This window comes from Silurus meridionalis, chromosome 24, assembly GCF_014805685.1.
Source record: "Silurus meridionalis isolate SWU-2019-XX chromosome 24, ASM1480568v1, whole genome shotgun sequence".
NCBI classification, from domain to species: Eukaryota; Metazoa; Chordata; class Actinopteri; order Siluriformes; family Siluridae; genus Silurus; species Silurus meridionalis.
Window position 1 is genome coordinate 6,373,535 of NC_060907.1, and position 124,181 is coordinate 6,497,715.

The following is a 124,181-nucleotide window of genomic DNA, read 5'->3' on the forward strand; positions in this document are numbered from 1 at the left end:
ATTCATTTCGACAAATTGTATGTGTTTTGATTACGGGCTTTCGATCGACATGTGACCTATTTCAATTTAAATCTGGGGTTGGACAACATATGCATCATCAGTAGACAAGTGCTTCTGCAAGGTTTTATTACATAAGAGTAAGTAAATAAACCTGTAATTTCTTCTGACCAATGAAAATGAAAAATTCAACACCTCTGGGATAAAATAAGACACATTTCTTCATTATCTTAAATATTAATTATTGAATATGTTTACCAAAATTTATAGATGTAAAACAACTTTTTTGGTTTTTCAAACTCGAAACCCCACAAAATCGACATAGTATAAAACGTAAACTTATATCTAGTCTTCATAACAATGAATGTACTCATAAGTAAAAATATCAGTTTTTGATTTGTTACTGTTTGTAAACACATACTACTGTGGCAAAACTGGTTTAATGTAAAATATCAGATATTTATTTCCAACAACATTTCAACATTTACACATATTTTGTTGATCAAATAGTAATTGTTGTATTGATTAAATAGTCATTGTCTTTTAAACCGATTAATCCATTCAAAACGCCATTTCATTACACTCCCTTTTAGGAACATAACCTTCTACCAGACTAGATTGGTTCATTTCGGTTAATTCTTACACAAACACAACCTAGACTATCAGTAATTGCATTCAAAGGTCACGGAAAGGCCAGCAAAACATTACCATTCATGCATTTGGCATCTTGTCTGGCAACTTGCATGCTTTTCATATTCAGGACCAGACTCAGTTCACAGGTCAGCCCTTCAGGCCACTGCTTTTTTTTCCATCAAATGACTTCTAACAAGAAACAAACAACTCATAAAGGGTCAAAAGTAAAGAGCAAACACTGAAGGTTGATTCTGCATCAATAATACCTTAGCTATTCACTTCTTACCCTCCTCACACAGGCCTAAGCGCAGGTGTGGAAATTATGGCTTAGGGAATCCTGCCACCTAGTGGACAAAAGATACATAGCTCCAAAGTTTGGTTTCATAATAATGACGTGATGAGTGTTATCTGTGGTAAACCCTGTCCAAAAGCAGCATATGAGCTACAATATTTCCTGACCACCAAAAATAACCCTCCCTGTTTTTAAAATAGTGCTCTACTCCGTGTTCCTTATAAATGTCAATGTGTACTACTGATATTCTTGTCCATCTATGGTTCATCATTCATAGGCATGTTTTTATAGCAAGAACATGGAAAAGTGTCCAAATAGTGCAGTGTGTGCTATCTATCTATCTATCTATCTATCTATCTATCTATCTATCTATCTATCTATCTATCTATCTATCTATCTATCTATCTATCTATCTATCTATCTATCTATCTATCTAGAATGAATGCAATATTTCATATACTTAAAAAAATTCAGTAAAAATCTCTTATTTAATCATTTACATTTATATAATATTCACTGATCAGGCATAACATTATTGGTCCCCCTTTTGCTGCCAAAACAGTTCTGACCTGTCAATTACCAGCATTAACTTTTTCAACAATTTGAGCTACAGGAGCTCGTCTGTTAGATCAGACCAGCCTTCGCTCCCCTTGTGCATCAATGTGCCTTTGCCTGCCCATGACCCAGTGTTCCTTCCTTGGACCACTTTTAATAGATACAGACCACTGCAGACTGGGAACAAACCACAAAACCACAACAGCTGCAGTTGTGGAGATGCTCTAACCCAGTCGTCTGGACATCACAATTTGGTCCTTGTCAAATCCTTACGCTCACTCATTTTTTCTGCGTCTAACACATCACCTTTGAGGACAAAATGTTCACTTGCTGTCTTATACATCCCACCCACTAACAGGTGCCTTGAGTAAGAGATAATCAGTGTTATTCACTTAACTGCTCTTAATGTTATAAGGTCATAATGTAATGTCTGGTCTGTATAGCTGACACCTGACACCTGACATTTGATTTGTATGTGTCTTTTGAACATCCCATTTTATATGTTGTGTTGTCCTTACTTTCTTTTGTTCATCAGGTACTGATGTAGGTGAGGTGAAGAGCCCTGGGGTGCAGTCAGCGTTCCATATCAGAGCTCTATAGCAGGCCACACAAGATCCTCCACTCCAACCCATGTAAAGCATATCTTAATGGAGCTCATGCTGGAACAGATTTGGGTCTTCTTGTTCAAGTGAATGAAAAATGTACCGTTATTTAAAGACATCCTATATAACTGTGAACCACCATCTTCATGCTAACAGTTTGGGGACAAACCACATTTGGTGGGAAAATTAATGTGTCCCAATACTTTTGTCTATATAATGTAGTTTAAAAAAAAGACTGCAATTGAAATTAAAGTGTTAAGTGACTTTTTTTTTATTCATGCCTTCATTCAATCCATTAAACATCCATATATATATTTATGTATAAATTCACAGTCAATCCATATAAAAAAGAGAAATGTATACAGTAACATCATTTACAAATACATAATAGAGAAAACAGGATTAAAGGTTAATCCTGGGGCTTCTCTATACAACGCTTATATATAGAAATGGTGACGTCACATACTTTCAATAAAGGGTGCAATAAAAATACTGAACAAATACATGACAGGACATAAAAATGCACATACAGAGCATGATCTTTTTTTTCAATTTACAGACATTTGCTACACAATTTTGTGCACAATTTATGCAGTTTAAATGAAAATGAATCTCTCTCTCTCTCTCTCTCTCTCTCTCTCTCTCTCTCTCTCTCGATAACACAGTACATGGTTTCAATAATAATAATAATAATAATAATAATAATAATAATAATAATAATAATAATAATAGCATTAAAAGGATTATAACCTCATGTCAATCAAAAATATCAATGTTGTGCAAATTTTTATCAATAGAAAATAAATCACTGACTGTATATTTTTTCTTTTACTTTTTTGTAGGAAAATTATATTAAATGGATGGAATAGCATTCGCTAATTCACATTTACCTTAATACCCTGTTAGTTATCCATATACAGAGCCTGTCAAAAGTTCAGTCAAAAAAACACCAAGTCTTTATGGTTTCTGAGACACATGTGTTCCTTTTGTTTTTAATGCAACAAACTCGGTAAAAGGCAAAAACACACAAAAATTGGAAAGTGAATGAGCGAAAGAAAGTTCTGTGGACAGATGAGTAGAATGGGACGTGGTTGTCTCTAACAGAAGAACTTGTTCACTGTAAGATGAAGAACAGGAGAGAAGATGTTAGACTATCTCACCCACACAGTCAAACATGGAGGTGGACACTTAATGATTTGGGGTTGTTTTGGACCAGGGAATGTTGGAGACTTATTCCAGAAAGTGAAAGGAACCAACATGGCAACCATTCCACACTTTAACAGCATGCAATTCGACTGGACTGCGGCTTATTGGAACCGAATTCACAACAAGAGCTGATGAGTATGTCTAAGTCCTGTAAGTGTTATTTAGAGAGCAAGCAGTTGTCTGGAGTGTTATCTATCATCATCACACCTAAATCCTATTGAACTGCTCTGGGATGAACTGGATCACAAGGTCAGAAAGAAATCTCCAATTAATGAAGAACACCTTTGGCAAGATGTATTTCAGTTGAACGTTTGGAGAAATGAACTGTCCAGATGCTGAGAGTGTGTATAGATGTTATGCTAAGGGAGGAATTTTTGATAAAAAAGAAAGAGGAACATCTGACTATTTATATGTTTGGTCAAAGTACATTTTCATAATTCTAAATGACCGAGTTTGTTGCATAGAAACAAAAGGAACATGCATGTGTCTCTCCAAAACCAGAAAAAGACTTTGCAAACGTTTGACAGGCTCTGTATGTTTTTATTTCGAATGAAATCTCTGACCATTGACCTCCTTATCATACATGCTTGAGAAACAAATGAATAGTTTGGAGAAGTGATCTCAAATTAGATTTTGTATCTCTGCCCTTTCACAGTAAAAAAAACAACAACAAAACATAACAAATACAGCGATATACATTAAGGTTTTTCTTACTGGCTAAAACAAACTGGTGTAATACTCATGAAGTTGCGTTTAAAATTTACAATGAAATGACATATAAATGCTGATTATGATTGATGTGCCCTGCAATATGTGCTGGTATTATCTGATAATCTCTCTCTCTCTCTCTCTCTCTCTCTCTCTCTCTCTCTCTCTCTTTCTGTCTTCTCCTCCATTCTTTGTATGTCTTCTAGTATATGAGTGCATGATCAATACGATCAGCTCCTTACAGGTATAGATAGATAGATATAAATATATATATTGGTGTATAAATGTAGTTTTCAGGATATAAACAGTAAAAACTGATCATCACTCCTGCTCTTCATTCAGGACTCGACTGTATTTCTACAGTATTGTACAGATTTTTATGTATCTCCTAATACCTTGAGCACATTCAGGAAAAGGTCCAGCCTTTCCCGAGCCTCATCACGACTCTGTCCCAATAAAACTGCTTTATGTGTGTGTATGTGTGTGTCTTTGTGCATGCACGTGTATGTGTGCATCCTCACACCAGTGCATGGCGGCGGCGGTGGAGTGCCAGGTGGTCTGAGCGGGAGAAGCTGCGCTCGCAGTCACCACACTTGAATGGCTTGACACCGGTGTGCTTGCGGTAGTGACGTGTGAGCTCGTCCGAGCGTGCAAACTTCCATGCACAGCCTTCCCATGTGCACTTATATGGCTTCTCACCTGAGAGACAGTAAGAGAGAGTGTGAGGTGTAGCTCTGGTCATCTTTAGATTTGCTTTTGAAATCCGACAATATGCTGTACATTTATACAGGTTAATGTGATGTGATCCAAAACTCTTTAAAGATGCTGTTTGTCACAGGAAAGAGGTTTCAAAGCATTTGGGCCTCACATTCAGACTGTGCAACAATTTTTTTCCTCAAGCTATCAGGCTCCACACAGAAGTGAATTGTATCAAACACACACACACACACACACACACACACACACACACACACACACACTCACTGAACTGTTACAACCTGAACTCAAACACACACACACACTCAATACTCATCCATGTCGTCAACACCACCATTATTATATTTTAATCATATTATACTGTTTACTTATTATATTTACAAATAAATCAAGGGAATGGCAGATGAAATTCGATATTACAACTGATATAAAGAATAATGAATGAAGAAAAACTGACATGCAACAAGGAGTTTGTTTACTGGGCAACAGTGTTCTCTTCCAGTACATGACTTGTTAGTACATCCCACTACTGGCATACTCTCTTGGTAAACAATCACATGTATATTATTCAAAGAAAGAGTACATCATGTTAGTGCTTGGTATAAGTTGGCAGATTGGGACACAGCAACTGTTACTGAAGTAATTAATCACTTTTTTTCCCACAATACCCAATTGGAAAACCATTCCACTTCCCCTCGCTTCTAAAATTACAATTACATTGATTAAATTCTCTTGTGTCTCATTTAACTTGGTCTTTGCCAAGCTTTGTGCCAAATGTGTACAGTATGTGTTTTTCCAAGGTTTTCTGTTTTTTTTGTTTTTGTTTTGCTCCTTCTGTTAATAATTTGAATCCATTTACCTGGTGATTAAGAATTATTTCTGAAAAATGTCATAAAGGCAGGTTATGTGGCGTAGCTATAGGGCAATGGTGGTTCTGTGGTTAAGGCTATGGGTTACCTGCTCATAAGCTCTAGGGTTCAAGCCTTATCCCTGACAAACCGCTACTGTTGGGCCCTTGCACAAGGTACCCTTGTACACCAGACCCTGACATTTGCTCCAGGGGTGCTGACCCTGAAATCTTCCTAACAAGCTTGTATATGCGTCAACCTGCTGCAATTCATTGGCTCTATACATTTATTGTTTTACTTGGTTTATCTCAGACTTACCGGTGTGTGTCCTCCTGTGGGCTTTGAGGTGAGAGCTCTTAGTGTAAACCTTACTGCAGCCCTCAAACTCACAGCGGTGGATGCGCCTCTTCTTTGTGTCAGGAGACTCTGGCCGTCTCGATCTCCGCATGCTCTCGATGGTGAACGGCAACATAGGACTGCAACAACAATGTGGGGGGAAAAAACTGTACTTTATATTATTCATATCCTTCCTAAACCACAGAAAATGTTTTTGGGGCTGTATTTAAGTGTACTTTATTAGCTGAATACAGGATGATGCCCAGGCCAAACATCATCCCAAGACTTCAAGTACTTCAAGTGAAAATAAGCAATTAAGAAGCTCTGAACACAGATATTTATTCAAACATTTTAACCTTACAGAAAAACCACATGCCTCTTTGCCAGCTAATACAGACCTAGTTGTTATTTCTATAACTAAATGACAGATTGTTATAACTAGTTAGAACAAGCATACATAGAATACTAACAGTTAATTGGCTATTTAAAAAAATACTACAAATGTGAGGGATTTACATTTGGACAAATCCATTCTAAACTGTAAAATACATTATTAAGGCCACCTCTATACAAATCAATATTATAGGGAAACGCTGTATAACAGAGCACTGCATCACAAACAGGAATCTCATACAGTGAGAATAAATGTCATTACTAAAGATAAAGTCTCAGTAAACACAATTCAAAAAGTCTCCTTTCACTGCAGCCACAGCTGCACCACCACATACATCATCATTAGCAGTAGCATCAATATAAACCTCAAATTACCCAATTTTCCCTGCATTTAGTGCTTTTTCTCTGTGCATTACGCTTTTCCTGGTGATTTGAAATGAAGACAAATTGTGTGTTTCTGTGCAAATCCTATGGAAAAAGTATAAAAGAAGTATAAATGGTTCAAGAAAAAGCTTGTTTTGAACTGTTATGGCTGACCTTGCCTTAGATTGTCCATCTTTTCTGGGAAAGTTTGTCCTTGTAAGTGTATCTGCAAACTAATAAAAATTTCTTTTCCTCTGTCAGCAATTGTGGAATGAAAAAAAAGCTATTAAATTCACATGTATATATTTGAGCTTGTGCAGTTTACTACAGATGCGGTTTGCAAGCTTTGACTCGTGTGCTCTCTGAACATCCAATCAAAGGACATGAAAATGCCAAAGTGACTGGATGCTCTGATCGGTTAAAACAACATCTTCAAGCAACGTGGAGTTTTCGTATACGTAAAATTATTTTGACCCCGGCAACACGTAATGTGACGACTGAATCTGATTGGATAGACACTCCAACGTAAACAGAGAAACACTACGAAATGCAGAAAATAGACTATTGAGAATAATTTACATACATATGCAAAAATCAAAATAGCAGTGATTCTGCTAGAGTTTAGGCCAGCAGAGAAGGCCTTTATATAAATATAATGGAGTAGTATACTGACAGAGAGAAAAAACTCCAAAGCTGCTCTGTTATCAAATTGCACAAACGTTAAATATATGAAGTATTACTTTATCAACTTTATCAGTAATACTTCATATATTTAACGTTTGTGCAATTTGATAACAGAGCAGCTTTGGCAGTAATTATAAATCCGGACACTAGAGGGTGCTGCTGTAATGCGGTTACTGTTGCTGTGATGCCCTGAGCCTTCTTTACTCACACATGAAGCAGGAATGTATTTATCCATAAACATATTCAAGAGGCGTAAACAATTTTCACATAAACTCGGAAAATACGATGAAACTAAACAATGTCCATGAACACGAGCACACAAACACACAGACAAAAAGTTACACTGTATATTTCAATACAAAAGAGAAAAAAATGAACAAACCCAGCTTGTTCATAAACATATGAACAAACATAAAACACACACACACACACACACACACACACACACACACACACACACACACACACACACACAATGGATTCTGATCAGTGGTTTGAGTACAACAAGCTTTATCTGTAGAAATTTGGGAGTTGCTCCTCACCCCCTGCAGACATACTTCCTGTTTCTCTTGGGCCACAGAGGTACATCGTGTGTGTGTGTGTGTGTGTGTGTGTGTGTGTGAGTGGGGGGAGAGAGAGAGAGAGAGAGAGAGAGAGAGAGAGAGAGAGAGAAGAGAGAGAGATGTGGAAAGGGGATAACGGCCACCTGTGGCTGTTGGCAGCTTGAACTCTTCTGGGAGCCCAGAGGAGATGGAGGGGAAAAAGAAGCACTCGACTCCCACATCTCCCCTTCTCTCATTCTCTCCCAAAACGGAGAGGAGAAAATGATTCACGATTTAGCACGGGACATGATGGAGGGAGCCGAGAGAGCAGAGGCTGGCTTTACGAAGGTCTGACATGTCTTTGTCTCAGGAGATCTTCAAATCTTTGGGATGCTGGATTTGCAGGTTTCACACATTAGGGAGTGAAGAGAGTCAGGGTCGTAACAAACAGATTTGTTTAGGAACCACAATATGTCATTCTGAGCTAGTGCACTGGGTCAGGAACTGAGAGAGAGAGAGAGAGAGAGAGAGAGAGAGAGAGAGAGAGAGAGAGAGAGAGAGAGAGAGAGAGAGAGAGAGAGAGAGAGAGAGAGAGAACATAAAATGTGGAAAATTTGAAACAATACAGTTGTGTGTTGCTAGGTGATGGAGGTGTGAGGGTCATGGAGTTGTGAGGTGTAAATTTTGAGGTGATGGGCGTGAGGGTGGTGGAGGTGTGAGATGCTGGAGGTGTGAAGGTGTAAGTTGTGAGGTAATGGAGTTGTGAGGTGATGGAGGTGTGAGGTAATGGAGTTGTGAGGTGATGGAGGTGTAAGGTGATGGAGGTGTGAGGGTGATAGAGTTGTGAGGTGATGGAAGTGTGAGATGATGGAGGTGTGAGGTGTGAGTTGTGAGGTGATGGAAGTGTGAGGTGATGGATTTGTGAAGTGAATTAATTATGAGGTGATGGAGGGGTGAAGTGATGAAGTTGTGAGTTGACTGAAGTGCGAGGTGTTGGTGGTGTGAGTTGATGGAGCTGTGAGGTGATGGAGTTGTGAGTTGACTAAGTTGTTAGGTGATGGAGTTGTTGGTTTTGGAGGTGTGAGTTATTTGAGGTATAAGGTAATAGAAGTTTGAGTTGATGGAGTTGTAAGGTGGTGGAGGTATGAGGGTCAGGGAGTTGTGAGGTGTAAATTGTAAGGTGATGGAAGTGTGAGGTGTGAGTTGTGAGGTGATGGGGTTGTGAGGTGATGGAGGTGTGAGGTGATGAAGGTGTGAGGATGATGGAGTTGTGAGATGATGAAGATGTGAGGTGTGAGTTGTGAGGTGATGGAGCTGTGAGGTGATGGAGGTGTGAGGTAATAAAGGTGTGAGGTAATAGAAGTGTGAGGTAATGGAGGTGTGAGGTGTGAGTTGTGAGGTGATGGAGTTGTGAGATGATGGAGATGTAAAGTGATTGAGTTGTGAGGCAATGGAGGTGTGAGTTTGAACGGAAGTGTAAGGTGATGGAGGTGTGAGTTGTTGAAGATGTGAGGTTATGGTGTTGTGAGATGATGGATTTGTGAAGTGATTTAATTATGAGGTGATGGATGTGTAAAGTAATGAAATTGTGAGTTGATGGAGCTGTGAGGTGATGGAGTTGTGAGGTGATGGAGATTTGAGGTTATAGAGGGTGTAGTGATGTAGTTGTGAGTTAACTGAAGTGTGAGGTGTTGGTGGTGTGAGGGTGATAGTAGTGTGAGGTGATGAAGTTGTGAGTTGACTAGGTTGTGAGGTGATGGAATTGTGGGTTATTGGAGGTGTGAGTTATTGGAGGTGTGAGGTGAAAGAAATCTGAGTTGCTGGAGTTGTAAGGTTATGAAGTTGTGAGTTGACTGAGGTGTAAGTTATTGAAGGTGTAGGGTGATAGAGGTGTAAATTTAGTAATGAGTTAATAAAGTAGTGAATTGAAAGGGTTGTTATGGAATAGTGAGTTGATGAAGTTGTAAGTTGATGGAGTATTGAGTTGATGAATGTATAGGTGATGGATATGTGAAGGGATGGAGTTGTAATGTGATTGAGGTGTGAGGTGATGGAGGTGTGAGGTGATGGAGTTGCGAGGTGCTGAAAACATGAGGTGATGAAGTTTTGAGGTGTAGAGGATGTGAGGTGATGGAGTTGTGAGGAGTGGAGGATGCGAGGTGATGAACTTGTGAGGTGGTGGACGGTTTGAGGTGATGTAGTTGTGGGGTGTGAAAGGTGTTAAGTGTGGAAGATGTCAGGTAATGGACTTGTGAGGTGTGGAGGATGTGAGGTGATGGAGTTGTGAGGTGTGGAAGATGTGAGGTGATGGAGTTGTGAGGTGATGGAGTTGTGAGGTGGTGGAAGGTGTGAGGTGATGGAGTTTAAAGGTGTGAGGTGATGGAGTTGTTAGGTGGTGGAAGGTGTGAGGTGATGGAGTTGTTAGGTGTGGAAGGTGTGAGGTGATGGAGTTGTTAGGTGGTGGAAGGTGTGAGGTGATGGAGTTGTGAGGTGATTAAGTTTTGAGGTGTGGAGGATGTGAGGTGATGGAGTTGTTAGGTAGTAGAAGGTGTGAGGTGATGGAGTTGTGAGGTGATGGAGTTTTGAGGTGTGGAGGATGTGAGGTGATGGAGTTGTAAGGTGTTGGAAGGTATAAGGTGATGGAGTTGTGGAAGGTGTGAGGTGTGGAACGTGTAAGGTGATGGAGTTGTGAGGTGGAAGGTGTGAGGTGATGGAGTTGTTAGGTGGTGGAAGGTGTGAGGTGATGGAGTTGTGAGGTGATGGAGTTTTGAGGTGTGGAGGATGTGAGGTGATGGAGTTGTAAGGTGTTGGAAGGTGTAAGGTGATGGAGTTGTGGAAGGTGTGAGTTGTGGAAGGTGTGAGGTGATGGAGTTGTGAGGTGTGGAAGGTGTGAGGTGATTGAGTAGCGAGTTGATGGAGGGGATGGAGATGTGATGTGATGAAGTTGTGGCCTGTGAGCTGTTTTGTGTCCTTCTGTTTTCAGGCCGTGTTTGTAGTGAAGGTTGAATGTGGGAGAGGGAAGCTGCAGCTGAACAGCCTCTAAAAACGGTGGTGCTTGTTCTTTTGTTCCGTCTTTTGTTTGAAACATTTTTTCCTCTTGGAGGCGCGGGAAGGGGCTTTCCTGCAGTGCGGATGTGCATGGCAGTGCCACTGAGCTCCGATCAGTTTACATGCTAATTCCAGCACACAGGACAATAACGTCCAGAGAGTTCAACTGTTCCGGGATCAGGAGAAGTGAACCGGGTCTATGACATGAACCTGGTCGCCTCATGCACCTGCGTCCCTGAAACATACTCCCTTAGAGACCTGAGCAAACAATGATTTTAAGGAACGGCAGAGTGCATTAGCCAGCTCATCCGGCCAGTCTCTCTCTCTCTCTCTCTCTCTCTCTCTCTCTCTCTCTCTCTCTCTCACACATACCCACACACTATGCCACATACAAAAACACCGTTGCCTTGAGGCTTGGCACAGCACTCAGCACCGCTGGCAGCCATGTTCCTCTTCCTCCTCCCGGTGTGCCCATCAGCTGGCACGGCTGCACCGCCAACACTCTAGCCTTGCGGGCGTTCTGAATATGTAGGAGCCTCTGTCACCCTCCAGGGAGAATTCCTTTATTAATGAGCTTCCCTTTGGGGATGAGCTAGATGCACACACACTCATGCACACTCACACACCTGCACATCTGCCATTCCTTCACAAGTGCCCATTTATAATGATGATGAATTCATGCTGACAGTGAAAGTGTCTCCACAAAATTCTATCAAGCTGAGAGACAAAAGTAGCCAGATCACAAGCACACACACACACACACACACACACACACACACACACACACACACACACATATAAACACAACGGGTTGGAGTTTATTTCCATGGTTTAAGCTGTCCAGTGTTGCACGTAACACACAGTAACAGATGATTGTGGATCTACAACCTACTCCAACACTATTAAAGATTCATCAAATTGTCTCTTTTAGGGAACTTCTATGTAATAGAATATAATCGTACAACAATGTTTCATATCACCTATTTAAAGAAACAAGGTTTTCTGTAATACAATTTGTAATAAAAAATATTTATATAAATCTGTTCATATGAAGAAAAGGTTCCATCTAACACTCTACAGTTTTCTTCAGTTTGTTGTCTAGGACCTGAACAATTCCATGTAGATTTTCAGAAAAAGCTCCATATAGAATGCATTTTAAAACCTAGTGCCCTTGATACAAATTAATGAACTAGGTAGTACAATGACTAGTTAGTAAGCTGGAAACTTTTCATGGTAAAGGGACAGGGACAGTCCCTTTCAGGGAGGGTTCAGCATAAAGGTTGAAGCATTGCTAAACACATTTTTGTTGTGTGTGTGTGTGTGTGTGTGTGTGTGTGTGTGTGTGTGTGTGTGTGTGTGTTTGTATAATAAAAACTCACTCTTGTACAGCACGTGCGATGGTCAATGCAGTAGAGCCAGTCTCATTCACACTGTCCAACGTCACATTGGGCAAGTCGTCGTCCTCGCTGTCACTCAAAGTTCGCCTTGGAGATGGTCCATCTGGTACTCTGTGTGTGACTGGAAAAGGGGATGGAGAGTGTGGGGTTAGAGACGTGGTGTGGATATGAATCAGCATGAAGTGAAAAAATACACATGATTTATTTCTATATCTCTGTTCAAATTTATAATAAAAATCTGATTGTGTTGTGATTGTGAAGGGGAGCGAAAAAGTGTTGACCAAGAATATGTTTTATATTTTCCAAAATTGCCCCATTTATCTTAGATGACATCTTTGCAAACTCATGACATTCTCTCATCAGATTCATGAGGTAGTCACGTGAAGTGGTTTTCAGTTCACAGGTGTGTTAAGAATTCATTTGCGACATTTCTTGCCTTTTAAATTATTAGTGTACTTTAGACCATCAGTTGTCTTGTGAAGGGGAAGTACAGAGTCAATAACATTATAAGTGCTCCTACAACTACTGTATAAATTCATATAATGGCAAGAAACAATCTTAAAATGACAATCTATTATTATTTTAAGAAACTACGGTCAGTCAATACAAACTGTCAAACACTAAGACAAAAGAAGCTCTTATGAGGACAGTCCCAGGATCGAGACTACCTCTTCTAAGAGCTACCTCTGCTGCAGTTTATTAGCATTACCAGCCTCAGAAACTGCCAATTTACATAAATGCATCAACTTTTCAGAGGAGACTGCAAGAGTCAGGCCTTCATGGTCAAATTGTGTCAAAGAAACCACTACTTGCTTAAGCCAGGAAACACAATGAATGGATTTCAGATTTCTGGCTCTTATCACTGTATATATACTGTACACACACACACACACACACACACACACACACACACACACACACATATATATATATATATATATATATATATATATATATATATATTTATATATATATATATATATATATATATATATATATATATATATATATATATATATATATATATATATATATATATATATACGCCACTGAGAAAAATAGACTTTTAGCCTTATCCAATAACGGTGAGGAAAAACAACTTTAAAAACAGAATTTACTTACTAATCTTAATCTAGCTACTTAGCTAACCAAGCTAAACTATAAATCTTAGGAGTAAGGCTTACATTATGTTTCGCAAGTTTGGCTAAAGAAAAAACTAACAATATGACAATTTATATACTTCCTCATGGCTACATGTGACTAAATGTTTGCTAGTTAATGAGCAGTTAGCTAGACTAGCTGTTTTTTGTGGAGAAAATGTGGGAGATTCTTAACTTGTGTTTCTAATTTTTTTTTTATTTAATTCCTTTTGTTTGTTTGTTTTTTTGTGTAGAAATGACCTCATAAAACGTCAGCATATGCTAACATCTTGCTAAAATTTTCTGGTTTGAATTTACCCAGTCGTGTCTACAAACGCATGTGGAGTTACTTGGGGGAAGAAAAATAAAAACAAAACAAAAAACTAAAACAGCACTGGGTTTTTGCCTACAGATGTGACATATGAAAAGATTTCTGAGATCCCAATCAAAGATCGATTGATCTTCTATACTGTAATCTGAAACAAATGAAGTTGTTATCTGGAAGAGAGAGCGAAAAAGTATTTTCAAGTTCAAGTTTAAATTCACCAGGGTTTGTGATGAGATGCTGGGATTTTTTTTTTAAGCTTTTCTAATAAATCTCTCTGACACAGTTAATTAACGCTATACCTAAAGTCTAGTGTTCTGAAAAATACAGGATTTCCTGGTAAACACAAAAGCGTATCAATCACATCCTGTGAAACTGTAGCCGGATGTACCTGTCTGTGTTTGTGTGTTTAATCGTTTTAATGATTAATATTTACAAATGTTTATTTTGTATTATGTATTTATTTATTTGTTTATTTATTTATTTGATCATGGCTAAGCTTGTTGCCCTGTTAATGTGGTACTATGGAAACCTCTCTAGGCACAGCAAAGAGGATAGACCCTCATTAATAAAACATTTTTATACATAAACAGATGTAGGATTGTCATACTTGGAGTGCATATGAGCTGCATGTGTGGGAAAGTGTTTTTTGTGTGTGTGTGTGTGTGTGTGTGTGTGTGTGTGTGTGTGTGTGTGTGTGTGAGTCTGTGTGTGTGTGTGTGTGTGTGTTAGAGGAGACTGGTCTTAGGTAACCCCGCTGTCTGCTCTGTTTCAAAAGAATGAGGGTAAGGACAGAAAGGGAACAAGAAAATCCTCAACTGCCACTAAGCCTGTTATAAACAGCACTCGTGCGGAAACGCAGACAGACTGCCCTGAAAAATATCTGTGTGTGTGTGTGTGTGTGTGTGTGTGTGAAAGAGATGGCGGAATACCCATAAGACTCCTTTCCCTAATCTCTTAAAGCAAGCATAATACAAAAGAATATATATTAGGACATAAATGTCAAAATGCATTACAAAAATCCCACTTGTATTCTTTCCTGTATGTCTACACATGCTTTGGATGGCAGTTATAACTCATACGTTCTAGGTACCCTGAATTTGAAGAAGCCATCTGTAATTTTAGCATTATTTTCCCTCTCTGAAGTCTAATTAAAAGCGCAAAATGTTTACCCCCCACCATGTCCATTAAAAACAAATACACCTAGTAAGATGCTGGTTAAGATAAAGGGGTGGAGCTATTTTCGGGGTCAGAAATAGATCAACCAGAATCCAAGCCAAGTAAATAGCATAGATCAAATACACAGTGCGATAATGCAAAATACATGGGTTTTTCTGATAATTAAAATGATCGGATTGTTACAGGGATCAAAATATAATTACATTTAACAAACTGCAGCTTAACATTTTTTGTATTAAAGAAAGACTGTAAGAGAGGGCAGTCTAAAAAATGGTGAATGCATTGTTGGGGCTCTGGGTTGTGTTACTAACACTGATGAGATTGCAGGACTCAAAGAGGATTTTGCAGACGACAAAGAAAGTGAGACAGATAGAAAAAGGGGAAGTGTGTATAGAGAGAGAGAAAGAGAGAGAGAGAGAGAGAGAGAGAGAGAGAGAGAGAGAGGAGAGGGAGAAGGAGAAGGGTGAAACAGAACAAACGTCAAAGCCAGTGCCAGAGTTGGAAAGGTACAGATGTTGAGGAAGGGGAAGAGCTGAGAATCTGTAAACTATACCGAGATCCATCAGTTATTCTGCCATGTTTGTCTATTAAAAGCATACATTCTCACTCTCTCTGTCTCGCTCTGTTTCTCTCTCGCCACTGAACTCTGTCTCACCTTTTCCATGTATCCTGCTTTCCTCCAACATGGGTGCCATGAGACCTCCAGGTCCCAGTGAGCCAACCCCGGGGTAGACCAGAGGCACAGGTTGCACCACAACAGGGACTCTACAGTGGTGCAGGTGAATGGGGCTTGGGCATGGAGGCATTACATGGGGCATGTGCAGGAATGGCTGCCCCCTGCGAATGATAGAGGGGGGAGATGCCACCCTTGATGGAGACATCTTTAATCGTGGCACTGGAGTTATGACAGATGGAGGGGAGGTTGAGGGCAGCGATAACGACGATAATGACGACGATGATGATGATGAAGACGACGATGATGATGAAGGAGACTTGGTGGAGGAGACTGAAGGGGAGCGTGGTGAGAAACGCAGCAGTGATGAGGATGGTGATAATGATGATGACGACAATGATGATGATGAAGATGAAGATGGGGAAGAGCGAGATCTGTTGGTTGAAAGGTCGACAGGCTCGGTCTGGAACAGGTCTGATGGGAATCGTTTTTCGGGAGAATGAGTACGGAATCGTCTTTCCATCACCAACACGCCCATGTCTGCGTAGCTACGGATCTCAGGAGACTGTTAAAGAAAAGAAATAAAGGTATTTTAAATATGAATAACATCATGGATTTTTTTTTACTGTTTGTAGGGTAAAAACACACTATAGAGAAACATTGTTTGTGGACACCTGACCATTAGGTTGGCATGTGCTTTTTAAACATCCAATTCAAGATTTAGTTCCCATTTGCTGTTATATATCATTCTGTCAGAAAAGTGTCAGTAAATTCAGGTACTGATGTAGGTAATGTGAGGCAGCCTGGGGTGCAGTCAGCATTCCAATGAATTCCTAAAGAGTTCAATAGGGTTAAGGCCAGTGATCTATAGCAGGCCACTCTTGTGAACCAAGACATTGTCATGCTGGAAAAGGTTTGGGTCTCATGAGTCATTAAAGAAAAAATTTACTGCTTCAGCATCCATTGACATCCTATACAATTATGTGCCTCCAAATTTGTGGTAAGAGTTTGGGGACGAAGCACATATGGCTGAAAAAGTCAGGTGTCCCAACACTATTCTTCATATAGTGTATTTATTTGACAATTATTTATAAGTTATATAAATTTAAAGAAGCCATTTGTAAAGTATGGTGCTGTCTGTGAGAAAACAAAACATGAATGACAACATTCCCATAAATGACTTCATATTCTTGTTAAAACTGAATTTGCCTGTTAGGATGCCTGATAAGAAAAAAAAAGATGTAAGGGCAGGGTAAATTTCTGGGCCAGAAAAACAACAGCAACAGCAATAACAACTAAAGATTGAAATGAAGAAACTAGCCAGATCTATTGCAGAACAGTATTGCAAATAACAATTACATGCGATATCCTTTAAAATTACACAATTCTCACAAGTTTAGAAGCACTTTTAAATATTACAAACAGCACCTTATTTCTCCATATGTTTGCAACAAGTGCTAGTAATTTTTATAGCGCTCTTACATTTGCAAACAAAAAGTGTCAAAGAAAAAGTGCCCTAATTTTCCGCTGTGTTTCCTGCGGTCGGCTGGTTTGGAGGTTTCTCAACTGAAATGAAACTTGTTTTTTAAACCTCATCTTTCTCTCTCCCTCTCTCTCTAACACCCTCCCGCGCAGGCAACTGTGGTCGAATTTTTTGATCTTCATCGTTCCTCTTCTCCTCCTACACAGCCCGTTTCCAACCCCTTATTCGGAAGGGAAAACGAAGGAGGGGGTTCCTCCTGCTTATTAGCGCTCATTTTCCGTACTCAAAGAGCTTCTGGACAGAACTGGGGGAGCAAAGTTTCCAAGAAAATAATAATAATAGAAAAAAGATACTTTAGCACAGAGCCGAATCAAACAGCACATGCATGCTTCAACCGTCCATTCCCCTATTTCACACTTCAAATGTGGGACTTTGTAGCATACACCAAAAAACCACATGCAAACAACAGTGGCCGCAATGAAACGAATAGACAGAGAAAAAGAAAGAGATTAGAAAGGACGAGAGAGTGAGAGAGAGAGACAGAGACAGAGAGAGAGCGAGACAGAAGGGAAAGATAGGATCAGTCTCTGCATACTGTCCTCAATTTGCTGTGCGGTCTGTGATCTACAAACAAAAAACAACAAAATATGCACAGACAATAAAGGTAGCGTTAGATAATGAAAGATAACTAGTAACAACACTAGTTAAAAATATTCAACTTTTTTTGTATAGAATGTCACTAATTTTTTGTCACCGAGATGTTTCTCACATATATATATCACTTTCAGAGTTCAGACAAGTACACTGGCCGGCTAATGTTACTGTTTAACAACATTTACCTGCAATGAAATATATTGCAAAAATATTGGTCTGATATAACCAAATGAAGATTTAGATATCATTTCATCGTATCTCAAAACTCAAATTTTAGCTAGTTTAATAGCAGTTAGCTATACATCTACAGTGCCTGTCAAAAGTTTGAAAACATATAGCCTTTTATTGTTTTTGAGACACAGACAAACTGGGTAAAAAGGCAAAAACACATAAGAATTGGACAGTGAATGACTGGAAGCAAGATAAGTACAAATTAGACATTTTTGTCTCTAACAGAAGAACTTCTGTAAGACAAAGACAGGAGAGATTATTTTAGCTGACTGCCTCACCCCACAGTCAATCATGGAGGTGGAAGCTAAATGGTTTGGGGTTGTTTTTAGAGCAGGAAAGGTTGGAGACTTATTCCAGGTGAAAGGACCCAACATGGCTACCATTCCATACTTCAACAGCATGCAATTCCATCTTGACTGCGGCTCATTGGAACCCAACTTTACCATACAACAAGATGATGACCCAAACCCAAAGATGATGACCCAAAGCAAGGTCTGTAAGTGCTATTTAAAAAGCAAACATTTGGCTGGAATGTTATCTTTTATTGGCCTTCCCAGTCACTGAACCCAAATCCAATTGAACTGCTCTGGGATGAAGGTCAGAAAGAAATCTCCAACTTGTAAAGTACACATTTTGGCAAGTTTTACAAATTTTAACTTCTGAAGGTTTGGAGAAAATAATTGTCCGGATGTTATTAATGTTATTCATGCTAAGGAATGAAAATAAAGTTGAACTGTTGTGAAGTTTTTGTACCAACATCTGTACATTTATATATTTGTCAACCAACTGTAATTTCATCAACATGGAGGTGTACACATAATCAGTGACCAGCTACATCGGCACGTGCATTGATGACGTGACCATCTCCAAGATTATCACCACACGCTTCAACCAGAAGCTAAGGTGCGTGCGCTGTTGAAATCTAGAGACTCCACCTTCAGAGCTGGGGAAAAGATGGCCTTAAGAACAGCATGGGCCAAACTGTTCCGTGCCATCAGAGAAGCGAAGTGCACACACACCAAGAGAATCCACAGTTAATCCAGGACAGCAGAGACACGTGGCAGGGCATCCAGAATTACAAGACAACTTCACCTGCTTGTGACCGAAATGCCTCCCTCCCTTGAGTTGCAGAACAGCATTGCGGCGAGGAAGACCACCCCTCCTCCCAGCGACCAGGTGCTCTGTATATCCACAAGTAAGAAAACTCTATGCAGAGTTAACCCACGGAAGTTTGCTGGACCAAAAGACATTCCTGGCAGAGTGCTCAGGGAATGTGCAGAACAGCTAGCAGATGTCTTTACCTACATTTTTAACATCTCCCTGAACAGCGCTGTTGTTTTTACGAGCCTCAAGACAACGACCATTGTCCCTGTGCTGAAGAAGGATACAGTCTCCTGCCTCAATTACTATATATATATATATATATATATATATATATATATATATATATATATATATATATATATATATATATAATTTAGCATTCAAAACAATCATTCCTTAGCACCTGATTGAGAAGCTGAGCCCACTGGGCCTGAACATCTCATTCTGCAACTGGATCTTGGACTTCCTCCCTGGGAGACCTCAGTCAGTCTGGATTGAGAACAGCACCACCACACTGAGCACTGGGGCCCCTCAGGGCTGTGTGCTCAGCTCCATGCTGTTCACTTTGCTGACTCAGGAATGTGTAACAATGCACACCTCGAATCACATCGTCTCTACTGATCATCGATGAATCCTCCGTGGAGTTCATCAAGAGCACCAAATTCCTTGATGTTCATCTGGCGGAGAACTTCACTTGGCCACTCAACACCAGCTCAATCACCAAGAAAGCCCAGCAGCGTCTCTACTTCCTGAGAAGGCTAAGGAAAGCCTATCTCCCTCCCCTAATCCTGACCATGTTCTACAGAGGGACCATTGAGAGCATCTTGAGCAGCTGCATCACTGCCTAGTTTGGGAACTGCGCCGTCTCAGATCGCAAGACCCTACAGAGGTTAGTGAGAACAACTGAGAAGATCATCAGAGTCTCTCTCCCCTCTATCACGGACATTTAAACCTCATGCTGCATTCACAAAGCCAACAGCGTTGTGGACGACCTTACACACCCCTCACACACACTCTTTACTCTCTTACTATGAGGGAAGTGGTTCCGAAGCATTCAGGCCTCAAATCCAAACTGTGCAACAGTAAGCTCCTCAACACACAGAACTGAACTGGAACTCACACGCACAGACTCACTCAACTGTGTGTTACTGAACTGCTACAAATCTCAAACACACACTCTTACACATCTTACTAAATTGTAACTTACACAACTGTTTACATACTGTTTTTTGCACATCCATTTGACTGATGCTATTGCTGTTCTGCATAAACCTTTATGTTTACATTTTGAGTTTATTTGCAAGGTACACTTCTGTGTCCAGTTCTCTCTTGCACACTGCACTGTATAATACACAGTAGGTTTACTAGCAGTGCTATTTTGTGTTTTGTGTTTTTGTCCTACACTGTCTTGTGTTGTCTTTTGCACTGTCTTGTCTTGCACTGTTTGCACCAGGTTGCACATGCACTTAATGTGCCGAGGACAACATACTTTAGTCCTTAGCTCTATTTTTAAGTTTTTAGCTATATATTGTTGAAAGGACAATAAAAGCTTCTCAACTTGACTTGACTTGTCAGTCAAAGTAAAAGTTGTTGTACATAAATAAAGAAACATGCATGCTTGTCTTAATAACTCTTAAAGACAAGGTGTTTCCAAAATTTTGGCATGCACTTTAGTTAGATAGATAAGCTGGCTACCAAATGTATCTAATGTTCTAATAAGCAGAAATCGTGCTTATTCTTTTAATCTAATATTTTCACACACAATCTGATAAAAACAATACTAAAATCACACAGTGATTAAAGTAGCAAGTTTACTGGCAGGTAGCTAGCCAGCTAGCTATAAAGGTAATTAGCTAGGTATGCAAACTAGCTTGCAAACATAGCTTAATGTAACTGTGTAACAGAATGATGCTTGCTATTATTTTATGTTATAAATGCACAGAAAAATAGGTTGCCATAAAAATTAATCAGTGAAAGAATGTTAGAACTACTGAGGCTAGAAAATGTACCTGAAGTTAGAGAGTAACAAAATTGGGCTATGGTCATTTTATTATTTAATTTACAGAGGTTTAACTGCTGTTCAATCATTTGCTGGGGAAAAAATACATTAGTTGAGTCAAATGTGGAAATCTGGTCCTGCTATACACAGGCTAGATTACTTGCAGTTTGCTAGCTGCCTCAAGCAGAGGTGATTCAAACCTGAAAATGGTGTCTTCATAGTAAATGTATCTATTGTAATTTTATTATGTAATTTTGTTTGCTAAGAGGTGGTTAGCTAGATATGCAAGTTTAAGAGCTGACTAGCAAACAACCTTAATGTAACTGAGTAACAAAATCTTAAATCTGATGTCGTTACCTGATGTTTGTGATTTACAGTAACTGTATACTGCCAAAGGTTTGACTGCTATGCGTTTTTTTAGGCAGTTACATAACCACCTGGGTAAAGAGGTGGAGAACTAGATAATTGTTAATACATTTTGTGCTTGTTTTATAACTGAGTAACAGGATCTGGCATGGCTAGCTTGGTTTGATATTGTTATATTAAGTAAGTTACTTGCTTGCTATTTGCTATAAGTCCTGCATTTTTATATGAAAGTAAAGGGTGAAAGGTGATGGTTATAACACTTGAAGTGCTCAAGTTTAATGTTGCAATGGTGCATTTAATAATAATTCAGGTTCATTAGAACAACTAGCTAATTGGTGTACACTTTAAGCAATTTCTTTTATTTTTCTCATTTTTGATCTCTATCATCCCTAGGGCAATGCTGATACAATGATTGATTTAGGATAGTTTTGCATACCGTACTTAGAAACATACAAAGCTCTCCATTTAATTTTAAGTAATAACTGATAGTTGGCTGATGTTTACATGATGACGTCATTAGTAAGTGGGTAGAAGCTTACCATCCGCTGCATCTGCACAGGTTCTGCTCTGACTCGCAGGACAGGCATCCCGTCCAGCATCAACATCCTGATCATCACACACACACACACACACACACACACACACACACACACACACACACACACGCACACATACACGTCGGAAAGAAAAGACGTTAATTTTTTTGAAAAATGATATGTCTACCATAGCAACATATTGCCCAAGCACATAAACAAACCCAATAAAACAAGAATGAGTAGATAAAAGAGGGATACATAGAAAGCAAGCAAAATTAATAAGTGTTTAGTCTAACAGCATGTGACAAGCCAGACCCCGCAGGGTTGGGAAGGTGTAATGGACTGTTCGAGTCGTGTTATGAATCCTTTTGACACTCATGCAGTTTATAATATCAGTAGTGCTTAAGGAAGGAAGGAAGTTAGGTATGTGGGTAAGTGGGTGGGTGGTTGCTTTATTCATCCCAATGGGAAATTTACACCAATGGGAAATTTGCAAATTTAAGTGAGATGTTTGGATATTTATACTATCAATCTTCACCAAATTTGCTTGTAATGTGTAATAACAACTTGCCTAGTATGCTATGTGTCTCATTTCAATTTTATTTACTATCTATCTATCTATCTATCTATCTATCTATCTATCTATCTATCTATCTATCTATCTATCTATCTATCTATCTATCTAGTGAATACAATTAAAATGAGACACACACACACACACACACACACACACACACATATACATATACTGTATATATATTCAGTGGTATATATATATATATATATATATATATATATATATATATATATATACCACTGAAATGTCATTAGGTTCACTATAACTCCCAATGCATACTAAGTCAGGAGTTTTTTTTCCAGGCATGAACTCTTCCAGTGTTAATAAAAAGCCTCAGAGCCCCTTAAACATTATATTAATTTATTAGTGCCAATAAAGGTTTTTATTCCAGAACATTCGACCCACATAAAACAAACCAATGTGTGATCAGTTGTATTTGCTTTTGCAAAATTAAAGCAAATTATTAAAACAGGCTTATAGCTAGCATAACTAAAGTACAAGTATAAGAACTCTGACAGTCCTGCAATAAAACCTTTGTCACTATTAAAACAAGAAAACAGAAATGTTAATTTTTGCATAACTATTTCTATTTGCACTTATTTTATTTCACTTTATTGCTACACCTTTACACCTGTTAATTCATACATCATTATCACCCAAACATGCAACAGTAACAGTAACTTCACACATATACAAGTCAAGAGTTTCACTTAATGCTCATATTAACCATTAGTACAAAGAAAAAATGGGATCTCAGTGACTTTGAATGCAGCATGGATTGATTGTGACAGACGGTTTGGTTTAGAGTATTTCAGAAACTGTTGAGCTCCTGGGATTTTCACGCATAGCAGTCTCTCGAGTTTACACTAAATGGTGCAAAGAAAAAAAATTTAAATCTAGTGAGAAGCAGTTTTGCAGGCAGAAAGGCCTTGTCGTAGAGAGAGGTCAGTGGAGAATGGCCAAACCTTTTTAGTTTGAGCTGACAGGAAGTCAACGGTATCACAGAATGCATAGAATGTGGATGCTTCTGTATGATTGTATAGACAACAAGATAAAAAAAAAACAAATTGGTTTCACTACTCTGCATCCAAGTATGAGAATCTGAGACTATAGTGGGCACAGGCTTACAGTTTTTCCAACCCCCCAAACCCCCCCCACAGGAAATCCTACTTGGCTAATAAAGTTTTGAATCTGATTCAAATCGACAAACCGAAACATATCCCTCAGTATCCCTTCAGCTTGCAATTCTGATAGATCTGTTTTCTAATCCGGTATTTTGCTATTGCAACCACAATACCACTCTTATCAGCAACAATGGTACAACTATTCATTGTGTAACTTTGATTAAAATTAAATGAATGGACTGTGTGCTGGTCATCCTGGCCTCGTTATAGATGTTTCTGGGGCCTCATTATAGATGTTTCTGGGGCAGAAATCTAATAGTAGTTGCCTCTCATATAAACACTGACCACACAAGGTGGGACAGTGTGGAGTTCGGCAGGTCAGCCGTGCTTTTAGAGCTCAGCATATCCAGTAGCATGGTGATAAATGGCCGTGGTTGACTGCGTCCAACTCTCTACTGTGCTCGCTGATTCAGGAGAGACCCAGGGTAGAAACATGCTAACTGCTTTGGCCCCTGCTGACCTGAATTCTGTGTTTGTGTGTGTATGTGTATGTGTCTGTGTGTGAGCAATAAAGTAGACAGGATGTTAAAGGAAATGGGTGGGGTCTTGGATGGCAGCACAACAATTATTAGTCTTTGACCCAAGCTCCTAAAAGTGTGTGTGTGTGTGTGTGTGTGTGTGTGTGTGTGTGTGTGTGTGTGTGTGTGTGTGTGTTTTAAACATCCAATGCCTCTTAAATAGCACCATGATGCTTCACAAAACATAGATGTTCACCAGAAGAATCCCATTTTAAGGCAGCTCTTCATGCCTCAGGTCAGCCATCAGTATCATTCCTTCCATCTTTCAGTAGAAGACCATGAGAGGCATATGTTACACAGCTGTGCCTCTGTAACACCCTCATACAACCTCAATGAGGCTTGAACGCACCCCTGAGCATCAATAAATCCCTACACCAAGAGTTTGTTGCCTTGTTCAAGGCACTGAGAGGGTTTAGGAATCAGGCTCTTGGAATTAGTCATAGGATCAACATGCAGTTCGTGACATTGTAATTGTTACAAATGGCTGACCAGGTTTGCAGTAAAAGGGGGAAGGATTAGATCAATGAAAGGTTGAGGTTGGGATCCAGATTGGAAGAGAAACTGCCTATGTGGGAAGTAGAGATTTTCTTTGGCACCCGCTTTGATGAGGGAGAACGCTTTGGTGAGGCAACAGCTGGCCAAAATCAACCTCATTCAGAATGAGGCATGACATGTCAGTGATGGAAGTCAAAGATGGACAATATCTACTTCAGCGTTCACTCAGGAAAAGGATCCAGGGCCACTTTACAGAACCAGAAAAGAATTGCTGTGGTTAAGAAATGCTTTAAACTAATTAGTGAATTAAGAGTGTTGACAAGTTATCATACATACTAAGATGTGTTATAATTCAGCTAAGCAAAGTTTGAAATTAATTGTTCTGGTCAAAAACAAATAATCTGAGTCAGCGCTAATTCCAGGAGTGTGCCTTATTCTAGTCCGATAAACTCGCCCAGAGATATTTTACTGTCCATGTCATCTTTTGGCCCAAAGTGCAGAGAATAGCACATTGACAAAAAAATTTAATGAGTCACTGTTTTTTTGAAAAGGAGATGGTCAGTTTCATCAGAGTGCATGACCTCAGTCGGGTCAGCACAACTTCCTTCCACCCTGTTGCTCCACCAGTAACCAGTGTGAGCTTTGTGCCTCTTGGATAAACACCAACTACTCCACCTCTACTCAATAATCTCCCTTTTGTCAGTGAGAGATAACAATATAGATGGAAATTTGACTGTGTGTTTGATCTGGAAACAGCCGTCTGGAACGTCCTTCAGAAAGAACTGTGAAAAGAAAGTGTCGATTTGAAAAGTTCCATCTAAGACCCTAAAGGGTTGTTTGGTTTCTCTCTATGTAGGAATCCTTAAATAAGCCTCTAAGTATAATCCTACAACAGATGTTTTCCTTTTCAGAAAATCTTCCAGGGAATGCTTGAAGAAGCATTTTTTGCAAAAAGTTTACTTTTGATTAATGTCAATGAACTTGATCTCATTTGCATAATGGTATATTCCTTTATCACTTAGATCACCAATGATGCACTGTTTGTATATCAAAACCTCAGGAGTAATCTTCTAAGGAAAGCTTTAAACGTTCTAAAAGTCATATATCCACTGCTACAACTGTGGTTTCCTATCAAAAAGAGATTCGAGTAGAATCTCTGTGCAAATGCAAAGAACTATGAAAACAAACCCTGAGTAACCTTGAGTAAGAGTGGATTGTTTTAAAATATCTCCAGCACAGAGTGCTTTGGACCTTAGTCAGAATTTAAGATCAAGATCATCCCAAACCTCCTATGACTCCATCCTGAAGGTCTACCTAACGATATACTTTGGAAACTACACCATGTAAATCTGATATCAGTGATAGATAACAGAGTTGTCTCGGCCTTCCCGGATTGGACCTGCGTTTAGGAACACGCAGACCTCTTCTGCTGGATTCTCCTGCTTTGCGTAATCAGACCTCGCCAAAAAAAACCCAGAGTGACTTCAGACTTTCCATTTCAGCGGCGCTAGTTTTCCTTGGCGGACAACTCGAGTCGGATGGGGGCTGCTGCCGGGCAGAGCCAGGACACTGCTCAGCGTCAGAGTATGTGTGTGTGTGTATATGTGTTAGGAGAGGTGCACTATTTTACTGTCTGTTTTCTGCAGGAGACAATATACTATGTCGAAGGAGTAACTGGAAAAGCTTCGAACACAACCAACAGCAATAACAACCAAGAACAAATCAAAATGTTACTGGTTTTGTACATTTTAGTCAATGAATAGTGCCAACCAATAGATACACAATATTTGTATGTTTAATGTTACCTCTTTAAATTTAAATATTAAACTATTTAGAGTTTAAATATAACTTCATAGATAAAAAAATAATTCTGTTTCCAGAACTGAAAATAATATATATATATATATATATATATATTCATTATGAATACAATAATAAACATAATCATATCCTGAAGCATAAAGGAGATAGGTCTTTGTATTGCTCTATAAATAATTCCTTCTTGCCTTACAGTAAAAACGCTGTCCAAATAGTCCATGACTTGTCATCCAAGACACTACATAAATATTTGAGACTATCTCCTGCAGATTTACTAAGTTGCTTCTGAAATTAAGCTTCTGCACTTTCAATGTCTCCCTCTCCCTAAGAGAAGCCTAGCCAAAACACACTCTCTTCTCACATCTGCTATTGATTTGGGGCATGGCCCAAACACCTCGGTTTCTATCTGTCTGTGTAGTCACACAGACACCCTACGACCAGACTGAGAGCAGGTCAAGCTTCTTGGAGTCTGGAAATATGCAGGAGGCTTTTGCCGTATGCCACCTTTTGTGCCTAGTACGATGGTACAGTAAGAACGATAGCATTTTCTCATTTACAGTAGACTGACAGGATGTGCTCCAGACTGGCACATGCAAGCAAAAAAAAAAGTCACAAGACTGTCTTTCCTGTCATGCTGAAATCCAAAAAGCATGAGCAAGAAGATTTCCATGGCTTTTTATGCAGGTAATTTTTTCAGCACGACCCTGCCTGTCACCAGAGTCAACAATCTGAGTTTCTTTTACAATAATGAAGTTAGGATTGTGGTAGACAGAAACAGATCTGAGATCAGTACAAAAATAGCCCATTCTCCCTCTTGGCCTCTCGGGCCCAGGCTGGATCTGGTGTTGCCGTACACTCTTGCATGAAGACCGTGTGCCAGAAAGATCTGAGGCTGCCTCTTTAGTGTTCCCTTGGATGGGCTAAGACAGATGTGTGCAATTTGACTTGAACTGTTGAACCGCACACTGTCAAACTGTTTATTATCAGAGGGCCTGCATTGCGCAATGACCGAAGGACATCAGTGTTTGGTGAGATTGTGCAATGGTGCAAAGAGGGCCGTGTAAAAAAACATGAAGGTGTTTAAAAAAATGACTTTTTTTCTGAGAACATACCAACCATTTCAGGATAACAATTGGTGACATTGCATACGCTCCTAAGATAAGTGAGTGACTGTATGCCAAACTAATAAACAACTAAAGTATCCCTGAACAATTTTATATTGAGCTCTACAACCTAGTTGATCTATATAGTGTAGACCCATTGACTTTTTTTAACCCTTCCAATTAATGGGATGGCTTGCAACTATGAGGGAACCTTAGTGAAAAGGCGAACCACGTTTGATGAGGATATTTGCTTTGTGCGTGACCATAAATGACCAAAAGGTGCTGGCGTACGTTCTGGTCTGCTAGCACAGCTGGAAAAGATCTGTGCACATTCTCATCAGGCTCTGCAAGCTCTGGGGGGCAGCGGCTGGCCCTTCACAGCTGTCCTCTGCATTGTGGGAAAGCCTGGGCTTCTTTGAAAGCCATGCCAGAATTGCGGCATTGCGAGTGCCAGTGACCGGGCATGCTAAAGTGCCCGGGAGAGGAGAAGAGAATTGACAGTATTACAGAAGAGGAAGAATCAACTCAAGAAAGGATGACAGGAAACTTTGTCGGTTCAGGCAGAAGACTAGAGGAGAAGTGAGACAAAACAAAAGTCAAGACACATACTGCAAGAAAGTCTGCAACACATTCTGCAGCACCCCAAACTCTCGCCTTTAGCGACACTTTGAGTTTCGCTAAAAGTTGTTACGAAAACTTTTTTCCTTTTGTCTCGCCACCATTTTTTCAGCAAGCAAGCGTTATCAGGCTGCTAGTCGTAATGAGTCAGACAGCTGTGTTTTCCTTCAGCACCACACACATACTCGCACACACATAAACTCTTAAGTCCTGGGCAAGGGCTGTTTTTCTCACTCCTGCCCTCTGCACTGCTGGAAGAGCTGCAGCTGCAAAGAGGGAGGGAAAGAAGAATGGAGGGGACAGAGAGATACAAAAAAGCAATGGTGGAGTAAGGGAGAAAATTTAGTTTTCATTTGCATTGCATTTGCATGTATGTGTGCGTGCGCGAAAACAGAGTGGTACCCTGGAGAAACCCTAAACACACACTAACACGCTCACACCGCCATCACAATGCCAACTCGGCAGAACACAGCTGTTGATCAGTAACAGACTGTTAACCAGTAACCCTTTCCACATGGAGTCTTACTCTCTCTGTCTCTTCACTATATGCGCCTTTCTCTCTCTCTCTCTCTCTCTCTCTCTCTCTCTCTCTCTCTCTCTTTTCTCTAGCTTTTTCCTTCTCTTTCAGTGCTCCCCTGTCCTTGTATAATGTGTGCAATCTGACTTGAACACCAGGAGGGCCCTGGGAGTCAAGGGGTCAAAGTTCGGCCACAGGAAGTGCATCCGCTGCGCTATTTTGGCGCCCCCCCCGGCTCTTTCCAGAGCTCAGTTTTAATGGGCCTGCCAGTCGCAACGAAGAGCCCTTATTTCCCGTACTCTACACAAATCACTCTGCCACTCTGTTTTCAGTAGGCCTGTGAGTCATAGACAGTTGTGCCTATGCGTATGTGTGTGTATATGTATATATGTGTGTGTGTGTGTGTGTGCGTGGTGGTGGGGGGGATTTTTTACAACTTAATTGGGTCGATGTCTCTACGAGAAAAGGGATATCTGACTAATATTTTGGTGAGATCCCTATAAGGAATGCTGCTGTATAAAAGATGCTGAGGTGATGTAGGCATAACATTCATTCTGTATATAAGCTATGCATAATCTGTCTATAGGCCAAATGTATAGTGTTATTTATGTCTGAACATTTGAGAGTCACCAACAGCTGGAACCAAATTCCTTGTGTGTGTCAACACACTTGGGCAATAAACCTGATACTGATTCTAATGTCCATAATTATGAAAGTCACTTACAAAGCTAGTGTGTGTGTGTGTGTGTGTGTGTGTGTGTGTGTGTGTGTGTGTGTGTGTGTGTGAATCATTTGGGTGTGAGAAAACATGCGGAATCCGATGCGGTACCAGTCTCAAGCCGAAAAAGCTTGAGAAATCAAGCATTGTATGTTCTCTTTTTGAATCAAAGCCAAGGCTAGTTTGTAGTCTTTGTGTGGAGCGTCGTATCAAGAATCTGAGTTCAAGGACAGTTACACAACAGCAGTGCCACAGCTGCAACAAACTCAAAGAAAATTGTGTTTCCTATAAACCATTGCATTCCTTCCTGTTATGATAAAGATTTTCGATCCCTGCTCCTGGGAACCCTTGCTGAAGCAGACATTTTTGTCCTCAAGATGAAGCTTGAGACGGGATTGATAATTAGCCAATGAGTTAAAACAGTGAATGCTTTTGCAAAGCACAAGGTCCACATCGGTCTCTGTGCCCTAGTCATGTTGACATACTTGACCAACCCCCTCGTCATGCCTGTGTTTGCACTCATCCCGTGTTCCCTGACCTTTGCCCTCTTCCTTCATTGTACACGTGCAACCCAACAACGATAACAATCCCACCAGAGGTGGACCTTCAAGGAACACTAGGCCAGTACATGGTCAGCAGAAGTCCAAAACACACAGAATGTTTGCTTGTGTTCCAGCTGTTTCAGATGTGTAACGCTGTCAAAGAAGAGCAGGCCAACGCTGTCAAAGAAGAGCAGGCCAAGCAAGTTTGAGCCTCTTGAGCCCTGTGCCCGGAGGCTATAACTCACAGCCCTAGACAGGACAGTACAGATACACTAATAGGCATAAAGGGGGAATGTTATGGTCCTGGGGGTGGCATGAAGCTTAGAGCATCTCTCCAGAGTTAATTGGGGTTTTAAAACCACACAAACCAGAAAATATGAATGTGGGAAAAAAGAGGACAAACATATAATAATATTTAGTTAAGTTAGCTAATATTAACTTTTCCCTTCATTTTCACTTTACCCTTTCTTTGCCATATCACTAATCTAGTAAGTTTCCTTCATACAAAAAGTGTCAGCTGTTTTCCAGCTAAAGGCAGGGCGAATTTCTGGACCAGAAAAAGTAAAACTCTTACTGTGGCTCCTGGCAAGTTCTTTTTGTACATGGTAGATCTGATTTCTTTCTCAGAGCTGCCAAAATGTTTGCAGCTATGTACTGATGGTGAGCTCATTTCTGGGCCAGAATAATGTAAACTTAAGCTTGCAGTGAAGCAACTTGTCACATCAGTTTTCCAATATTGGACATTTTAGTTTTTCTAAATTTAAGGCATTTTTGGAGCTGTATAATTATACCTTGAAGGATTCTGAAATTTTACCAATGGACCCTTTAAGCTTGAGAATTCAACAAAAGTCGGGCAGTTATCCCAGTAACGCCACCACTCTTTCACATAACTACCACTGAGTGGAGCGGCCAGTCTTCATCACACTGCAGATATTGTTGTTCTAAAGAGACATTCTTGGTATTTGGAGTGAATCCAACATAACTATCACCCAACGAGTGAAAGGAAGAGGAACACTGTGGGGGGTTCACACAGAGTGTATAGAACGTGTATATAGCTGTCCATGTGCTGCATATATGCATGGGTGGTGGATTCCTACTAGAGTGTTAAAATGTTCAAAGGAAATCTGTAACTACTGTAAATATCACACATATGTCTATCAGGCATTAATGCATGTCAGACAATTATATTAATTGCTGAGTGATCATTTTGTAAGGAACATTTAGAACTCTGAAATAGGTGATTTTGTTTTTTGTAACATCAGGATGTACATTCCTAAAATTACAGTAAACTGTTTTTTTTTTATTTTGACATGATCATATGATCTTAAGATTCATAGATTCATTATTAATTATTATTAATAATTATAAATAAGAAATAATCAGAAATACAGAAAAGAATGGACAGACCAAAAATTACAAATTACATGTATTATATGTACAGTAAATTTAAAGCTATTTGTCATTATATGGTCTGATTTAAATTTTTTTGCTCAACTTGGAGGATCATCCAGACAAGACAGCTACGAAGAATCTTGACAGGCAACTCAGTGAAATGACAGCTGACAGCTAAGAGAGAGAGAGAGAGAGAGAGAGAGAGAGAGAGAGAGAGAGAGAGAGAAAGGCAATGCCATATAGATTTTAGGTACTAACCTTTTCTGAAGTCTTGGAACGTGAGATAAAGAAATGATATCCTTATTGCGTCCTATTTGCTCTTTCTCTGTCTGTCTTGTTTTCCTGTGCGGTCAGACTCGTCTCTCTCTTTTTCTCACTCTCAGTCACTCGCTCTCTCTTGCTCTGTTGTTTCCCTCCTCCTTCGTGGACTACTCAGGAGGAAATGAATGGGGAGCTCTCAGTAAGCTGTTGTACTCTGAAAGTGCACATCACATGACCATTGTGAATGAAGAGAGGGGGTGGACCCTTAGGCTGCCAGGGGCGAGGACAATATAGACCCAGCCTGGTGGTGGTTGTGTAGGTGGTGTTGGGTTGGTGGTGCTGCTGGTGGTGGTGGGGTGTGTGTGTCTGTGTGTGTGTGTGTGTATTGCCTCAGCACTTCAACTGTTGGATTATTGTGAAACAGGCTAATATCTCTTGAAGCGGCCGCTTTGGAACCGATTAAGTGTTTATTCCAATCTAATAAAACAAAAACAAAAACACAGTGTCGAATAAATCATAATCAAATATCAAAGTGTTCTTTCTTGCCCTTTTACCCAGTCCCACTTTTTTTTACCCCTTTTTTTATTAATGATCCGATTTCCGCTAGTCGCAATTTGAAGTAAAAGGAAACTGAGTGCACGGAAAAACACAGACTAACAAACAGAAGTGAAAGAGATGCAAGTGCACGAATGGCTAAACCTCCCATTTTTCTCCGCTGCATCCAGGACCGTGTTCCAGCTGGAAGCAGAAGGGTGGAAAATTCATTTGGGGCTTAAAGCCTGGAGCATTTCCTTATGGCGTACATCGTCCAGTACTGCTACTGCGGTAAAGATTACCCTCCCACACTGGGCTGCTTCTGGGTCAGCGCTGGGCCAACTTTCACAGCCACTGACCCTATCTACATGCCTGCAATGGTGCACATTTGCCTGCTTCGCATAATCATAATGATCATTCATTATTTTTTCGCTTTTGGTCAGCATTGTGATGGATCCAGAGATTTTCCTGGGAACATTGGGTGTGACGTGGAATTGGTAAGTGGTAAGTTCAGTGTGTAAGATGCTGGTCTTTTAATTGAAATGTCTAAAGTTTAAATCCCAGCCCTGCTGCTACTGTTTGGCCCTTGAGCAAGACACTAACTCCATTAGTCAGTTTTATAAATAAGCCACTCTGGATAAGAGCATCTGGAAATACACCCTATAGAAGTGTCCAATCTTGCAGGGTGCAAGTTTTCATTCCAACTGGCCCTTTGTGGAAAACATTGGACACCCCTTTCATAGATGAAATGCCACTCTATCCCAGGGACTCACAAATAAACACACTTTTACCATTTAGAATCACCTATTAATCTACCATCGTGTTTCTGGGAAATGGGAGGAAATCGAAGATCCTCAAAGGGACCCGAAAGTAGTCAAGATTGAACCAGGGATCTGTGAGGCAACAATGCTGCCCACTACCCTGCCCCAATGTCCATGTCTGTATTCAGTTTTGCTTCATGGTAGGTTTATGTTAATTAAGAACAGAAAAAACTACAATAATAAGCTAAGCAAAATCGAAAATATATGATCACATTACAGCATAGTGGCTGCCTTTTTATTTTACTCTCGTTTAATTAGTTAGTATTTATTATAAAAAAAAGACCAGAAATTGAAAAATCCAATAAACAGTGTAAGATATAGAAAAATTATTTTATTTCCTTGTGTAATTTTTACAGTTGAGCAGTTGGTTGGTTTGTTGGTGAGTTGCCTTGGGCTGATGACCAGCTCACCTAATGCGAGCCCCTTCACTTCACTGCCCACTCACTGGTGTGTGTGTGTGTGTGTGTGTGTGTGTGTGAGAGCTAGTGTATAAGTGAGGGACTGCCACAGGCAGAGCTAATTGAGGAGGTCTGAGGGAGAGAGTGTGTATATGTGTGTGTGTGTGTGTGTGTTTGTGTGTGTGTGTGTGTGTGTGTGTGTGTGTGTGTGTGTGTGTGTGTGTGTGTGTGTGAGTGACTTTCCTTGGAGGCCACTCGTCAGTTGCCATAGCGACCTGCCTTCCACCTTGTGTCCGTCTTTTTGTGGAGGTGTGTATGGAGGTGGAGGGCTCTTTCATTCTGTCTCTTTTTCTCTTTCCCTCTTGATTTTTCTCTCCCACTCTCTCATTCTCGCCTTTTTACTCTTCCCCCCTCTTTTCATTCTTTATTTCATTCTATCTTTCTGTCTCAGGAAGCAGGCTTTGAAAGCAGGCTTTCTTTCAGCAGGTCATGGATTTCAAATTTACATATGTATGTAGAAAAATCATGCAGTTATAAATCAAGGGCTTCAGTCAATGCTAACATCAAACATCAGAACAGGGGCACAAATGTGATCCCTCTTGACCATGGTATGATTGCTGGTACCAGGAGGGATGGTTTGAGTGTTTTAGAAATGGATGATATCCGAGGATTTCTAACACACAGCCATCTCTAGAGTTTATTCAGAACATTGTGTGGGGACAGAACATTCTGTGAGCGACAGAAACTACTGACAGGAACTCAAAATAAGCACTCCATACAACCAACATGAGCAAAAATGCATCTCATCTTGTCATATGTTGGAGCTATAACAGCTGAAGACCAAATCAGGTAGAATTTATGTCAGCCAAGAACATAGATATGAGACTAGGGTGAGCCCAGGCTCATGGAAATATGAGATTTTTTTTTCTCCAGCTTATAGTTTCTACAATCTTTCCAATTATAAATTCATATTAGTATCCACCTCCATAAAAAATTAGGTGGCAAATGAAATAGAAGGAGCATAAAGTAAAAATGTCCATAAAATCATTAGTTTGAAACTCAGTATCCACTGTGGATATTTATTACTGTGGGTATTTAAATTGTGGCAAGGTTTATTTTTGATCAATCAGACATAACAAAGTGAACTGATTGGACTGTTGATATTGGCCCCAGCTTGTCAAAGTCCTCTGATTAAATTTCCTACCGCTTGCATATTCCCGTGCTCTGTGATAACATTGGGAATGTGTGGAAAGGGCTGAAATGTATATTTATTGTCTTGGATTCCAGAGTTTGCCCAGTAGCTCAGATGGCCGACCTTAGGAACTACCTCAAAGGTCGGCCATCTACCTAATTTTAATAATATAATTTGAGAGCAAGTTGATACAGGTGTCAGTCAAATGAGGGAAATATGAAATGTGAGACAAAATTTGTTTGAGGTCATCTGAATACATAAAGACATTTAGCTCTTTTTTTTTCTCAGGGTTATTGCGTTCATCTCTCAGGTGTACAGTCACCACGAGAATGTAAAAAGGTTACACAAATTGACTTTTTAAATCATGTTCATTCAAATGGGAGCTCAAACAATCAGCTTGTCGATATTTTTTAATTCAGAATGCACAATATAATTATCCTGAAAAAAGTATCAGTACTGGTATTACCTGCAGAGGCTAAGCTGTGTAGCTAGCAATAAAATAAAGATTGTAAATAAGTGTGTCAATGCATAGAAGTAATCATGTATGATTAAGTAAGATTGAAATAAGATGCTGTCAAAGCTTCTAAAATATGGTTGCTAACATATGATATACAACTGCATTAATATTTCATATTTTGTCTACAAATTGTGAAAACAGTGGTTGACAAATCAGTTGTTCGTGCTCCTATCACAAGCAGATAACAACTAAGAATTAAACAGAGGTAAAATTATCTTTCTATTTCACTATTTTAAATATCTAGCTGGCTGCCTAGCTTGCTTGCTAATATGTTATATGCATAATTAGATATCTAATATATCTGCTAACTAAAATTATATGTCTGACAACCAAACTAACATGATATCTTCTATTAGCTAATCTACCTTGTCTGTTAGGTAGATTGAAGACTAACATCACTAGCTATCTCATGTTATCCACCTGAATTGCTAGCTAATTTATAATCTTCCTAACTAGCTAAAACCTTTTTCAAGGTAAATTATTTGTCTTTCTTGCCTGCTAGCTTTAAAACATCTGAAAAAAAAGACATGGACATGAATGCTATTAAATCAATTCTGTTTTACAGAGCCTGTCAAAAGTTTGGAAACACCTTGTTTTTTATGGTTTTTGAGAGACACATGCATGTTCCTTTTGTTTCCATGCAAAAGACTAGGCAATTAAATGGTATGAAGATTTACTTTGACCAAACAGATATTTAAATGTGCAGATGTTAAACAAAGAATCCTCCTTTAGCATGAATAACATCTTTACACACTCTTGGTATTCGAACAGTTACTGTAGCTGCTCCAAAAATTCAGCTGAAAAACTTTGCCGTGTCTCTTATAAAAAGTACCAAAGGTGTTCTTTACTAGTTGGAGATTTCTTTCTGACCTTGTGATCTAGTTGAACCAGAGCAGTTCAATGGGATTTAGGTGTGATGACTGGGCAGCCCATTACATGATAGATAACACGCCAGACGACTGTTTGATGATTGCTTGTTAAATAACGCTTACAGAGCTTGGACATGTGCTTTGAGGCAAAACAACTCCAAAGCATTAAGCTTCCACCTCCATGTTATACTATGGAGGTGAGGCAGTCTGATAACATCTCTCATGTTGTCGTACTTTTGTTAGAGCCAACTATGTCCAATTTGAACTCATCTGTCCACAGAAATGTGTTTGTCCTATTCTTGTGTGTTTCTGCTTGTTAGCAAGTTTTTAGCATAGAGAGAAATCAACATGCAAGTTTAAAAAAAAATGTGTTTACAATTTTTGACAGGCACTGTATTTACTGATACTGATATTTACAAATATTAATGCGAAAAGCACTGAGATGGGCATCCTGACAAGAAAAATTGATAATGATGACTCAAAGTAAGACCAGCAAACTAGAGCTTTTCTCAATCGCACTAAACGGATTACAGTACTTTCTTAGCATTCACATGTGATAGTATAAGATTTAGAGCGACACTAAAGCTCTATGTATCTATGAGCCATATTTTAAGTTAAGCTTAAGCTAAATATCCATTTATATCCAGATATACTGATGTTGGTTGAGAAAAGACACTGGAAAGGAAAAACTTCAAAGTGAAAAAAAAAATTCTATGAATGACTGCAACTGTCGCTATGTTGCTAGTAGAGCTAGTGGAGTGTGATGCTAATGTAAAGCCTGGGGCTAGCGCATGCGTGACTGCTCTAACACCTGCCCTCAACTCCCAGATGTAGCAGTAATGATGGGGAAAACATTATGTGTTTGTGTGTGTGTGTGTGTGTGTGTGTGTGTGTGTGTGTGTGAAACCTGAGGCTATTCTGGAGGTATATCAGTGTCAAGTGGTAGTGATGATCATAGCCACCTGCTGATTTGATCCCGAAGAGCAAATCTCCTCAGCTTTTACCAGTTTTTCTGTCATCTTTTCTGTGTGTGTGTGTGTGTGTGTGTGTGTGTGTGTGTGTGTGTGTGTGTGTGTGTGATTGTGGGTGTGTGATGCATAAAACTTTAAAGGTATGTCCCAACACCACACACATACTCCACCACTAAAGACTATGAGAATGACATTTTCCACATTATACCTGTTTAATCGTTTTCCCAACTTCCTGGCTAAATGTTTTTTTGTATCCCATGATAAACAAAATATGTCTCAATAGTTTGTGTATTGAATAATTTTAATAATTGCTTACATCTTTTATTTAGTCTGTGAAGATTATACGTTATCCAGGAGCGGTTATCTGGGAATTGAGTCATGTCCAAAGAACTTCTGTCTGGTTAGATCGAAACATTTCCCTACTCATCCGAGCAGCTTCTTCAGTCTTCTGAGACTTTTTAAAATCTTTTGAGATGTTTCCAGAAGTCCAGTTGACATAACTCAAATTCCAGATAGTCATTTATTTATTTAAGCGCTTCATATTACGCCGTTATTATATGCCTTACAGTGCATGGTGCGTGTATGTAGTGAATAGATGCTCATTTAGTATTTGTCCTTTGTGTAAAAGGGTCTAAAAATATTGAAAGATATAAATCCAAATTCACCTTCATACAGATATCTTGGCAGAAGGGATTCGCCTTTGTGCTCTGATCCTCACGAGGATCTGGGGTTGTAGTAAATTATTCGTAACCACAGTATATATAAGGAATCTGTTGAACCACAACACCTGTTGGAAGTGGGTTGAAGTCTCTTCCTCTCCCTTTCACTTTCTCCCTCTCTCTCAATCCCTTTCTTTTGTACGCATGCTCTTACTATCTATCTCTATGTAGTGTGGAGGATAGACCTGCTGCCACGGCAACCTCATAATCACACTCCTGAACACCTTCCAACCTCCCCCATGCCACATTTCTCTCCTTCTCTTATTCCCTTTATCCCTCACCCACTAACGACAGAGACAAGTGAGAGAAGTATAATGCTCCATGCTTGATCTGCAATAGAAGGAATCCACATTATTCAGTAACTATTATGGATCTTAAAAGTAAAATAAGGACTTCTGTTATATTATGATGTACAGTTCACACAATGTGGTTGAAGATGCCCTAAATGTAGCAGACAAATTGTAAAATATCGTATGTTTTAAGATTGGTTGAATGACAATGTTGCTAGAGCTAAAAAATTTCCACAGCTAGCTTTTTTGTCTCCTGGAGCAATGTATGCATAAGTGGTGGATGTGGTTGTTGGTTGATTTTGTAGATTTTTTCTTTGCGGCACTAGGTCCTGCTTGCATAATGGGGCTTCATGTTGGATGGATTTCTTCTAGGGGTTTCTTTTGGATGTAACTTCTTCTGTCTATTTTTGATGTTGTAGCTGACATTTTTTTTCTGTTTTTGTCTTTTTTCCTTCCTTTGACTGTACAACTGAATCTGCATAAAGATGCTTGTATATGTATAGGTAACAAATATAGCCAATATGATGAGATACACCATTTGATATCTAATTGTGAGAGCCTGACCACCACACCCTTATCTTCATGTTGATTTTCTCATTCCAGATTTTGTCTCCATTTGTATTTTTTATAAGCTTAACTCTTCTGGGTAGGCTTTCCACTAGATTGTTGAGTAAAGAAATTTGTTTGTTTTTTTCAGTCGTAAGAGTATTAATTAGTGGGGTCAAGCAATAATATTGGGTTCATCCCAGTGGGGTTGAGGTTAGGACTTTATAAAAGACACTTAAGTTCTTTCACTAAAACTTTAACGCACCAATTCATCCTAGTCGTGCTGAAACAGTGTATGGGCCTTTGAGGTTCTGTGAAGGGAAATTGTAAAGCTACATAAAAAGACATTGTCAGGAGAATACCAAAACTGTCACTGACTATAGTACCTATCAAACCCTGGTTTATCACATGAAATCAAATGTCACTAATCAGCCTCACCTGTGTATATTTATATATGGTTCAGCACCTTATTTAAGTTCTGGTTGGTGTTATGCATGTGTTCCACAGCTTTGCCATTCGTTTGCCAGATTTTAAGTCAATGGTTTTTCAAATTTTTGGTATATTTTTGTTATTTGTTTCATGTTACATGACATTCTCTGCAATTGTCAAGGGAAAGACCATATATAAGTAATAGGGACGATAAGATTCACCGATTCGCATCAGCGCATGAAAGTTAACAATGTGATGCATCGAAACAAGTTGGCATTTGTATCGTGATGCATCATTTGTAACAAATTTGCATTGGTAAAAAAACGACTTATTTATATGAAAGGAGTAAAATTTAAGGATATAAATGATGTACTACAACTTAAAATAAGATCTGCAGACAATACCGTGAGAACAGTGCAATTTGAAATCACGGGAAAGAACAGTCTGTGCGGGAGTTGTGAGAGTGTAGAGAGAGAGATGAGATGCAGTGTTTAATTCGCTGTGGACTCATATGATGTATCACAACACTACGAAGACTGAGACGTGTCCTGAGAGCCACATAAAATATACATTAACATGGCAGAGGTAGAGCTGCATCTTCCCAGAGACAGAACAGGAAAAGAACGTCTGTTTTTATTCAATCTTTTTTCTTTTTTCTTTTGCAGTACAAAGACCTGGTAGTTAAAGGGCCATGTGTTAGAAGTCAAAAGGCACTTCAGGAAATTTATGATTTGCTGTCTGTCTGAACCAAAGAAATAAAAGTGAACTCTCTGTACCATATTGAATTGCATAGCATCATATTTCTTCCATTGCATCATATTGCATTGAATCACATTGTGTAGAATCGAATTTGAACTCGGATCACACTGTATCGTAATAGAGGTGAATCGTTTCGCGTCGCATCAGTAGCTGCTTCATATGTATATTTAATGTATCGTAGCAATGGCTATGCATCAAGTTGCGAATCGCATCGGCCTCAGTTATGGAGATGCACATCCCTCATAGGTGTCCACATACTTTTGGCCATGTTGTGCATTATAACTCCACTTTCACCACTAAAGAAAGGACATCAACAGCAATCTATGTTGCAGTCAATAGTGCAGAAAGTCCACCCATTTTTACTGAAGGTAGATTTTTGCACATGGGATGAATTTTGTCCTGAGATCTGCATCTCATCACTGCGGTCCTGAGCATGTCTGTAAATAAGCATGTAAACCTTGTGAGATTCAGCATACTCATATGGACACATAGGGGAGATGGATTTATTTTTTTGTTAACTATATTCCAAGAGTGTTGGGATTGTTGAAATCTCACCGGACAAGCACCGCAGGGTTGATCTAATCGAGACGTTTGTGTTTCGGAATGAAGTCCCCCCCCCACACACACATATACTGCCTTCATAATTGGATACAGATCAGGATAAGTGATTTCCCAAGGACGTTTCCTATAATGGAACGATTTTCCGAATCTTTTAAGTGATTACGATTTGATCACAGCACTATTTTACACATTTCCCAGCATCCACCGTTATCATGTAAGTAAATCGTTATAACTCGGTGCGAATCGATAGGCACCTAGCCTCAACCAGAATAAATCAATATTTGTCAAAATATGCAGGCTATCAAGGCACGAGAACTGAGTGATTCAGACAAATTGTTTAAAACTCCAGACGTTATTTGGACTTTTTTGTTTTTTTCTGAATTCTCAGATAACGCATTTTTTCTCAGTTGCGCTACTCCCCTGGCATTGAGTAAGGCGTATTCCTGCCAAACTGCTCTTTGAGATCACCACCCCCTCCTTCATCCCCCCACCCGAACACACACACACACACACACACACACACACACACACACACACACACACACACACACACACACAGAGAGAGAGAGAGAGAGAGAGTCTGCAGGGGGTCACGGAGTGTATATATAAATGAACGTGTGTATATGAAATACAGCATTTCCTCATTTGTAGTGTCGTCCATTTCATTTTTTTCTCTTTGCTGTTGTGCTTCACAATCAACAATGCTCAGATTTTTGCTGACACACTCTGTGAGCATGCATATATGTGTGTGTACTTGATTATGGGTTTTGAAATTGAACGTTTGGTAGTTGAGAAATTCCTGCCCTAACCGAGTCAGCCATTGATGAAGGATTTCCAGCATCCTCTGCTAATTCGCTCCAGAAAGTGGCCAGACCTCATTTATTGGAAATGCTTCCCACCCTGAATCCCCATCAGATTTTTATTTGACTTTTGCCGTGGGGCGTGTGTGTATGTATGTGTGTGTGTGTGTATGTGTGTGTGTGTGTGTGGACAGCAAACACACAAGAACTGCCACGTCGTTTGGGGTCTGTTTCAGCCCCCTTGCAGCCCCCAGCACACAGCAGGAAAATGGGAGACAGCCCTGATCTGTGGCGGGGTTGAATACTCGGACGATGAGAACATGTGGTGGAGCAAAGGGGTGGGTTGGGGGGGTGTTGACTGGCCTGTGGAAAAAAAGCCGGAGAGAGAAACATGTCATGATTCAGAGGAAAAATTGTGCATTTTACAACCTTGTTCTTTCAGATTGGAAGCACGTGAAAAAAGCAGAGGTAAAACTGTGTGATCATGTAGGTCCAATGACGATATCAAAATGATCATTTATACAAAATGTTTGAATGATAAGTAATACTGTACCACACACACATACACACACTCATTCAGAAGAGCCAGATGGTTGTAGGCTGAAATGCCCATCAGCAGGGATGACAGGGAGTAAGCATACCGGAAGCATCTTGTGAAAAAACATAACACATGCACTGATAATATATGTAGCGCTGAGACATTATTGAGCGTTCGATTATAAAGAGAGAGCGAGGAAAGAGGAACGGAGAAGAAAAGAAGAGGCCAGACTAGACAAGCCGTCTGTGCGACAGAGCCGATAGAGGAGCCGGAGTGTTAAAAGGAGGAGGAAGAGTGATAAATAAAAGGTTGGCTGGAAGTATGAGTGTGATCTGGGGGAGAGGAGGGAGGGCTTGGCAAGGCCTGATGTTCCTGGCGAGGCCCTCGGCACTGTCTCAGAGTGGTTCTGTTCAGAAGTGAAGCTTGCTGAAGGTTTTTTTTTTGCTGTTGTTTGTTTTTTTAATGGCTAGAAATCACAAGTTCGTTCACACCACAAACTCCACATTCCGACACATTCCGCCACACACTCACCACCATGCTTCATTTCTGCAATATTACATTAATTTTCTAATTACTGTAAAACTAATGCATAACAGGAACATACCAGAGATGGCAAAAATACACACATCCTTCACTCAAGTACAGATACTTATGTTTTAAAATACTCTGGTAAAAGTTTAAGTGCTGACTGCACTTTTTCATTCAGATTAAAGTAAGGAAGTTTGGGATCTGATCTATATTTAAGTAAAACGTATTTATTACTACTACCTGTTTTAGTGTCATGCTGGTATCTGGGACTCACATCATATTACTATCTTAATACAAATTATTATTTTTTCACCTATTGAATGTATCCAGGCTAAACAACCACCATATAGAACACAAGCAGAGAAAAGATGACGATCAGGTGTTCAGGAATGTGTCTGTTCCCAGTCATGTTTACATCGCTGAGTCTCTCTGTCTCATCCACGTTAACCCCATACTTTTTGTTGCCTTCTGCCTTTTGTTGTTGTTTGCTTCATAAACTAGCCTACGTCTTTGGTGCGTGATAGAAAGGAAATGATACACCAGTGGTAGATGAAAAAGCTGCGCAATAACAAGAAATACTTTAATGGGCTGAAAATGGAGCACAATGAAAAGTAAAAATTCTGATCATGCCATTAAAAAGATTAAAACTAAAGTTACAAGCCTGGTTTGAAAATGTAAGAAGGAGAAAGTACAGATATTTGTGTAAAAAAATACAGAGAGAAAGTAAAAAATAAATAGTGAAAAAAGTACTGATACCAGAAAAATCTACTTGAGTAAAGAAATTAAGTATTTGTACATCATAACTTCCCATCTTTGGAACATACTAATATATAAAGTGCACATATTTTATGCTACATTAATTCTATACTTCTATTTTTCATATACACTATATGGACCAAATGTTCATACCATAAGATTGGTATGTACTCTTTGAACATCCCATTCCTCATTTAGTCACCATTTACTCTTCTGGAAAGATGTTCCATTAGATCTTGGAGTGTATTTGTTGAGATTTGTGTTAATTCAACAAAAAATGTGTTAGTAAAGTCAGGTACTGATGTAGGTGAGATCAGTGTATGTGTGGTGCATTGGGGAGCTGTGCTGCATCACATCTCCCTGGCTGAGCTTAATCTCCGGGGACTGTCTGTGTGGAGTTTTGCCTGTTCTCCCAATGACCATGTGGGTCCTATATATATCCTATATAATTGGCATCTCATCTAGGGTGTATTCTGCTTCTGTATCCCAATCCATTCAGCCTGTCTGTCTGTCTGTCTGTCTGTCTGTCTGTCTGTCTGTATGTCTGTCTGTATGTCTGTCTGTCTGTCTGCTAAGGTCCTCTCAAGTAAAACACAAGAACGAAAAAATTAGAAATTATTGTTCACAAAAGTTGACACAGATGTCGTTAGCTCTTCAGCTAATTTAGAAAAGAGCATTTGGAACAGCTTCTAAATAACTGCTTATAACAATTGTTTATGATTTACAATACACAAGAAATAAAAAACAATGCTTTTAAAATTGACCAACTTTGAATCGTGCAGTTTTATGTGCTTGTCATCACATATTTCTCGAATTAGGTTATGCCACATTTTAGGTTGGGTCTGGTTACAGGGTGCGCTAATGGTGTTTAGTGTGTGTGTGTGTGTGTGTGTGTGTGTGTGCGTGTGTTAAAGAGACCAGAATATGCCCTATGCTACACTAACATGGCTGGTTAGGACCCCTAATGTTCCGAAACCCCCTCTCACCCCCTGTCATTCCATGGTACAAGGTTAGGACAAAGCTACAGTGTTATACACACTCAACAGCTGGCCAGGCCCAGGTGAAACAGACCACCAGAATATAGCCAGGGACACCACACACACACACACACACACACACACACACACACACACACACACACACACACACACACTGCCTAAGGCCTTTGCTGTGGCAGTTACATATGCAGAACTTCAAGTGGCCTACAACTGAAGTCACGATCAAATTCATGCGAAAAGATGCATGCATGAAGGAGAAATGATAAACAGTGATGGAAACGATGTGAAGAACTACAGCTCCTGCAAAACCACAGTGCCCTGTGGTCATGCCACAGAAACGAGATGTTTATTATGAACGCAGTCGGCACAGGATTCATTGTTTACTCATCGAATGCTTGTGACGCAAGTTCACAGAACTCATGGGCGTGTTGATCTGTTAGGAGAGATCGATATTCATTTTGTCACTTTACCCTTTTGTAAAACAAAAAATGCGAGGACTGCTTTTGTCTTCTGAAGCACTATAACAGCATGAATCGATACATCAAATCTTTAATTGCTCACTCATTTAATCCATCCATTTGTTATTTTCAGTCCCTGCCACCACATGACCTTCGTTTAAATCACTTATACCTTATAGGTTACAATTTAACATTAAAAGAACCAGAACTGAATAACAGTTCTATATAGAACAGAGAATCTACCTCACCAAAAGAAAGAAGAACATTTTTCTTCACATATCCCAGCCTGTTAGGAAGTAGGGGTCAAAGCACAGGATCAGCCATGATACAGTGCCCCCAGAGCAGAGCGGGATAGGTTTCTTACTCAGGAGCCCAACAGTGTCAGCTTGGCAGTGGTGAAGCTTGAACCCCTGACCTATAACCCAGCGCCTTAACCATGGAGCTTCTAGTTCTCTCAGTAAAATCCCATTACGGAGCTAGAACCCCTCTAAGCATCCTGGGGGGATAATATTTTATTATTAGTGTTTGTGTTTCTGTTATTTAGAAAACAAACAAACTAGAAAACTTAGTAAAAGTACCATTAAGCTATTTAGCCGTTTATATTGAACATCTTGAGTTTTAGATTCAGAATATGATGTTGTGAATGATATCTTCTGGCTTTAAAACCTTATGCTGTTATTAGCTTGCTAGCTAACATACTCGAATTTCAGTCTCTCCATAGCAGCCAGTTAGCTGCATTTATTCTCTTTTTTTATTTTTATTAATTTTCTTATAACCTAATAACGTTGGCTAATGTAACCCAATGGCAACAACTAGTGCAATAGCTATACTTTATATAATTTTATAGCACTATAGGCTAGCTAGCTATTTAAGTTTAACTAGCATACTTAAGTTTTTCCTTCTCAGTGTCATACTAGGCACGTATCTATTTTAATACTTTTTATGAACGGCTAGCATACACCTTACTAGCAATACTAGCCACTTAATAATAATTAATTCCTTAATTTTCTAACACCAGGTGCTTAGCTTATGTTTAGCTAACATCCTCCAGCCATACTACTTTGAACTAGCTAGTTATTATGTTTAGCTAACATAATCGAAAGTTACCCAGTGCAGTAATACTAAATAGTTAGCTGTATTTAGGAGCACAATTTATGGCCCCATCTGTTTATGTTTAGCTTGCAACATCATTATAAACTTATTTTATAAAGCATATTTGAGTGCAAGTTACACATTGTTTATACATAGATTTTACATCTGTGACTATATAATTTCAGCTAAACAAAAGCCTGTAGTTACTAAGGAACCTATTTATGCCAATATTGAAAATGAAAGTGTTTTTATGGTATTTTATGGCTTAATTAAAATGTAACATTACAGACCTTGGAATATTTAATGTCTGGAGTTTTAATGGAGGCAGACAGAAAAAAAAATGATTAGCTCTCATGAAGTGCTTGGCTATCTGGTGTTACGTTACCTAGGGGAAAAAATGTCCAAATATTTCAGTGTAGTTATTAAGGACAGACTTTATGTGAAGAAAGGCCCTACATGAGGAAGACTACTTATGTATGATCTAAACCTCTGACACCAGCACTGGCGGTCCCTGAACATACCTGAATACAAATGAAGCGTGGACATTTTCCCACTTCAACCCTTATTTTTTGCTACCAAGGGCGAGTAAGGTGCATGTTACACCGATTAAAGAAAAAAGGCCAGGTCTTTCTCTTCTGTCTAACGAGATGACAGCAAACCTGAGAGGGGAGCGAGACTGAGAGTGAGAGATTGAGTGAGAGAGTGAGTGAGAGAGAGATAGACAGATGGATGTTTATTTTTTTGCGGTAAGACGTATCTGAAAAGCTCAAAGCTCAGAGCAAGGCTGTGGTGCAGAACAAAATAAACGAAAAAAAAAAGACTGCATTTAATTCAACCTGACCTCATTTGAAATACCTTTATATAGCCATTATATATATATGATGCTTTTAAATTAGAATTTTAAAAGCCTGAGATTTAAAAGCATCATCCTCCTTTTGGCACGATGTTATTTGTTTCACATTTTTTGGTTCATCAAGTAGGTTTTAGATTAAAAGTATATTTATGTATAAATATATATTGATCCAGGCTTTTTACTTTAACCATGAATGCTGTTGCTCACAAATCAGTCACATGCAACTGAGGTGAAGACCTGGCTTACACATAGTAATCTGAATATAGATCAATGTTATACTTTATTGTGTGTTTTTCTGTGTATGTCTGTGTTTGGGTGTGTATATGTGTGTGTGTGCGTGTGTACGTGTATGTGTAAGACTTGAACGATTATCAGACAGCAGGCTAGTCACACAGGAAACCAGTGGGCAGACAGTCTTGCATGTTGCTCCAGCTCTGGTTACAGAACTTCCTGTCGCTGGGTGAAGCGCTTCCTGTTCGTGCTTCACCTGACGAAAACGGATCTCAGGCCGAATTAGAGGTTTGGTATTAGATTGTGCATGTGAGTTCACTGCAAATATAGAAGAGAATATTTTTGCCATTGGAATGGATAAACAAATACATTTAATATTAGATGTCTACATAATGTATTGTACCAAAAAAAACATGCAACATTATGGAAAAAGTTATAATACAACCATTTTCAGTGACTGACAGCGATATTAATTGATATAAAATATATTAATAGACTGACAATTGTATTTATCTTGTCTGCTCTATTAACAGCATTTACACCCCAATGCTTTTTCACATCACACCCCGACACTGTAGCCATCATTTTCTCTATATATTTATTTTTCTTATGTTTTTTTTATAATCTAAAATTACCCTTAGTATACTTTTAACTCTGTGCTGCTGTAATAAGAGAATATCACTTTGGGATGAATCAAGTAATATTCACTATATGGGCAAAAGTTTGAGAAGATGTCCCACTAGATTTTGGAGGGTGCCACAAGGGTTTTTGTAGATACTTTTGCAGTTGAGATGAGGAGGTATAAAGTGCAGTCAGCGTTCACATTCATCCTAAAGGTTTTTAGTAGGGTTGAGGTCAATGCTCTATTATTATATATTGTTATTGCTCTATTATATACAAATGCATGCCAGTTAATACTTTTGTCTCTATCTATCTATCTATCTATCTATCTATCTATCTATCTATCTATCTATCTATCTATCTATCTATCTATCTATCTATCTATCTATCTATCTATCTATCTATCTATCTATCTATCTATCTATCTATCTATCTATCTATCTATCTATCTATCTATCTACATTCTTTACCAAAATATTCAGCCCCAGCCGTGTTTCTTAATTCTTCATGCAATTCTTTTGTTGTTGACCACAGTTCTAGGGGGGGAAAAAACAACAGACTAAGGACAAGAGCAGATTAGTTGATGATGTTTTATAATTTTTTTATTTTTTATTATTAAATTGTTGAATGACAGTGGGAATGAACACATTTACACTAAAGAAGCTGAGATGTTTGATGCTTGAATATCCTTATGTTATACATAATTATCATTGAAATCTTCAAATGGGTATTAATGTTGTGAACAAATGACCTGTAAATTTATGAAAAGAGAATCAGACCACAAACTGATCCCTGGGAAACAGGAAAAACACATCATAAGTGACCGGACACCGATTATTTCACTGTGTATACCGCTGGTGGTAAACTGCTGTGAGTTTGTGGCCCGAATCTTTCAGGACTGTACCAACAGTATCAAAGACAGAAAAGAGGTATATAATAATTTACTGAATCACATCAAGAACTCAAAAGAGAATTTTAAAATCACCAGCATCCGAAAAGAAAGGCTGGGTACAGCATTTGAATAATACAAAAGATTTACATGTTTACGTGAAAAAGGCTGACTAATTCTAATAGACTGTTAAAAATGGTGGCTTCAGGATTTTATCCTATATTATATTTTCACAAAAGCAGAAAAAACTGCCTGAGATGCCATGAGAAGGAAAACTTTAAGAGTAACCTGGCTCGAAAGGGAACCAGTCGTCTACTAGGTGATTATAATTCTATTGTAGGGGATAATAATTCTATTGTAAAATTGTTTATGATAACGGCAGACAGCACTGAGTGTGTGGAAAGGATGTTCAGTAAGAGCAGACTGTGTATAAATCTCAACAATGACTACAGTTTGTGACTACAGTTTTTTTTTTGGAGGTGATTGACATAAAACTAGATATGAACAGCACTTAGGTTTTTATTTATGGCTTTTTAATTATTTAAAATTAAAATTTACATAATTTCAAAATATGGCTGAACAAATCAGTGGATAAATTCCTCAACCTCTATTTTAACCTAGATTTTTCTATGGCTAAGCATCACAATGGACTAAATAAATCAACAGAACCAGAGTTACTGTTCAGCGCAGACATTAATGCCACTTGTACCTTCCTAGTTTCCAACAATCCAGCCCATTATAGCCTGGCATTTTACAAAATATAACTATCACAAGTGCAAGATTGAAATGACTTCCCAACTGAGGTGTAAACTAATGGAGTTGAATGTGAGGGAGCAACTTGATTAATGCTAATCTGATACCATGTAACTGTATAATCAATGTTGAGTGGCATCTTAAATACAACCCAGGGTTCCCACCACACAGCTCAAGGGTCCCTGGTTTGAGTTTGAGCTCCGGTTTCTGTTTGTGTGAAGCATCAGGTTTTTTCTGTGTCAGTGCAGATTTTCATAAGATTCCTCTGTCTTCCATCTCCCAGAAACATGACAATAGGTGAATAAGATATAAAAAAAAACATTTAAATAAAGTTTAAATGGTGCATTTACATCAGGTGCATTAACATTGAGATTAGATTAGATTAGATTCAGCTTTATTGTCATTACACATGTACAAGTACAAGGCAACGAAATGCAGTTTAGGTCTAACCAGAGTGCGATAGCAGCAAGTGCAGGATATACAGTGTTTACATGAGTTAAATAAATTAAACAAAATGGTAATATAGGAGTAATTTACAGATGTGTATATACTATGAACTGAAATTTACAGAAGGATATGTGCTGTAACAAAATATATGACTATTACTATAAACAGTAATTTACAGTAATTTACATTTTGTAAATACACCTTATATACTGGCAGAAAAATTTATCCAGATTTAATGCAGGGTAAAAATCAAGCCTCTGGAAAATGTATACAAGTGTGTCCTATAGATTTGTTGATTAAAATTGTAAATCTGGCGCCATCTTGTGGAAAATTAGAGCAGCGCAAGGCAATTAAAGCCTTCATTTACATGGAAAGGCGTGGCATCGACTGGTTTGATGAGTGGAGGCGAGGTTTTAGTAGATCTAAAAGAATGGGCGTGGCTTTGGACTGCGTTTGCAACATGTGGGCGTGGTTTATTTTCTCATCACTGTGTTTAAAGTGTGAAGGGAAGTCTGCAGTCTTCTTCAGCTGCTTGTACTTTCAGCACCGAAATTTGCGTGGATTTTCGGGACATATGAAGGCAAAGGTGGCGTGAGGAGATCAGGATTAATACCGGACAAGCCCAAAATTACAAAAAAAAATAAAGACTGCATCTTTGCATATTGGGGATTTAGAACAGGTGAGGACAAGAAAAGAAAATTACAAACACGGGAAGCGGTTTTTTTCTGCACAGGGCGTGGAAATGAGATCTAAAATAAAATTAAAATAAATGTAAAACAAATTTGCAACATGTTTTTAAACCATGTCTAATGTTAACTTTAACTTTTATTTGAGTTTAAACTACGAATATTCGGATTTCTGCATCAAACAAAGAATAAAGTAAAGCGTATTTATTTACAATCACAAAATGATATACAATTTCGTTTAAATTAAACATAATTGATAAATAAACAACAAAGAACCCCATACAACTCGTGTAACTAAAGCAAACATCCCTTTGCAGTAATAATGTAACACGTTGTAAGACGCCATAGGGATATTGAAACATGGGGATCACGTGACACACCACAATCCCAGCATTGTGGCCTTGAGCTATGTATTAAGATATTTGTTTGTTTGTATTTATTGGTAAATATTGACAAACAGCTCAAACACTGACAAAACATTCAAAGGCTAATCTGGTGGTGATGAACACCCAATGTATTTGGGCAGCTGTTCCAGGTTGGTTTGGAGTTCCTGGAGATGGAGTGGAGAGAGCAGCCTGCGGTTGGGTGCGAGGTGGCTTTCGTCGAGGCCCAACGATGGGTGGAGGTGAGTTTTATCTTCCATCAAAAGAGACCTTCCTTCAATCATCATTTACAAGGTTTTGCTGAAGTTTACAGCAGGATGCCTGTGGTCACTCTGTAGAATAATAGATTCGTAAGGTTAAAAGACATTTGCAGAAATAAAGCTGGATGAACCACCAAACTGAATTTGTCCTGGTTTGATTCTTGGTGCCAAGATCCACATCTTTAGTATGTATCCTTTATCTGAGAGCCATTGCAGACCTGGCACCCCAAGATCCTTGGGTTAGAGACAGGAATACACCCTGAATGGGATGCCAGTCCTTCACAGGACACACACTTATTACTTAAAGGGAGAGGTACTTAATCCAGTCCACCCCTTCACGATATTGGAAGCCAATGAGGAAACCCAGGGATATGTGGAGAACCTGTTTAGGAGCTCCACCCAGGCAGACCCTTAGTATCGTGTGCCATATTTGAGAGATTGGAGCATGTTGTTGAGTCAGTACCCGCTGATTCTTTTTTCTTTTTCTTTTTTATTATTATTATATTTTTTAAGTGTTACTGAGTAGAAATGTGTGTACTTTCGATTCCCTGAGAGTAAGAACATCAATGCATGTCTTTATTTCTCAATGCCTGCACTTCTTGGGCTTGTTTCAGGTCGATTTTCAAACGGACACCAGCGGTTCAGGCTGTGGTGCAGTGTTGCCATGGTGACAAGTCATTTCCTGTTTAGACACAGCACTGCTTCCTTTTTAATTCTTTCAGCGTTCTTTTCAAGCGTCTGCTTGCCTGCCTTTCTGCCACTTTATAGATTTTATTATAATCCACAAGAACATGAAGCTGTGTCCATCTGACTGACCAACATTTTTATTTTTCAGAGTGCAGTTACAGGGTTTTTTATTTCTTTCTGACATGATGCTTATATATGATTTATTTATTTTATTTGCTCCCTTTGTTCTGGCCTTTTTGCTCTGTCTGAGCTGTGTATGGTCTGCCTGGTATGGTATTGTCCGAGCAACATTCCAGCCACACCAGCAAGCTGATGAGAAAGCGCATGGGTTAGACAATACACTGGACAAACACAAAAGCCCTCAGTAGGAACCTAATTCCTGTGTGTTCACTAATGCCCCAGAGGTTTTCACAAGGCAGTAGGTATAATCCTTGCTCTGTTAGATTTCCTGGTTTTCAGACTGTTACAAAGAAGCCTGATTGCTATTTGGATCTTTAATGAGCTTTTGATGATGTACTTTCAGATTCTCTTGTGTAAACTGGTAAAGGTCAAATACACAACTGACCCCATCGTGTCAGCATTTTTCTCATGACATGGTTTTTCTCCTTTAATTGAGCACTCATAATTCTGATTACACAGCTGGAGATTTGGGGAAAATGTTATAAATGGGCAATTTGGTAAGTTTTTCTATCTACAGGAAAAAAAACAAATGCAGATTCAGTGGTGGACAAACTGCACAACTACCATGTAGTTAAGTTAAAGTAGAGATACTCTAGATAAAATATTACTCCAGTACATGTGCTCCCTTTAAACCTTTTTTAACTCAAGTCGTAGTATTTGCTTTAAAAATATACTTAAGTATCCAAAGTAGGGCTGCAGCTGTCGATTATTTTAGTAATTGAGTATTCTACCGATTAGTTTGTGGATTAATCGCGTATTCGGATAAGAAGTTGATGTTTCTGCATTAAAGACCAATGCTTAATATACATCAGGAAAATATGACTGGTCTTTTAAACTGAACTGGTAATTTGTTTCCTTTTTTTTTTTTTTTTAGCTTTTATTGCATTAAATTGCCAGATCAACTTTACATCAAAATACAAATATAAATAAAAAAATATAAAAATCTATTTCAAATTTCTTTAAAAACAGTAAACGCTCTGTACAGTGTTTTCTTTGTTTTAGTTTTAAAAATGATCCCAAACTTTGGAAACTTTCTGCTGTGTTCTTTGGCCTGAATCTTCTCCTCGTATCTCGCCGTTTTCTCCCCGTTCCCCCATTTTTCATTCTGCAGTATCTTCTGTGTTTACCTGTCCAGGGGTCTCATTTATAAACATGGCTGAAAACAACTAAATCTATCTTTTTGTTTGTTTTGTTTATTTATTTTGTAATTACTCAAGGAATCATTTCAGCCCTAATCTTAAGTACTATGATTTATTATGACTATAATTTTCCTATTACAAAACTCTTTACTTAATCAACTCAATATATGTAAAAAGACTCTGTTACTCTCAGCACACTGATCTATTAATAGAAAGATATTAATGACTCAAACACTGATATCTATTAAAATTACCATCAACTCAAATCTTCTTTACAACTGCTTCAAACTAATCGTACAAACAAGGCCACGAGTGTTATGGCAAGTAACTCAGGAGTTTATTCTATTTTAAATTTATTGATTCCCCAAAAGTTTCGCTTGCTGTTGAAGTGATGCTAAACTGTATGTTGATCAGTTAAAGCCACCAAGTGCTATTCAACACAAGTTTAAAACACCCTGATTGTTGGTTTGCTGTGTGTTTGAGCATACATTTTTATCCTCGTAAATGAAAAGAAACGACTGATTTCGCAAAATGTTGAGTAAAAAGTTATTTGACACTTTGTAGTGAAGTTAAAGTAAAAGTCTCCCTAAATGGAAATACTTCATTGAAGTACAGATACGCAAAAAAAGCTACTCGAGTACAGTAATGAATTACATTTATTTTGTTTTACGCTCCACCACTGTGCAGATTGGACTGGATATCGGTATTGACTGTCAGCGAAGTGCATCATTTCTGTACTTGAGAGAAAATCCGTACCCTCCTGCTTAAATATAACTTTAGTGAAAGCCCTTTTTTGCTTTTGAACGGAAAAGTAAAAGTAGATCTATGAAAACTGTGAATAATGGCTGTAGTTTAGTGTTCCATTTTGTTGCACAGCAGACCTTAATAAGTAGAGACTTCCCTAAACAGTTGTTACACACACAATTCTTGCAAAATTCAATTCGACCAAAGTTTGATCTTTGGTCCCCGCCGCTTCTTCCACTTAAGTCACTGGTATTTTAGGAAAATGTTGTAGTTGTAGTAGACTGTGGAATGAAATCATGGGTATATATCCCAGTACCATCAAGCTGCCACTGCTGGGCCCTTGAGCAAGGCCCTTATCCCTCAACTGCTCAGTTGTACGTCACTCTGGTTAAGGGCATCTGCCAATTGCCATGAATGTAGATGTAGTAGCTTCTCTTGTTTTTTTTTTTTTTTTTTTCCCCTAATGTTTTTTTTGCATCACAGTATGAGTCAGATGTGTTTAATTAAGAAACTGGAAAATTATTAATTTATTTATTTATTTTCATCATGGCAATGTAATGGAATGATTTGTAAATCCAGCAGTGTATCCTGAATCTCTCCAAAACACTCAACAAATTTCATTCTAGGAAGCCATACTGGTTGTGACTAAACATCCTGTGGTTCACCTGTTAGTGTCTACTGCATAAATTAAATACAAAAATATTCATTAAGGCTACCTGAAAGTGGTGGTTGTTGATAATGGTGTAAAAAAAAAAACCCTCTAGATTGTGATTCCAGATTTAAGGTCTGGATTTGGCCTTCTCTGTCTAATAGCATTGTTTAAACCTAATCAAGCTGAAATAATTTCTTTGCAGGAAGTGACCAAGAAGAGATTCGGGAGCAGTCACTTTCGATCTGCGTTGGAGAATGGGGTCTTGTTGTGCGAGTGAGTGTGCTTTGTAACTAGGCAAGAATCTTACGAACCTACTCCGGTTTTGTGTAGAGCAGTGATGCTGACTTGTGGTGTTTGTGTCTATGCAGCCTGATCAACAAACTCAAACCCGGGATCATCAAGAGAGTGAACAGACTGTCCACGCCAATCGCTGGATTAGTGAGTGTCATGTAATCAGATCTATCTCTAGAGTAATAAGGACAGTTTATGTTTGATGCACGATTTGATTGTGACTTTTCTGTGCCGAATATGTTCACAAATTTGCCTGCCTACTTGATGCATCAGGTGGATTTAAAAGAAAGATTCACTAGATGACATGTTCGAACATTTCTGTTCATCAGGTTTCCAAATTGAGTTGTAAATTGTTTAGTGATGTAAAACACAGTAACAAGCGCCTGTGATGAAACTTTCTGCATGATCTCAATCTCAGCACAAAAATCTAGCAGGCTGATCTGCAAATTAGACCTTTAACTAGGTTCGAAGACCAGGTTAGAGGTTTGTACAATTCGAACACCAATTCTGATGGAAAAACTTGGTACTCAGTAACTGGTATGAATACTATGTGGTTTTAGACACATTGCTAGTCGTATTTATTTTAGTCGTGGACTCTCCCATTGTGCTGTTCCCCAAAAAAGCTTTTCTGCCAGTATTGTATGACGCACAGTGTTGCTGTCTGAAGATGTGAACAAATTTCGGTGTAAATGACCAGCATATGTACAGCAGCCATCTTGCTTATACATATGCATATATACTGGCGAAATGGATCCAAGTCTGATCATCCTTTGGTGGACTGCATTTTAGGGACCTCTTACAGAATCAATCCCTGAAATGTATTTATTTACTTTTGGGTTCTGGGCGGTGTGAGTCTGATAGGGCTGCAAAGACGTCAATAAACCTTGAACTAGAAGAATGTCGGATTCCTTCCTCAGACCTTAAACTTTGTCAAACAAGTGGCAAGAAGAATGATTCGTGTGTATAACAACAAATGCCTGCTTAAAGGCCAGGACCCAACCCAATGTATGTTCTGCAAGACCTCCTCTCATTTATACATATTTTATCAGACTGTCTTGCTTTTAATGTCTGTAGACACCCTTTTTATGTAGTAAGAGAAAAGGTCCACAAATGTCCCTTATATAAAAATAATTTTATATTATCTCAACTGCTATATTGCTACTTTTATTGTATTTGTTTTGTTGTATCTATTCCTTTTTGTACTTAAATAGAATTCCAGGATTTGGAAGGGTTCAGTGGTTAAGATGTAGACTTCTGATCAGAAGAGTCATAGTTCTACTGCTGAGCTCTTAACCCTCAACTGCTCAGTTGTATGAATGAATTATGTACATGAATTTGTGTGCTATTTCGAAGGTCTACCAATTTATCATCGGTAGCAGATAAAATGTTTATCTCCAGTCAAATAGGAAAACCATTGGGGTGTTTGGATAAATGTTCGACTCTTTTATTTGTAAATTACTTCTACAGTCTCATTACGTAAATACACACTGGAACTAATTTCACTGCTATTTGCACAAATGCATTTCAAGCACTCAGATCCTGTACATGCTTTTACACACCACCCGCTTCACTCATCAGGACAATGTGACGGTGTTCTTGAAGGCCTGTGGGAAACTCGGGCTGAACGATGCACAGCTCTTCCATCCCGGAGACTTGCAGGACGTGTCCACCCGCGTGACCGTAAGGTAATCACCCAGAATGCACTCCACTGGTTTCAGGCTTGACAATCACAAATAGGGTCAATCTTGATCACTGGCTAATAATTATTGGGGTTAAAATCAAAATTGGATGTTTTTATTTTTTTTTAATTGGTTGATTGGTTTGTACAAGGTGTAAATAATGGTTCTAAATGTATTGGCACCTCTCTACTTTTGTACACATTTTTACCTTGGCCTTAATATAAGAATTCAACAGTGGACAGTAAATCAACATAATCTTTAAAGAAAAAGCAAAAAGAGATTTGTTTCGGGTGCAAAAAAAACCCCTCTAAAATCTTCTATTAGATAAATAATTAGCGCCTATTATGCCGGTCCCAAGCCCGTATAAATGGGGAGGGTTGTGTTAGGAAGGGCATCCGGCGTAAAAACGTGCCAAATCAAAAATGCGGATGGTCCGCTGTGGCGACCCCTAATGGGAGAAGCCGAAAGAAAGTTAATTCAGATTTTATGCTTTGATGTTTTGGAGACAAGGTGAGGGAGGCGAGATTGAGATGGTTTGGACATGTGCAGAGGAGGGACATGGGGTATATCGGTAGGAGAATGCTGAGGATGGAGCTGCCAGGAAGGAGGAAAAGAGGAAGACCAAAGAGGAGGTTTATGGATGTGGTGCAGGTATTTGGGTTGAAAGAGGCAGATTTAGAGGACAGGGGAGTATGGAGACAGATGATCCGCTGTGGCGACCCTTAGTGGAAAGAAGCCAAAAGAAAATGATTCAGATTTTATGCTTTAGAAAAGGTTTTACCTTATGATTTTATAATAATTTGTATGTAAAATGACCGATATATTTTGATGCATAGATTTTCTGTTACTTTACTATTAGCCATGTACATTATTTTTATTATTATTTTATTTGTATTTTTTTTGGGAAACAAAGTTAACTTGAGCTGCTGAAGATAGTTTATTGTAGCTGTATATAATGCCGAGCATTACCATCATTTCAGTGGCTTTTTCAACTCTGAAAATGTTAAAGCAGAACACGAACACAGACTCTTATAAAGCTGTCTATGGTGGGGGTGTTTGGAATCTTCTTGTACGAGAGCTGTGAGGGAATGTTATTGCTGTAGCCTCTGACCTCCGGCCTGTCGTTAAACCGCTCAGGTCAACTGGTGCACTTTCAGCTGACAAATTGGCTTGACTGCAGAAGTCTGTGTCTACTTGAGACTTAAATGTGACCTCAAACAGGTGTCATACTCTCCAAAAGGAAGAATCCAGCATTTTTTTCCCTTTACTTTATTTAACACTGTAAAACTCTAGTGCAAGTTTCATTCATAAATTCAGACCTTTAAATGTTTTTTTGGAACCATACAATGTACAGACAAAAGTATTTAGACACCTGCCTTTTACAGCCATATGTGGTTCTTCCCCAAATTCGTACTACATATTTAGAAGTGCACAATTGCATATTATGTATTTTAATTTGGTAGCAATAAATTCTCCTTTCACTTGAACTCGGAGATCCAAACCTGTTCCAGCATGACAATACCCCTGTGCATGAAGCCAGCTTCATGAAGATATAAGTAACATGATCTGGACGATTTGGCAGATGTCCTGCTATAAAGCTCTGACCTCAACCCTACTGAACATGTTTGTTTGCATTGGAACACTGAGTGCACCCCAGGCCTCCTCAGCGCACCTACATCACGCTGGATTTACTAACACCCTTGTGTCTAAATGAGTGCAAATATTAATAAATACACTTCAAAATCTAGTAGAACTTCTTCCCAGAAGAGTGGAGGTTATAAATGTTTATTCTGAGAATTTTTCTCAGATTGTTTCTAGCAAGCGATTTATTGCCTCATTTTCAGTACAACAAAAGAGCTTTGTCTTGACCTCAGTACAAGAGACAAATTGATGCAAGGTTATTAGTACTCATTCTTTATGTATGTGTTTGATTAAAATAATAATAAAAAAAGAACAGAGAACGCAATTCTACCAGTAATCACATTTTCTATCACTTTAACCATTAAAGACAATGCAGAACTGTGCAGTTTTGTGTTGAGCAGTTTCCAACCACATGTGCTGTGTGTGTGTGTGTGTGTGTGTGTGTGTGTGTGTGTGTGTGTGTGTTAAGCCTTGTTGGCTTTGACCGGGTGGCAGCATGTCTTCCAAATTTAGCCATCGGACCCCTTGCTGTAGTGAAACTACAGCAGATCTATATATGTTAAGTGTCTATTTTTGTCTGACTTTCACCCACCTGCCCTTATTACTGTATAACTCGAAGCCCTTCAGTACAGATCCCCCAGCCTCTGAAGGTCTAAGTGTTATTTACAGTGCTGTTCATATTAGAAAGCGTTCAACCGCTGCATAGACCACATGTTTTGCGCCCACACAATGCGCCTATTTGCAGAACACCTGTCGGGCGAGTGAATTTAATGGAATATTGGAGATCACTGCCGATCTCCGGCGGCCCACTGAACCTCCAGTTTACTAATTCTTTTTCACCCCATGTTCTTACAGGCATCAAGAGACCTCTAGGAGACTGAAAAATGTAAGTAAAGTTGATTTTGTTTTTCAAATGTTAAATTTTTACAGCTATATGCATGGATATGCTGCATCACCTGTGTGTGTGTGTGTGTGTGTGTGTGTGTGTGTGTGTGTGTGTAGCTCAAGATTTATCAGCACCCTCGGTAAACATGAATAAAAAAAATCAAATGGCTTTGTAGTTAATTAGCATAATTTCACTGGGGGCTTTCTTGCAACTCCCTTGTAATGGATTTTTCACTAATGCTTGATAAGATACTAAGTAAAGAATCTCTCAAGATCTTTCAGGGTTCTAGCTCCTCTCTTGTAGATGCTCGAAACACAGGTTTCATAAAAGTCCTCATTAAGTCTTTAATGAGGGTGCCAATAATTCTGGTGCTGCCTGTATTAATCCAGAACATGATTTTGCTTTGTGTCGTCGTCTATGTAGACTATTAAACAGTAAGATCTGGGTTTGTGTTCTGACATGATTTAGCCTTGTGTAACGTTTGTCTTGCGTGGTTTGGCTTGCGTTCATTTTGTACGAGTTGATCGTTTAAACTAGTTACCAATCATAGTTAATTTTTTTTTTCCCAAAACTATTATAATTGTTATTTTAAACATTTCTCTGTACAATCTTGAGCATTAAAGCTGCCTTGCATGAGGGTTTTTTTTCTGTTCGTTTGCTTAATGAGTGGAAGATCTTTCTGGATGAGCAGAAACAAAAGGGGCTTAGGAACACAAGAGCCTTTTATACAAGGCTCAAAAGTGAGTGTGTGTGTGTGTGTGTGTGTGTGTGTGTGTGTGTGTGTGTGTGTGTGCGCGCGAGAGAGTGAGGGAGAGTGAGTTACTGTGTGGTCCTAGAGAGGTAGAGATGGGAAAAAATTGTGTAAAAGACCAGCTAAAATTAGCACACAATGCAAGATTGGAAGCAGTAGGTACTGGTGGGTAAGTTTTATTGTTCAATTTGTTCATCGGCAGGGAATTGTGTAGATGGTAATTTATTTTCTTTTTTTTCTTTTTTTACATCTGTGGCTTAATATTCCAATAAGACAAATCAGTTTCCTCACAATATGTTGACTAGTAAGAAGTAAAAATGTTGTTTGATACCAATATGCATGCACACACACAGCATATAATAATATAGATAATGCTCTATCATGGTCAAAAGACAGGATTCTTCTCTCTCATGCACTCACACATGTCTCAAGTTTCCCTCACATTGTTAATTGTCAGGTTCTGATCACAATTTACTGGCTGGGAAGAAAGGCACAGGCTGACCCATGTTATGGCGGACCACAGCTGAACTTTAAAGCTTTCGAAGGTCTCCTGGGTGTCGCTTTATCCAAAGTGAGTAAGAACTGGATCCAAGTTGGCGTTTGTTTTGAACTGCTTTGTTTTCAACACATTTGCGTTGGTAAAAATCAATTTATTCATATATAACTATTCGTAAATACGCTATACTTTTTATTGGTTAGAAAGTGACCAAGAATTTGTGACTAATATTTTAAATGTTGCTCGATTTCTCCACACTGTTTCTCGAGCGCGTTTTCTCAACACTACGCGGACCGAGACGCGTCCTGAGAGTCCCATAGAATACAAATTAACATGGAAATGCACTGACTATATGTTTGGCACTCTAAGGGCTCATTCTTTTTAGACTACTCTCATTTCTCTTGTGAATCCTGCAGGCTCTAGAGGAGGGGTCGTGCCCCAAATCCAGCGCGAGGGACAGCGGTTTTGCTGAGACCTGGTATCCTGACCGGGAGGTGCCGAGCTATAGGAGGGAGGATTCTGTAGATAGCCTGGACTCTGTAGAGTCGCACACTCCAAGTGTGACCTCAGATTGTATGTTAATAGCAGGCAGTGAAGGTAGGAGCACCAAGCTGGTGTTTGCTTTATGTACACTGAAAATTTGTAGCACTGGAGCATTTGATGATTGCATCAGCCTTGCATTGTTTGATTAAAGGTTTATTAGACGATTTGTTACTGACAGTCATGGTTTACTACTGCTCTAGATCTGCTCTAGATGGCACACATGATGGTTTTCACCATTTAGCAGATGCCCTTATCCAAAATTTTTATGTAAAACTTGCCCCCTGAAAACCCAACCAGTATTTCAAGAGTTCCAATGATGCAGATGGTCATAGAGCCTGTACAATCTAACAGTCTGCAAAGAAATTCGTATTGCCAATAGAATGGATTTTTTTTTTTTTGTTTTGTTTTGACTACAGTAATCTTTCACCCTCTTCTCCATAACATGGTTGACCCTTTGCTAACAAAGTATGCTTCTTCTATCATGATCTAGGGTCAATACCAATATCATAATGTATTAATATATCACAATGCACTACTTCAGAGCCCCAAACATCTCTATGCTGCTGTGATGTAATGCTCCGTTTGTCGAATGGATGATAATGAAAGTTCGGCACGTTATATTCGTTCTCACCGCTCACGTACGTGCGACATGCTAGGTCATTCCTTAGCATTGAGGTAATGCAGGCGTAGCTGTGTGTTCAGCCTTGACATCTTGCATGGTGTAGTCAACTAAAGTCATTTTACATGTTCGTCTCGCTGTGGATTGAGGATCTTTGTTTCTCATCTTTTTGTTTTTCTATCTGTCAGGGTTTGGAAGTGACGCAGAGGCAGAGCACTGCTTTAGGATGACTGAACCCATGTCTGCATCTGGAAGAGAGAGACAAAATGTCCCGGCCCCTCTAAGGAAGAAAAGATTCCAACAGCACGAAGAAGGTAGCAGGGGTCGTGTCGGTGCGCTCCACAGGTATTTCTATCCAAATTTTCCTTGTGTTTTGCTTATGCTCAGTGATTCACAGGAATTGCAAATTAGAATATTGTCCAGTCAAGATTTTAGATGGTTTATTTGCACATTTCTGGCTTTTATTAAATTACTTCTAAAATGTCCCTCTGAGTCTGATTTCCTCAACATCTCTTGGCTGTAGTGAAAATGGGCGGGGCTTAGTCAGTCCCTCCCTTGACCTCCCTCCCATTTCTGCTTTCCACCAATGGGCACACGATTACCAGAGCGACTCGGAGTCTGATACTGACCGTCCCGAACCGGACCTTGTCCAGGACGACCTCGCGAGCCGCCGCTTCCGCTCGACAACCTCGAACGCTCCCGTGAACTTCGCCATCCCTCTGAACCCCAGAAGTATGAAGTCGTTCCCTGCAGTGACCCCCAGTTCAAAGAGGTTGTGGGTCACAATGTCTGATGAGTCTCGTTTGGCTAATGTTCCTCACGAAAGGTCAAGCCAGAGGTCAGAGTTTGGAGTGACTTGAAGTGGCATGACATCCTAACACTGCCGTGGCTGGCTAACACTTTTGCTCTGTTTATCAGACAGCGTTGATGTGCGGTGGTATTTCCTGGCTACTTGATTAACTCTGGATGTGGTTCATCATCAGTAATCAAAGAAATGCATTAATCAGCATTTCATCGCTCATCTAAACTTGCCAGACTTAATCTTGTTCTGCTTCCTGATTTTACTAACCTTTTTAATTTTTGGTTCGTACTGATTTTCTGCCATCTGCAAGAAGTCTGTTGCGCATACATGTGGATGTGTATTCTGTTCATGCTGCGTTTTAAAGGGAATATTTACGTCAGCAGTACATCCCCACTACCCCGAAGCACAGATGGCTACGAAAATGCCTTTCTGGAGGACGAGCTTCTTCTACAGGCTTGGAATGAAGATTCAAGTGAATCAGACGAAGGTCAAAGCTACGCAGACCCCATTCAGGATGACCTCTATGCTCGCAAGGTGCTCCAAGCCACCCATCAGATCTCTGGCAACACCGATTCCGACAAATATTTACCCAAGTACTGGACTCCTGAAGAGGATGCTCATGTGGGGAAGATCAGACTGGGGTCACAACGCAGACCCTGGTACAAGAAAATGCAGGGCTTCAGGTTGGTCCCAATGGCAGGATGGTGGAACAATTCAGTCTTCTTTCTTTTCTTGAATGGTCTACTCTATCCTTTTGATTTACCCTCCTTCTTTGGTTTCTCTTTCTTTTTCTCTCCTTCAAAACCTGGGGTTAGCCGAAAGACTACTGGCTCATCCGAGGAAGACTCTGATTTTGATGTGACTCCCTGGTTGGGAGCCCCTTCTTGCACCTGCACACCTGCATCCAGATCCCAACAAAATTTTTAGTAACATCTTCCATCCCTATAGTCCTTCTCCTGTCCCACCTTAGGCTTTGGGTTTAGTGTGATCTCCAGGCTTGGGCATCTTTGTAATAAATGGATCAGATTGGTTTGAACTCGACTGATTTGAATTGTGATCCACAACCTAAGCAATATAAAGCAGAACCAATATTTGTTCAGAGTCAATACCAAAAGTTTAACTTAGACTGGTGACACATTAAAAGGAAATAACATTGACTCTGTCTTGTGATAACGCCATTTTAAATTTAACGATTTAACTCAGTTGGTGTGGTCTGGGTTCACTTGGAGTATAACTACTTGAGATGACAAATCAATACAAACAGTTTCTGTCCAATAACCTGAGAGTTCTCTCCTTGTGGGTGTAGCCAATTCTAGAATTATTTTGAAAATACAAAACGGCTAGATCACCATTTTTACACATCATGTGATATTGCCATAAGTCAATATATTGCAAAACAATTGAACAGATTGTTCAAACAGATTGTTCCACAACCACCTTAATTTGTCACCTGTCTGTTGTTGGCCAGAAGGTGGTGCCATAGTTTAGACACTGCTCCAGTGGTACACAGAAGGCTCACGTTTAAGGCATATGCACATGATCTCTCTAATATATGATGCTCTAATAATTTTTACAAGTCTGGGAATCATCAGTTGTCAAAAGGGGAAAAATCTCAAATTGCTCAGCAAGGATTTAACCATGACATCTGCTTCCTTCGCTGCAATGAACCTGAAAAGAAATGACAAGATCAAAAAGTGGAGTATCAGTGGAAAGCTGGCTGTTCAAGTCTGGAGGTCTTTCGGTGATGAGAAAAAAAAAAAACAATACAGAGTGTCCCAGTTACAGTGTTTCCACAGGTTTATTCCTTAATATATGCTGCTAGCTTTGTGCCTATATGCCCATGAGAACAGAAACTAATGCTTTCGAAACAATGGGTCAATGAAATGTTTTGTTGCACATTTAATGTGTTGTTTTGAGCAAAAAATTGTCATTGAATTTTAGCTCACGTGATGAACAGGCTCGGCTCTGATGTTCTCTCTCGGATATTCGCACCCAGGTGTGAAAAGCGATTGCCCATGATCCTCTGCTGGGGATTTCACACTGATAGTGTTTAAAAATCTATTTATTGCTGTAGTATTTAATAAAAGCTTTTATGCTGAAGTTCGACTGTCTTTGAGTCATTTTACACATGCGTTGATTAGTTTCTTTGATTGGAGCTCTGGTGTGCCTTTTGCTAATAGGGATAATTCTTTTCTGTAAAATATAGCTACGGAAATAGATATATATTTCTTGGAGTAAAACAGAATATCAGGCCAAAAGCTCTTTGGAATTGTGATTTATTGATTGCTATTCTGGCTCTATTTTAAAACTTTTCTAAAAGAAAAAAAAAATACTTTCTAATACTTCTTACGAGTGTGCACAACTTGTTTAATTATTTATATAATTTGAATCTACAGTCTCTTAAACACTCTAATTCACTCTAAAACCTTTTTCTTGTCTGTTAAACTGGTTCGATTTGTCATTATCTGTATTCCCTAGAGTTCCCATGGGACATTCTCTTAATGTCGGGTGAGTGTGTTTTATGTGGTTGTTCATGCTATGGCTTTAAATGTGTGTATAAATCAAGCGCTGCAGTTTTGGGTTTGTGTGTCGTCCTCTTTCTCTCGCTAGAGGTGTGAGCTTCGCTTGAAGCTTCTGTAATGTGCTGTGCTGTTGCTTCTTCATGACTAGCTTGATGTATTAGATACTCTATATGGACATTTTTATTTTCTAACCATGTGTGATTCTTTACCAAACTGTTTTCACAAAGTTGGAGGCACACAATTGTATCAGACGTCTTTTGGATGCTGTAGTATGACATTTCCCATTTAGTTCAACTAGGAGACTCAAACCTGTTTCAGTATGGCACAAAGCCAGCTCTATGAAGATGCTTTATATAGGTTGGAGTGGAAGATCTTTAATGGCTTACTATTAGAGCTCTGTCCTCAACCCTGTTGAACACATTTGTGATTAGTGTGAATGCTGAATGCATCCCAAGCCTCCTCATCTACATGTGTTCCAACACCCTTGTGGCTGAATAAACCCAGATCTCCACAAGCACACTACAAAATAGTGGAATCTAGTTCTTCCCAGGAGAGTAGAGGTTATTATAACAGCATATAGGGTCTACATAAGGAATTGGATGTTGAAAAAGCAGAGAGTTTTTGTCAAATGTCCACAAACCTTTGTCCATATAGTGTATTTTTTCTTAAATTTGAATAGCTGAAAGCCATTTCTTCTGCTGTTCCGTGCGCCGCCTGCTTTTATCCAGTGTCTGAGTGTTTTTGGTTTAGGTCTCTTTTAGCAATTCTCACCGGCTTCATACAGACACTTCAGACTTTACTAGATGTTAGTGTTTCATTTAAAACTTCAGCTCAAAGGTGTAAGTTTTCAGCAAGGTGTTCTTGCGTATCTAAAAAAAAAAAATTGCATCTCAGACGATGAGCTTCAGGAACATTTAAAAATTTTGTAACTCGTTCAGAAAAGTGAAGTTCCATATGTTAAACACTGTATAAACACTGTGGTTGAGCAAATACTAAAAAACAGTGTTTGAGTGCTTTTTATTGCAGCCATATGCTCATTGTTTAGCATTTATCTTTGCTATATTTTAAATTTTTTTCATTAACCCACTAGGAGCAAGTCAATGAGTGACATCACCCTGGAGCCCACAGCAAAGGAGTCTGAAAGCAGCACATCTTTTCATTCTTCAAAAAATCAACGTAGTAAAACGGCGACCGTTTCTATGCGGCAGGAACTGTTTAGGCAATATCAGGGCAGACTGAGGGAGAGCGAGGCCAAGTGGCAGGAGGTATGTGGTGTGTGGTGGGTTTTAATTTTTATTTTTTTTTATATTATATGGGGGAAAAAAAACATTAGACTGTGCATATTGCAATGAGGTAAGCAATTTACCTTACATTTATACAGGTCACTCCCAGTGTTTGAGTAATACAATACAGGGGAGGAATTTCAGTGGGTATTTTTGTCCCCCTCCCACCCCACTACCACAGTCATAACCTAAAATGGGCAGTTTTAATGTTATGTTTTAAGCCTCACACGCAGTCAGCTGCTATTTAATTCGTGGAAGGCATATTATAACCTGGTTTTACAATGACATCATAAAAAAATTAAATAAAACTATTTCCATAGCACCAAGCCTCATTCCAACTGCTCTCCAGAACAAAATTGTTTATTTCTAACGTGGCACCTCACTGCATCACAAAGCACAAATGACTTCCCGCTGCTCTGTCAGTTTGCGTCACTGCCAGCGTGAGTGCAGGCTTAGACATTTACCATTCAAGTAGGTGTAGGTGGAAAATCCAATATTGTTGTCCTGTTGTAGGACCTGAACAAGTGGAAGACTCGAAGGCGGAGCATGAACACTGACTTGCAGAGGACGAAAGAAGAGCGAGGGGTCACCGGGGTGACTTTTCCTGCCGGAGAGGATCAGGAGAAAAGGTAGCGCACGCAGAAAGATTGATTCACCCTACAGAAACTAGTGATGCTTCCATGTTCTGTAAATGATGTGCAAATAAATCAAAGCCTGCCTCGTCAAATTATATTTTATGTCACTTCTTTAAGTGTGTTTTCCAGGAAACCAGGTAGGACAGGACACAGCTGTGAACAGTGACTGCTAATAATTGTAAAAACAAGTTTTCAGGTCACTTTTGATTAAAGCATTAGTCAGCAGTCGTGGCTTATTTGGAAATCTGTTGTATCCTTAAAAGAATGTGCTTAGAACCGGTGAAGAAATAAGCATTGTACGCCGAACAGGTATAAAATTATGACCACTTGCAGGTGGAGTGAAGAACACTGATTTTCTCATCATGGCACCTCTTAGTAGGTGGGATATATCAGGCAGCAAGTCATCATTTTGTCCTTAAAGTTGACCTATTGGATGCAGAAAAAATTGGCGAGCTAAAGGAATGAGCGAGTTTGACAAATCATGACGACTGGGTCAGAGCAGCACTTGTGGGCTGTTCCTGGTCTGCAGTGGTCAGTATCTATCAAAAGTGCTCCAAGGAAGAAACAGGAGTGAACCGGTGACAGGGTCGTGGGCTCATTGATGCACGTGGCAGAGCGAAGGCTGGTCCATGTGGTCCGATCCAACAGACTGTAGCTAAAATTGCTGAGATGTTAATGCGCGACGGGTCAGGACCGTTTTTACAGCAAAAGGGGACCAACGCATCATTAGGCTGGTGGACATAAAGTTGTGCCTGATCGATGGTCATAATGTTAAGCCTGTTTGGTGTATGCTTACATTTGCAAATAGGGAGGAGCTTATTTCTGAGTGGGAAAAACACTCTGATTTGTAGAATTATTGAGAATCCTTTATTACCGAAGAGTCATTCAAAATGGTTGTGTCGAAGTAGTTTGAAATATCACCAACTGCAGCTTTAATTAAAAAACAAACAAAATATGATCCATGTGTTTTTGCAGGCGGAGCATTCACAGGGAGGAGCCTGTTATGGCCTCCATTGCTACAGATGAAGCTTCCAGTTCTTTTCCGTTGACCTCCAGCAGCAGCAGTATGCCTGCAACAATGTGTTCATCCGGACATGTTCCTGACCACAGAGGCTGTTCTCCTGCTAATGGCACGATTGAGGCGAGTCATCGCACACCTCCTGTAGTGAGCAGAGCATCCGATTACATCCAGAGCTCCTCATCACCCTCCATGCCAGCCTCGGATACAGACTCTGCTCCAGGGCCCGTCCAGCGTGCCAAGTCTTTAGAAGGTGTGTTTTCAGGTTCCCCACAGATGTCGGCAATGCTACCCAGAGGTTTCCGTAGGTCAGAGGGCACCTCAAGGCTCTCCACAGGTGTCACACCAAGGCCGTTTGGCACCAAGAGCTCCAGGATGTCCACTCAGTTAAGATTCCAATCAGTGAGTGCATTTTACGCTTTTACTTTCTAGTGAATTATTTTTAAATATAAATTTTTAAATAAAGGTGGTTAGATTGTTCCAGTCACAAAGCTCTTGTGTATGCTGTACCGGAGGTGTGTGCATTTGTTTGTCCATCCACGTTTGTGCGTCGTGTTCTGTGTGGAGTTTAGTGTTACTCGTCTCTCTATGGTCTCTTTGCAGCCCGTATAAATAATGGAACATGGCTGCAATGCCACTTAATGCTTCTGGCAGATAGTGAAACCCAAGCTTTTGAAATAACTGGCCAAGTGAAATAGGGCACTAGGATTAAAGAAAGTGCCCTATTTCAACTAGGTGTGTGTGTGTGTGTGTGTGTGTGTGTGTGTGTGTTTGTGTGATGAATGAATAAATAAATACATAAATACATACATACATACATACATAAAAAAATAATAATTAAAAAAACTAACTTAAAAAATTCAAACATTACAAAATAAAAAAATTAAATATTAATAAAAAATACGAGTTATAAAATATAGGATCTCTCTACATATATACTGTATCAATATTATCTGTGTGCTTTATTCATAAACAGTGAACTAACTTCAGCTGAACCACACTGTACACTGTAAATTGGCAACTCTTGTCAACTTCCTCCTCATTGTCTTTACATTGCTTTCAAGGATATTTGCTGACAGAAATGCTTTATACTTTCTTTATCTTGAACCTCTCACAGATAGACGATCCCCCTAATGACCAGCGAGAGCAAAGCCATCTTCCTACATCTTTCCCCCACCAAGGAACTCCTGATTACAAAGATGACTCTCACTCTAGTACACACTCAACTGTCCAGCAGGAAAAGAGGGAAAAGCGGATCGACTCGGCACCTAGCATTCACTCGTTTGTGTCTGCTAGCATCCTGGTGCCAGAGAAAGTTTTGTGCACAAGCAGGCAGGACGAGGTGAAACTCAATGTGTCTGACTTTCACTACAATACTCACCCTAATTACTGTAATAATCTCAGGAGTAATATATATATTTTTATTTTTTATTTTTTTATATCGCTGTAGGAAATGTACTAAATTTGTGTAGAATCTATCGCTCTGAAGTAAAAACGTATAGACATGCATGTTTTCTAAGAGGTGTGTGTATGTAATTTTATATCGAGGCCTGGGGTTCGAGTAAAAAGCACAGTAAGCATCAGATCTCGGGTTTCCCCACAGGATGCGATCACATGATCACCTGCCTCAGGTAACATTTCCTCCGTTCTCGGTCTGTCCATCAGGTGGATCACCATGACATGCGAGTCAGTCTGACTAAGGCACCCAACAGCAGCACCGACTTTGGATTTCAGGCTCATTGGGACTCGACCGGCGCTCGCATCAAATCCATCCAACCAAGTAAGATGCACGCTTAATGTTGTTGTTATTAATTATTGTTATTATCGAAATGGAATATTCCTCAAACATATACACTAATATAGCTTACATTTTCTTTCAAACACTTGCATTTCAATATTTTAATTATTTTAATGTTAATTAGTAATACATTTATTAGTACATCAGAATGCTATGCACTTTTTGAACAGTCCACATTCAGTCCCCATTTGCCATTATTGCAATAACCTTCACTCTTCTGGGAAGGTGTTACACTAGATTTTGCAGTTTTGCTTGTGGAAATTTGAAAAATTTTATTCAGTCACAAGGGTGTTAGTAAAGTCAGGTAGGTGAGGTGAGTTGAGGAGACCTGGAGAGTTGAAAGGTGTTCAGTAGGGTTTGAGCTCTATAGCAGGCTATTCAATAAGAGATGGCTTTGTGAACAGGTATATTGTCATGCTGGAACAGGTTCGAGTCTCCTAGTTTATTAAAGGGAAACTGTAATGCTAGTGAATTTAAAGGCATTGTGTGACTTGCTTTGTGTTAACAGTTTGGTTAAATGGATACATGAGAGGAAGAACTAAATGAAGATACAAAAGGAGAAAAACAATATAATGAGGAGGAAAATTCTGGAAACTTAGATCTATCCTGTGTGTATTTTAGAATTTTGTCCAATTGATTGTGGAAAGCAAACCTTTACCGTTCAAACGTTATTGTGATTGTATGTGGAAATGAATCATTTTAAGCAGTTTCATTTAAAGGTGGAGTAATTTAACCATGCTGTATATAATAGTGGTAACTAGGCTGATTTGCTGTTTTTCGCACTGTGTCGTGACTATGCATCATTTATTCTTAATATTTAATAGTGTCATTATGGCTTATTGAATGGTTGGTTAACTGGTGTCTTGGTTTGCAGTAGGACCTCTGTTTTGTGTTTCCCTCCATCCTTTTAAATGATCTCTTGTAATAATGACATTAAAGTGTGTGTGTGTGTGTGTGTGTGTGTGTGTGTGTGTGTGTGTGTGTGTGTGTGTGTGTGTGTGTGTGTGTGTGTGTGTGTGTGTGTGTGTGTGTGTGTGTGTCAGAACACACTGAGTGGGACACGGGCATGAATGATTGATGGTGAAGAGTGAAGGTGTTGCTTACTGTGCATCAGTCTGATTAGTTAGACATGGTGTTACACTCAGGGTGATCTCTCTGTGCTTTTTTTGTGCTGAGGTCGACTGATTTCATCGGTTCTGGCAAAAATCCATACCGATAGTTTTTCCGGGCTGCTTTTATATAGTTGGAGTGTTACTTAATGTTTCAGTTTGAATGCATGTCTTATTTTCCTCAATATTTATTAATATAATGAATAGATTCATATTTATTTTATTTAGCACATTTTTATGATTCTGTCTTTTTTATTTATTTATTTATTTTATTTTTATTATCGTAATGTTTAGTACTATTTTTTACATGATTTAAAATTATTTTTTTTTATATCTGTTTTAAAATCTATTGGTGGATTCATTGGTTATTGGCAAGTATGATCCAACCTCTGTTCATTAATGAAGTGTAACAATGTTATAGGAGTAAACCCTAGATAAAAAATTGCCCCTGATGTAAAAAAGAAAAAAAAAAGTGTGAAATGAAGTATGTACAAATTTCCAGCTTTATGTGCCACAAGGGACAGCTCCAGCACTAGCATTGTTCCCTCTCGGTGCTCTATATTAGATTTTACAGACTGGTTATAATGGACTAAATATTCAAATGATTTATATGGAGGATTTGCACAGTCCTTGTTTGACATCTCAGACTCACAGTTTGTTCTACATTGACTCTCTGAAGGTGATCCAGAGCAGTGCAAAAAATAAAGTTGCGCCAGTATATAAACCCCAGTGTTTGATTGGCTCTGTCCATCAGGCAGCCCAGCTCAGCTGTGCCACCTGCAAGCGGGCGATGAGATTGTGGCTCTGGGTGGACAGCGAGTGGCCGAAATGAGCTACGAACAGTGGAAGGCTAATATGGATGCTGCTCTACGAGAGGGCAAGTTGCTGATGGAAATCCGACGCCTCAGCCTTAACGGTAATAATCCCTAAATAAGGACTGCTTGAGATTAGTTATCATCTAATGATTTGATTTCAAATGGATAGCTCAATGTGCACAAAGTACCCATGTTTAAATGTGCTGTTTAAAGAGTCTGATCAGTATGGCAAATGCTTGTAGGTCATCCAGATCACCACACCTCCAGCCTGCCCGTGGAGAACGAGACTAAAGGGCAGGTCAACGGCCATCCTGATCACGTAAGTGACTAGTTGCTCACATCAGCAAAATGGACTTGATGTTAAAATAAATTTCCTGGTTGCACAATTGCAATTTCTTTACTATTTAGTACATGCAGGTATACATGATTTCTCTCAAGGTTTCTTCCTCATATCTATTTAGGAAGGTTTTTTTTATCGTGGTCTCATCTCATTAGGGTTTAATGTATTCATTTTAAATGTATATCTTATGTATATTTCTATAAAGCTTTTTTGAGACATGATCTTGAATGTTCTATAGAAATAAAAGTACACTATCAGTTTCATAAATCAAATCAGCACATTTTCTGGGTTTTTTGAAGGTCATTCAGTAAACTTTTAACTAAAAGGATGATTTGTGATCACATGCAGTAGTAATAATGGATTTGTTTTGGTTATTGTTGTTTTATTGATGTTGAATGCAGGGTTTGTCAGTGAAAGCAACAAACGGAAGCTTTCATAAAGGTCCAGACCCGACCAAAAACAAAGGTAAGGGATGAAATTTGTGCTTAAATTGGTTTGGACTTTAGTGTGATGCATGCAATTGATTTTTGTTTTGTTTTATTAGTTCTTTTACCTCTCTAACTTTTTGCACCTGTTGGACATAATGCAAAATTGCAACAGGAACTAAATTTTTTACATGTAGAAAAGTAAATCTTTTAGGCAACTTGGAATATTTTAGAAAAGTAGTAGCTCAGTGGTTAAGATTTTGGACTTGATCAGAAGGTCATGAATAGAGGTCGACCGATTCATTAGTTTTTCCTGATGAATCGGCACCGATAGTTGATTTCTTGAGCTGTTCACTATCCATTCCGATAGTTTTTCCGGGTTACATTTGTAGTGCCTGAGAAGGTCCACCGTCATTAAGTTTTTTTATTTAATTTTTTACATGCGAGACGTCACGCTGCCTGGTGAGTGCTAGATTCTATTTCTTATTTATGATTTACTCTTTGTTAATAATAAAATTGTTTATTGATGAATATAATCAAGTTCAGAACTATATATATATATATATATATATATATATATATATATATATATATATATATATATATATATATATATATATATATATATATAATATAAAATTATAATTTTATCCTTTTAAAACTATTGGTTTATTTAACTGGTTATCGGCAAGTATGATCCCGCAAGTATCGATATCGGTAAGATCCACTATCGGTTGACCTTTAGTCATGAGTCACCACAGGTTTATTGGTCACCACCAGGAGACCTCACCAAAGCAGTTTCCACTGCTGAGCTCTTAACCCTCAACCATTATATAAATGGAAATAATTGTATTTCGCTCTGAATGAGGGCATCTGCCATATTGGGTTTTTTAGGTTTTTTTTTATTTTTTTTTATTTATTTTTTTTGCTGCTTTATATAGATATCGATCAGGACAATTTGGTGGGTTATAATTGCCCTTTAAGTGCAGGCAGATCTTAACTCGTCGTTTCAAAAACAGTGACTTGGAATCGGCTAGATGTCTGAACATCTATCACCTCGGTGCCAAAACAGAAAAGAGCCATGATGTATATCCACCTCTTACCCTGAGATAGTCTTTATTTGTAATAAATCCTGCAGAAACAGATGAGCTCCTCCTAACAGTGTTATTCATATATGACTGTGTATACACCTCCTCAGGTTCCACTGGATCTACAGTGGACTCTTCAGTCTACCTTTGTGGTAAATGACTGTTGTGTTAGGTTCATCATTGCCTCTGTGTGATGTTCCTGAGACTATCTGAAACCCCAGATGTTGCATGGGTACTTAGTGGGCGTGATCTTTCAAGGATCTACTCGATTTCTTTTTAAGCTTTATCTCTATCTATTGTATGATGTGTGTCTAATATTTGGATGTGTTTCTTGAAACTAACTAATAATAGAAGTCTTGGGGCACTTTTAGAACGCAGTAAACATTTAGATGTCAAACTTGTAATTTTTCCTAATACTGCAAAATTTATTTATTTTTTTTGGTGCTTGAATAGAAATTATTTTAATTTATTTTGCATCTCAGTTTTAAATTTCACATATGTTTAATGGCCTAATTTAACCACTGCCCTATAGGCTTAAATTATAAGATGGTCTTAGGTTTCAGTACAAAGAAATACATTGAAATACTTGTCTATTGTTTTCACTCGCTCACACACAACAGATCAAATGGATAGAGGAATAGTTAAAAATGCTGGCGTATTCCTTTAATCTTTTGCTGTGCGTTTGGGTTGGAATGTAAGCTAAAAGTGCAAATTATTAATATTAAAGTTAATTTTATTGCTCTCTTTTTTTTTTTTTTTTTTTTTTTTGGTCATCTGCCGAACCCACACACAAACACACTTCACTCCAGGAGGCTCAGAGTCGGCCATATCAGATGTGAGTTGTTGCTGCCTGATTGCAATTTTTTTAATCATCAATGCACAACAGATGATCACGTCATAATTCCTCTTTGTTTTGTCTTTCTTTAGCTGCAGGTTCCCTGTATTGGTGCGTCGTCCTCACGCTGGTCCTGGAACACTGAGGAGGAAAGGAGGAGACAAGAGAAATGGCAGATGGAGCAGGAGCACCTCCTGCAGGTAAGACCAGAGATTACTGCTTACTGGAGTCTGTTGTAGTCAAAGTGCATGAGTTTAAGTCCCTTTTCAAGTCCTCTATTTTATTTCAATATTATTTTAAAGACTAAGACTGCAGAATGTTTCTTCTTTTGGGTGTCTGTGTCTGGCAGGAGAAGTACAGGCGTGATCAAGAGAGATTAGAAGAAGCATGGAGACGAGATCAGCAGGAAGCAGCATTAGAAGAAAACAACGGCCCTGAGGTTCATCAACCTTCCGAGGTCTGGCTGTTGTGTCTGTTTAACAAACATACTCACTTGAGCGACAGCCTGCGTAATATTTTTGTTACTCAAGTGTCTCCCTGCACAAGAAAACCAGAAACTCAAAACTGACAAGCAGAACTTCATCATCATACATTTATTATCTGCATAATATTATTTATTAATATAATTAATATATTCATATCAATTTCATTAGCACACTTTCGTGATTCAGTATTTTTTTTGTAATGAATTTTAGTACTATTTAGATGCCGATATTTAGACATCACGGCAGCCTATGGGAGATCTTTTATGCCTATTTTTTGGCCAATATGTTTTGGCGGATTTTCTTCAATTAATAGGTAATTAATAAGACGTGATACAGAAAATTGCTTTAATTATAGGTTTAATTATAGGTTTAATTATAGGTACCTGTAGCCTAAACTACAGCTGGTTGAAGGTTCACTAACAATACCATTCCTTAAAGTTGCTTATTTTCTCGAATTTTTTTCCCTTTCCCCTAACTCTGATGCCCGATTCTGCATGTCGAATTGGCAGCAGAGAAGAGAGAGAACTCTGGCTATTTAGCTTAGCGAATGCGCACAGAAAAAAAAACACGAAACAAGCTTGTCATTCTTGCTCTTTTCACTGCAACGTTGCAGACATGATTAAAAAAAGATTTCGTTAGTAATGATCGCGGCAGGTGTAAACGCTGCTTGCTTTATATAGTTACAGCTGTAGCGGTTTCCCTGTTTGAATGCCAAATACAGACTACTGCCACCTGCTGGTAGGGAAAGTTATGTTCTCTCATGCAAGCATTTTTGCATTGAGTTTTATTTATTTATTAATTGTTTATCTGCAAGTATGGTCCAACCTAGGTATCTGTAAAATCCTCTGTCTGTTGATCTCTAGTCTGGTGGTGCACAGATGCTAAGAGCTAGGGAAAACCTTTTGTTACACATTTCTCTCCTTTTCACATCCTTGTATGATTAAATGCATTTTCGGATTCACAATAAGAAGTACATTTTATAAATAGATTGTGTATTATATATAGGTGGTCCCACCGCTGCTCTCAGACCCGGAATGTATTTTGAATATTTACTTGCCTGTAGTAATCACATAACAATGACATTTTTCAACCTCACCTTTATTTACTGAATCTGTGTTCCTTAAGATATTTATCAGCTTTAAGAATTGATTGTATTTTTATCCATTTCTGCCAAAGCAGGAAGTGCCCTCTTTGCCCAGTAGAAACGTTAAGCATTACGCTCCACCCCCTTTTCCTGGACGATCCAATTCCCCAATTTTTGAAGCAGCTACCCAAAAAGCTCAAGAGACAGCACTTATCCAGAGCAAACAGGTCCAAATAGCAGCAGCAGCTCATCCTTCCATTGAGGAGTGTGATTCATCCTCAAAGACAAGCCAATGGTGAGACATGAATATACAGCATGCTAATGCAGAATTTATTTCTTATATTGTTATTGAAAGGTTCACCAAGGATTTTACAATGACACTAGAACATAAGTAGCAAATTATTTAAATTATTTTAGCTAGAACTGACTGGTCATGAAACTAATTTATATATAGCAAGTGTCAATCAATTAATTAAGGCAGAAAGTCACATGGACTAATACTACAAATACTAATAATCTCTCATTTATTAATAATTTTATATAAATCCTTTCTTTTTTGCCAATCCATATTTATATTTCTTCGTTTTATTACTCCTGATTTTGTATTCATAATTATAATAGGGCAGAAAAGTAATGGAGAGTGTGTTAGCGAAGTGAAGAAAAGAGTGCGGGGTGGGTGGAGAAGAGTGGACAGGAGTGATTTGTGATAGTAGGGTATCTGTGAGAGTGAAAGGAAAAGTTTATAGGACTGTGGTGAGACCTGTGATGTATGAATTAGAGACAGTGGCATTGAGTAAAAGACAGGAGGTGGAGCTGGAGGTAGCAGAGCTGAAGATGTTGAGGTTTTCGTTGGGTGTGACGACGATGGACAGGATTAGAAATGAGTTTATTAGAGGGACAGCACATGTAGGACATTTTGGAGACAAGTTGAGGGAGGAGAGATTGAGATGATGTGGACATGTGCAGAGGAGGGACATGGGGTATATCATTAGGAGAATGGTGAGGATGGAGCCACCAGGAATGAGGAAAAGGGGAAAACCAGAGAGGAGGTTTATGGATGTGGTGAGGGAAGACATGCAGGTAGTTGGGGTAAAAGAGGCAGATTTAGAGGACAGGGAGAAGCCGGAAGAAGAAGAAGAAGAAATTTTTCTAATAGGGCAGAAAGACAGATGGGGTCAAAAATATTTATTTTTATAATAATTCTTTCTTCTATTATGCCCTCGTTCAGGCCCTAAATAATGATCAATTATCATTTTTGTTCTAATTTTTTATATTGATCAGGGCTCCATTAAAAACAGTCTTCTGCATATTTTCTAAGCACGTCTGCTGGCTGTTTTAACACATTTAGGTTTTGCGCTCTGTTTGTGTGTCTGCTGCAAATTTCACTGCCCTGTTGTAAATGTCTGCTGTTGCTGCTGTCATGCTTCAGGCCCGACGAGTCTTATGAATTCGCCAAGCTTACAGCTTCAGACAGGTTAGTTTACTTCATGCTTTAATGCAGCATTTTAAATGCATGTCTGATAGTAAAAGCATTTGTAGTGACATCTGTGCACCTCTGTATATTTTTTTAATCAATATCGCTTATAATGAGGGGTTGTACATGATTAGGTTACTTGGAGCTGATTCCGTGACCTTCTGCGAGTCTTATCAGGAAAGATTTATTTCGAGAATTTAAATGATTGGATGTAAATGTACTCAACACTTGTACAGAAAGATTTTTTTCTTTCATTTCAGGGGAATTAATTGTATATATTCAAGTAAATTAAATACTAAGACAACGAGCATATTATATGCTACAGAAATCATTTAAATTATACATAATACATTTCATTTATTTATAATTTTTCATGGCCCAGTTGGACTGTGCAGGTGTCATTTTATTTAGTTGTTCTGATCGGTTATTTTTGTCAACAGGAAAAAATCCAAATCCACTCCCTCGCTTGATGGCAATCACAAACAAGACTCCAGAGGTTGGTCACCTTTATCATCACTCTCCATACATACTGCGTTTTACAATAATTGGCCTCTCAGTAATTGGTTTCTCCCCTTGTTCACTTTTTTATTTGCATATTTCCTTTAAGTGGGTGTTAAGAAGAAGGGTCGCCCCTCTCAAGTCGAGCAGGACCGTCTGCAGATCCTGGAGGAAATGAGGAAGAAGACTCCAGTCCTCACTGACAGCAGTTGGATCCGCCAGCGCAGCACCTGTACCATCCACAAGGAACCCATCAGTGTGGCATCACTGAGAAGGTTCGCCTCATAGTCACATTACACTACATACAGAGACTTACACTGTAAAGACTACAGTTTTTGGACGCCTGACTTTTCCAACCATTAGCCATCTGTTAGCACAAAGACAGAGGCACACAATTGTATAAAGTGTCTTTGGATGTAGTAGCATGAAATATTCCCTTTATTTGAACAAGGAGACCCAAACATGTTCTAGCATAACAATGCCCCTGTGCACAAAGCCAGCTTCATGAAGATATGCTTTACATGGTTGGGAGTTGAATATCTTAAATCTCTACTACTACAGTATTTTTCGGACTATAAGCCGTTACTTTTTTCCCACGTTTTCAACCCCACGGCTTAAACAACGAAGCGCCTTATTTATGGATTTTTCCTGGGTTTTTCCCGTTTTCACAAACTCCAAGCCAAAAAACTGAGCGACATAACATTAGACCAATGAAATTTCCGAACGGAAACGAAAAAACGCACCTCACCTGTGTTCTGAGCTGCATATTCCTCGGTCTTGCACACATGCAGTAATACCGGAAAAATGCGGCGGCAGGCTATTCCCAAAATGCCGCTTTGCTCTTAAAGGAGCCACAACATATTTCGTTGTCATTAAAGCCTGTGTAAAGTTCATTAGTTTCAGTGTAGACGGCTTATATATGGGTGCGGCTTATATATGGGTGCGCTTTATAGTCCGGAAATTACGGTACTTTCTTTTGGCTTCTCCTATTAGGGGTCGCCACAGCGGACCATCCGCATGTTTGATTTGGCACATGTTTTTACACTGGATGCCCTTCCTAACGCAACCCTCCCCATTTATCTGGGCTTGGGACCGGCACTAAGGCTTGTGCAACCCTAATGGCTGGGGTTGGTTCCCTGACCGGGGATCGAACCCGGGCCGGAGCGGTGAGCGTGCCGCATCCTGACCACCAGGGACCACAAAATAGGACACAAGCAAACCCCAAAATCTAATCTTTACAGAGGAGTGAAGGATATTATGACAGCAAATGAGGACTAAATGTGGAAAAAAAGTTTATAACCATTTTAATTGGACCAATAAAACCTTTTACTCATCGCTACATGACGTGATAAAATGACTAATTTTTTAGCATCACCTTTGTAATTGCGTAACCTTATGTTGTTATTGGAGGTAACCGATGTTACCTCAGATTTTCATGTTCATTTTCTGCTCAGTCAGCTGATTGTCTTATGCTGGTCATGCACTTGTGCAGCCTATCAAGAAAGCAAAAAAGTTGACAATAAATGTGACGTGTGTACGAGAATTAAATGAACGTTTTAAATATCACACAAAATACGGCTTTATAGAAAGAGAATAAATTTGAATTTGGGAAAGACCCAAAATATGCGTAAAAAAAAAAAACCTTCTGATCAGTAACCCAGAGCCTTAACCACCGTTTCATTTCAGACACGAGTCTCTGGAGAACATCCCCAGCAGCAGCAGCAGCAGCAGCACGATCACTAACCGCAGCTCCTCGTCTAAGCAGTTCTCCAGCTCGTCTCAGTCCCTTTCAGGCCTCAGCAGTATCGTTCCTTACCGAGGCTACTCAGGCCGATGCAGCCTGGGCCCTGGCGCTGCCATTTTCTCCAACGCTTTAAAGCAGAGCTCTTGGTCTCAGACTGCCTCCTTCTCTCCTGTATCTGACACCGAGGAGGCGTGTAGCAGAGCGCAGCAGCGTGACAGGTGTGGATGCTGTATTTATATACAGTAAAATGCAATCGGGTTTAAAAATGTCTGTACCTTACTGAGCTCTTTCTGTCCTTTTAATACAACTATTCATTCAATGTGTCCAGTAAGAACTTAACCACTTATTGGTGCCATTTAACTATTCAAACGTTTTTCCCGAAGGTTTATACAGATGGTTTTGATTAACAAACAAGCTAGTAAATATAAAAGCGCAATAATTAATACAATAACTTGATAAAAACTCACTTTATGCACAACCGGCATATGATTTTATGAAACATTTGACAAATTCAAAAGCATTAAATTATACAGTCTTGTTATTTCATTCAGATCACTGATCTTTTATCACTTTATTAAGGCAAAATGATTTCAGTATTTTCTATTCGGTAATAAGCTAATTTTTTTATTAAATGCCAGTGCAGAAAGGAAAGCAAGGCTTTAAGGTTCTTAAGTATTCCAAATTCAAAAGGATCTTAAGAAACATCATTTGTTTGACAAACTGTCAACTTGTAAAGCGAGGGTATGTCATGGTGCCGGGAGCGAATAAGTATATTGAAGCTTTACTCAGGCTTTGCCGTGTCCTGTAGACTGGCGAGCCACAGGCGACCCTGCTCCCGCTGCGAGCAGCCGCTGGTTAAGGGCCCGGCCATGGTCATCGAGTCTCTGGACCTATGCTTTCATGTCGGGTGCTTTAAGGTGAGCCTGGAGGTCACCTAATATCCAAAACGTCTGCTGACCAGCACCTGGGCTAACCTCAATAACATGATCATATTGGTTTGGGGTATTGGATCACATGCTGACTTGTAGATTGTGACGATACAAATAAGAGTGGGAATCGCTATAGATCTCACAAATGAATTAGATTTCACCTGTTTGACCGCTTGTTCCATTTATGACAGTAAAACACAAGGCTTGAAAAGCTGATTATTTTTAAGTACCAATTAGCTGCAGGACACTTCAAGACTGTAAACATTTTCAGCACAGCTCTTGCGTACATCATGGATTCCCTAATTGTTCTTTCGTACTGTGTCTGGAAATTTCACACAGTTGATCAGAAAATCAAAACATAACTACACGGAACAAAAGCTGAAATTACTTTTTAGCCTCAAGACATGCATGTGGTCCGGTTGCCTCAGTGTGAACCTGCGCACGGTAATGGGTCACCTCTGTTTTCTGTTCCTGGGGAAAGTCTGCTAATCAGACCTGCTGCAATCACAAGATTTTTTTTTTTATGGTTTCCTGCTGTTTTGGTTCGAGTCTTTTATCACGTTGCACAAACACTGGTGAAACTTGTCATAAACTGCTGGGTTTATCTGGGGTGCAGCACGTTGGCAAGGAAAAAAAAAAAAAGGTTTGAATGTCTCACTTTTTACAGTGCTGTTCATGTTTTAATGAACATTCCAAAAAAGGGCTGGACAATTTTTTTCAATTAATTTAAATTTACGTTTTAAGATGAATACATTTTTTTTTCTTCTCTTAAATCACGATTTTTATAAAAAAAAAAAGTTGACTCGCGCATCCAATCAGATACATTGTCACTGAACCAATGGCGGAATAAGAGACAATTTAGTCTGACCACACGATGGCGCGTCTGATTAACTGCTTACATACGAGAGCATTCAATGAAGGATAGTAATGAGTAATGTAGAAATAGCGTCTAACATCATGTAGACGGACGGCTCTTCACGTCAGTATGACCTTGTGCCAAAGAAATTTAGTAACGTTTCCTCTGTGGTTTGGAAATGGTTCGGATTCGAGAGGTGAACAAAAAGACATTGAACAAACTTTTGTCAAATGCAAAATATGCAAAACAGTAGCAGCAGCACCGCTAATTTATTCCGGCATTTGCGACAAAGACACCAAGCTGAGATCGTGTTTACACTGGTTAAAATGGGTATTTTCTTTCTCTGTGTTGAGAAATATTTAATGTTTAATTAAAAATGCACAATGTTTGCTTTCATATTTCATTTAAATCCTCTGCAAAGATATTAAACTAGAGAATTTGTTTTACATTTATTTACACCATGTTGAGGTTGGGGAGATTTTATATTTTTTGCCATATTGCCCAGCCCTAATTCTAGATGATCCTAAAACCCCCACCACAGGTCTGTGCTTCAGTTCTGAATCCCACCACCTCCTGAACTAAACAATAGCTTGTATAGAGATTGATCCTGCACAGACCAGTGATATACGGTAAAATGCAGTACAGTGCAGCTTAAAACCTCTCCGATGTATTACAAATCCACCATAAACCCAAAGTGTGAGGAAATATTAACCAGAGGAAGGGATTTTGTCTGCAGAGATTCAAGCCCTAGCCAGAGTTTTGAGAATTTCTTCATTTACTCTTTATAAATCTTTTACTCGTTATAGCACACAACTCTTCTTGAATCGGATTGGAAAGAATAGCTCTGACATTACATCATGCAGTTTGTGTATAGGTAAAGAGATTTTTAGAAAGAGATGTCTGTGTTAAAACATTGTCTTCTTTCCCATGTGGAATTCTTCCAGTACGGTAAAGTCTTCATGATGAGATGCATTTTTCCCAAAACTGTGATTACCTCTGTATTGTGGCTGTTTTATGAAATTTAATTGAACTAGAATTAGCTAAAAGGTCCAATGCGGTTCATTCTTCAATAAATAATGTCAGATTAGACTTTATATAATCAACTCATGGTTGATTTATTTCCAAATAAGTGCACCGATAAGAGCACACCCTGTTCGGCTACGCACCTTTTTCCCCCTACGCAACACACTGGATTTTATTTCATTTTTTCTCTTGCTAGACATAATGGATAATATTTTGTGCCACTATATAATTGTCTGATCCAATAGTGCAAAGTCTTTCATTTTTCTTTGTTGTTCTCCATCTCCCAGTGTGTCAGCTGCAGGACTGAGCTCAGGAGAGACCCGGAGTCTGGAGCTCAGGTGCGAGTCAGACAAAGACAGCTCTTCTGCAACACGTGTTACAACCAACTGCGAGGTGAGACGCATTTTTTCACACCTGCTATTCTCTTTGTCAGGTACGCTGCTGGTTTTGTTGGCAGAGAGTAAAAGTAGCGTTAGTCTTATGTTTTAGACCACTGATCATGGAAAGAGAGAAGGAGAGTAGAGGGGTGAAGGAAAGAGAGAGGGAGATTAGAGGGGTGACTGAAAGAGAGAAGGAGAGTAGAGGGGTGAAGGAAAGAGAGCAGTAGAGGAGAGGGGTGACAAAGAGAGCAGGAGAGGAGAGGGGTAATGTAAAAAGAGAAGGAGAGAAGAGGGGTGCCTGTGAGGAATAAGGATTATGTTGGAAATTTTCCATTTAACTAAAACACTCTTGCTACACCTTGATATCCTTGATATGGTCCATTTCTGTAAAGAAGTATACACGGAAGTATATATGAGCTGACTTGCAGAAACAAGTTTCGGTATTGTGAAACGCTGTGTATACAGAGGATTAGGAAGATGTTCTTATCTGTTTCTGCTCAGGCCATACCAGCATTCCCAAGTGACCACAATGCATCTCAGCAGATCCAGGAGAAGACTTTCCCAGAAGGTGATCCGGACACGACGACCCCTGGTTCGGCTTAAATTCCAATTGGATTTAGCCGCGACTTCTACCTTCCACTTATGTTGTAGATTTAATATTATACACGTGAACTTGTCCAGGTTGTAATTATGTAGTTTCAGGGTTTTTTTTTTAAGTACATTTTTACATTTGTCCTTTAATAAAGTTAGATTGCCGAACTTCATTAACACAGGAACAGTTAGACTTCGTCCTATAAAATCTGTCCTGCTAATGCAAAGCAGAAACGAGGTGACAGCTTTTCCTTTCTTTCTTTCTTTTAAAATTAGACTTATGTATCATGAAGTTTCTCTGCTTTGCAGCTTGCAGCAGTACTGGATTTCGTTCCTCACCCTGATTGCATATAGTGTATAATACAAATGTGCATTTTCTGTAGATATTTAAGCCCACAATGGTCTGCACGTATTTTGTTCTTTAGCTTGTAATTCACAGGGTTTTATTTTGGAAGCAAGTCTGTTTTTAGGGAGAAATCAGTGATATTTCCTAATGTTTGTAAATAAAAGGATCCAATATGCATTTTGTGTGTTTCTTGTCAATTTTTGGTTAGCCACTAGGTGGTGCTGTAGGTGAAAGTTTTGGGTAGGTTTCTGGGTCTGCAATATCCGCTCTATTCATCTGACGTGAATCTGTCCATCACCATCATAAATCTTCATCCATCATCTTCGTTATCTCCATCCATCTAGAGGTAATAATTATATTTTAGAAATCAAAAATGGCTCTCATTGCCTCTATATAAAGCTTGATTTTATTACATTTTTTTCATCAGGACTGTTTTTTATGTTTTTGACCAATAGCAGAATTTTTCTTTTTTTTGGTTTTTCCAGCTTGGTATTATTCAAGGATTGATGCAGCACTGTATACCACTGTATTTTAGCAGATGTTCTGACTTCATAATAATAATAATAATAATAATAATTGATGATAACCTCCAATGATATTTGTGCTCATTCCAAAGGGTTTTCATAAAGTCTGGTACTGATGTAGGAGAGGTGAAGATCACTGGAGTGCAGTCAGTGTTCATAAGTGTTTCAAAAGTGTTTAATAGGGTTGGAGCTTTATAGCTGGAGATCTTTCAGTCCAACCAATTCGGAGCTGGTTTTGTACAGAGGAGCATTGTCATGCTGGAACAGCTTTAGCTCTTCTAGTTTAAGTAAAGGAAAAAAAAAAAAACATGCGCTCATATCATCCAAGACATCCTGTACAATTGTGTGCCCCCAGGTTTTTGGTAAGAACCATATATGGTAAAATAGTGTGTTCCAAGACTTTTGTCCTTTATAGTGTATTTGCAAGAAAATGGTATGAGACAAGCTTCCTGTAATGGGCACTAACCTTAAAGGTCAAAATTTAATGAATTAGATTGGGGGGGGGGGATCATATCTTTAAAAAAAATAAGTGTTTGTGTAAGTGTAATCTTAAGTCAAAACAATTATAAATATCTTGAGAGAATTGAGCGGTTTTGTTTGGACATGGCTTGATGCTTTTCTGTCACTGCCTTAAAAGGCAGGATTTATTTTGTCTCAATATAAACAATGTACTGTAATAGCATGTAGTTGCCAGAAATGATACAAAGCATTAGGCAATGTTTTTCTTAGACATCTTGGTCACTTACTAAGAAAAGGCTTGTTCTAGCAATATATAATATGCTGTTTAATTCCACATACCGTTAACTGCTAACCAAGCGAGACACTATATGAACATATCTTCATGAAGCTGGAACAGGTTTGCGTCTCCTAGTTTAACAGAACGGAAAATTTCATGCTCCTGCGTCCACAGACATCCTATACATTTGTGTGACTCCAAGTTTGTGGGAAAAGTTTGGAGAAGAACCACATATGGTTGGAAAAGTCAACAATACTGAGGACTTGCTTTAGTTTGAAGTTTCATTACTGTGGTAAAGACCCCAAGAGATGAGCGTTCATGTGGAATCTGCTCATAAATATGGTGAGCACATGGCCCTGTTATACACAGCATTAAACTTAGGCATGAGTAAAATCAGTTCTGGGCAGACCACCAGTCTAAAAATGTTTGTTAAATTGGCTGAAAAACTTTGTCTTCTTTTGATTAGTTACTTCCTTTGGGCGTTATCTGAAACAGCTGCCATGTCGTATCAATTGTACCTCCAACAGCAAAGTTTACCTGAGTTTGATTCTTAAACTTGCACTTATCTGAAATTATTTGTGACTTTTATTTCCCTTTTTCCTGATGAGGGTGCTTGTAGGATGAGAAGGTGAGGTGGTCAGCCCAGATCTCCTGTGGAATCCCCAAATGTTCCCAGAGACATAACCTCTATTATGAGTCTTGGATCTGCCCCGAAGTCTCTCTTCTATGCGATGTGCGTGATACAGCTCTATCAGGATCGGACCCCGGGGGGTTCTAGTAAACCACGTAAATGTAAACCGTAAATGTAAAAAGCAGAACAGTATGGTTAGTCATTTTTCCATGATACTGCAGGATTATAAAAACATTAAATACTGTTAGAACATGTTTGATATTTAAATCTGGTCAGATGTTGATTGAATTTCAGTAGTGTCAAGTTTGACTTTCATTCCTCCTCCAAGACAAGTAGCAGCGTAAAACTGAGGCTGTTGATCAAATATGTTATCGTTTCTATAGTAACATACACTGTGTGGGCAAGAATATTTAGACAGCTGACATTTCCAGCAATTAGTAGTTTTTCCCCCACAAAATTAGAGGCACAAAATTGTATACAAAGTCTTTGGAGGCGAAATTTTTGCAATATTGTGCGAGATTTAATAAATAAATACATGAGTGAAAATGATTGTTTTATTAAATTAATATTTTCCCATAACCTACTTTACTTTCTACTGCGGAGGGACTTTTTTAACGTGCTGTATTTGTATTTTAATGTAATATGGCTCTTAAATAACACTACAGTGGCATTAAATAGGTTTAGTTTTTTACTGATATTCTTGTATTCAATTTCAACAACAAAAAAATTATCTAAAAAGGAAGCAAATTACTTGTTTATTTTAAGACACACGTCTTCCTATTTTCTCTCTTATTTAGTATTGTTCTTTAATAAAGGAAAAGTAGTTCTTCTCCACTTTATCGATGGATTAATCGTGAGAATACGCGATTATTAAAATAATCGTTAGCAGCAGCCCTATCGGAGACCAAATCTGTTTTAACATCGCAATGCCCCTGTGCACAAAGCTAGCTCTGTGGTGATATGGATTACATGGGATAGCGTGAACCCAAATCTATGCAAACACACTCCAAAATCTAGAGAAACATCTTCCCAGAAGAGTGAAGGTTACTAACTGTGGAATTGGAGGTTCAAAAAGCCACACAAACTTTGTGGCTGGAAAATTCAGTTGTCCACAAATATTTGTCCATACAGTGTTTCATGTTTAAACGTGTGTAACATTTTCTTCAAATCAAATTTTTTTGGTCACATGTAAATTCATACAGAGTACGACATGAAGTAAAATGCTTTTCTCCACTGGATTATTATCTGCACCGTTAAAATATTTTGGATACCACTGATGGGTCTGTTGCTAGTAAAGGGACCTTGACCCACATCTTTCTTTTGCTGTCTGGTTTCTGTCTTGCTAATCATCTTTTAGGTCCTCAATCTTGCCTTCAGTTCCTCTGCATGCAAAGAATGAAAAGGAAGTGAGCACACTTGAGCATTCAAAATGACTTCCAGAATTGCTCCAAATCATCAGTCCTTGAACTTTCTAAAATGAAAAATTCAAAAGGAACCACTATATAACGGTTTGATATGTTAACCAACAGGGGCAGAATAACAAAAAGCTACAAAAACGCTGCAAACATCTTGGACATGGCTACTTGGACAAATTTTGCAGACACGCTACATGCACTTCCAAATTAGGCTCAAATTTGTCCCAGATCATTGATCCAAAATTTGGTCAGGAAGTTCTTTAGACGTTCCATAATGAGTGTGCCAAATTTCACATCTTTTTACCAGACGGTTCTATGGGTTCCCATAGACAACATACCAATGAAAAGAAAAGAAGTGAAAGAAGAAGAAGACAAATAAAAGGTCGAATAACAATAGGGTGTCTACACACCTTCGGTTCTTGGACCCCTAATAATCTTGTGATTGATTTTAGCTTATAATGGCATGTCAAAAGGCAGGGGGGGGTTGTGGATAAGCCGCAGGCTGAAAAGCCAGCCAAATTAAATCAAACCACATTATTATGTGTGCACAAGGGTGCCACCTGCAATTTTCCAACTCTAACCCAATACCCTTTTGTTCTTTCCCCTTGGCATTTAATCTCTTACTTATCTTTTACTCTCTTTATCTATTATTTCTTTTTTGGGGGGAGGGGGTGTTCTGTGCGCGCATCTTCATGGTGATTCTGTGCCCTTTCTTAAAAGAACAGAGGCACAGAGTCCTGCCTCTACACGGGAACACCAGAACACAACACCAGGGTCATTTTATTTGTTTTGACCTCTTCTCGCCCCACCATTCCAGGAAGCTAGTCTATGAGTCCCTTGTATGCCCGCCGGGCTCGTGTTCTGCAAATTCTGTCTTTACGTCTCTAACCGACTGCGACATCCTACAGGGTGCTTGGGAAAAGGCCGGCTGTGAGAATGTGTATTACCTTGGGGATATGCAGAGAAGCCGTACTGGACTGCTTCTGAACCTCTGAAGTTACAGATAACATCTCTTTAGCTTTCCTCCAGGGGGAAACGCTCGTCCGGACCTCGAGCGGTCATGGTTTCATAAGGATTAGTGAAATATCTTCCTTAAGTCAGTAATACATAAGAGCTTATTTATCCATCAAGGGAGTTTCTGAACTGTTCCCTTAATAATGAAATTGCTAAATATATATTCTGGGAGGATTTTTCTTTTTTCTTCTGATGAGATGTAAACACAAAGTGCATCACAATATAAGAGGATGAGAAAGGAACGCATTAGTGGATTTCACATGGGAGAAATGGTTTTGTAAGTTTCACAAAGCCCACAAAAGTAACGCCTTCGGGCAATCTTTAGGAGTTTAACTGGACCAGCGTTGAAGGCCAAATCCTTACAGGGTAATAATATGTACTGGGTGAGATACTTGACGTCAGTGTCACACGTAGCTCGATTTAGACATGTCTAACAACAAAAAAACAGTGTCGTGTGCAGCAATCTGAACAGTGATGAAGGCTAGACTATGATTAACGCAAAAGATGATGAGCTATAGTCTCTAAAAGCCTTCTCTTTTTTTCTTCCTTAAACCGCCCATGCACGTCTTACACATAATCATATGGGCAGCCGCCGAAAGGCAGGCGCTGAGTGACGTTAATTACTATTTTACAGGCAGGACAGAGTACTGCTGAAACATTAGGCTTGTTAATGAGTGTTAATGTAGAGATATGTGACATAATTGAAAATGATGTGTTAATTTCTAATATTCCTGCGTGCAATCAAGTCACACGGTATTTTGACAACATATCTGTCATTTTTTCTTGAATTTTCTGCCTCCAAGCTTGACGGAAAGCATTAAACCATTCTCTATTGCATTTTTATGACTGCTTTTATGGTAACAATGTGCTGCAGCTGTTAAACGTCCCACCGTCTTGACGCAATCTTAAACTTGTATTACTGCCTGGCTGGGGTTCCACATTGTCTGCATGGGTTTCCTCTGGGTTCTCTGGTTTCTTTTCATGATTTAAGAAAGAACAGGGTAACTGAACTCATTGCTGCTGTAACTGATACACTTGTACCAGCATTCCACATATACGCATTCTGTTATTTCTTGTCAAGTCAATACTGCAGTTCCTTTAAATATAAAACCAACCTTTAATCCTATAATGAAGGATTTATCTATTGATAGGTTTGGATACATTTCAGATTAAGGGCACACAGGCTCGAGGAATTGCTTCATGAGGATGAAATCATTCACATTGTGTGGCGAAAAGTATTCCGACATCTAAGCATCACATCGGTGTGTGGTTCTTGCACAACTCAATAAGCACAACTTGTGAGTGTCTAGCAGGGGCACTAACTTCAATCTCATTTAACACAAATCTCAGAGGAACTGGAACATCATCTGCACTCCAGACTTTCTCATACATCTTCAGTGTAGAGCTCTCCCATAAGGTTGGAGCTTATTATAAAAGCAACGAGTGAATAAATCTGGAATGGGTTCAATAATCACATTCAATTCAAATGTAGTTGTATAGCAGTAATAACAACGAGCATTGTCACAAAGCAGCTTTAAAGAAATGCATAGGTTATAAATATATATCGATTTTTGCATCATATTATGGTCCCTATAGATTTATTCCTAACGAGTGAACCAGAATCACAAGTGGCAAGGGAAAAACCCTGAGACGAACAAGACTTAAATGGAAACCCATCCTCATCTGGTTGATGCTGAATGTCCATTCATTATAGTTCCATCAATGCTGAGGTTATCAACTGTTCACTTATGGACACCTGATTGAAAAAATCTGTTCATGGCAATTGCAGCCTTAAGCCATTAGAGCAAACCATCCACACCAATCACAGTACAAATCAATCCTCTTTTAACCCTTCACTGCTAACTCATAAATCCTTGGTCTGTTCATGTTGAACCGTCGTCAGATGCAGTGAATGGTTTCGAATTGAAGAGAAATCCAGTGGCAGACCATCAGGATTGGATCAGGCAGATCCAAAGAGCAGAAGAGGACAGGATCACTGGTATCTCAAGACCATGTCACAGAGAGAGAGAGAGAAAGAAAGAGAGTGAGGAGGAGAAAGTCTTTTGTAGATATCTGCGCCTTCGTTCACTAGAAACTTAGCAAACACTAAGACTGTTGTTTGCGATTTGGATTAACAGTCTTGAACACCCCTTGTGTATATATATATATATATATCTTGACTTTTCTGTGAAAAAAATTATGAAAAAAAATTATTTTATTTTTTAACTACATTCTGTTGTATTGTCAGTATGTTGTCAACATTTCACTATGTGTTACATCACATATGTAATTCGTATATGAGAGATAAATAACCTTGAACAGTCGAAGCACCAAAGCTGTTCTGATTGTGCACACGTATAATACAGTAAAAATCTCGGGTTGAGCTGTTGAGCAAATGATTTCCCAGCTAGATGCTTTGTTCTGAGAAAAGCAACTGAAAAGACAAAAATCCAGATATAGCATCCACATCTCTTAGTTCCATCCATGTTTAAAGATGGTCCTGACAAGCTTACATTAGGTTAACCATTTAATTCATTTATTTTTGTGTGTGTGTGTGTGTGTGTGTGTGTGTGTGTGTGTGTGTGTGTGTGTGTAAAAGATATAGACAGATAAAAAGAGACATTTTTATTTATTTTTGTGTGTGTGTGTGTGTGTGTGTGTAAAAGATATAGACAGATACAAAGAGACATATTTTATATATTTTGTGTGTGTGTGTGTGTGTGTGTGTGTGTGTGTGTGTGTGTGTGTGTGTAAAAGATAGACAGATACAAAGAGACATATTTTATATATTTTTGTGAGTGTGTGTGTGTGTGTGTGTAAAAGATATAGACAGATACAAAGAGACATTTTTATATATTTTGTGTGTGTGAGTGTGAGTGTGTGTGTGTGTGTGTGTGTGTGTGTGTGTGTGTGTGTAAAAGATATAGACAGATACAAAGAGTTTTTGACTTTGCTTCACTTTGGACCACTTCTTTTTCTCTCAGCAGGTGGTTCATTATATCCAAAAAGAGGAACATCATCCCACTCATCTTCTCGCTTGCTCTTCCTTTTTCTCCTTGGGGCTTTCATATTGTGAACCCTGACAGTTTGTAAGCTCTCAGAGTGTTCTGCCGTTGATATGCAGATCAGGAAAGCTAAATGTCAAGGGCGTCGTTTTTGAGAAAATGTATTTAAATATATGGTGATTTGTTGTGTTATTATGCGTTTATTCGATTTAATAAATGACCGTCTGCATAATAGAGCAGGAGATCAGGAACAATGCTGGCTTCCAGTGAACTGGGCAGACGACTGGAAAAATTGCGTCTACAGATGAGTGAGAGATGTGGAAATATTTGCAAATGAAATTATTGTGTAGGTCTGCTGTTTATTGCTCCTAGTGTATAGGTTGTGGGTTGGTTTTCCAATTGGCTGAAGCAGAGAAATTGTTTTGGGTTTGTGTTCAGGACGAGGCTCTAAATTGAGAGCGTTTATCAGCAGGACGGCGCCTCTGGGACAATTTGGGTTGTGTCTCATTTTAGAGATGTCACATTTTCAGTGGACGTGAAGGGGGAGGAGAAGGAGAAAGAGACAGTAAAGGAAGATGACAGGATGACAAGATAAGAGCTGGTGGGTGGATACTGAAAAAGTAAGAAAAGTGCTCACGCTGATTGTGACCCAATGAACACTTAAAAAACAATTTAATTATTAAATAAACACTTCAATTTCAGTTATCATTAAGTTCTCCTTTTCTTCTTATCTTCCTCTTTTGCTTTAATTTCTTTTTCATTTCTTTTTCTCTTCTAAAGTTATTTTCACTTCTTTCTTTGTGTACTTCTAAATTATTATTATTATTTTTTTTTGTCCACATTTTTTTTTCTTTTTTATTATTGTTTTTATTTTCCTTATATGGAGTTCTTTGTTTATTCTTAATTTTTCTTTCAGTTTCTGTTCTTTCTTTCTTTCTTTCTTTCTTTCTTTCTTTCTTTCTTTCTTTCTTTCTTTCTTTCTTTCCATTAAAATATTATTTATTTTCTTTAGATGCCTTCTTTCTTTTATTTCCTTTACTTATATTTAATAAAAAATATTTTTATTCTCTCTCTCTCTCTCTCTCTCTCTCTCTCTCTCTCTCTCATACATAGTCCCATCCATCCTTCTCTTCAGGGAGGATTAAGGGCAGCTTCATCCTTGAATCACATTTGCCCCACTCAGCTTGACGAATGGAAGAGTCAAAAGTTTACCATAACCATTAATATAGACAAGAGCTCTCTTTACATCCTAAAGGTCAAATGACTAATCCATCATGATCGGAAATGTTTTAGTGCATAAGGACAGTGCTAATATTAACATCGAAACTCCGCAGTGTTCAATCTAGACAGGTTTACAGAGGTAAATAAAGCCTGTTGCAACTCCAAGAAAAGAAAAGTCTTTCGTTTAATGATTGAACAGCTTTTGAGTGGCATCTGTCTGATTCCATGATGAAAACAGAGGCAATGCTAAAAATATGTGTCTTTGCATGACTCACCATGCTAAAGTCTGAGGCAATCTTTTATTTTTTCCTTCTCTGTTTTTTTACTGAGCTGTAAATTTGCACTTATAAACTAGAAGTGTCAGGATTTGCTCATTCGCTTTTGTTTTCTCCATTTTAGGAAACTGCTTACTGTACTATTTCTGTTGTGTGTGCGTGCGTGTGAATATATGTGTGGAAGTTTCCTCAGTTTCCCCTGAGGATGCCAAAAGCTATGTCATTTTTGAAGATGCTGCAGTTTGGCTCGGGCGTCTTTTCATTCTGTCTTGGACTTTGATTTACTTAAATACTGTGTACATACTAATGTCAGGCCTGTTTTCCTTGCACATTTACATACCGTCTTTAATTTCCTACTTGTGTGTGTGTGTGTGTGTGTGTGTGTGTCATTTTCCACATTGTTAGAAGGAAACATACAGTATGAAGCCTTTGTGCGGTTACCAGGCAGTCGACTCTTATTCCACTGTCTCTAATAGATCATTTATTTTCCTTTCATTGCTTTTTGACTCATCTCCAGATAACAGCGGTGACACTGGGCCTTATTTAAAATTCCAATAATATGCAATCTGTTCTATTCATACAGCAAGAGAGAGAGAGAGAGAGAGAGAATAAAAAAGAAAGAAAAATGGTGGGGGTGAAAATAATGTATCATCTCGCTCGGTGAGACGAGATCTAAACTTATTGACCTGGGTCAAATTTACAGGTTATGCTTAGCTCACTGCTTTGACAAAATTCTCAGAAATGAGACTATTACAAATTATAAGGTGTTTGTATTTCAATGAAGTATTAAGAACATGGTTGCTAAGCAACTGGAAAACTTTTTGCACTGAGTATACATTAACTAATTTCTGAGGATAAAGGTTTTGCTAGCTAGCACAATCAAAAGTCAGAATGACAGTGAACAATGAGACACAACTATCCTGAAATGACATTTACCTCATAATCACACAAGAGTATGGAGAAAGTTGTATATACCATTATAATACCTTCTGTGATATTGAATAACAGCCAGAAAATGGGAGGGGGAAATGAGGAAACTGTAAATAATACCAGCATTTACCTCAGATATGTTGTAAAAATGACTAATCTCTTATTACACGTAGCAGTTGTAACCTAACTGTGTTCTTGAAAACATAGGACGCCGCACATAAACTAGCTAATCTCTGAGACTGAAAATAGTCCAAGCTAGCTCATAACCATCACGTTATTTTTATGCAGACAATATATGAGATAAGCATGAAAGCAGATACAGTATGCTGCAAACTTTAAAGATTATCAACCTTTATTTTATATGTTGTTTTATATGTAAGAAATAATCTTAACAAAAAATGCAACTATTACATTTACAAACTGTCATGGGCTACACACAGTGTTGCTAAAATGCTATGAAAAAATGTTTTTATTACTCCTACAACCTGAACTGTGTTCTTGATAACAAGACAAGACAAGAGACAGGACAAAAAGCTTTTATTGTCATTTCAACCATATATAGCTGATGCAGTACACAGTGAAATGAAACAACGTGCTACATAAAACAACAATCACAGAAAACACAGGGCTAAGGGCTAGTAAGTGTCCTCGCCACATAAACTGCATCGTGTGCAACCTGGTGCAAACAGTGCAAAGACAACACAAGCTAGTGCAAGACAATACAGGACAGTGCAAGACAGCACAAGACAGTGTAAGACAAATTCATAACACACAAAATAGCGCCGCCAGTAAACCTGTTGTGTATATACACAGTATAAAGACAATTAAAGTGGAATAAAAACATAAATAAACCAACATTTACCTCAGACATGTTAAAATACTACATGAACACAAGCTGAAAAGTGTTCTTGAGAAACAGTTTGCAGTTAGTACGAACTAGCTGAGAGATATGAGGCTGGAGATAAAAAGCACATAGGCATCATTGGAAATTAGTAAAAGCTTAATGAATACACACCTTTAACTTATATGTTGTAAAAATACCAACAAAAAAAAAAATTAACTTTTAAGGTTATTACATGTAACATCTAATAAAATCTAACTTGTATCATTTCTTGATTTCACTTCTGAAGTGGTGATTAATATTTTAAAGAAAAAATACAAGAACCATTTCACTCGGTTGAAAACTTAACAAAAAACTTAAAAAAAAACCCTCAACGAAACTCTAATAGGTTCTATTTTAATGTGTGTTTGTGTACAGGATTAAATTATTATTAATCCAGAAACAGTGTAGAAACATATCAGTGTCTGAATACCTAACTGGTGTAGATACCAATATGTGACAACAACAAGTTGCTGAAGGTGTTCTATTGGTCCTTAAAGGTATCCAGTAAGTATAAAATAGTGTTTCTATTGAGATTAATGCAATTACATCTGTAATTGTTAAGATCATTCCAAATTTTATAAGGATTTTAATTGGGTTTTTTCCCAGCAGGGTCTTCTTGAGTTCTTAGTGTGAAGTAATTTTTGGTGCCATTTATGGTGGCTCTGTGTTGTTTTTATTGTGTTGATTGTTTAGTTAATAAACCATTGACGCCTTGAAGGCTTCAGGTGTATGAGAAATTGTTTTGCATTAATAACTTCATGCAGGCTTTATAGACAGGGGTTCGCATATTTTCTAAAAGCTCCAGGGTATAGCTCTATACCTACTAACTGTTTAGTCAGCTCAAGTGGTATACAGCTGAAATTATAGAATGGACCTATGAAAAAATAGGGTGCATTCTGGCATCTCAAATCATCTAGATTTGTAAGTAATCTTGCCTTAAAGCTGGGTTTAGAATTTGCTGGTTGATGTATTTCTCAAGGAATTCCATGGTGAAATTTTTACAATGGTTTTGAACTCATAAGTTTTACTGCTGCTTTTAAACCTGTTGAGAATAAAAGAGAAGAGTCCTTATCTGTCACATGTACGTTACAGCCCAGCTTGTTTGAAAGCTGGGGTTAGAGCACAGGGTCAGCCATGAACGTAATTAAGAGCCTTGCTTTAGTGGAACTCCTGACCTTCTGATCAGGAACCCAGCGCCCAAACCACTGAGCTACCACTCTCCCTGAATTTTCCTTGTCAGGAAGCTGGGGTCAAAGCACAGGGTCAGCCATCGTATGGCACCCCTGGAGCAGATAGAGTTAAGTGTCTTGGTCAATGGCCAAGCAGTGGCTGCCTGGCTTGAACCCCTGACCTTATGATCAGTATCCCAGAGCCTCAACCACTGGACCAAACTTGCTAGTTTCGTTTTCACCTTCAATCATGACACTGCAAGTTCATGACTTCAGCCTTCATGCTTGCTTCCTTCCTTTCAATTGGTACAGTGAAGCTGTAATAATTAGCACTAGAAAAAAGCATAAGTGAATTTGGATGCGGTTTTGGCTGTTCTGGCAGAATACCCAGTAAGCAATTGGGCACTTGGTTCTTTTATTTTCTCTCTAGGCTTCAGGACTAGAGATAAATGATTCCTAGTCATAAACCTAAAATAATTTCACTGTGCTCTAACATTTAATTCATCAATTAATTGTTACAGGTTTGAATGGGAGAAAAGAAATCTTCTGGGGCAATTTTACGCTCCATGATGTGTTGTGTTTATTGCAAGGAAAGAAAATGACCTGTTAAGTTTTTTGTTTTGTTTATATGTTTTGGAATCTGAACACCTGTGTTTATTAGAAATTATTGGGGTTGAGTAGAAACAGAATCAACCCCATAGACTAAGTACATCTTGTCATGAAGAACAATAAACTATTTACATTTAAGGCATTTTAAGTCAAGTCAAGTCAAGAGGCTTTTATTGTCATTTCTACTATACACAGTGGTACAAAGTACACAGTAAAAACGAGACAACGTTCCTCCGGAACCCTGGTGCTACACTAGACAACATAAAGCTACAACACAACACAAGCTACATAAAGTGCATCGAGTGCAACCTAGTGCAAACAGTGCAGACAAAAAACAGTACAGACAGACAGTGCAGACAGAAAACACAAGACAACGCAAGACAAGACAAAAAACCAATATAGCGCCGACTAGTAAACCTACTGTAAACTCAAGTTATACAGTACTGTGCGAGGTGAAATGTAAAATGTAAAAACTATAACTGGGAGTAAATATAAACAGAACAAACAGAACAAATTAGTGCAAAGGAACAGCAGCAGTCAAGAGGTGCAAAGACAGCATGTAAACAGTATAATAGTGATAAATGTGCAAAAAAACAGCAGTTAAGCAGTGTAGTATGGTCGAGTATAATAAATAATAAATAAATGAATGGTTGTGGAATGGATTGAGATGAGTGTGTGTTAAGTGTTTAGTCCAGGTTGTACAGTTCGGTACACACATTGAGTGAGTGAGTGTGTGTGTGTGTGTGTGTGTGTGTGTGTGTGTGTGTGTGTGTGTGTGTGTGTTCCATTTCATTTCTGTGTATTCAGAAGCCTGATGGCTTGGGGAAAGAAACTGTTGCACAGTCTTGATTAGGCGGCACGAATGCTTCGGAACCGTTTTCCTGATGGCAGGAGTGTAAAGAGTGTGTGTGACGGGTGTGTGTGGTCGTCCACAATGCTGTGTGCTTTGCGGATGCAGCGTGTAGTGTAAATGTCCATGATAGAGGGGAGAGAGACTCCGATGATCTTCTCAGCTGTCCTCACTATCCTCTGTAGGGTCTTGCAATCCGAGACGGTGCAATTCCCAAACCAGGCAGTGATGCAGCTACTCTGCATTTAGCAGACATCGTCATCCAGATAAACTTACAATTGAGAAGTTGAGGGTTAAGGGTCTTGCTCCATGACCCAGCAGTGGCAATTTAGTGGTGGTAGGATTTAAACTCTTCTAATCCAGTGTCCAATGCCATTCATGCAATGTATTGTTGAGCTTCCTAAGGTCTCCACTTTGGCTTCGTTTTATGTGCTTCCATAAGCTACTAGATACACTAAATCTCTTTTATATGTATTCACACTAAGATGTATGTTGAACATACTGGTAATGAAAGTCTATGTAAAGTGTATGTATTAGTCAGCTGCACTGCCTGTATGTACTTTCAAAAGGAGAACAATATAAGAACTTGGTTCATACTCAACTTCTGCTTTTACACTTCCTCTTGCAAATGCACACTTTTTTAATTTATTTTTTTTTTCAATTCTGGTTTTACAAGAGGGTATTCAGTTAATGCAGCAGGGTGGAAAAAAAGCATAAGGAAGTGAGGAGTACCAGGAAATAAAGCAAACCCTCAGTTGGCTTAAGCGTACTCTTAATTATAGACATGTACCATAATTTGTTAATAGTAACTATATCAACTGCTATTAAATTATAACTTCTATAGAATCCACTGTAATATTAATTTTCTCTTTTTGATTTTCTTATTGTACTTCAGGTTTCTCTTGTTCTTTCAGATAACAAGCTGTGAGAGGCTGTGGTAAAGTAATAGCAGTATTTACTGTATACCTGCCCTAAATGTTAGTTCTGACAAGGAACTCAGTTGTTTGGTGGATGTTCAACATCATTACGTGTGCTATAAATTATTAAAACATTATAGGATCACAATTTTCAATAAATATGTATATAGAGGAAAACAACTATTCAGAATGTGCAGTTATAACTAATATTACACAGTCTTATATATAGCTCCATCACAGCATCCTGTCACATTTTTTTATTTTTTACCTTAAAGGGTTTCATTTCTTACTTCTTGTAAATTAAAATATGATATGGCCATTGGTTTATAAAAAGTATTCTATAGTAACCTTAGTTGTATATTCTTGACTGAATGACATCACTGTGGTCTTAATCTGGTTCAAACGTTTGTTATATAATTGTACAAATAATATATATATAAAAGTAGCCATATTATAATTATGGTTAACATGGTTTTTAGCATGCGTGTGTAAGCATGTTGTTTTTCCTAACCAGAAACCATAGTTTACTGATGTAAAGGCCCAATAACTGATCATCATCAATTGGAATAACAAGTAGAGGATGGGATTTTAAAACATGAATCATTTAAAAGTTAATTAAATTTGTGGGTTTTTTGGGAATAACACATACTTGGCTTTGCTCCCCATTTTTGTTGGCTAGCAGCCCAGAAGATGCCTTGTGAAACCCGAAAAAAAACAGAATTCTGGTTTCATGGAAATCTACTTCAGAGTTTTGCTGAAGTAAACACAAATAGTTAGGACATATGACTCCTGTTATTTTAGGGTCAAGTCTTTCCTTTTCTTAGCCAGACCTGAATTTTAATGTGCTGCAAAATACGATATGTGGCGTTTTCTGCACGACATCTAAAACCAACCATTTTTCGTCATATAATTATATTGGTTATGGGTTCGTCCCTGTGGTTTCGCCAACAGTGAAACTATACATTACAATGCTTTTTTGTCATAATTGCAGAAGCTATTTGTTCTCATCCAAGCAACCTAACTGTGATCCCTCAAGCCACTGGCACTGTGTAGATTATAAGTTCAGACTTGTGTAGTTACATTCTCTCTTCCAGGCCTAGTGTAAGAATAAAATCAAAACAAAACATAGTAGGCTTAGTAAATGGGTTGAATCCTTGTTCTAGCTTCTCAGTGTTTCAACTGGCAATGTTTGTGTGTGGCTTTGAGTTGCTTCACGGTCAGTGGACCACCAACCGCAGCCTCCTGGGTGGTCGTCATAGAAACAACAGCAGGAAGGAGGCGGTCAAGAAAGGAAAGGACAAAAAGGTATGTTGATGACTCATTTTAAAGTGACTATGTGTGTGTGTGTGTGTGTGTGTGTGTGTGTGTGTGTGTGCAAGTATTCCTCTGTGATCTTTCTTATTGACTGTTCCATGAAGGATTAAGCCAAGTTTCCCCTTGAATTAGAAAAGGAGGAGGCTTTTGTTTAAAGGGCTGTCATGATGAAATGGTGGGATAAAGGAGCAAATTTAGCTCTTTCTATCCACCAAGATAACAGCAAGCAAAAGTCACTTTCCCATAACAAACCTCCACTCTCATCATTGTATTCACCCTCCTCCTAATCCCACAGCTGGTTTGGTTTCTTTCAAACGAACAACAGGTTGGATGTGGGGTTTTGTTTTTCCCTTTGACAAAAATTGGAAAACACTTGTTTACAGGGAACTACTGCAGCACAATATGCAGCCCACAGGAAACAGCTGGGCTTCTATTTCATTAACATGTCTGTTTTGAATGCTAATGAAATGTAATGAAATTCTTCTCCTTGCATCTGCACTGCAGTTCCAACGTCTGCTGAATTTTCCCAAGCTTGTAATGCTATTCAAATGATAATTCTATTTGGAAAAACAAACGCAGACTGAAAATCTGTCAATCATCTAGAATTGAAAAAATGTTTAGACTGTAGAAACATTCAAAGGTTCTTTGGGTTTGTCGGATGATGTTATAAGCAACATAATAGGATATGCAGTTTTTGAAACTGCATAGAAAAGTATAGTATAGTATAGTATATTATAGTATAGTTTAGTATGGTATGGTATGGCACGGTATAGGGGTATAAGAGTTTGAAGTTCATGGCTTTAGTCAAGAAGTGAAACACCAGTACAAAGCCATACATTTAATAATTATTTACACTTTATTAATACAGGGAAATTGATAGGTTGCAGCTACTCACAGTACAATTATTGTAAAATAAAAAAAAAGTAAGTATAAATGCTGTACAATTAATGAATTTCCAATCTTATTCTCTATGAAAATGTGTAGCAGCAGTAAAACAGGCAACAGAAAAAGTTTATATATATATAGGTTGTAGTCGTAGGTTGTAGGGTCTTGTAGCCCATTCCTGCTTCCACCTGGAATGGGCTACAAGACCATCAGCAAAAAGCGAGGTGAGAAAGAAACCACTGTTAATTTGAAAATGGAAAAAATACAAAATCGCAAGTCAATCGCCCTCGCTCTGGAGCTCCATGCAAAATCTTACCTCATGGGGGAAGGATGATTCTGAGAAAGGTGAGGGATCAGACCAGAATTACAAAACAATCTCAAGGGAACTGGGACCACAGTCATCAAGAAAACCTGTGGTAACACGCAGAGGGCCCAGCAGTGGCAGCGTGGTGGTCCTGGGATTGGAATTTATGACCTTCTGATTCCAATACCTTAACCACTGAGCTACCAACTCCACGGCTAGAGTAAATGTTAAATAAGGCAATTTAGAAGAATTGCATTAATGATGTAATTTAATGAATTTTTTCCCCAATTTTGTATGGTAAGGGTCACTATAAATGAGAAAGAAATGTAATAAAAAAAGTGGCTAAAGCAGTTTAACTAGTAAAATTAAATAAGTAAAAATGTAACATAACCTTTGATTGATTGATCTATACAGATTTTTTTGGTTTCCACCATTCATTTTATATATATATATCAATGACAAATAACAATATTATAGCTCTGCTTCCACCAAAGTTATTTCTTTGCATAGCCCAGCAATGTAGAGCACACAGACAGCCATGATACACTGCCCCTGGAGCACTCAGAGTGATCAGTAGACCAGAGCCTTAAGCATGCTTGTGTTTTTATTTGTGTCTTAGGAGTGTATATTAAGGTATGGTTGTTGGTTTCAATTTGCATTATACAATATCAGTATCTGTATTTTCCAAATAAGTCATAGTATATTATATTCATGTCTTCTGTTTTTTTCTAAGTACAAGGAAACATGGTGAACTTCTTATCTTATGTGTACTCACACACACAATTCAACAGTGGTGGATAGAGATTTGGAAAACACATAAGTGTTCCTTTTAAAAAAGTATTTTAATCCACCGTTCCTAGGTTCTCATATACACAAGTGAAATTATATTCTTAAAAAAAAATCCCCTTGGACGAGAATTTGGCTTTATCCTCGCCTCTTGTGTCGACCTAAAAATGGCTTACAATAGCTTTGTTCGACTCTGAAACGTCTGAGTGTGGAACACAGTGCCTGCTCTGTTCTGACACCATACAGAAAAAGGTTTGTGGCTCAGGGTGGTGTAGGAGGAAAGTCCCATTGGTTTGGGTATTTCCTTAATAAATCAGTATAACTAATTAATAAATTATTAAAACCCTTTTTTTTTTTTTTTGAGTCCATTATTTTCACCCTCTGACAAAACAGAAAAGGGAAATACAGAAGGTCTCTGTGCTTAGGGGTTTGATATTTAGGTCATGACTTTCCCCTTCCTGGATCTGATTCTCGGTGAGTACTGCAGAAATAAAATGTCCTAGAAGGGCTGTGTCCCGATGTTGTAACTCAGCACATAAACCATGTGTTACTAAACAGAAAACAGGTTTGTCCTATCGTCAAGAGATAGAATCCTGATAACGTTCGGAAGTATTTGCATCTCATACTGACTGTAAAATATTGTTACAGTATATGTTGGATTTGTAACTAAGCTTTCTTTCGGTTTCTCCCGTTAGGGGTCGCCACAGCAAACATGTGCATGTTTGATTTGGCACAAGTTTTTTTGCTGGATGCCCTTCCTAACACAACTCTCCCTATTTATCCGGGCTTGGGACCGGCACTAAGGCTTCTGCAACCCTAATGGCTGGGGTTGGTTCCCTGACCAGGGATCGAACCCGGGCCGCAGCGGTGAGAGCACCGCATCCTAACCACTAGACCACCAGGGGACCTTGGAATTGTAACTATTCTTGTTAAAGATTTTTGTATTGTTTTCAAAAGTACATTGTACTAGGACGGTTACAAAAGTTTTAAATACACTATAATTTACATTTTAAGTTATTAAATTAATTGAATGCAGCTTTTTATACATATGTAGAAACCGAGATCTAAACCTTTTCTTCCCATATAGAAGGTTGGAGAAATCTGTAGACAGTCACACCTTCATGCATACTGTCCTTTAGAAAATACTCTTTGTATGATATCCTTTACATTTTTGGTCTGTGCAAGTGGACCTTTCTTTAACAGGAGGGTTTCAGGACTGTTCAAATCCAGAGACCGGTTTGGGCAGTGCAAAACATTGATTTTGTGTCCCCATGTTTGGATATGTATTTTAGTCATTAACCTGCTGGAAGAACCAATTATGTTTGAACGTCATGGCAGTGGCAGCCAGATGATGCCATCAATCTTTGGCAGTGTCCCTAAACCACAAGCTACAAAACAGACCCATGCATCAATGATCTACCACAATATCGCACGGCGGGTTTGAGGGCTTTTTGCAGTCCCCATTATTCACCAAATGTATCCAACAAATTGGTCAAAGGCAACAATTGAGTAACTAGAGGCTGAGAGAAATGTAAAAAATGATGGATTTTGTCAAGGTGGACAACTTGTTCGCTCTTGTTTCTCCAGTTGTTGAAGAGGAGAATCTGTGAGGAATCTTTATTTTATGCCTTCAGTTTGTCCTTCTTTTAAAAAAAGGGCAATAATCTTGTGATCCAGATATAAAAGCAATTATTCACCGTGTCATCCGCTTTCATTCTGTTACAATATAATATATATTGTGTATAACTTTATATTGTTGCTAAGTAAAATTTTTGTGTTAATTACAGTTGACTGCTCTCTTGTCATTTCAGCAATAAATAACAAGCTGTATGACCATAAGAAGACTTCAAAATTATAACGGTGTTCCTCTTTTTGTTCTTTCCTGCATCAGGCACTAACTGATGATGAATATTTACTGATGATGACTGAAGGTGATGAATATTTATGGAGTGCTCATTCCTGTTTCGTATCTGAGCATAAATTAGACTCCAGTATGCAAACACACAGAAACAGAGCTGGCCAACGAGCTGGTTACCTGCACACGGAAGACTCGAATCTCGGGAAAAAAAATTGGGCCACAGACATCAGAGGAAAGCGTGACAAACATATTTCGCTGCAATTTATATGATTAGGTATTATTAGGGGTTATTCTAAAAGGCCGCCAAAATAACAATGTACCTGAAATAACATCGACACACACGCACACATACTCACCTAATCATAAACCCTATCCACTATGACAGCAATAGGAAGAGAATGTGATCATTTTAATGTTTTCTAATCCACAGGAACTATTAAAAAATACCTTAATTTGACTCAATGAACTACACCTGATTTTTCCCCCTAATTACTGATTACAATAATAATAACTTTTAATAATTTTATACAATTATATCATTTATACAGCTGAGCTTTTGAGGATTAAGGACCTTGCTCAAGGACCCAGCTTGATTTGTTGGTACTGGGATTTCAACCTATGACCTTCTGGTCCAAAGTCCAATAACTTAATCCAAAGTCCTTAACCAGTGAGCTACCTCTAAAACCATGAGTTCCAAAGTTCTGACACTAGAGACTCTTAAAAAAAATATATCACGTAAAAATCTCCTGACATAAAACTTCATCAACAGCAACTGATTCATATGTTTTTAACATTCCATTCTACATTTAGTTCCCATTTGCGATTATAATAACCTCCACTCTTCTGGGGAACATTTAACACTAGAACTAGGAGTGTGCTTGTGGAGACTTGTGGAGATTCAGTCTGCAAAAAGGGTGTTATCAGGAACTAATGTAGGTGAGATGAGGAAATCAGGGCCGCTGTCAGTGTTCCAATCCGTTCCTCAATTAGGGTTGAGGTCAGAACTCTATAGCAGGAGATCATTCACTCCAAACCATGTAAAGAATATCTTCATGCAGCTATTGTTTGTATATTGTCATGCTGGAACAGGTTTGAGTCTCCTAGTTCAAGTGAAGGAAAAAATAATGCTATCACATTTAAAGATTTCTTCTTTTCGTCTTTAAAATATCAAATGGTTGCTCCTGTTGCAGCATGGCGTGTTTTCCACAGGGTAAGCATGCGAGAAATCGGGTGGTGCTCTTCACAATAAAATTCAATCATCATCTTCAATATTTTGAGTTTGTTTTCATCATTCGACCTTGCAGTGTGACTAAATTGATGTTCCTGTAATGCTTCAGTGTTTGGGAACTGATGCTGATGACAGATGGAGGGCCACAGCTGTTTTTGCCTTCACACACATACACACACACACACACACACACACACACACACACACACACACACACATATATAAATATATCCTGATGCAAAAACTCCTACAATGGCCAAAGGGGCTAGACTCTAAACCCTTATGTCTGGGACTTAACTGTCTAAAATAGTTGTTTGGCAATGTAAGAGTATGTTTGTATATATATATATATATATATATATATATATATATATATATATATATATATATATATATATATATATAATATAATTAAATGGCCAATACTGTTATTGTTGACATGTAGATTGATTTCTCCTCGCTAAACGGTTTCTCAAGCTCGTTCTTTTAGCATCACTGCTGCTACATAAATATGACATATCACAACATTAAGTAGACTGAAGTGTTTCCAAAGAATCACATAGAATACAGATTTACATGGCAGAGGTAGAGCTGTGTCTTCTCAGGGACAGAACTTTCTTTTTTTTTTTTGCACTACAAAGGCCTGTGTAAGGAAGGGCCATGTGTTAGACGTCAGAAAGCTTTTAAGTAAATTAATGATTTGCTTTCTGTGTGGACCAAACAAATAAGTGAACCATTTCTATTTGTACCATATTGAATTGCATAGCATCATATTTTTTACATTGCATCATATTGCAACATCGCATTGTGATGAATCAAGCGAAATTGAGTCACACTGCATAGTAATAGAGTGGAATCTTATTGCATCACATCAGAGTCAGTTATGAAGATAGTGCATGTATATATATATATATATATATATATATATATATATATATATATATATATATATATATATATATATATATATATATATATACACTATCTCACAAAAGTGAGTACACCCCTTACATTTTACTAACCATTTTAGTATAATCTTCCTATGCGACAATACTATAAAAATTTAAATAAAATAAAAATTGTATATATTATATAGCAGTACAGATTTACTGTAATATATAATATGAGTATATAATATGAGTACAACTCATCATAAACCATTATTGTCTAAATAACTTGCAAACTGGCAAACCGACTGCAGTGTGTGGTGTATGGTTTGAGCACGGACAAGCGGACCTTCTGCAACCTCTAAAGCAATGCCAGCAGCACTCAAGCATCTGTTTTTTTAAAGCCAGATTCTGCACCTGACGCACAGCACAAGGACTCAACTTTTGTATGACCCTGGCCACTGTACTTTTACTCAGTTTTGGGGCGTTACCATTCTTCATATAGCTTAGGCCATCTTTGTGGAGACACAATTTTAATTCTCTACATTCTTTGTCATTAGGTGCCATGTTTAACACTCAGTGGTCAGTATGAGAGAACTGTATTCAAAGCACCAACTTTTACCTGCTCTACTACAATATACATTGGTCCTGTCAAACAGACAAAAACATAAACATGATAAATAGGACATGTGGCTTTGCACGGTTACACAACGTACAGCTGTCATCACTTAGGGTGTACTCACTTTTGTTGGCAGTTATTTTGACAATAATGGCTGTATGTTAAATTATTTTCAGAGGACACTAAATATGTACTGCTACACAAGCTGCACACTGACCACAAATATATTCAAGTTTCATTTCTATAGTATTGTCCCTTAAGAATATATAATAAAATGGTTGTTAATTAATAATTATTCATTTTTTTTAATTAGTAATTTTTTTTCTATTACAGCCTGATTCAGACAGTTGCGGAGTTTGTGAGAAGGCTTTGCTTTTATTTATTTAATGTAATTTTTAGAAGCCATCTCTGGTGTCAGTGCCTTCAACAAATCTAATGTTTCTGCTTTGTGGTTTTACGTTAACATGACCAAATGTGGTTTTGTTTTAGTAGTAACAAGAAAAAGGAGTTAGAGGAGCTGGCAAGGAAGCAGATATTTGTAACAGGATCTGATCTTGTGTCAGCTATGTTCCACAACTTCAAATATAACTATAAATAGATTAAAAGGAACAAGGTTTTAAGTAAATGACCAAAATTTGCCAATACTGTTGGCAAGTTTATAAAGAGTAAAACAATTTAGGGTGTGTTTTTACAGCAAAATATCCAGTAGCACTTCTTTGCCTTAGTTATGTCACGCCACCCTGTCATTAATTTTCTTTTCCTAGAATGATACAACCCTAAGTATTTTTTTACATAATAATAACTTGAGAAACAAAAAGGGAATATAAATGCTATTGTAAATGAAGTTTGATGGAGCTAACATTACCTTACAGAGCAGTTTTGGTAGAGGTTTGTTCTACAGAGTGCTCTAGGAATAACCAAGACTGGCTTTTGTCAACAGACAGTGATATGATCGGGTCTAAGGAGCAGGAGGAGAGGCTGCTGCTTGTCATCTTGCACTAAATTGGATTTCAGGCCGCAAACAAACAGCTGTTCATTTGGCTCAGCGTTGGCGTGAGGAAAGCAAACAAAGGCAACCGCTAATTAACATTGATAGTGATCGATCTTGCCGCTGATACTTGCATCCAAGGTTGACCTGCGACAGCATCATCTACTCCAGCATGTGATTTTCACCCTAGAAACAGAATGATATAAATCGCCCATAGGTTTCCTGTTAGTGGATCTGTCTCTGAGCTGAAGAGTGTCTGCAGAGTGTCAGGCAGAATCCAGAGTTCAAGGCTGGTTAACACTGTCCAGACACAGGAGACAAGAAAGATACATGGCCTGAATTACAAATTGCTCCCAAGCTCACTAGGCAGTGCACTGAATAATTATTCCTTACGCATTTTAAAACATGGAACTACATCAGATTCAGCAATGGATTTATGTTATTGTTAAAAAAAAAAAATCTCCGGACACACCCATGGACTGATACTACATGACCACTAGGGGCACTACCCATTTCTGTAGTATGTAGGTTAATGATTCATTAAGATGATTGAATTTGATTCTAGTTCATTCTGTTATATCTCTCGACTAACATAATGTTACCCAAGGATATATGTTAATCTAGATTTTAAATACTTATCCAAGGTGCAAACAGCATCTCTACATGGCTTGATGGTGCAGGTTTTATATATTTGTCCCTAGAAGAAATACATGAACATAGAATAAAAATGCTAACAAGATAAACTCTTTTTGCCTCCCAATCCTCTTTGAGATGCCCAAAGTAATATTTTCACCGAAAGGTCATTTATCTGGCTCATGAGACACTAATCCTGTATTCAACTCTTTTCAGTCCTTGAATGTTTTTTTTTTCTCATCTCAATAATCTGCCTAAGCCATGTAGAAAAGCTCTGCAAAAGCCAAGAGCTAAAAGCTCACAGGGGCATGAGCTCTCGGCACATTTCCTGCTTGTCAGTCTGCATTTCCTGGTGATATGTGAATCATACTGAGGCAGTCGATTGCTCAAGGACCTTCCTGTGCTCTTGTATGTGTGTGTGCTTGCACAATGTGTGAAAGTGTGTGCTGTGCATGTGCTATTAATAAATCCATCTTTGTGTGCACAATGTCCTTACCTTAGAGACGATGGATTCCCCATGCTTTCTCGCTCCTTAGTTCTTTCCTGGCCTTTTCTGTGCCCAGTAGGAGACTTTTTTACTCCAAAAGGGCCCAGTGTTGGGGCCGGCGGGGAGCCAGGATGCTGAAAATCGTAGGCCCGCACCCTTGCTTTTGTTCCCCACAGCTGACTGATGCTGGCGGCCTTTAGCACGCTCGGAGAGCACAGCGTGAGACGTACCGGCCTGCCGTTGCGCGGAAGCTTGACTTGGCAAAGAGAACAGTGTGAGGGAGAACCACCACGACATTTACAGAGAACAACGGCACTGCAGCAGGTGACAGGCTGCCCTTTTTAACACTGATCCAGAATCAGCTTTTTACGCCCGTCACTTAAAATTAGCCCTGTTGGTGCAAGAGTGACACAACCTTGGATCAGAGTAAAAAGTCAGATTTGAACAGCAGCTTTTCAATCTGTCACTGCGGTTTGTAGCTCAGATCACAGATCCTCACAAAAAAGGGAGCTGGAGATAAAACATGGACTGATCTTGGGTCAGTTTGGTCTGAATTTTTAATACAAAAGGTGACCACATGCACTGGTCTGAGATCATATCTATGAGAGCACTCTTGGCCTTACCAGGAGGGGAGCGTGTGCAAGGAAAGATCAAATCTGTTTTTTATTAAACTCCTGGGGCTCAGGGATAATAACAGTAGCTTTATTTGACATAAGCCCTTTTAGACCCAGAAGAACAGTGTTATATTAAAAAACCCATTTGGCTGCAGGTCTGCTGAGGGTGTAGTCCAGACTCTAGGCCTAAAACACCTAGAACAAAGAGGGTCTTTCCCTTGAGGATTCACTCCTTTACAAAATACGCTAATAGCTAATAATAGACTTGTAATAGAGCTGTGTTAGCATGCTTGTGCATTCACTGGATGGCCACAACTTAATGATAGCTCTGGAAAGTAAAACAGGGTTGATATTTTTCATTATAGCAGAACTTGTTGAAAGGTTTAATTACATTTTCAGTCATTTTACAGTAAATCCGCAACATATCTGAGGTAAATGTTGACGGTTTCAGCATTTTTGTCTCATCTCACTGCTATGTGCAAGCTAGATCTATCATTAGCCTCAATTGTTTGCTAGTTTATGCTAAGCAGATGCGTTTCCCTGTTGCCTAGCAGGAGTGTTTTCGCCCTTATGGAAAGACAATGAGTTCATTCTAACAGGTTCACACTAGCTCTGTGTTTTGGTTGGATATTTGTCAGTGAAGCACAGGTATTAGCAAGCAGAGGTGGAAAGTGCTTGAGGAAAAGTACTTGCGTGTTGTCTTGGAGGATTTGAACATCAAGATTAAATTTGAATACTTATGCTCCTATACAATTAACATTTCCACTAAAATATATAATCCCTTAATTTGTTAATTAGTTACAAGTCCTAAAAATTTAGACTTCCATAATTTGTTCTGTAAACAGAAAATTAAATTGTCGTACAGACAATTTTTTTTTATAGTAATAGTGCATTGTGCATAAACATTATGTATATTAAGGAGAAATAAGAAATGACTGTCAAGAGATGTGTAAAACTTTTTGAAGATAATGTCTTAATGATTATCATTGTAAGCAAATAGATAGATAGATAGATAGATAGATAGATAGATAGATAGATAGATAGATAGATAGATAGATAGATAGATAGATAGATAGATAGATAGATAGAACTTTATTGTCATTGCATTGTACAGGTACACAGCAACGAAATGCAGTTTGGCATCTACCAGAAGTGCAAAATGTAGCAGTCGCGCAAAAGTGCAGATAAATATATGGCATATTTACAGCAAGTGATAAAGTGATAAATATGTAAACGTATGTAAAGTGAATTAATATAAAGGCAGTAACAGTGCAAATGCTTATTTTCTAGGCAATGTTTTAAAAAACATTAATAATAATGTAATAAAAATAATTTAAAAAAATGATTATAAATTATACTTTATATATATATATATATATATATATATATATATATATATATATATATATATATATATATATATATATATATATATATATATATATATATATATATATATATATATCAGTATGCTATGATCAGTAGGACTATTATTTATAAAGTCACTTCTGCAATAACATTTACCCAAATTGGTCAGGTTTCAACATATTCGTCATGTAGTTTCCATTCTTGGATGTTTTACTTTTACTGCATAGACTGATTTCTGTGAAAAAAACTATAAAAAAACAAGCCCAGTATTTGCTGCTGTATCTTCTGAATTAGACTTTGATTTTATTATGCGGTTGCTTGCAAGCAGTAATAAAGTCCTTTTAGTCAGTGGTGCATCGAATTTTTCTTTCCATTTAGTCGGGGAACGAAAGGAATGAAGGGGGGGAGCCTTTTGCATGCACTGACCACTAAATACAGTGTAGTTGTTATACAGCCGTTTAAGTGTATTTGCTTATTTATCTCGCTGCATGTTTCTGCCGTATTTGTATTTGCATGATTCATGTTTGCATCTGTATTTATGTGTATGTAGTGGGCACAAGGGACTGAAACAATCTGAGGGTTCTTGTTTACCCAGAGTTGTGCTTATTCATCTCTGTAGTAGACCATAATTGGACCTAAAACCATCTGATGGCATTAGACAGAAAAAAAGTCTAAATATGACTATGATAATTTTAATTGTTTTCTTCAATGCTCTAGTTTCAGATTTACAAAAAAAAAAAAAAAAAATATTTATGTTATATATTACTCCTATTTACTTGTATATTGTCAAGTCAAGAGGCTTTTATTGTCATTTCTACTATACACAGTGGTACACAGTAAAAACTAGACAACATTCCTCCAGAACTCTGGTGCTACACTAAACAACATAGAGCTACAACAAACAACATAAAGCTACATTACATAAAGCTACATAAAGTGCATTGAGTGCAACCTAGTGCAAACAGTGCAGACAAAAAACAGTACAGACAGACAACAGTATAGACAGACAGACAACCTACTGTATACTTAGAATATACAGTACTGTGCAAAGAGGACTATAAAGACTATAACCAAGAGTATATGTAAACAAACACAATGCAGTGCAAAAACAGCAGTAGCAGCAGTTGATATGTGCAAAAAATAGCATTTAAACGGTATATTATGTTTATAATATATTTTTAACAGTATATTATTGTTAAGTATAAATAATAATAAATGGTGGTGGAATGGATTGAGATGAGTAATGAGTGTGTGTTAAGTTCAAGTTGTACAGTTCAGTAACACACAGTTGAGTGTGTGTGTGTGTGTGTGTGTGTGTGTGTGTGTGTGTGTGTGTGTGTGTGTGTGTGTGAGAGAGTTCCAGTTTAGTTCTGTGTATTGGGGAGCCTGATGGCTTGCGGGGAAAAAGCTGTTACACAGTCTGGATGAGAGGCCCGAATGCTTCGGAACCGCTTTCCTGATAGCAGGAGGGTGAAGAGTGTGTGTGAGGGGTGTGTGGGGTCGTCTGCAATGCTGTTGATTCTGGGATGCAACGTGGGGTGTAAATGTCCATGATGGAGGGGAGAGAGACTCAGATTATCTTCTCAGCTGTCCTCTTTATCCTCTGTAGGGACTTGTCATCCGAGACGGTGCAGTTCCCAAACCAGGCAGTGATTCAGCTGCTCAGGATGCTCTCAATGGTTTTTCTGTAGAACATGGTCAGGATGGTGGGAGGGAGATGAGCTTTCCTCAGCCTTCTCAGGAAGTAGAGACCCTGCTGGGCTTTCTTGGTGATGGAGCTGGTGTTGAGTGACCAGGTGAAGTTATCCGCCAGAGGAACACCAAGGAATTTGGTGCTCTTCTCGATCTCCACTAAGGATCCATCGATGATCAGTAGAGAATGGCTGATCTGTGCTCTCCTGAAGTCCACAACAATCTCTTTGGTTTTGTCAACGTTTAGAGACAGGTTGTTGGCTCCACACCAGACTGTTAAAGACTGCACCTCCTCTCTGTATGCTGAACCGTCGTTCTTGCTGATGAGTGCTTGCCATCAACGCACTTGATGATGTGGTGAAGTGTAGGAGAGTGGAGATTAGGGTTGGTACTTTAAATGTTGGTACTATGACTGGTAAAGGGAGAGAGGTAGCTAATATGGTGCAGAGGAGAAAGGTAGACATGTTGTGTGTTCAGGAGACCAAGTGGAAGGAAAGTAAGGCCAGGAACATTGGAGGTGGCTTTAAACTGTTCTTATTGGTGTGGATGGAAAGAGAAATGGTGTAGGCGTGATTCTGAAGGAAGAGTACAGTAAGAGTGTAGTAGAGGTGAAGAGAGTCAAGCTGGAAGTTAAAGGGGTGATGATAAATGTCACTAGTGCTTATGCTCCACAAGTGGGTTTTGAAATGGAGGAGAAGGAAAAATTCTGGAGTGAGTTAGATGAAGTGGTAGGAGGTGTACCTAGGAATGAATGATTGGTGATTGGGGCAGATTTCAATGGGCATGTAGGTGAAGGGGACAGAAGTGATGAAGAGGTGATGGATAGGTATGGCTTTAAGGAAAGGAATGTGGAAGGGCAGATGGTGGTAGATTTTGCTAAAAGGATGGAAATGGCAGTGGTGAATACATATTTTAAGAAGAAGGAGGATCATAGGGTGACGTATAAGAGTGGAGGAAGGTGCACACAGGTGGACTATGTTCTATGTAGGAAATTTCACCTGAAGGAGATTGGAGACGGTAAGGTGGTGGCAGGGGACAGTGTAGCTAGACAGCATTGGATGGTGGTCTGTAGGATGGTTTTGGAGGTAAAGAAAAAGAGGAGGAGAGTGAAGACTGAAAAAAGAATAAGATGGTGGAAACTGAAGGAGAAAGATTGAGAGATTGTGAGATTCAGGGAAGAGGTCAGACAGGGGCTCAGTGGTGGTGAGGAGGTGTTGGATGATTGGGAAACTACTGCAGAAGTAATAAGGGAGACAGCTAGAAAGGTACTTGGTATGACATCTGGAAATAGAAAGGAAGACAAAGAGCCATGGATTGCTCATCAGGGATAAATATCTGTAAAGCCGCTTTGAGACAATGTCTGTTGTGAAAAGCGCTATAGAAATAAACTTGACTTGACGAAGAGACGTGGTGGTGGAATGAGGAAGTGCAGGAAAGCATAAGGGAAAAGAGGTTTGCAAAACAGAATTGGGATTGACAGAGAGATGAGAAAAGTAGGTAGGAGTACAAGGAGATATGGCAGCAGGTGAAGAGGGATGTGGCGAAAGCCAAGGAAAAGGCATCTTCAGGAGCTGTATGATGAGTTGGACACTAAGGACCGATTGGCCAAACAGAGGGACCGAGCTGGGAAGAATGTGCTGCAAGTTAGAGCAATAAAGATGGAGATGGAAATAAGTTGACTAATGAGGAGAGTGTGTTGAGAAGATGGAGGGAGTATTTTGAGTGAAGCAGGAAGTGGATAGAATTAGTAAGGAGAAAGTTAGAGCAGCTTTGAGAATGTTAATGGAGAAGTATAGAAAAGGTCAGAAGGAGTTGCATTGTGTGTTTGTGGATTTAGAGAAAGCCTACGACATAGTGAAAAGAGTGGTATTGTATGAGGAAGTCAGGTGTGTAAGAGAAGTATGTGAGGGTGGTGCAGGACATGTATGAGGACAGTGTGACAGCAGTAAAGTTAGCAGTAGGAACGATAGGCTGGTTCAAAGTGGAGGTTTGACGCATCAAGGATCGGCTCTGAGCCCTTTTCTGTTTGCAGTGGTGATGGACAGGTTGACGGACAAGGTCAGACAGTTTTTACCATGGACTATGTGTTTGCGGACGATATTGTTATTTGTGGTAAGAGTAGGGAGCAGGTTGAGAAGAGCCTGGAGGGGTGGAGGTATGCGCTGGAGAGAAGGGAAATGAAAGTCAGTAGGAGTAAAACATAGTACATGGGTGTGAATGAGAGGGAGGGCAGTGGAGTGGTGTGGTTGCAGGGAAAAGAGGTGGAGAAGGTGGAGGAGTTCAGGTACCTGTGGTCAACAGTCCAAAGTAATAGAGAGTGTGTTAGAGAAGTAAGGAGAAGAGTGCAGGCAGGGTGGAGTGGGTGGAGAAGAGTGATAGCACTCTTGATGATCCGCTGTGGTGACCCCTAATGGGAGAAGCTGACAGAAGAAGAAGAAGAAAATGTATGTTTTAGGAACACATTTAATGACTGAGTCAGTTGTCAAAGAGGTAAAAATGCAATTCTTAAGTTGAATGTGGCCAAATATGGTTGAGTTTGCACATAAGGGTCATGAATGGCTGCTTTGTTTTAATCTTTTTCGCACAAAAACTGGTTCTGGCTCGATATTCAGTATTATTGTTGCGAGGATGTGGGCTAGACAATAGTGATAATCACGAGGATGACGATGAGGACATCTCTGTCTATTTTGCTGTCATGTCAGTCTAATTGCAAGATGAAGATCCTGACACGTCTTCTCTCACTTGGTTGCTTTTCTCTCGCTCTCTCAGCCATCATGAGAATTGATTTTTATCTCAGTAAAGGTAAGCTTCTTCTCCACATGTATAAAAGGATGTTGATTTTATGTATCTATTTATTTTTTTTGCCCTGTCTTAAGAGGCGCCAATAATTGTGAAGTAGTGTGCAAACACAGTGTGCAAAAAAGCCTTTTTATTGTCATGGAGACGATATCAGGTTAGCTGTATCCAAATAGGGGATTATGTTAAAGCAAGTATGGCTACCTTTAAGTAGACCAGAATCGAACGCTATTGACCAGGATTTGGACAAAAATAGAAAAATCTTAGCTGGCCTGACTCCAGGACTTTAAGAGCGTATAATTGATCGTGTTCTTAGGGAGTGTGAGGTGACATAATCTCTTTTTCTCTGCCTTCTCTCGATCACAGCAACACTAGCCAATCATTTGAGGTTATGACGGCGTAGGAGGGCAGAAATCAAACATGTCGCCCCCTGACTTTGCATGAGCAGCAGTTTCAATTGATGCTAGCGTGTTCATGAGCCTCTGTGAACAAAATAAAATTCACACTCTTGTATGGGAAGCTGTTGTTTCATAGAGTAGACTTATTTGTTGGATGGGAATTGGCCAAGACAAAATTAGGTTGAAGAATCAGGCCAGACTGTTCATTATGGTCAACATCAGGTCTAAAATTGGCTCTCATCATGACCATTGATTTCCGAATATGTTCAATAAAATCCCCATCGGTATTAAAGAGGAATATTATAAACCTGGATGATTTAAAGGAAAGCACATTTCAGCAAGGGTTAGGGTTAGTATATTTTCTTAAGGGACAATACTACAAAAATAAAACTTGGATATATCTTGAAGTAGTCAATGTGCAGCTTGTAAAGCAGTACAGATTCACTGTCCTCTGAAAATAATTGTCTAAATAGCTGGCAACAAAAATGAGTACACACAAGTCCAATTCATCATGTTCAGGTTTTTATCTGCTTGACAGAACCATACAAAGTTGTGTATCTTGTATTAGAGTAAAATAAATTGGTTCTTTGAGTACAATTCTCTCATATTGTTGCTCTTTACAAAGATCGCCTAGGCTACAAGAAGATCGGAGACAGCCTGAAACTGAGTTACAGTACAGTGGCCAGGGTCATACAGAGGTTTTCAAAGACAAGTTCCACTCAGAACGGGCCTCGCAAGGGTGCTGTGCGTCAGATGCAGAAGCTGGTTTAGAAAAAAACAGATGCTTGAGTACTGCCACCTTTGCTGTATAGGTTGTAGAAGCGGACGGTATATATGCTGAACACTGCAACAAGTCGGTTTACATGGCTGACATCCTAAAAGAAAGCCTCTTCTGAATCTGACTCACAAGAAAGCCCACAAACAGTTTCTGGAGACAACCTGTCCAAGAGCATGAATTACTGGAACCATGTACGGTGGTCTGATGAGACTAAGATAAACTTGTTTGGCTCAGATGGTGTCCAGCATGTGTGGCTACACTGGTAAGGAGCACCAGGATAATTTTGTCATGCCTACAGTCAAGCATGGTGGTGGTAACATCATGGTCTGGGGCTGCATGAGTGCTGCTGGTACTTGAGGAAAACATGGATTCCAACATGTCCAGTGGCATACTGAACATGATAACCTCCCTTTAGAAACTGGGCCGAATGGTAGTTTTCCAACATGAAAACAACCCAAGCACACCGCCAAGATGACGACTGATGGAGTGGCTAGATATGTCTCCAGACCTGAACCCTATTGAGCACCTGTGGGGCTTCTTTAAATGGATTTCAAATGGAGAAGCACCTACAATGCGATAACAATGTTGCTCACACAAAATTTTGAAACTTTGGACACAGTTTTGACATGTTCACTAAGGGTGTACTCACTTTTGTTGGCAGTTATTTTGACAATAATGGCTGTATAGTGAGTTATCTTTAGAGGACAGTAAAACTGTACTGCTTTGGAAACTGCACATTGACTACTCTAAAATATATCCAAGTATCATTTCTATAGTATTGTCCCGTGAGAAGATTACACTAAAATGGTTGCTGAAATGTGAGGGGGTGTACTTACTTTTGTGAGATACTTTATATACTGTATATACAGTATCTCACAAAAGTAAGTACACCCCTTCACACACACACACACACACACACACACACACACACATGATGTGTACTGATGTGGAGATGACAGAGCTAAAAAGCTTAAAAAACTAAAGCGCTGCTGTATCAATTTTATTCGGTATGTAGATGAAGTGCGGGCAGTGAACGGCATTGTGGATTACGTACAAGAAAATACGCTTTTAAAGATTGCATTAAAGTTGTTTAGGGTGTTTCTTTTAGCCATAATAAAGAGCTGTTGTGGAAAAAACTTCCTGACCCTGTGCTCACTTGTTCAATTGCATTGCTCAGCTAAGGTAGTCATGGAGCTGGTTTACACAAAGACATAGTCTCTTTTTGTGGTTTATGACCATGGACATCAGTAAAGTGTATTTGTTTCCATTTAATGACATGACGGTGTGCTCAAACCCTCCCTATCATCTGCCCCTTACACAAATATGATGTGCAAATAATATTAGCCTTGTGCCTTTTACTGAAAAGAGCCTCTTGTACCATAGTAAATGAAGACAGAAGCCTGTTTTGATGATAATTGCCTCATCCTAAGCTTAAATTCAGTTATTTTACGCAGTGTTCTTTGTGGGTTTTTTTTTTTCCCCAAAAAAATATTTGTGCAAATTTTGAGTCGATACTGGAAAATGTATACAGTCAAATTTGTGTTTTCTCAGTTTGCTCAAGATTTCTCACATTGCAATGATAAGAATATTAATGATCTTTCTAGACATCTTTAACCTTAAAAGGTTGATCAGGACAAACAAAACCTGGACAAAAGTATATTTTTTTACAGCCATATGTGGTTCCTTCCCAAACTGTTACCACAGAGGTACACAATTGTAGCATGACATTCTCTCTTCACTTGAACTAGGAGATCCAAATCTGTTCCAGCATGACAATGCCTTTGGAATAAAGCCAGCTTCAATAAGATATGCTTTACATGGGTTAAAGTGGAAGATTGGGAGTGGCCTGCTCTGACCTCAACCTTATTAAACACTTTTGGGATGAATTTTTTCACCCTGACGGCACCCCAGGCCTCCTCACCTTACCTACATCAGTACCTGGCTTTACTAACACTCATGTGGCTGAATGAATCTCACAAAAACCTCCACAAGAACATTTCAACATCTAGTGAAACATTTTCCTAGAACAGTGGATGTTAATATAACAGCAAATTGGGGCTAAATGTGGAATTTGATGCTCAAAAAGCACAGACTGATCTTATAGTCAGGTGTCCATAAACTTTTGTCAGGAAATATTCCATACTTTTACTAAAATTCAACATATTTCAACTTCCCACATTATGTTTCTGGTGCCTTTACTTTTCTACAGTGTATGCATCAAAGAATCGCAAATTGTTTTCCCAATATGAGCTTGAACATTTTTCTTCTTTTTTACTTTACTTTTAGTTCACATGTTCTATTTAATATTTACAACTTATTAAATGCTGCTTAAGTATGAATTCTGAATTTTTTGACATGTGTGAAGTTGAGCATATGTGCTGGCTTTTATGTACCACTGCTGGAATCTTTAAGCCTAAAAGCACTGTGAGTTAACTAGCTGAGTTTAAGCAACTGTGTGTGTGTGTGTGTGTGTGTGTGTGTGTGTGTGTGTGTGTGTGTGTGTGTGTGTGTATTATTTTATTTTAATCACATTTAATTTTATTTGATTGTATTTTCGATTGCTACCACATGCTTCCTTCAAGACACGTGACAACAGCATCTTATTAAACGAGTGCATCAAGTGGCAGAGTAACACAATCACTGAAGGTGCTAACTGCCCTCTCCTAAATATGTGAACCCAGCAAAGAGAGTAATGACATCACTCTGACCCAGAGTGCACGAACAGTTTTCACACCCTCCTGTAGAATTCTTGGTATTCAACTTGCAAGCTCTCGTCAAAAAGCCAATGATTTTCATCAACACAAAAAAAAAAAAAAAACATTACATGTTTCCCATTCAGTTTTTTTGTTTGACCGGTAACAGAACTTATCGAAAATCCTATCGTACCTGCTTTTCTGTACACTGTTTATTCAGATAATATTATTACTTGTCAGTAAAATTAATGTTTTACTGTCATGATCATCCCGTTTTTCTGGATCTTTGTAATACTATCTATGTAAATATGTAGCATCTGCATACAGAAATCCACACCCACACACTCTGTGGTCACGTAACTAAATAAAAGAGGAAAAGAATATTCCAGGAAATTGATCAATCTAAACTACAATACGATCCTGACCACCTTCTAGAAGAGAAATCCTTGCTGCTGGACACTCAGTTTGACATAAGTAGAAAATTTGTGTAGTTTTAATATTTTTTTTACCCTCGACAATTATTTGAAGTGTAAAAAATGTCACTTGTCTCCCTTTTTAATTTCTCACTTGTCTTTCCATGCTCTAAAAATACTAATGATTTCCACATGTGCCAAAAACCTTAAAAAAATAATTTTCCCCGAATGTACTGTATAACTCTTCAGCTTGTCTTCTGGGTTGTATATGCAAAGGTTAGATGGACGACTGTGAAGAAAAAAAATGTGCAAGAAAGGAACAAAAAAAAGGGTCTCTCTCTCTCTGTGAGCTGGACCATCTGGTATGTTCTCTGGTGGGACACTGTGTCCGGTTAAAATAATAGACGAAAAAAAGAACAGGTGGAACCCAATGAATCACAATGCGATGGAGAGAGAGAGAGAGAGAGAGAGAGAGAGAGAGAGAGAGAGAGAGACCGGCTCTGATGCTTCATTTTTCTTGATGTGTAATTACAGAATGTTTTAAAGTTTATAGACCAAGGTCTCAGTGAGTCCTGGACATGTCTGAAATCTACTGACATTATCCAGTGCTAAGAATTTTGCTTCTTCAAGTCTCCACATAAGGTAAAAAATATTTTATTGGCCTGGGTGCAGTCAGTATTCACATTCATCCCAAAGGTGTTCAATAGGGATGAGATCAGAGCTCTATAGCAGAAGATCTTCATGTTAAACTCATGTAAACTATGTTCCAGGTTTGGGTCTCCTAGTTTAGGGAAAAGGAAAATGTAATGAATATTATAATTTTTTTGCATAATAACGGTGCTGCCTATTAAAATTGATAGCAAATTCATACACAGACTTACACTCAGGCCAATCTGTCCCAGATTTATATTTGATTTTATTAGTGTTTTTTCTTGTTATTTAAAGGTCATTTTTTTCTTGACAGAGAAACAAGATGTTCCTGTGCTCCTGACACTCAGCTGGAAGTCCTGTCCCTAAGTGCTGTCTGTACATACACAGAGCGTAACCCCATAATTATGATGAAATTCCCATAGTTATGCTGTGTATTTAAATCCTGTGCATTCTCCTCGTGGTTTGTCAGAAAACCAAGACTCTAAGGCGCATGTGTGTGTTTTGGGCGTAAATATATTCTATTTCACCACGGTCACAGGACTGCTGGCGTACACAGGTCTAGTTCTTGTTCCCCATGTCAGAGCCTCCCATCTGTTTCCTTACAGCACATGCATATCTAATCTACTTTCGAATCTCTCTCACCACTGCAGTGCCTTTTCAATGCCTGTTTTTTTTCTGTTTCTGTTTTTTTATTTACAGCACAAAAGCAATAACATGCCAGCATCATCACTTTCTATTTCTGAGCAATTGAACATTTTGCATTTTGTACATTCAACATGGCAGCTAGATGACCCATGTGTTCTGTCATGCTGTTTGCTGATCTTAATCTTAAGATTGAGGTCTAAGGAAAAAATGTGTATTATTAGACTTTAATTAAAAACATTCCATAAAGTTTTTTATCAAAACATTAATATATTATGCCATTAATTAAGGCTTATGGTCTATGTTACATTAGTCGCTCCTAGGCCAAGCCTGAAATGTTACATTTAAGATTTTTTATACTTTTAACAACAAATCATTGGTCAGAAATGAACAAGAATGTAACAAGCACACTTCTGAGACTCTCCTGTGCCACCATTTGCTCATTTACTTTCAATGCAGTGAAGGGTTTTGGGGAAAAGCTAGAAAACTGGGAGGTTTACTTCTATAGTCTTGTATGCAAAGGTCAAATCAGAATAGAAGAATAGCCTTTAAAATTTGTTCTTCGCATATTCCAGCTTGCTCAGAAGCTGGGGTCAGAGTGCAGGGTCGGCCATGATACGGTGCCCCTGGAGCACAGAGGGTTAGGGGCCTTGCTCAGGGGCCCAAGAGTGGCAGCTTGGCGAGATATATATATATATATTAGTGATTATTTGTTCTTCTAACCCACCTCATGCAGGACCTGATAAGCTCAAATATTTAAGTAGTATCAATAAAGTAAGGAGAGATCTATAGAATTTGTTTATTTTTTGCTCATTTCTTGACTAGCGATTTGTTGTTACGGCCATTAGAAGCTTAATATGTTGCTCCTATGGGCATAGCACTTTTATTTTTTGGCTTTGGAGGGTATGTGCATAAGGGAATAAATTTGAAAACATTTTTTTTTCGGCTTTAAAACTGTAAATATAACCAAACAACCTCACAGTTTTCCATTTAAAAAGTTTTTATTTTTCTATAGCACGACCTTAATGCTGAAAAAAAAAAATCGGGATTTGAGAACAGTGTGATCACCCAAACTTTAAAACAGAATAAATTTTGTCAGCTTTGTACTTTTACATCCTTCTACACTGGTGTTTTTTTATATTTGCATTCATGAATATTTGAATTCTAGATGAAAATATATTAATATACAATATTTTAGTCTTTAAAAGTGTTTGAAACCATTGGTATGAAATCATAATACGTTTTCTTATTTAAATGTGTTCAAAGAAAATCTAAAAAGCTGGTTTTCTTTTTTCCCCATCTTCCTATTTACAGTTTGAAATGAGGAACAAGTTAATAGAATGCACCTTGATTACAATTTGATTTTTTTAGACTCTCCCTCTGCTTACTCTTAGTGATGAAAATTCGTATCCTACTGTATATTGACGGTCCATTTGACACAACTAAAAACATTATTTTTGTACATATCTTCTACTTAATATTCCACAAAAGTCTATTATCTTCAATATGTTAGATTTTTTGCACGTATGTATGTCCTCTGACCAATTTTTACACCACCAACAGCATCCCCATGACCATAAAAGTCTCTATTCGTATACAAAAATGAACATCTTTTTAGATTCTGTTTATTGTTTCACTCATACATGAAAACCGTGAGGAATTTCAAAATATACAATTGCGAAGGAAACAAATCACATCGGTTATTTCAGAGGGGAAAGGTTCGGTTGTAAATCCGGAGTGTAAGATTTTTTTTAGTACACAAATAGCCATAGGGTCCTTTTGCTATCTGATAGCGCAAACTGGAAACATCTGATTACATGTGAGCTAAAAAACTGGTTACATCACACAGGAAACTGAAGCTCTGGTTATTGAAAAAACACCATGAGACAGTAACAACCGGCACTTGGAAAAAACTATATATCCAGTGGGAGAGATTAGAAAAGGACAACGACCGGGAACGCAGTCAGTGGGATGTTTAGATGAAATGGCAGTGGGTTTAAAGAGGAGCACTGTTCTCCATGTCCTCCATATCAGATTTCTATGTTTCACTGACTTTTTTTTTTCCTCAAACAGGTAACATTACCTCCCTTGCACATGCCTTGACACGCCTGTGTGCGTGTGCTATGAGTACACGGGTAAGTTTGACTGTGCTTAACTGCTAAGCTGTTCTTAACAAACGTTAAGTGTTTAACCTTAATAAACAAGAACAAATCTTGCTAATCATTAAACTTCTCACAAACACGCTATGTATTTATGCTAATCTGTGCGCACTGATATTATAACGTCTAGGCCCACTCTGGGGAAAAAACAGGTTCTGGACCATACAAAAAAAAAGAAAAAGAAAATCGAAGGTACTAAACTGTATTGATGCTTCATAATTGTGTAGTATCATCATCAGTACATCACTAGTACCAGTAGTATGCATCATTCATACAATAAAATGGAGACAAATATTTGCCAATTTAACACACTAAATAATTTTTTAGGGCCTGTTTTTTTTTTCAGGGTATCATATCTCAATGGACCTCATTTGCCCTACTTCTGACACACTACTGACCCAGGAAGGAAGTCAGTATGTTACATCAGGTGTGTCTTAATTGGCTCCGAACTGAAGCTGTGATTGAATTTATGACAATAATTTATGGCGTACTCAAATTCCTTAGGTGGGTGAAACATGCTACAAGTACAAGTCATACACATTTGTGGTTATACAACCCCAATGACAAGCAATATAACCCTCGTTTTTGTGAAGGCACTCTCTGAAATGAAGACACCAAACTGTACAGATGTCTGACACTGGTGTGAATCAAGGCTACTTTTAATGTACCTTGTGATGTATGATAATGCTTTAAAAAAGATTTACTCTCAATGCTCACAACCACTTCTTCAGGTAAAAGGTACACATGTAATGGTCCACTAATGGAGCCACTCCAGTGCCATAGAAAATAATACAGTTTGGTCCCCCTTTTTCAGAGAGTACCCACATATCTCTGTGCTAGAAACGTTTCCACCGTGGCACAAACAAATAAAAAAAAAAAACAGGAAGAAGCAGGACCACAACTTTTCTCACTCTCTGCAAAAAACATACTCGGTGTAACTGGTCCAGATTTTGTCCTCACTGGGGTCGTTGCTGGCGTACGCACACGTGCCAGTGGAGCTACACGCCACCATGTGGAAGCCCAACTCGGCCAGCCGGTCGAACGCCTGCTCCAGGAAGTTGTACTTGAGGTAGTAGCGGGACGTGTACCTCTCCGGAGGTCTGTCCGGGTCTCTGCTCTCGTTCAGCGTGTCACCGAACACCTCTTTAGCCAGGGAGGTTTTGCCGCACACGGTAATCCGGGCGACGCGGCGGAACTTGGCGTCATTCTGGATGTCGCGTCCGATGGTGTACGAACCGCGGTAGCCGATGGTGATGTACCCGGCCTTGCGCGCCACCTCCAGGGAGGGCGAACGCGGCCCGGTGGCGCCGCCGGCACTGGCACCAGCGAGAGCGCACGACCCCGCTGCTTCCTCCGGGTCGCTGTGGAACGCCTCGTCCCCGATCGAGTTCTCCTTGCTGACCTGGGGAGGTCGGAGCCGGCGTGCCAAGTCGGGCAGCTGGAAAAACTCTGCCTCCTTCTGCAAGCTCGCTCGCTCCTTGAAGTAGTCGGGCAGCGCCAGGTTCTTGTCGCGCAGGTAATCCAGGATGTAGCGGAACAGAAATCCGTCCCGGTCTATAAAGTAGCGCCCTTTGCTGTCCCGGGTCAGCTGGGACGGGCTGTGCTCTTGAAACATGCTCCAGAATAAAGAGTTCGGCACGGAGAGCAAAGTTGCGTGGCGCGTCACGTAAATCTGCCCGCCGACATTCAGCTCGATTACTTCGGGGAAAGACGCCGACGCGGTGGTCTCCAATCTCCTCTCGGTTGCCTGAGCCATTTCTGCTACAACATCTGGCTCCAGAATAAACACCCCCCGACCTGAACACCAGGCTTTATGGTTTTTTTTTTTCTCCCGAGGTTCACTGTGAGAAAGAAAGAAAAAATAATGAGAGAGCAGATCTTTTCGGGTTTGTTTATGAAGGACTTGGGTGGGAGGAGGAAGCAGGAGGACTGTACAGGGTTTAACTCTTTACTCTCATGAAACCATGCTGGTCGGTGCAGTGTTTTTTTTCTTCTACAAAATGAAACAAAATTGATACAAAGTTAGTCTCTATTTAAGAATTGTATTTAATCTTCGATAAATGCAACATACAGTATATACACAGTAAAAAATAGGGCATGTGTAAAAAATAGGGCATGTGTGAAGAAATGCTGTAAAGAAAAAAATATATACATTTCATTGGTTAATCTATTTACAAAATGCAAAATGATCTAACAGGAAAAAAATCGAATCAATATTTGGTGTGACCACCTTTTAGTGTAGATTTTTTACACTTGCACACTTTATACACATGCACAAAATCAGGTGCTGATGATCAACAAATGTATATATATTTTGAGAAACAGTGATGAACTGAAACAGAAACAGCTGTGTAGGAGGCTTCAGACTCTGCTACAAACATGAGGAAGGTGAGTTTGTGGAAGACTGTTTCATGTCATAGATTCTACACCATGACAAGACTGAACACAACAACACAGTTCGACCGCACCAGAAAGGCCTCTACCAGCCATAGATTTCAAAGCAATCAGTGGTTTCAATATTTGCTGCACAAGTTATTTTTAAAGACGCACAAAGAAACGAGCAACTTTGAAGATCGTAGATGCACTGGTCAGTCAAAGAAACATAATGTAGACGCAAGGAGCATTAGGAAATTTAATGCAGATACTTTACAGACCAATACTGTCTGGAGATGTCAGTGCAGAAGTGGTCTGCATGGAAGAATTGCAGTCAAAAAGCCATACCTTGTATTTGTTAATGGCTGTCTTTCTGATTTGTGTAATTCACTATGC

At 38.7% G+C, this 124,181-nt stretch overlaps 3 protein-coding genes across 8 annotated transcripts; 1 reads left to right on the forward strand and 2 right to left on the reverse strand.

The window, feature by feature from the left end:
- Positions 1–3,226: 3,226 nt before the first annotated feature.
- Positions 3,227–31,956, reverse strand: klf12a (Kruppel-like factor 12a). The gene is made up of 6 exons (XM_046837540.1): positions 31,751–31,956; positions 22,014–22,080; positions 15,620–16,202; positions 12,304–12,442; positions 5,877–6,034; positions 3,227–4,692 (listed from the first exon to the last, which is right to left on the reverse strand). Exons 2-6 carry the CDS (start codon positions 22,077–22,079, stop codon positions 4,511–4,513), a joined length of 1,128 nt encoding a protein of 375 aa, XP_046693496.1. The 5' UTR covers position 22,080; positions 31,751–31,956; the 3' UTR covers positions 3,227–4,510.
- A 17,861-nt stretch (positions 31,957–49,817) lies between these two features.
- On the forward strand, positions 49,818–83,217 carry lmo7b (LIM domain 7b). Of its 6 annotated transcripts, none has more exons than XM_046837584.1 (29): positions 49,818–50,002; positions 50,536–50,634; positions 54,257–54,327; positions 54,423–54,492; positions 55,924–56,030; positions 58,521–58,551; positions 59,760–59,873; positions 60,215–60,395; positions 61,149–61,305; positions 64,241–64,270; positions 65,375–65,549; positions 66,081–66,196; positions 67,178–67,622; positions 68,338–68,562; positions 68,886–69,000; positions 70,882–71,043; positions 71,185–71,261; positions 71,684–71,747; positions 73,605–73,630; positions 73,723–73,830; positions 73,980–74,087; positions 75,295–75,494; positions 76,548–76,673; positions 77,114–77,169; positions 77,281–77,446; positions 78,858–79,133; positions 79,724–79,832; positions 82,011–82,116; positions 82,605–83,217. In XM_046837584.1, the coding sequence occupies exons 2-29, from the start codon at positions 50,566–50,568 to the stop codon at positions 82,625–82,627; spliced, it is 3,513 nt and encodes a 1,170-aa protein (XP_046693540.1). In that variant the 5' UTR covers positions 49,818–50,002; positions 50,536–50,565; the 3' UTR covers positions 82,628–83,217. The 6 variants fall into 6 exon arrangements, with proteins under 6 accessions (XP_046693540.1, XP_046693544.1, XP_046693541.1 ...); XM_046837588.1 differs by having other exon boundaries at positions 76,629–76,673; XM_046837585.1 differs by having other exon boundaries at positions 73,608–73,630.
- Positions 83,218–120,862: 37,645 nt separating this feature from the next.
- kctd12.2 (potassium channel tetramerisation domain containing 12.2) lies at positions 120,863–123,335 on the reverse strand. Its single transcript, XM_046838206.1, has one exon. It carries the CDS (start codon positions 123,166–123,168, stop codon positions 122,320–122,322), a length of 849 nt encoding a protein of 282 aa, XP_046694162.1. The 5' UTR covers positions 123,169–123,335; the 3' UTR covers positions 120,863–122,319.
- Between the last annotated feature and the right edge of the window lie 846 nt (positions 123,336–124,181).

Excerpts from the sequence above, each read along its gene's own strand:
- klf12a (XM_046837540.1), bottom strand. The coding sequence starts at position 22,079 with ATGTTGATGCTGGACGGGATGCCTGTCCTGCGAGTCAGAGCAGAACCT. Across the intron at positions 12,443-15,619 it reads AAGCAGGATACATGGAAAAG|TCACACACAGAGTACCAGAT; the intron begins GTGAGACAGAGT and ends CCCCTTTTCCAG. Across the intron at positions 4,693-5,876 it reads CCACAGGAGGACACACACCG|GTGAGAAGCCATATAAGTGC; the intron begins GTAAGTCTGAGA and ends ACTGTCTCTCAG.
- lmo7b (XM_046837584.1), top strand. The coding sequence starts at position 50,566 with ATGGAGTGGAGAGAGCAGCCTGCGGTTGGGTGCGAGGTGGCTTTCGTC. Across the intron at positions 58,552-59,759 it reads CCTCTAGGAGACTGAAAAAT|GTTCTGATCACAATTTACTG; the intron begins GTAAGTAAAGTT and ends GTTAATTGTCAG. Across the intron at positions 69,001-70,881 it reads CATCAAATCCATCCAACCAA|GCAGCCCAGCTCAGCTGTGC; the intron begins GTAAGATGCACG and ends TCTGTCCATCAG.
- kctd12.2 (XM_046838206.1), bottom strand. The coding sequence starts at position 123,168 with ATGGCTCAGGCAACCGAGAGGAGATTGGAGACCACCGCGTCGGCGTCT.